Source organism: Bos indicus, chromosome 22 (genome assembly GCF_029378745.1).
Source record: "Bos indicus isolate NIAB-ARS_2022 breed Sahiwal x Tharparkar chromosome 22, NIAB-ARS_B.indTharparkar_mat_pri_1.0, whole genome shotgun sequence".
Classification (NCBI taxonomy): Eukaryota; Metazoa; Chordata; class Mammalia; order Artiodactyla; family Bovidae; genus Bos; species Bos indicus.
The window spans coordinates 54,112,501-54,238,468 of NC_091781.1; the positions used below are offsets into that span (position 1 = coordinate 54,112,501).

The 125,968-nt window shown below is 50.4% G+C and overlaps 4 protein-coding genes and 1 long non-coding RNA gene across 16 annotated transcripts; 2 read left to right on the forward strand and 3 right to left on the reverse strand.

The window, feature by feature from the left end:
- The first annotated feature begins 2,664 nt into the window (after positions 1 to 2,664).
- Positions 2,665 to 37,987, forward strand: LOC139178655 (uncharacterized). Of its 5 annotated transcripts, none has more exons than XR_011563068.1 (4): positions 2,665 to 3,551; positions 13,649 to 13,737; positions 21,147 to 21,227; positions 35,310 to 37,987. It is a non-coding gene; the product is annotated as an uncharacterized lncRNA (long non-coding RNA). The 5 variants fall into 5 exon arrangements; XR_011563066.1 differs by lacking the exon at positions 2,665 to 3,551 and adding an exon at positions 18,746 to 18,923 and having other exon boundaries at positions 12,570 to 13,737; XR_011563065.1 differs by lacking the exon at positions 2,665 to 3,551 and having other exon boundaries at positions 12,981 to 13,737; positions 35,310 to 35,472; positions 37,830 to 37,987.
- On the reverse strand, positions 8,159 to 14,318 carry CLEC3B (C-type lectin domain family 3 member B). The gene is made up of 3 exons (XM_019984665.2): positions 14,044 to 14,318; positions 11,827 to 11,925; positions 8,159 to 8,677 (listed from the first exon to the last, which is right to left on the reverse strand). Exons 1-3 carry the CDS (start codon positions 14,150 to 14,152, stop codon positions 8,277 to 8,279), a joined length of 609 nt encoding a protein of 202 aa, XP_019840224.2. The 5' UTR covers positions 14,153 to 14,318; the 3' UTR covers positions 8,159 to 8,276.
- Positions 25,928 to 53,190, reverse strand: EXOSC7 (exosome component 7). Its single transcript, XM_019984663.2, has 8 exons — positions 53,079 to 53,190; positions 43,894 to 43,995; positions 43,504 to 43,598; positions 36,945 to 37,110; positions 33,835 to 33,905; positions 29,329 to 29,452; positions 28,145 to 28,300; positions 25,928 to 26,170 (listed from the first exon to the last, which is right to left on the reverse strand). Exons 1-8 carry the CDS (start codon positions 53,133 to 53,135, stop codon positions 26,066 to 26,068), a joined length of 876 nt encoding a protein of 291 aa, XP_019840222.1. The 5' UTR covers positions 53,136 to 53,190; the 3' UTR covers positions 25,928 to 26,065.
- Positions 53,191 to 53,263: 73 nt separating this feature from the next.
- On the forward strand, positions 53,264 to 112,812 carry ZDHHC3 (zinc finger DHHC-type palmitoyltransferase 3). 6 transcript variants are annotated; one of them, XM_019984701.2, is made up of 8 exons: positions 53,264 to 53,491; positions 73,412 to 73,741; positions 85,000 to 85,124; positions 91,073 to 91,169; positions 91,742 to 91,823; positions 91,934 to 92,029; positions 95,037 to 95,167; positions 110,334 to 112,812. In XM_019984701.2, exons 2-8 carry the CDS (start codon positions 73,436 to 73,438, stop codon positions 110,601 to 110,603), a joined length of 1,107 nt encoding a protein of 368 aa, XP_019840260.2. In that variant the 5' UTR covers positions 53,264 to 53,491; positions 73,412 to 73,435; the 3' UTR covers positions 110,604 to 112,812. The 6 variants fall into 6 exon arrangements, with proteins under 6 accessions (XP_019840260.2, XP_019840261.2, XP_070632929.1 ...); XM_019984702.2 differs by having other exon boundaries at positions 53,265 to 53,482; XM_070776829.1 differs by lacking the exon at positions 110,334 to 112,812 and adding an exon at positions 97,429 to 99,100 and having other exon boundaries at positions 53,275 to 53,482.
- Positions 112,813 to 119,755: 6,943 nt separating this feature from the next.
- Positions 119,756 to 123,250, reverse strand: TMEM42 (transmembrane protein 42). Of its 3 annotated transcripts, none has more exons than XM_019985065.2 (3): positions 123,003 to 123,250; positions 121,009 to 121,155; positions 119,756 to 119,986 (listed from the first exon to the last, which is right to left on the reverse strand). In XM_019985065.2, the coding sequence occupies exons 1-3, from the start codon at positions 123,192 to 123,194 to the stop codon at positions 119,933 to 119,935; spliced, it is 393 nt and encodes a 130-aa protein (XP_019840624.1). In that variant the 5' UTR covers positions 123,195 to 123,250; the 3' UTR covers positions 119,756 to 119,932. The 3 variants fall into 3 exon arrangements, with proteins under 3 accessions (XP_019840624.1, XP_019840623.1, XP_019840621.1); XM_019985064.2 differs by having other exon boundaries at positions 119,756 to 119,989; XM_019985062.2 differs by having other exon boundaries at positions 119,756 to 120,413; positions 123,003 to 123,246.
- Positions 123,251 to 125,968: the final 2,718 nt, after the last annotated feature.

The window sequence follows — 125,968 nt, forward strand, 5'->3', positions numbered from 1 at the left end:
GGTGTACAATATAGTGATTCACAATTTTTAAAGATTTAACTCCATTTATAATTATTATAAAACATTGGCTATATTCCTCATGTTGTACAATATGTGTTAATCGCTCAGTCGTGTCCGACTCTTTGTGACCCCATGGACTGTGTGCCGCTAGGCTCCTCTGTCCCTGGAATTCTCCAGGTAGGAACACTGGAGTGGGTTCCCTCTCTAGTTGTGGTGTGAGTTTCTCATTGTGGTCGCTTCTCTTGTTGCAGAGCACAGGCTCAGTAGTTGTGTCCACAGGCCACAACCATGCATGTAAGTCTTCCAGGAGCAAGGATTGAACCCGTGTCCCCAGCACTGGCAGGCAGTTTTTTTTTTTAGTTTGGAAGATAATTAGTTTACAATATTGTGTTGGTTTCTGCCATACAGCAACACAAATCAGTCATAATTATACATATATCCCCTCCCCTCTTCTCTCCTAGCCCACCACTCTAGGTCATCACAGAGCCCCAGGCTGGGCCCCCTGTGTTATATAACACCTTCCCACTTAGCAGGTAGATTCTTAACCACTGGACCACCAGGGAAGCCCTGCAAATATTTTTTGCATGCCCGCCATTGTGCATGGCTTGCTCTCATCCTTGACTTGTTTCAGACTTAACTTTGCAGTCCTGTGAAGCTTCACTGTATTTCTAGTTGTGTACGACTTGTTCGAGGTTACAGAGCAACTTGAGTTAGAATTGGAACCCTACTCGGAGGATTCATGTACATCTTGGCTCTGTGTCCCGAAACCTTTCTTTTTCATCATTGTCTTGCCTTTCTTTTCTTCTCTTTTTCTTTCACAGGCTGGACTCAGCACCTTAGAGACAGACTCAGGAACTGATCATCTGTGGACCACCTGTGTGTGCCCTGTAGCCAAAGACCACCAAGAACAAAGTTGGGTTTACTGATCTTTTGCAGGGAGGGAGGCTGTGTACATGCAGATAAGGAGTCATGGGGCCTCTCAGCACAAGGGACTTAGAACAGAACATGGACTTGTGTTAAGTGGTGTGTGGGAAGTTTCAAGGAAGCAGGGGTTTGCTCTGGATCGAATGGTGTCAGGAAGCAGGATTCTACCACCAGGAACTTTGGTTTTTATACAGAAGGTGAGATGAAGGCATCAGACCTAAAGCCGTGGTTGTGAAGAGACAGCTGTCACTTGGGTTAGTTGAGTGATTTCTCTCGTGTGGTCAGAGGCTTAGTTTGTCCCTGTGCTCAGACATGACTACAGAATGGTCTTGTTTTGTCAGGCTTGTCTGAAGTTGGTGATGGGTGAGACTAGCTCTGTTTGAGAGGAGAACGTGGCACCTAGCTCTGAGTGCCTGGCTGGTGGGAGCTTGATGCCAGGGACTACTTTCGTCTTTGTCATTACAAACGCAAAGCTTTGATCCTCCAGTTCCAGTCTTCTTTATATCCTAGTCCTGTATCTTCATGATGGGATAAGGATCCTCACATTTGAAGAGGAGGAGGAGGGACGGATGAGAATGAGGAGGGGGATTTGCTTATGGTGGGGGTGGGGTAAAATAGTGTCTTAGCTTAGAGGATTCATATCTCTGTAACCTAAATGGATCCAGGATTCCATTCCTCTGCCTGAATAGAATGATATTCCAAAGCCATATTAAGCAGACAAGGGAAGGAATTAGGATAACCTTTGTATTGTAGGTGCCTTGTGAATTACTGGAGGAAGTTCCAGGTCGAAGGGTGGGGCAGGCATAAGAAGTGGCCATTCTTATTACAGATAACCCTCACTTAGAAAGGTAATCTACCCTCTTTGGAAACACAGGTTGATTGTACATTCCAGTTTTCTGGTATATCCTTGATTTAAGTAATAAAACTATTTGATACCCTACATATAGTTTGACTACATATTATATTGTTCTATATAATGTTTTTAGAAGTGCAAGAGATTAACTGAGGGAAACACCTGTGAAAGATCAAGGGCTCAAGGGAGCAGGAGTCGGCAGGGAGAGGCGTCTTTAATACAGGTCTGACCCTGTGTGAAGAACAGCAGGGGGAAAGCGGACTGCGTAGGAAGAACCCCAGACTGCAGCACACTTCTGAGACAATCGAGGCCAGGCCTTTGGGGAGTTCCCAGGCTAAACTTTCCACTTAGAGGGGCCGCCTATCCAGCGGGAATGGTTCTGTACTCAGTCACTGCCCAGAGCCAGCCAGGGAAAGACTGGCCCCTGCCCCTCCGCAGACAGCCCAGGCTGTCAGTCAACTCCTGCTTGGCAGCAGGCTATCTTAGAGCCGTCTGAGCTGCACCCTCCACAGCCATACGTGTCTTCGGTCAGCAATACCTTTATTTTTTTGAGTCACTGAAGCAGATCAAGTCCTCCCAGAAGCAGAGGCCAAGACAGGATTAGACATGCAAAATATTTGTTAACGGAAATGCCTGCAGAGGATAAAAGGGGGAAGAGAGGACAGGGGGGAAAAACCTATACAAATGTGACTTACACTGTGAATAAATGCGCTTCTATAAGTTCTTTGTTGTATTAAGCCTCTGTTGAGACATATGCCCTGAATTTTGGCTTGGCAACTATGGTTTCTAAGTCGTGTTAAATGATAATACTGTAATTTAGGAAGGGCAAACAAGGTGATACGGGCTTCCCTGGTGGCTCAGCAGCAAACAATCTGCCTGCAATGCAAGAGTCGTAGGAGCCACGAGTTCCATCCATGGGTGGGGAAGATCCCCTGGAGGAGGGCATGGCAACGCACTTCAGTATTCTTTCCTGGAGAAGCCCCAGGGACAGAAGAGGCTGGAGGGCTACAGTCCATGGGGGTCTCAAAGAGTCAGACACAGCTGAGCGACTTAGCACGCACTCACGCAACAAGGTGATGGAGGTACAGAAATGGACCTTCTGCAAGCTCACTTACATTTGCGCGGACCTCGACCACCAGCGGGACGCGACCTAAAAGCAGCGGTAGTGCGACTGCGCAAGGAGCAGCACATGCTGCTGAAGCGCCTGCGCAAGACCTAGAATGAGGCTCGGCCCACAGAGGAGCCTGAGGTGGAGAAGACCAGGCGCCACAGCGTCGCCCTGCCCAAGATGGCGGGCAGTATGGTGGGCGTCTACAACTGTCAGGACCTTCAGCCAGGTGCAAGTCAAGCCTGAGGTGATTGGCCACTACCTAGACGAGTTCTCCATCTCATGAAGCACGGCTGGTCCGGCATGGAGCCACCCACTCTTCCTGCTTCGACTCCCTCAAGTAGCTTGCTGGCCAGTAAAGGCACGGACTTGGCTTTAGAAAGAAAGAAACTGGAATCTAAAGCATCAAATCAAGATCTGCCTCAGCTACTCTTCTTTTCACACGGCTCCTTTCTGTGAGGACTTCGCGTGTGCCCTCGCCCTCCCTGCTTCTCCACTTTGCTAAAGGGTGGTTTTGCCTGGCAGGGGACACTGGGCTGTTAGAGCCGGTGCCTGGGTTACTGGGGGAGTAGGCGCTTCTCTTGTCCCAGAAGGAGTTCAGAGAAGAGACAGGGCGGTCAAGAAAGCAAAGTGAAGATTTAACTAAGCGACGGTACACTCTCAAAGGTGAGAAACTGCACCGAGTTTCTTGGGCATGCAGGACATGCGGGATGTACAAATGAAGGGGTGGAATATGCATTGGGGAGGGAGGGTTTTGGGGGGTCACGCACCCGGATTTTCATCCTAGCTCCACCTTGCCGGGGAGGAGGGATTTTTGCCCTATGTAGTCTTGATGGGAAGTGTCATGACCTCGGTGCATGATAGGAACTTCTTATCTGCAAGGTTTTATTGTAATGAGAGCTTAGTAAGCAAACGGTTACATTTGGACGCCAGAAATTCCTACGTTTTTCCACCTTTCTTTAGCTGTCTGCAGGACACTTATCAGCTCAAAATGTGTGATTTCCCATGAGTCCGAAGGGTTCTTCTTTGTCTGCCTAAGGACCCTCTTTGTTTAGGAGATATGTGATTTCCTGCTGTTGGCCCGTGTGCCCCTTTTAGTTCGCACCTGGCTATCTCCCTGCTCCAACATTACTCCTTCAAGGAGTCTGGACGCTTAAAATCTTCTAAAGGCGGAAGTATCTATGGTCCATCCTCTTTTCTTTAAATTTTTATTTATTTCTTGGTTGCATTGGGTCGTCATTGCTCTGTGCAGACTTTCTCTAGTTGTAGTGAATGGGGGCTGAGACTGTAGTGGCGGCGCTCCGGTTGCAGCATGGTGCGCTGGGTAGTTGCCGTGCACGGGCTTAGTTGCCCCAGGACGTGTGGAATCTTCCCGGACCAGGGATCAAACCCTCATCCCTGCGTTGGCAGGCGGATTCTTAACCACTAGGCCACCAGGGAAGTTCTGGTCCATCTTCTTAGCCGCTTTGAACTGAGCAGGAGTGTTGTCCCTGCCTGTGGGTGGAGATCTCCTTCCTGTCTGTGAGAGACGGGGGTCTCAGGGTTGTTTGCGGTTTTGGAGGTGGAGAGTGGGGAGTAGACCCAGTGGATGGTGGCACCTCATCTTCAGGTGGGATGAATTAAAATCCCTGATGCATCATCATTTGAAGAGCTGGAATCCAAACCCAGGGTTTCTTCCTGATCGGTATTGCACTATCAATGAGTAGCTTCAACCTGGTTTAAGGTTTTCCCGGCAGAACTTGCTGACGAACGGGAGGAAACACTAGTTTCCCTGTTTGACTCTGGCCTCGTTATGTGGCTTGTGTGTCTTAATCTGAAAGACATTTTCCTACTACTACTGCGCAGTTGTTTTCCCAACAATGCAAAACAGGAAAGCTACCCTTAGAGGATACAACCAGCCCCGTCCCTCTGTCTTTGAGCAGCCTCAGAAATGCCGGGTCCCTTGCCAGGAGAGTGAACACCTCAAGAACAGGATCCAGGCCTCGTGGCCTAGCTTCTGTCAGAGCAATTGGCGTATGGAAGGAGCTCAGTACTTACTAGTTGGCTGTTTGGAGAAATGGTTTGCACAAAGCTCTTTCTACTAACAAAGTGAGAGTCTTTGGCTCATTCTTTTGCAAGCTGCATGACCTTGGCTAGTCACTTAACCTCCCTGGGCCTCAGTTTTTTCCATCTGTTTCTCCTGCGACTGTGTTCTCATGCTGTACAAAACAGCAGTGCATTCTAGTGGAGGAAATGGTTAGTTTCATAGATTGTGTCATGATTTTTAGCATGAAAGAGAGACTCATAAACCGTGCTTTTCATGAGTCACCCATGAAAAATAGGTGAAGTAGAATCTAATGTTAAGCTTTAAAATAGCCCTGGAAAATCTGGGTGGAAAATGTGTTTTTACAGAATTCCTTTCCAGCAATCACAAATACACACCAATGCACATGACCATCAACTCCTTTTCACAAAAGTTTCAGTCACATCATGAAATATCTGAAAACTTTCTTCAAGATTCAGGAAGGACTGAATGTAAATAATAGTACATGGGCCTTGGAACTCAACAGACCTGAAATCCAGCCCCATTCATGGATGTTCTTAGAAAAATTATCCTCTCTGTACTCCGTTTTCTTTTCTTTCTTTTTTTTTTTGTACTCCATTTTCTTCAACTATAAAATAGGCTTAATAAAACCACTCTCCTAGGTTAGTATGACTATTGAATGAGGTAATTCATGAGTTGTTGTCAGGACATAGTAAGGGGCTTGTGGGTCAGTGCCCAGCCCACAGTAGGAATGCACACACTGCTCATTTTCTTTGCTTTTATTAATACTTCCACCTTCTCTCAGCAAAGCCAAAATCCAAAGAATGTGCCTGGAGGTTGTACGAGGACACATGAGTGGTTTAATGTTTTCATTTGAAGCAAGTATGTTTATGTGTGTGAGAGGGAAGCTCACATTCCAGGGGCCGACTCTGACCAGAGTTTGAACCAGTCTTCTTTGCTGTGCAACTAGCAGTTATGCAGAAAAGCCTGTGGTTTAGGGAGGTTGGGAGAGATTGATGGGTGAGTTGGCAACCAGGAAAGATATTACTGACACCTTGATTAACCTCTTCTCCAAGGCAAAGAACTGGAAACAGCTGAACTTGCGAAAGGAGTTTTTACCCAGCATTTTGCGTGACCGGCACTTATAGCAATATTTCAGATTGTCCCTTTGTTGGACATCCTCAAAATTTTTGCACACCAGGGCAGCACATGGTAAAGAAGGAAATGGGTGATGATGAAAGAGGGCTCTACCATCAATTCTAATAAAGAGTAGTGGAGAAGCTGAAGATCTAGAAACCAGTACCTTATTATTGTTTATGCACCTTGGAAATTTTTAATTTTGTAGCCAGGGCCGTAAGGAATAGTAAGGTGAGTGAGGCATTTAACTAGGGTACAAAATTTAAGGAAGTGCCTAAAAAATTCAGTAATCATGATACAAAATATTTGAACACAGTGTTTTAAAAAACAAAAATTAATGCAAACAACAACAACAGGTCAAAACTTAAAGCAAGATCCCAGGGCAGGTGCACCCTAGCTTCAAGTCCACGACTCTCAGTGTCTTAAAAACTGAAGAGCTTTTGCAGCTGATTAAAAATGGTTAACGATTCTCTTGCTTATGCTGCCACCTGCTGCTGAAATCAGGCAGTGTCACAGAGGCAGTTCTCTACCAGGACCCTCTCTCATACGCAAAGGCCTGGTGCCCTCTTGCGGGCATCCACCCAGTGCAGGAACTTTGAAAACCTGTGGCCTCCTACATTCTGCTAGATAGCTGAGTGGGGTAAAAAGAGCCCAAGACTCAGCCAGACCGAGATCTGCATCTCATTTTTGCTTCTCACTTGCTAGGTCATCTTGAAAAAAAAAAATCACATCGCTGTTCTGAGCTTCAGTTTCTGCACCTATAATAAATGTCTTCCATCATTACGTCTTCCTAAACTGTTGAATTACATGAGATGGTTTCCATGACAATGCCAGGCAGGCTGTGTGGCACAAAGTGCACACACAGAGTTCGCTGTAAGCTACCTCCCCCATCATGGCCCACTCCCCGTGATCAAATCAAGATATCATCAATTTACCTCTGAAGGCAGGACACACTGAAAGACGACCAGGGAGAAAAGGTATGGCAGAAGTCCCCACAGGGGATGATGCCATGGCTGATCTGGGAAGACCTCCCCTAAGGGGGTTACTAGAGCTGGGCCTACATGGTTGGATGGGCCAGAGGGGCTCACGGGGCCCCTTCTCTGATGTTTTATCTCAGGGAAGGTCCAGCACCGTGAGACAAGCATCACGGTGGTGATGGAAAGGCCAAGGCCCTGGTCATCCTGGCTCTGCTGCTTATTGGCTCTGTGACCAACGGAAGTCACTCAGCTTCCCTGAGCCTCAACTTCCGTTTCTACAAAACGGAGATAATAACATGCCTGTCCCTGGTGGATAAGATTAAATAAGATGACTTATTTAAAGTTCCTGCCATTCAGTGTGCTCAATAAGTGGTAGCTGGTATTGCTAGGATGGAACTTTCTTTGAGGAGCAGGAAAGGGGGACACACCAGTCAGGCAGTGTTGGCCACTCTCATTTTTGACTCCTATTCGGCAAGAAGGGGTATGCAAATATTCCCTGTGGGCAGACCGTACCCTCTCCCTAACAGGACTCAGCGTGTCAGTGCACCCCAGAAATGAATCCCCCAACAGAAAAGGGTGGGATGGGGGTGTCCCTTCTGCCCTGGAGTTGTGGAGGGGATGCTGAAGTGGAGTCTTATGGTAAGTAGCCTGGAAATCGGAATAAGGGCTGTAACTTAGATAACAATAGAGTATCAGTGTTCATTTCCGGAGCTTGAGGAAACCTCCATGAGAAAATGTCCTTGCTTTCAGGAAACACTTAAGTATTTAGGGGTAAAGGGGCAATCACGTCTGCAATTTACAGTGAAACGGTTCAGGAAAAAATAAAAGGATAAGCAAATAGGGGGAAATAGTGTTTGTGGAATCTGGATGAAGGGTATTCGGGAATTCTTGCAAATCTCTCTGTAAGAGGGAAATCAAATGAAATACAACGTTGTTTAATTTTAAAAAGGCAGCAGCAGTCAAGGGTTCCCGCCTCCCCGCTGTTCTCTTCCTCCCTCCCCTTCTCTGTGCACCCAGCTCACCATCCTTCCCCGCCTCTCTGCTCACCTCCTAAGAGCCTTCTCCCAGGGATCCCAGAAGGGCTCCTGGACTCTCCCCGCCCATGGGAACCGGCACAGACTGCAGCCACTCTCCAGCATGGTGCACCCACTTTATTTGCGAAAGGAGGCGCGCAGCGCGCAGGGGGCTGGGACGTCCCCGTGCCCCTCCTCCGGGGCTCAGGATCCCGCGCCCCGGCCCGGCCCTCCTGGCCCGCTAGACGATGGCGAACTGGCAGACGTAGGGCAGCTTGTCCCGGCATCGCTTGTCGAACCACTTGCCGTTGGCTGCGCCGGACAGGGTGGCGCAGTTCTCGACCTTGCCGCCGTCGGGCTGCGCGGTGATCTCCGTCTCCCAGTTCTTGTAGGCGATGTGGCCGCCGGTCATGTCCACCCAGCTGCCCTCGGACGCCATGTCGTTGAAGCCCAGCCAGACTTCAGCCTCGCTGCCCACGCTCTGGCGCAGGTACTCGTACAGGGCGTCGTTCTCGGAGCCCGTCTGCGGGGTACCCAGGGTGCCCCCGCGCGAGATGCAGTCCTCACTCGCCTCGTGGAAGGTCTTCGCTTGGACGAAGGCCAGGAAGCACTTCATGTGCACCTTGGTACCCTTCAGACAGACTGGGAGGGGAGAAGTGGCCGTCACCCCAGGTTCCCCAGCCGAGAGCCCACTGCCAGGGGCCGGCTCAACCCGCTACATCCAGCCCTGTCCAGGGGCTCCAGACCCAGGCCCGATGGCCCTGCTGTGATGGGCTCTGAATCCCAGACCTCCTATTCACAGGGGGTGGAGCTCCTGCTGCTGGGCGTGGGCTCAGCCGCCTCAGCTGAAGACAGACGGCCCCTCCCTCAAGGTCACACCCCTCCCCTGGGTGCCCCATCTAGCGCCCAGGGGAGGAGGGGGTCATCTCTCCCCCAGGCAGGATAATTCTGCCTTTTAGCAGAATTAAAAGGCCCTTTAGGGCCTTTTAGCTTGGAGGCTGCACAGGGAGGGGGCAGAAGCTGGCCTTGGGTGCCTCTGCTCAGTCTGCTTCCCACCGCCCCCTTTCACAGCTGGGACCCCAGACTTTCCCTGATGAATGAACCCCATCTCAGAGTGGGCTTCCCAGGGAGCCCCGCCAGAGCCACCTGCTCTGATCTTCCTCCCACCCCACTCTCCCTGAGATTGGGGCCAGGGGACATGGTGACCCAGAGTCCAGACCACACTCCAGGTGCACAGGACCCCAAATCCCTGCCCCAGGGGCCCAGACAGGCTCCCAGCGTCTGCCAACAGCCTCTTCTGGGTCAGTGCTCCTGAGGGCTGGTTGGAGTGGCGACTGGGAGCTCAGAGCTGAGATTGGCCAGCTGCCAGACAGAAGAGATGGCCCAGGCAGTGGGCCAGGAGCTCGCTGTCTCGGGCTCAGAACTCTGAGGAGTCCGAGAGTTCTAAATTTGATTCTGGCCTCAAAGGTTGTAATGAAGGTGTATATTTGGTCTAGTTAGGAATGTAGACTGTTTCTGCTTAGCAGTTTATTCTTTAGCTGGGTTTATAACATAAATATTTAGACAGTTGGAGTGTATGTCTCCGTTTGTCCTCTTGCTGCTGATCCTCAAAATTTTAGGGGTGGGTCTGTACTCCACCACCACCCCTGCCCCTCACTCACCCGCTCACTCTGTTACTCTCACTTAACACATGTCTCTGTGTCCCCGTGAGCACTGGATACTCCTGGAACTCTCAACTCCAGGCCCGGAGCGTCACCGAGGTGTCTTCACTCACAGACACTGTCCCAAGCCGACCAGCCCTGCCACGTGCTCTCGTGCATTGCCTCCTAGCCAGGCTTCGTTGCCCTTCCAGCCTGGCCCCACACTCTTTCCTTCCTTCTGGGGTCACTGTGAAATGCCACCTAGACCCCCTTGGGGTGAAGGCCTGACCACCCCAGCTGCTGGGAGCGCTCAGCCTCCCTTTGGGGATTGCCTCAGTGGAAGATAGCCCCTCGCCCACAGCGTGCCCCTCCCCAGAGCAGCCCCCACTCAGGGACCGGCCCATGAGCCCCCTTGTCCTGACTCAGGACAGCTCTGAAGGGCCCTTCCGAGGTCAGGGCTCCCTCTGCAGTCTCTGGGGCCTTCACTGAGACGCAGGGCACTCTGCCCACTCCTGAGTCCTGTCTCTTCCCTTCTGATCCTGGGTGCTGATCAGGTACTGGTCTTGGGAGCTGCTCCCTCATGAGCCTCCTGCAGGCTCAGCTCCACCTCAGGGCCGCGTCCTGGGAGCCGCACCCACAGCACTAATGTAGTCCTCAGTGAGCGTCAGTCCTCAGTGCCTTGCCATTGTAACTGGCGTTTTGTCACTCTGGCCCACTTATGATCCGGTGGGTGCATGCTGGCCCTGCCTAGCTCTGCTCTTGCTCTGCCCTCTGCTTGGAATCCCTCTTTATGTTCCTACACCTGCTTTGAGGGTGCCAGGGAATACACTGATGCCGTGAATACATTGAGGCCCCCAGAGCAGGGCCCCCTGGGTCACCTGTGTTTCCTTGTGCGTGGCAGAGGCTTGCTAGTTGGGGACCTCACGTGCGTTTGTTGATTGGGGGAGAGGAAGGGCAGGTGGTGGGAGGGAAGGATTTCTCCCCTAACCCCTCATTGTCTCAACTCTTTGGCTAGGTCAGCAGAGCTCAGGAATGCTTTGTGAGGGGTTCTTGGCAAGGTGATTTGCAGATTGTCGTAAAGGAAAGGGTGATGAGAGGGAGAAGGCCCCCAAGGAGACTGGGAGCCCATGAACCTTCTGGGAATCAGCAAACATGGAGGGGGTGTTTGGATCTCTGTATGCCGTGGACTTTGCACAGTGAGGTCCCCACGACATTGCCCACCTCAGAAGGCATGTGGCGTCTGGGTGGCATGGTCTTTGCATAAGTGGAGAGCTGAGTCATGAGACCTTAGAGCTTGCCCTGCAAGTCCAGCCCCAGCCCTTCCACTTTACAGATGAGGAAACTGAGGCCCCGAACGGCATTGTGCTCATCTTAAACGTTCCCCCATGTGTTAAGTATTACTGATCGTCTGTATTCTGTGTCCTCCAGGGCAAGGTCACGAAGGAGTAGGTGAGTGTGAAGTGTGTGAAAATTGGAGACAATATGAAAGGGACTCGGTGGAGAGAAAGAGAGCGGGTTGTCCAGGCAGGCTGTCCAGGAAGTGCCAGGGCAGGTGGCTGTGAGCTGACTGTGTCCCTGGGCTCCACAGCTGGGTGTGTTGTCTATCCTGGCTTAGCTGGTTCGTGCAGGGTCAGGAAGACCAAAGCCCACCTTTCCTCACACCCAGCACGCACGGGACAGGCCGCCTCCATTCCCACCCTAACCTGCACTTGCCAGCCAGGGGATATGGGCAAAACCAGGGCCTCTCTGTCTCAGCTCCCGTCTTTAGAACAGGGATGGTAAATCCTGCCTCAGTGTAGTGATGATGACTGAGAGTGGCTGCGGCAGCGCAGCAGACATACAGGTGTTGAGGCGCATGCCCTACAGGACCGCGGGGTCGGCTGAGTGCAGGGTCTCCTGGGGGCTCCAGGGCTCACGCTTCCAGTGGGCGGTAATGGATTCTTGTGGGCGAGTTTGTTGTCCTTTTGGGACATTCCTGCTTCCACACATCAGGGCATCTTCCTGAGGCCTCCTTGAATCTGGTGCCCTGGACTAGGGGAGCCAGCCAGTTCCCTGGTGCTGAGCCAGAGGCTAGAGGCGCATCCCTGACTGCGGGCCCGAGCCCCTGTGTCCAGCACACCCCTGCCTGGAGAGACGGCCACGTTCACTCACCCGTCTGCAAGGCCTGCTGCTCCTTCAGCAGGGCCACCTCCTGGGCCAGGCTGTCCAGCTGAGTCTTCAGCTCCTCCAGCATCTTCGGACTCACAGCATCTAGAAGGAAGGAAGGAAGTGGGGACAATCCTGTGATGAAGGCAGTAGGGATAGGGGCAGGGCAGGGACCGGAGGGGTGGACCACCGTCAGCCACCAGGGGACAGGGGATGACCCCCTAACCTTGATGTCCTGGCAGACTCTGTCTCTCCCTGTTCCTGCCAGTGGTCATCCAAGTGACTGCTCGTGATTTCCCTTCTGCCGGGGGCCCTCCTTCACTTGTTCTTGCTAACATGAGACCTGTGCTGCATTGTGTAGGAGGGGTCAGATGGGATGGCGACGGGCGGGGTGGGGTGGGGCTGCAGGCAGAGCCTTCAGTGACCCCCTCCCCCCCAACCACCGTCCCAGCTCCAGAGGAGAACAGAGCACAGGAAGCAGGGCCGGGGCCCTGGAGACCTCCCAGGTGTGCTTTCCTGGAGGAACAACACAGACCAGCAGGGCGGGGGCTCCGGCTGTGGAACGGGGAGAGGCAGTCGGGCACACCGCTCTCGCGCTGCCTGCTGTTGTGCGGGCCTCCAGCGCCCTGGGCCTCCGTGGGCACTGCACGGAGACCACATGGAGCCGGGGTGCAAGCGTGACAGCTGGAGCGGGCCAGGGCATTGTCTGGTGTGACCTTCTTGTCCATGTGATGAGGTCTGGGATTTACACGTTCGAATAAATACATACTACATCTTTGGTAAACTTGAGAAATTAGCAACTCTTTTCCACATTCAAAAATTCTGTTATTTGCCTTTGGAACTGGGTATCCTTTACAAAGAACATCCTTGGTGGCAATTTTAGCTAACATTCGTGGACATACCACACATGCCACGAGTCTTCTTTTTTTTAATGAACATTTTGTAGAAGGTAACACAGCCATATAATTTTTAAAGACCCAAACAGTTCAAAATGTTCAAGTCTCTTTCCCAGTCAATCTGCTCTCAGCTCTCTAGTTTCTCTTCCCAGAGATAATCACTGTTGCTAACTCTTGTGAATCCTTCCAGAAAAGTTCTATGCATATACAAGTAAATATGTATTTTTTTCTTTGAAGTAAATATATATATTTTTATATAAATCCCTTTTTTAAAACAAATGTTACCTAAGTATGCATACTGTTTTGAATTTTTTGTTGTTTACTTTATGAACTGAACCTTGGGGATTATTTCCTGTTGGCACTGGGACCCGTCCATTCTGTGTCTCCTGCCTGTGGGGCTCCATGTTCCTAACGTGCCCTTGCGTACATTGTCCGTGACCCGTGGGCAGCTGTCCATTTACAGTGGAGGCTCCGGGAGGGGCCTGAGGACAGCTACGCCGCCTGGCCTTGCCTCGTCTGTGCCCTTGGCCCCAGGCCAGCCGTTCGGCTGCCTGCATCAGCATGCTCATCTCCTGGGGGGTGACAGCCCACTGCATTGCCATGGCACTTCACTAGTTTTGTCTCAACACAGCCCGGGGTGACCTCACTGCAGGCAGGGCTCCAAGGGCAGGCCTTGCTGAGGCCAGGGCCACCCAAGGACACCCGGGCCCAGAGGCCGCGGAGGGAGAGCAAAGCCACCTCCACTGTCCTAGTTCAGCCTTGAACAGTTTCATTTCCTGAAGGCTGTGATGCACCACAGAACTACCAACTGTTCGTTTTTCCTTCCCCTGTGCATTACGTTATACCCTGTGTTCCAGACGCCTTACGTGTTTTCTATCGTTAAATCCTCCCAACCAACCCTTTGAGCCAAGGCCCCCATCTCTGTTTCACAGTTGAGAAGCCTGAGGTTCAGAGACAACAAAGTGGAGCCTTGTCAGCCCTCCCGAGAAGAGTCGGATATCTCCAGGCTGCTGAGCCAAAGGTGTGGTTTCTCTTAAAATCTTGCGGTGGTGGGGGAGGAGTGTGTGTCCATTACGGTGATCTGGAAGGTTCTTTCCAATTCTAAGAGCCCGTGACTCTGACAGTTCTGACAGCTGCCCCTGCAGCTGGAGAACTCACCTAGGTCCCAGTTGGTGGGGTGGGGGGGCGGGGGGGTGGGGGGGCGGGGGGGGGGTGTCGAGACTTCACTGATGTTCGCTGGGCTCGTGGAGAAGGGAAGGGAAGGAGAGAACGGAGGGTGAGGGCCAGTCAAGGAGAGAGCTACCAGCTCCCCAACCCACCTCCTTACCTTTCTTGGCATTTGCAGCCTTCTTGGCCTTGGGGGTGGGGGTCTCAGCAGTGACCTGGGTCAGAAGAGAGAAGAGGCAGAGGAGCACGCAGGGCCCCCAGAGCTCCATGCTGCTGCCGCTGCTGCCTGCGGTGGCCTGGGTCAGAGAGCACTGGCCGCTGGGGCCTGAGCTACGTGTCTTAAGGCAGTGGCCACAAGGACCTCTGTCCAGGAAACCCTCCCAAAGTTGGCTGCGGGAGTGCCAAAAAAAAAATCCTGCAAAAAGAGGAAGGCCTGGGAGCCACAAAACCTGGCTGCTGCTCCGGGAACACCCACCCAGCATCCTGGTCCCGCCCTCTGAAACAATCATTGTTTTCTAGGATTCTGAAAAATACATGCTTGTCCTCAGAGCTCACATCTGCTGGGCAGTTACCTCGGGCAGGCGCTGGGTCACGCTTTTCCCTGGCCTCACAGAGGCCTCACACCAGCAATATGAGCCGGGTGCTGGCATTTCCCCATTTTACAGTTGAGGAAACTGAGGCTCAGTGAGGTTAAGGGAGCCTAAGCTACCGGACCTGTTAGAGGCAGCGCCAGTATCTGACCCCAGCCCGGGTACAGAACAGTTACGGAACCGTGTCTCCTTAGGGAGAGAGCTGGGGCTCACTGCCAAAATGTCTGGAGTGTTTGCTGCGATTCTTTTGTAGTTCTGACTCTGTGTTCTTGATGCATGTTTAAAAATACAAAGAAGACCTTTCTTGACTCACTCTCTGTCACCCATCCTTTCCTGAAGCCGAGGTGACCACGGTGGGAAAGGGGCAGCCTGGTGTCCCAGAGTGGTGTCAGAGATGGAGCAGGGAGGAAAGAATGTCCCCAGGAAGGGGAGCCGGTGTGGGGTGTCAGGACGCAACAGGGTGGAAGGGGCACCCCCGGGGGAACAGAGGTCCTCCGTGGAGTGTTGGAGTCCAGGCGAGAAGAAGAGATCTGCGTGGGAGAGCGGGTGGGGGCACATGGGAGAGAGTGGTTACACATCAAGTAAGTGCATTTATTAAAGACCATGGGAGAAAAAAAAGACCACGGGAGCCAGGTTTCTCATTGTCGGAAAAGGGAGGTACAAATACACAGAGAAAACATAGAGAATGTTTCCTACAGTGTAGGATTGAAATTGGAGCTCTCGGTGTGCAGTTACGGACTTTGACACATGAAGCTGAATCTGCAACTGTCCATGGAAATGTGCACATCAGTCCCCCAGCTAGACGTCTGGGTGGAGCAGCGGCCCCACCAAACGCTTGAGCCTGCCTGGCATTCAAGCGCCGGCTTCTCAGTACAGCTTTCCACGAAAAGAAACCGCAGCACCTTGGAGCAACGGCTCATTCCAGGGCCGGGGCAGGAAAAGGAGAAACTAAGCCCAGCACAGGTTATTTTGCCAGAACATAAGAAAATGTTTAAAGAAGGATGAGAACGTGGCAGGACACGGAACCAGCTTGAAGGAGCTTCTTAGGGCCCAAATCGGGGACAGTTTGAGCATCAAAACAGTGACGGTAACAGTAAAATAGGAAACCCTGAGCGCATACAGATACAAATAAAGAAGTGAATACACTGGAAGTCTGACGAGCAGTGGGATATTTTCATTGTCTCAGATTATCTTCCCACAAAATACTTATTAACTCCAAAGAGGAAAGAGCCCCCTTGCAACGGAGAAGCCTGGCAGACGTCACTTTAATGAAGTGACCGAGGTCAGCATCGTCAGTAACGGACCCGACAGAGAGCCTGCAGCCCCTGAGCACCTGATGGGCGTTGGGGAGTCTCCTGCCGAGGGCACAGCGCACAAGCCCAACCAAGGGGCTCTCTCCACAGCAACTGGCCAGCAGTCTTCAGGACTATCCAGGACACGTCTGAGGACACGAAGGAGGTCGCAGACACAGAACGGCAAACGCGCTGTGCACTGGACCAGACCCTCCTGCTCTCTGGACGCCCCTGGGACGGGGTGAGGAGCATGTGGCAAGGATGGTCCGTCGTAATGACGGAAGAGAGGGGCCTCGGCCGCAGGGACCACGCACTAGAGCAGGAGGCGGTGATAGGGCATCAGGTCAACGATTCCCTCGGAAATGGCTCAGGGGAAAAACGTTCTCTGTGCTGTAGTTGCAGATTTTGTGTGAGCTTTAGATGGTTCCACAAGAAAAAGCAGCCCTGTGTAACTCAGGCTTTTCTTGCAGGGACCCCCACCTTGCTCCATCTGATCTGGGCAGGGACGTGCCTGCAGCCTGCTGGGCCAGGCCCCACCCTGCAGTCCCCCAGCTCCGAAGCCTGGGGTGGACAGCAGGAGCTCTGTGCACCCGGCCCTTCCTGTCCTGGCTGGCCCTCACGTTCTCAGAGTGCAAGGGGGCTTTATATTCTCAGCTGGGCCCTCAATGGAATGTTAAGGACCAAAGATTAAGCAAACTACCAGGGAGTCTTGCTTCCTGGAACTCTGGGTGGGTAGCACACGGCAAGAGAAATTATGGTTCTTTTTCTTTTTAAAACTCCATTGCGTTCCTGATTTTCTCTCCTCGGCTCTTGGGCAGCAGGGAAACGGGAGGAGTCTGTTTCCGAGTACAAGGTCAGGACAGGCCCGATTGTGGAGGCCGTGCCCTGGGTAGGCTGGGGAGGAGATCCTAGAGGAGCCACTCAGAAGCCTAGAACACTCTGCTCTGGGGCTTATCCTGCAGGAGCCACATGGGAGCCAGGCTGCATCCGACCTGCCTGGGACTGTTCTCAGCCGGCCAGTCCCTCGGTCACTGCACCACGTGCCCCTGCCATTGTGCGGCCCTGGGGGTGCGAGGCACCCTCTATGCCCGCAGGGCTGCGGTGGCCTCTCCAGAGGCAAGTGGCCCACCGTCCCTCAATCTCTGAGCTAGAAAGCTGAGTGGAAGAGGCTGCCTGCTTTAACCACCTCTCGATATGTGATGTCCTTTCCCATTGATCTCCATGTGTTTGCTTAAAGCCTTCCTGGAACAAGCAGCTCATTACTCTACAAAATAGCTGGTTCCATCATTAGATGCTTGGCTTGTTATAAAGTCCTCCTGTGGTGAGGCAGTTCCCTGGTTCACCAGAACAGGCATTTAAGGGGCCAGCAAATGTCAGCAATATACAGCCTTGACATACTCCTTTCCCGATTTGGAACCAGTCACCTTGCTTATTTAACTTATATGCAGAGTACATCATGCGAAATGCCAGGCTGGATGAACCACAGGCTGGAATCAAGATTTCCGGGAGAAATATCAATAACCTCAGATACACAGATGACACCACCCTTATGGCAGAAAGCAAAGAAGAACTAAAGAGCCTCTTGAGGAAAGTGAAAGAGGAGAGTGAAAAGGCTGGCTTAAAACTCAACATTCAGAAAACTAAGATCATGGCATCCAGTCCCATCACTTCATGGCAAATAGATGGGGAAACAATGGAAACAGTGACAGACTATTTTCGTGGGCTCCAAAATCATTGCAGATGGGTGACTGCAGGCATGAAATTAAAAGACACTTGCTCCTTGGAAGAAAAGGTATGACCAATCTAGACAGCATATTAAAAAGCTGAGATGTTACTTTCCTGACAAAGGTCTGTATAGTCAAAGCTGTGGTTTTTACAGTAGTCATGTATGGATATGAGAGTTGGACCATAAAGAAAGGTGAGCACTGAAAAATCAATGCTTTTGAACTGTGGTGTTAGAGAAGATTCTTGAGAGTCCCTTGGACTGCAAGGAGATCCAACCAGTCCATCCTAGAGGAAAGCAGTCCTGAATATTTACTGGAAGGACTGATGCTGAAGCTGAAACTCCAATAGTTTGGCCACCTGATGTGAAGAACTAACTCATTGGAAAAGACCCTGATGCTGGGAAGGATTGAAGGCAGGAGGAGAAGGGGATGACAGAGGATGAGATGGTTCGATGGCATTCCTGACTCAATGGACATGAGTTTGAGTAAACTCTGGGAGTTGGTGATGGACAGGGAGGCCTGGCGTGCTGCAGCCCATGGGGTCACAAAGAGTCAGACTCAACTGAGCGACTGAACTGAAATGTTGGCACCTGGCCTTCCTGTCCCTCTTTGATTGTCTCTTCTTGGTCCTTCCCCTCTTCCTCCCAACTTTCCTTCTAAGATACGGTTCCTGGACTTTGTTTTTATCTTCTTGAAAGCATCTTTGGATAAATTCTGCTTGCCACGGTCCTCCCTGTGTTTGTGTTTGTGCGTGTTCTCAAGGAGTCTGCTGTGGACAGGGGCCTGTGTCTCCTGTGTTCAGAATGGACACGCCATTCAGAAAGGCACCCTTTGTAGACACAGCACACCTCATTTGCTGCCCACATTGGGCTTAGGGCCGTTAACCCCCTGGGTCCTCTTGTCCAGGCCTAGTTTTCCCGGCCCCATTTCAGCCCCCTGCAGTGGACTCACCACCAGCCCTGGTGGGGCCTGGGGAGTTCACCCTCCCAGCATAAAAGACCTTCTCCTGCACCATCCCCCAGGCCTCTACCAGCCGGAAGGGCACCAAGCAGGGGGCGCTTCAGCCAGGAGATCCATGCGGGGTTACTGTTCACAAGTGAAAGCCAAGGTCTGTGCGCTCACACCCCACCCTCCGGGCCCAGTCTCCTCCCGTCAGTTTCCCCGTGCAAAGAATCATTTTGGCAGCAAAGCCAGAGGCAGAAAAATCTGAAGAGGGCCCGAAAGGCACATTTCAGTTTTGTTCTCTCCCTCCCGAGCTGCCGAAGATCTGAGTTATAAAACAAGCGCTGGCACCCCACCCACGTCGTGCAGGATGAAAACATCCCCCACCCCCACCCTCGTCGCGCACAGATGTTTCCTCTTGGCTCCGCTGGCCCTGGTCAACAGAAACGTGCCCGCCTGCGGAGCAGAGAACTTTCCACACTCTGTTCAAAGGTAAGAACATCCAGGCTGCACATCTCCAAGAATACTGCAAGGGCCAAAGACCAGCATCCTGTTACATGGTCTCATGACCCTCATTAGGAAAGGCACTCGGTCCTTTTCGAAGCTTTTGTTGGCCTGGTTCTGTCATTCATGCAGCGAGTACTGCCTCTGCCCCCGTGTGCCAGGCCCTCGGGCACACACAGCGCGGGAGGCGGTGCACCATCTGCCCAGGTTCTCGGCTCCGTGAGGCCACATTTCTGGTTGTTTTGTCCCTAAAGGTCAGCAGTACCCTAGCGGAAAGAGAACTGGGAGCCTTGGATTCTAAGCGGAGCTCAGACATCCAGCACTTGGGTCTTCTGGGGCAAGTTATTCCAGACCCAGATATCTCTTTCATAAAACAGGGTAATAATCTCTACCCTGCCTACACAATGGGATTAAAAAAAAAACTTTTTACTTTATATTGGAGTATCGTCGATTAACAGTGTTGTGATAGTTTCCGGGTCTCATGTATCCATTATACATATATACATGTATCCATTCTCCCCCAAGCTCTCCTCTCATCCAGGCTGCCACATAGCATTGAGCAGAATTTCATGTTATACAGCAGGTCCTTTTGGTTATCCGCTTTGAATACAGCAGTGTGTACGTGTCCATCCCAAACTCCCTATCTCTCGCCCCCATTCTTCCCATCCCCCAACCACGAGTGTGTCGTCTAAGCCTATGAGTCTGTCTCTTCCCTAAGCTCATTTGTGTCATTTCTTTGTAGACTTCGCATATAAGGGATGTCGTCCAGTACATCTCTGCACAGTGGAACCCTGGGTGTGGTGTGGCCAGGCCGCCTGTAACGGTGTGGGAGGCTGGAGGACGGGGCTGAGATGCTGCACAGCCCTCAGGGCTCCTCGGCCTCCGTCCGCCGCCTTCCTCCTCCCACCCCAGGGCTGAGACACTAAATGACCTGACCTGTAAATCTGGGAGGAGTCAGTCTTGCATGTGCAGCCCAGTTCTGCACTTGCCTGATGTCTTCAGCTGTTAATAGCTCACGCAGGAATGGAAAATCTGATTAGCTGTGTAGGATAGAATTGATGGGCATCTACCTTTTTGACACCTTTTTCCCAACCCTCCACAAATGGCCTTAAAATTCAACAAATATAAACCCGGTTGTGCGTTTAGGGATCCTAAAAATTTCACATTATTACACTAGCCATGCACAACCTCTCTAAGTTTTGCTGCTTTCTCTTTTCCCTCATAGAACCCCTCTCTGTGTACCAGGTCTGATCCTTAGCCCGTGTCCAGAATCTGTGGGTCCCAAGGGAAGAAATGGGCTGGTGGCAGATTGCTCCCATCCAAAGCTCTGCCTCCTCTGGAATTTTTCAGAGAACAAGCTTTTTTTTCATTGATTTTCTCTGTTGATTTTCTGTTTTCAATTTCATTGACATCTATATTGCTATGTTGATTTTTTATAATTTCTCTCTCTCTGCTGACTTTGGATTTAATTTGCTCTTCTTTTTCTAATTTCCTAAGGTGTGAGCTTAGATGATTGGTTTTAGATCTTTTGTTTTTCCTAATGATTTAAATTTCCTTCTAAGCACTGCTTTTGCTTAGCACTCCTGGTACACAGAGAGGGGTTCTATGAGGGAATAGAGAAAGCAGCAAAACTTAGAGAGGTTGTGCATGGCTAGTATAATAATGTGAAATTTTTAGGATTCCTAAATGCACATCCATCCCACAAATTTGATAAGTAGTGTTTTTATTTTCATTTAGTTCAAAATATGAGATTTCATTTGAGATTTTTTTCTTTGACCCAAGTATTACTTAAAACTGTGCTGTTTAATCTCCAAGTGTGTGTGTGGTTTCCAGCTATCTTTCTGTGATTGACTTATAGTATAATTCTGTCGTGGTCTGGGAGCAGGTCACTGTGATTTCTGTTCTACTAGACTTGTTAAGGTGCATTTTATGGTTCAGAATGTGGTCTGTCTGCATGAAATGTTTCCAAGAGAGCTTGAGACGAATGTGTGTCCAGCTGTTGATGGATAAAGCAGTCTGTGGGTGCTAAGTCTCTTCAGTAGTGTCCGACTCTTTGGGACACTATGGACTGTCTTTGCAACCCACCAGGCCCTTCTGTCCATGGGATTCCTTCAGGCAAGAATACTGAAGTGGGTTGCCGTGCCTTCCTCCAGCGGAATCTTCCCCACCCAGGGATCGAACTCCCATCTCTTATGTCTTCTGCGTTGGCAGGTGGGTTCTTTACCACTAGTACTACCTGGGAAGCCCAGAAGCAGTCTGCAGATGTCCGTTATATCCGCATTGATGCTGTTGGTGAGTCCAAACACATCCTTACCAATTTCCCGCCTGCTCCATCTGTTCATCTCTGACAGAGCCATGTTGAATTCTCCAGTTACGATAGTGGATTCGTGTATTCCTCCTTGCTGTTCTGTCAAAGATTTTTACCTCATGTATTTTAATGCTGTGTTGTTAGGCATATACACGTTACAGATTTTTATGTCTTCTTGGATTTTTATGTCTTTTTATTTTTATGTCTTTATCATTATGTAATGTTCCTCTTTATTCCTGATAACTTTCCTTGCTCTGAAGTCTCCTCTGTCTGAAATTAATATAGCTACTGTAGCTTTGTTTTGATGAATGTTACCATGGTTTATCTTTCTTCCTCCATTTACTTTTATTCTATATGTGTCTCCTGTTTAAAGTGAGCTTCACGAAGCTTTATTGATTTTTCTGGACTTGCCTGCGGGCCTCCCCACTTTGGGGAGCAGTGGTTGCCTTGGGTCCTGACGTATCTTCCAGCTCTGAGGAGGCCTGCTGCTCTTCCAGCCTGTTCAGTTCTGGCTCCTCCTCCTCATTTACTCCAGGGGCCAGTGAGGCCCAACTTCAGGGGCCGTCCCAGCAGTGAGTTAAGAAAACTTCAGATGTCTGTGCCAGGACATTAGGCCCTGCCAAGCCCTGACCCTGGTCCAGCGAGGCCCAGCTTCAGCGGTCGTCCCAGCAGTGAGTTAGGAAAACTTCAGATGTCCGTGCCAGGACATTAGGCCGCTGCCCAGCCCTGACCCTGGCCCAGCGAGGCCCAGCTTCAGGGGCCGTCCCAGCAGTGAGTTAGGAAAACTTCAGATGTCTGTGCCAGGACATTAGGCCGCTGCCCAGCCCTGACCCTGGCCCAGCACCCTCTGAGCCACTCCCAGCTCTGTTTCCTTGGTACCTGCCAAGCAGGTCTTGCAACTATTTTGATGAGTCATGTCTTTCTTCCCAGGGCAGGGCCTGTGTTTCCCTGCTCAGGCTGGGCTGTCATCAGTCCCTAGTTATGGGCCTGGAGCCAAGGAGGGAAGGTGTTATCACTTTATGAGAAATCTGCCTCAAGCATGGTGCCTGTGTGGAAACTGGTATAGTGTTTCTCTGGGGAACGCTTCTCTAAGGGTGGGAGCTTCTTCTGCCTGCCCAAAGCGTCCAGAGGAATATGAGGGACCAAGATGCTGTCTCTCTCGCAGGTCAGAGTCCCTTGCTTTCCTGACAGAAGCCCTGTCTCTGACAGAGGACCCTGCCAAGGGTATTCCTTTAGTTTCCTGCGCCGCTCGGCCATTCTCGCACAAGCACCGATACTGGGATGAACTTCTGTTTTTACTCTTTGGTGACATTTCCAGAACTCAATTATTAGGTCAACGGGCATGAAATTTTTAAGACTGTTAATACACACTGCCAGACTATCTTCAAAAAATATTGAATAGCATAGATTTACACTCAACCGGCAGTTATAAGATTGCTGGGAGAAATATCAATAACCTCATATGCAGATGACACCACCCTTATGGCAGAAAGTGCAGAGGAACTAAAAAGCCTCTTGATGAAAGTGAAGGAGGAGTGAAAAAGTTGGCTTAAAGCTCAATGTTCAGAAAACTAAGATCATGGCATCTGGTCCCATCACTTCATGGCAAATAGATGGGGAAACAGTGGAAACAGTGCCAGACTTTATTTTTTTGGGCTCCAAAATCACTGCAGATGGTGATTGCAGCCATGAAATTAAAAGATGCTTACTCCTTGGAAGGAAAGTTATGACCAACCTAGATAGCATATTCAAAAGCAGAGACATTACTTTACCAACAAAGGTCCATCTAGTCAAGGCTATGGTTTTTCCAGTGGTCATGTATAGATGTGAGAGTTGGACTGTGAAGAAAGCTGAGTGTAGAAGAATTGATGCTTTTGAACTGTGGTGTTGGAGAAGACTCTTGTGAGTCCCTTGGACTGCAAGGAGATCCAACCAGTCCATTCTGAAGATCAGTCCTGGGTGTTCTTTGGAAGGAATGATCCTAAAGCTGAAACTCCACTACTTTGGCCACCTCATGTGAAGAGTTGACTCATTGGAAAAGACTCTGATGCTGGGAAGGATTGGGGGCAGGAGGAGAAGGGGACAACAGAGGATGAGATGGCTGGATGGCATCACTAACTCAATGGACGTGAGTCTGAGTGAACTCCGGGAGTTGGTGATGGACAGGGAGGCCTGGCATGCTGCAATTCATGGGGTCGCAAAGCGTCGGACACAACTGAGCGACTGAACTGAACTGGCAGTTATATGGGAGACCACTGCCTTTACTGAGCAAAACGCAAACTGCTGTCAATTTTCGAAATTCATGTGCTTTGTAGACTTGAATTTACACAATTTGAGAAACCAAGGAATCAGAGAAACAATAAAAGCAATTAGAATATTCTGTAACACTCCATTCCTTCCATGCCCACCCTCACTGAGCCCCCCGCCCACAGGCTCCCGATTGCCTTCTGGCTGATTTTAGTTCTTCTCCCCAACACTGATTTAATGGCCACTAAAGACAGCTCTAGTTCTGGATGAAGTAGTGGATTTCTCTGGGACAATATTTTCCCGAGTCTTTGCCAGTCTCTGCCTTCAGTTCTCTTTCCTTATTCTGAGAGCTGTAGTAATCAGACAATTCCAGGAAAGCCTCTCTGCGAGAGACCCTGCTCACTTTGTATTTTGTTTCATTTGTGATGGACGCTTCTTCCATGTAGGGTGGCCCTCAAGGAAAGGTATGGATGGGGCGGTAGAGACAGATGCTGACATCTGCTTCTCCGCCTAATCTGCACTGGAAGTGCTCCGCCAGCAGGCCCAGGCGGGTAGCTGTAGCGCAGCTGGACTGGGAAAGCCTCACCTGTCTGTCAGAACTCTCCATGTCTTTAATCATCGAAACTGAAGGCTTCTCAACTGTGTTCACGTTCTGGTTGCAGCTGCGCAGCCCCACTGTTAATGCTTCATCACGGGCAGCCAACCAGCGCCAGAGGAAGAGGAACAGGCCGATCGCCACCTCGCTGGCAGCACTGTGGTGGCACCCATGAGGACTCTCACTGGAAAAAAGCAAAAGAAGAAAGCCCCAGCTGTTCTGTCCACATGGCAGCAGCTCCAAGTCTAGGCAGCCACTTCTCTCCACTGGGCACACCTGGCCAGGCCGGGAGGAGGTGCCCATGCCAGGACCTCTGCAGTCAGTCTGCAAGGGCTTCAGCTCACATTATGTTCTTTCCATCTGGCAATAAAAATTCCTAATTCCTTACCCTGTTTGTTTAATGAAATGCAGTTGAGTAAATGCCAGGCTGAAACACTCTCCTTCATGAATCAGCTCCTTCCCCAGGGCTCTCTTGAAGATCCATTGGGGAGTTTCAATTCCCCGGGGAAAAGGAATACAAAGACTGCTTCAACCCATGAATAGACGAATAATTCCAACACGCTGTCCTGTGAGTAGAACACAGGCTCATAGAAAGCATGTTCTGATGGCCAGAAGAATAGCCCCCCCTTCTGTCCCCAGAGTATGAAGGCGGGCTGAGTAATCAAATGACAACATCTCTAAAGCAGCCTCCTTAATACTGATAAAACATGGAAATCTTACAAAACACCAGGGAGTGGTTATAAAACATGAAGCAATTTCCAAACAAGAGTGATAAGAAAGGCTGGCTACGGACCAGACCCTAGGGGAGCTTGGCTGGGATCTCTTAGAGGGCAAGAAGCAAGAACTGGGCTTCCCCAAAACTCGGGAAGGCTCACCAGCCAGGCAGAAGCCCTGGGTTGGTACCCAGGGCAGAATGCCTTCTCCATCTTCTCAACCAGGAGGCCCCCAAATGCACGAGTTGCATTTATATTGTGTGTGAGTCTCATCTTGAAAGCTCTAAAGGGGAGAAAATTGACAATATATATATATCATAAGCAGATGGTGATTGCAGCCATGAAATTAAAAGATGCTTACTCCTTGGAAGGAAAGTTACGACCAACCTAGATAGCATATTCAAAAGCAGAGACATTACTTTGCCAACAAAGGTCCGTCTAGTCAAGGCTATGGTTTTTCCTGTGGTCATGTATGGATGTGAGAGTTGGACTGTGAAGAAGGCTGAGCGCTGAAGAATTGATGCTTTTAAACTGTGGTGTTGGAGAAGACTCTTGAGAGTCCCTTGGACTGCAAAGAGATCCAACCAGTCCATCCTAAAGGAGATCAGTCCTGAATATTCATTGGAAGGACTGATGTTGAAGCTGAAACTCCAATACTTTGGCCACCTGATGCAAAGAGCTGACTCATTGGAAAAGACCCTGATGCTGGGAAAGATTGAGGGCAGGAGAAGGGCACGACAGAGGATGAGATGGTTGGATGGCATCACTGACTCAATGGACATGGGTTTGGATTAACTCTGGGAGTTGGTGATGGACAGGGAGGCCTGGTGTGCTGCAGTTCGTGGGGTCGAAAAGAGTCAGATACGACTGAGCGACTGAACTGATACTGATATCATAAGCATGTCCTTTGAACTATTTTTCTGCTAGGTCTTATTTTAGTGTGTGTGTTTGTTGTTCTGATCTCCTGCAGCAGGAGACAAGTCTCCCTGGGGAGGCCCGGGACCAGAGTCCTCCCCTGGAGCAGGTCTCTGGACTTAGCTGTCATTCCCTAGATAAGGGTCATTTGTGGCAGAGCCACAAATGGCATCCTGGCGTACAGCTGAAGAAGTCAAGCCACACCACACACGAGACCAGAAAATAGACTTTAATTTTACATGTACAAATGTTGCCTTAAATTCACAGCAGTTAAGAAAACAATGTATACAAACTTCAGCTTCCAGGGAAAAGGAGAAGACGAACGTTCGGCAGTTGGAGGCTGCTGTGCACATCAGCCCAGGAATCCGACTTTCTGTCTCTTGGGCCCCAGGCTCTCCTCCTTGTGTAGAATACTCTGCAGGGAGGCATGCAGCACCTTGCCCACGCGCTTGCCAGTCTGCAGGATGGAGAAGGGCAGACAGAAGAGGGCATACGCCCGCCCATGAGGCACACGTACTCTGACCGAGAGAAGCATCCCTGCCAATCAGCCATTCCAAAGCTGCACACATTCCATCGGCCTTACAGGACTTTCATTCAATATAAAAACCCCAGGGAGTTCCTGGATGCTGAGAGTCTGCACTCCCAACGCAGGGGGCTCAAGTTTGATCCCTGGACAGGGAACTACAGATCCCACATGCCACCATGAAAGATCCTGCATGCTGCAACTAAGACCAGGTGCTGCCAAAAAAAAAAGATAAATAAAAAAACCAACCCTCCAAACCCCAACACCACAGCAGTTAACATTCTGGGAAAGCCTCTATTCTGAGAAAGGGGAAAAAGGAAAAGCCAACCCCCAAGCAGCAAGCAGAAAGGAACAAAAGCTGCCTTGGTCCTTAGCTGCTGCCACCAGAAGCAGCAGAACAGTCAACCCAGTCAGAACTTGGTTACCGCCACTGCGTTGCAGAGAGAAGGCATGGGGAGACCACGGGGAATCCAGAATCTGTCTGATGAAGGAACAGATGGTGCTGGGAACCCTTTTTAACAAGCAGTGTCTAATCTGCCTGCCACCAAAGGAGATCTGCTCAGATAGGACCAAAGTCAATACCTGAATAGAGTCTTTGATGTTACTGCCATGCAGAGATGCTAAAAGCATAAATTGCTGGGATCAAGACATGTCAAGAGGTCAGACAACCCCACAGATTTCCTAATTAGCCCCCTACACAGGGGACAGAAGGGGGTCTTGACAAAAAAATCCCAACTATATAAAAATCTTTCTTTATGCAACTGTTTTTGGGTCACATGAATCATTTCAAGAATATTATGAACCGACTACAAGTTTCCCCTTCAAGCCTTCCACGTTCCCATACCAGCTTTAGTTCACTTGTGCTCCTGGTTCCGTTCCCATCAATGTCAGGGAGAAAGACACCCAGGCCCCGGCCCCACCCCAGTCCTCCCAGTCATCGGTGGTCTCTCCCCAGGGCTGTGTGCCTTTTCCCCTGACCCCAGACTATAACAAGGGATGAGACCCCAGGTGTCACAAAAACTCATATGAAGAGAAGAGCTTAGTCTAAAGACTGGGAAGGGATAGAGTCTATGAAATCCGAAGTCAGGATTAAGGTCCAAAGTGACTTTGAAAAGATTTTTATCGCAACATTAAAAAAAGGAAAAAATGTCCAAGTAGGGGACACTGACCAGGGAAACTGATTATTCATATGAATGAAGGCAGGGAGAGAACAGGAAATGAGACAAACAGGTCACCAGGACATGCGAGATCTGGACCTGGCCTTGCAGGAGAGGTTACAGCGGCCGGGGGCGGCAGACACAACCAGCTGAGTGTAAGCTTTATCAGGAGTGAAGGGGACGGGAGTGCTGACCAGTCAGTTCAGGAGCAGCTGGAAAGCGCCCGAGTGCTGCTGCCAGGCCTGGGAAACCGAGGGGAGCAACCCGTCCAGAGGCTGTGGGGGGCTTTCCCCCATCCCTCTTCATCTCCATTTACACACTTCCAGGCCCACACGGAACAGGGAGACCACCATCCTGTACCCCCAGCTCCACCTCTGCCCACTCTCCTCAACAGGCAGGAAGCAGTCGGCCAGGATTTCAGTTCCCTTATCCAATCACTGCAGCGTGTGATTTGGGAGTTACAAGTGAGTTACATTATCATTCCAACGTTCTTATTCAGAAACGTGGCACTGGGGTCAGAGAAGGAGAGGATAAGGAACTCTTATGGGCAGCTCGCTACCTCCTGGTCCCAAGCCCCCACCCACCACCACCTCAGCTAGCTCAGCGACATCTGCCTTATACCAGCTGCTCTCCAGTCCCCAAAAGTGGGGTGAAGAGGGGAAAATGGGGAGAATTTCCATGTGACCAAGGGGGCAGGAGGCAGCAAGCGCTCCCAGCCAGGTCCCAGCGCCCACTTCAGAACCAAACTCACCTCCAGCATCTCGAAGATGCTCTCTGGGTCCAGGCTGCCCTTTCCCACCTTCCTAATGCACGTCACGACTCCCTTGCTGGTCACGGACACCAGCAAACTGGCCAAGGAGCAGGCCTCCTCCTGAAGAGTAGCGTCCACCACGTGCCGATAGCCAATCTGCAAGACGAGGGCAGCAGTGCACACGCGTGGGCAACACACACCCCGGACCCCCACTTCTGAGGGCCTCGCAGGGGGAATACCCATACCACCCATTCAGGCCTTATGTTGGATTCTGTTCACAAGAGAAATATTTGAAGTACTGTTTGCTCGTGCTGTTGAAAGGCTGTGTACACAGTGTAACAGAAGCATGAAATGGAAATACAGGGTGGGGGGAGGGTGGTCAGAATTAAAATCCAGAGACCTTCCAAGTCAGGGGCTATCCAGGGGTCTCCAGCAGAGGTCCCCTGGACGTTTCACTGATGACAGAGATGAATGCAGAGGGCCCATGCTGATGGACACACTCAAGAATGAGTCAAGGGCAGGTGGCCCTGGTCATCCCAACACTTCACCACAGCCCAGGCTCATGTAGCGATCCTGGTGGAATTAAACCTGGCCTGTCAGTCTGATCTGCGTCCAGTGAATCCCGAGTGGAATTATGACAGTCTCAATCAGAACAAGCCTCTCTGCACGGTCCTGGGCGGTGCCAGTCACGCATGAGCATCAGCCAGCTGCTCCGCTCCACAGGCCATGGTGCTCCACGCTTGATGTATTAGACACCCAGGCCCTGCTCCAGCCCTCATTTCATAGATGTGCTCATTGGGGCCCACAGAGGAGGCAGTGTCTGCCTTTCAACCACCTTTTTACTATTCAAGCAGCCCAGACACCAGAGTTGAAAGAATTAAAGGAACTAAGCATTCAAGGTACTTTGGTGAAATGCCTGGTAGACAGAAGGAGCTCTGCAAACTCTGGCTACTGCTACTATGAACCCACTCATGTGCTCCTGAGACCAGAGCCATATCGTCCCATTAAAAAGAGAAAGCTGTTTATGGTAGTGGTCTCTAATATAACGAAATTAGTGGGTTTAGGTTAAAGGTACTTCTGTGTGGGCTGTAAACCATAACTTCTCAACCTGCTGGGTAACCTTAACAGGCCAGGGTTGGAGGAGATTGACAAGGAAGAAAAAACCAGGAGATATAAGCTCTTACTTTGCACAGGGTGACGATGCAGGGGACATTCTCCACGCTTAGCTGGATGCAGTCGTAGGGGTCATCGGACAGTTCAATGTCCTTTGACCCTTCTTCGTCTTCCAGGACACGAACTCTTGGTATCCTAGAAGCAGAATTAAAATTCCCACTTACTGAAAGGAAGCATGGTAACTTCTTTTCCTTGAGTTGGAATCCCTGTGCCTCAGAAGATGAAGTCATGCTGTGCCTGAGTTCCCCCTCAGCCCTGCCGAAAGTGACACGGATGCAGTGAGGAAAGGAGGTCTTTTAAAAGTGATGCTGGGCAGAGGCAAGTGGGCTAGAGGGGGAGGGTATCAAAAGGCACAAACTGAATACTGCAAATGAAATAAGCTGCACGGATACATTGTACAGCACAGAGAATATAGTCAATATTTTACAGTAGCTAAAAATGGAGTATAATATATAAAAATACTGAATCACTATATTATACACTTGAAACTAATAACACTACATATGAATTATACCTCAACAACAAAAAGTTTAAAAATGAAATTTAAAACAATACTTGGTCAACCAGATATCCAAAAATGAGCCCTTATCCCTACCTTCTCACCAAACACAAAAATCCATACTAAATGGACCACAGATGTAAAGGTAAAAGGTGAAACAATAAAGCTTTTAACTAAGAACACCTTCACGACCTTAGAGTAGACAAAGATTATTAAATAGGACACAGAGTACTCGTTGTAAAGGAAAAAAAAATAACGTTCAGTTATAACTGAATACACACACACACACATAAATATCTTGGAGATACTGCAGGTGTGGTTTCAGACATCACAATAAAGCAAGTCACATGAACTTGTCAATTTCCCAGTGCACATACAGTCATGTTTATACTATGCTAAGTCACTTCAGTCTCGTCCAACTCTGTGCGACCCCATAGACGGCAGCCCACTAGGCTCCGCCGTCCTTGGGATTCTCCAGGCAAGAGGACTGGAGTGGGGCGCCATGGCCTTCTCTGATGTTTATACTATAGTGTAGTCTATAAGCTTGGTATAAGCATTATACCAAGAAAAAGAAAAAAAAAAAGTGCACATACCTTAATTTTAAAAGACTCTTTTAAAAATAAAAGTTATTTTTAATTGGAGGATAACTGCTTTACAATATTGTGTTGGTTTCTGCCATGTATTAACATGAATCAGCCATAGGTATGCGTACGTCCCCTCCCTCTTGAACCTCCCTCCCATCTCCCACCCCATCCCACCCACCTGGGTTGTCACAGAGCACCGGATTTGAGCTCGCTGTGAAAAACACTGTTATTATAAAACGCTAAACATCATGTGAACCTTCTTGCAATAGTAACATCAAAAATTACTGATCACAGGTCACTGTGACAAACATATACATAAGGAAAAGTCTGAATACTGCAGGAGACATGAAGTGAGAAAATGCCGTTGGGAATATGGCCCTGATAGACCTGCTCACTGCAGCACTGTCACAGACCTTCACTTTGCAGAAAACGCCGTATCCGCTAAGCACAATCAAGCGACGTGCAGTGAAACGAGGTGCGCCTCTGTGCGTGTGTACGATATAATATAGATTCAGATGATGAACTTCTATTTGTCAAAAGGCATTATTTGGAAACTAAAAGATAATCCAGAATGGAGAAAACAAATTATTTCTCTGCGTGAGTGTGTGTGTATAAACTGACACATTCATTACATAAAGACTTTCTACCGAACAGAAAAGACAGACGACCCAACAGAGAACTGGGCGAGACTTCAACAGGAACCTCAAAAAAGAGGCTATTCACATAGCCAATAGACACACAGAAAGTTGCTCAACTTAAAATACTCATCAGGAAAGTGCAAAATAAAACTACAATGTGATACCAAGACACACCTACCAGAATGGCTAATATTAAAAAGACCAATTAAAAAAAAACAAACAAAAAACCAAGGGCTAGCAAAGATGCAGAGCAGCTCAGACTCTATACAAACCTAGGAGTATCATTTGGTAAAAGCAATTTGGAAAACCGTTTCACAGTATTGCTAACACTATTTGCAGGAGCTCAAAACTGGGAAGTGCTCAGATGCTCGTCAGCAGAAGAATGGATACATCAAGTGTGGCGTGTTCACTGGCAGTGGACAGCATACAGCAAAAAAGAGGACCATGACCACAAGTCACAACACAGATGTCTCAAAACATAACGCTCGGTGACCGAGGCGAGCATCAGTGAGAAAGCACTGTGGGATTCCGCGTGTACCAAGCACAAACCAACCTATTGTTTTAGGACTGTGGTTATCCTCGGGGGTGTAGTGACTGCATGGGGGTACAGGGTGGGAGGGCTTCTAGGGGCTGGCGTTGTTCTTGTTTCTTGAGCTGGGTGCCAGAAACATAGTGACGCCATAAAGCCGGTTCATTCCAGTGTGGGGTGGAGCCAGGAAGGAAGAGGTGGTCCATCCAGCTACTGTTACAGAAGCAGTGTCAGTGCTTCTCCCTGTGCCTCTGACAAAAGCCCCCTCTGATTCAGTCCTGCTGCCTGTCCCTACACACGCCAATGTCCAGAGCAGAGGGGTTTCAGCCAGAGAACGTCCCACTAGGGTCCTGCCCCAAGGAGTCCTGCTATGGTCTGTCCTGCGTCAAGTCTCCGTGCCGGGGTCCCCCAGGGTGGAAGTACTAAGTAATATTAGGTGAACAGTTTGAATTCTGATATGGTAAAAAATAAGCACGCATACACACACACACACACACCCCTTCCCATCACACACACACTAAGCACACACACACACACTCACATATACCCCTTCCCATCTCACACACACACACACCCCCCCCTTCCCATCACACACAAACCACGCATGCACACTCACATATACCCCTTCCCATCTCACACACACACACACACCCCTTCCCATCACACACATACTAAGCACGCATACACACTCACACATACCCCTTTCCATCTCTCACACACACATACACACAACCCTTTCCATCACACAGATACACACACACACCCCTTCCCATCACACACAAAGCACGCATACGCACTCACACATACCCCTTCCCATCTCTCACACACATACACACACACACCCCTTCCCATCACACACACACTAAGCACGCATACACACTCACACATACCCCCTCCCATCTCTCTCTCACACACACACATACCTCTTCCCACCACACACATACACACACACACCCCTTCCCAATCCTCTGGCCATAATGTGGTTCATCAGAAGGGCTACAGGATACTCTCGACAGAATGGCCGCCACCCTTCTAGAAGGCCCTGACTATACAAAGTCCTCTCCACACACCAGGGAGACCGAGTGCCTTGCAGAATCCCCACCCCTTGCTGCCTGCATGGCTGTTGTGCTCTGGGAATGGGACTTGACAGCTATGCCCATGACAGGTGTCCTCCCCTACCTGAGCAGCTGGGTTTACCATTCTGATGTACAGTTTGCCCAACACTTCCCCTACAGCCCAACAGCCTCATCTGGTTCTCCTCTCCCTTTCTGCCTTGGTGCCCATGGTAACCAGCTGGCAAGACAGGGAGTGATTTCTGAGGCTTGAGGTACAACAGATGGCAACTTCCTTTCTTCTCCAACAGAGCCCAAGGCCAGGCTGCTGCGGATAGCATCTGGGACGCGAGGCCTCACAGTGGCCACAAGGGCCAGGCCTGCCCTTGGCCAGTGTTAGCCAGGAGTCTAAAGGCCCAGCGAGAGGAAGGGGACTCTACAGCTTTCGTTCTCAACAGAGCTTCCATCCTGCAACATCTGACCTACATTTATTCAACTTTGTTTTTGTTTGTTGTATTTTAAACTGTGCAAGTGGTTTAAATTCCACCACAGGAAAACTCTAAAATAACTTTTTTAATCACCCATAATGTGGGCACTTGAAAATAGCCATAATGTCCATTTGGGGGTATTTATGTTTGTCGTTGTTGCTTTTCCAGTTGCTAAGTCGTGTCTGACTCTTTGGGACCCCATGGATTGTAGCTCACCGGGCTCCTCTATCCATGGGATTTCTCGGGCAAGAATACTGGAGTGTGTTGCCATTTCCTTCTCCAGGAGCTCTTCCCAACCCAGGGATGGAACCCACGTCCCCCGAGTTGGCGGGTGGGTTCTTGACCACTGAGCCACCAGGGAAGCCCAGAGAGCAGAGTACAAAGCAGGCAAAACCCTGGCCCCTGTGGAGCTTTACCTAGTAACAGTATTTGGACAGTTGGCTGGGTCACTGGTTTCGACTCCATCTGCTGTTCTGTGGTTTTTGAAAATTTTTCTACATGGTACGTTTACTTATGAAAATAATAATCCAAAACATAAATACAGAAATATATCTAGTTTTAACTTAGGAAATCTGTTTTCTGAAGCTTAAAATTAAATACCCCATTGCTGATGGGGAAACCCCTGGTTATCCTCTCCGACGAGCTTCAGCCGCGATGCCTCCGCAGTCCACCACAAGTGTCCTCTCAGGGTCTCCACAGGCCACGGCGCTGTCTCCAGCAGGCTTACCTGGTGTTGAAGAGCGCAGCCTTCACAGCTACGGAGATGGCATCGAACAAATTCCCACCACATTCCAGCAGCTAAGGGAGACAGGGAGTGAGGCGGGGAGAAGCAGTGAGCATCATTTCTCACCTTAAGTATTACCCCAATGAAAGCATGCTGGTTCCTAAAAAATACGGACCAAGTGTTTATACAGAGCAGAAAGCCAGGCTGCTCGGCCGGCTCACCGCCCCGCACAGGCTCTTCACGCTAACTGCAGGTGCCGCCTTGCTGCCCCGGCTGTGGGACCACCGCTCAGAGGCCCCAGACCGTGTGGAGCAGCTAGCTCCTCAGGCAGTCGGGCCTACGCTGAGGGAAAACTGCTCCCCGGCGTTTTGCCCCAGGTGACTCTCAGAAGCACTCGGCAAGCATTCCTCTCATCTCTGCTCGCATATACCCAGCCTCCAGACAAGTGCAGAATGGCGGCCACTGACGCTGCCGCCGCCACCAAGGTCATGCTGACGACCGCAGTCACTACTGCACACAACGACCGATGTAAATCTGATGCTCAAACACCTCTCACTCTATGGTCTCTGTGAAGCACAGCACAACTGAGGTCTTTCACACGTTTTCACCTGTGAGCAGACGTGCTGACTGCACTCGAGTGTTCCCGTCCAGGGAGGGCTGGAGCCCATTATTAAGTGGAGGGCAACACACCCTTCTTCCTTATTCTCAAGAAGCCTTGGCCTGAGGTTATGGAATAAAGCCAATGGGAAGAGAGGAGAGGAAGTCACATGGAGAAAGAAAAGCCGTGTATTTCCGTGTGTGTTTATTTCGAGTCTGTCTCCTCTTCGTCTGAACTACTGACTCCTGAGGCTGGACGCTGTCAGCTCTGTTTATTCCTTTCTCTTCAGAGTCCAGCAGAAGGGCTGCTGGGAAGGAGGAGCCTGGTGATTATTTATGGAAGACAGGCAGGCTCAAAGCCCGGGCCTTCCAAACTCTGAGAATCAACAGTCACACCTGGCAGGTCTCGTGCACTGAGTCCATGCCCAGTACAGACTCTAATTCCCACCTTTGAGCTTTCTGGGCAAGCCTCCGGTAGACTCCAAGCATCTCTCCTACTGCCTCGTATAATTACTGCTTATTAGAATATGATCTCCCAGCCTGTATTACCAGCTGGCTTGATAACTGCAGCATGTTTGTCGAGCAGCCAGACTAGCTCCCCTGCACCCTGGTTCACATACAGACTGCTGAATGGCTAGATGCTGGCGCTGGACAGTCTGCTTCAATTCCTGTCTTTGCTGGGTGACTGCTGACTTCTCCAGTCTGGACCTCACTACTCCAGGCTTCACAAAGGGTGAAAGCCCCTCTGTCTCCCAGAGGTGTTCAACACATGAGTCTTTGTAAAGCCCTCCAAAGTGTGTCTGGCACGCAGGAGGCATCAGCTAAGTGTTTTAAAATAAATCCTAATTTGCTCTTTCATCTTCCCTTTGTTCTCCTCACAGACTGTTCAGTGCATCCATAGCTTCTCCGTCTTCATTGTTGACAACCCCTTTGGAGAAGAAATTCCGATGCAAAAGGCATGCGGGTGACCAGGACACAATGCACCCTGAGCTGCTCCTGTTCCCCGTGTACCCCTGCTCGTGGGAGAAGCCTACTGCTTCTAAGGTGAGACAGTGTCTCTTTGATGGTCACCAGTCTTGCAAGAGGCTGCACTGAGAGGATAGGCTTCCTGCCCGAATCAAAAGTGCACGAGGCCCCCTCGCTGGACCAGCCTAACGAGCCACAAGCGTGTGGGATGGCACCTCCCTGGGCAGCTGTGAAGCCTGCCTCTTGGCAGTGACTTCAGGCTGCCAGTTCCCACCCTCCTCAAAACCGGCACCTGTAAAACTACCTGCTTAGTAGGAATCAAACTCCAAATACAGCCTGGTTATTGGAGATGAGAAAAAGCAAATGAACTTGTAACCCCAAAGCATCAGCATTCAGAACAGACCTAAACCTGCTGGACAGTTAAGCACTGCTCTTTTGGCTAGCTCTGCCCCATCTATGATCAAACTAATTTAAAAGTTTCCAGAAAGCCCTGCCCTGTTTCATGCAGGGCCAACAATTAGACAGCCAGGCTGTTCCCAGTAACGAAGCTCACTGTCAGTCCACAAGATCAGCGTTATCTTCATACTCATGAAAGGACTTGTTTGGTCCCTGGCTTCGCCCTCTGCCCTCAGTATGAAGTGGAAGATGTCACTCATCTCAAGGTTCACAAGATTAAAGGGAAAGAGACCTAATAAGAGCCTGTATGTGAGCAAGAAACTGGCAAAATAAAGTATAGCTGTAAGAGAAATTACTGCCATGTGCCCAAAACCGGGCAGACAAGTAACTGGGAGGGAAGCACCAGGAAGGAAATGGAGGGCTAGACCGGAAAGGCTCCTGCAGGCACAGACTCTGGGGAAGGCAAGGGGCAGGGCCCCGGGTCCTCATGGGAAAACAAGGGGGTCAGAGTAGGTGGGCTACTGCAGGCACAGACTCTGGAGAAGGCAAGGGGGCAGGGCCCCGGGTCCTCATGGGAAACAAGGGGGTCAGAGTAGGTGGGCTACAGTGTTTTCAAGGGAGGATGAGGTGAGGTCACGAGTTGGCTCTGGCATTAAACAGCCCTGGCTTTGGAGCCCAGGATCACTGGTCACAAGCTGAGATCCCCTGGCAGAGTTCCTTGACTTCTCTGTGCCTCAGTGCCCTCACTTATAAATGGGGAAAGCTAGTGCCCACTGGCAGAACATCTGTAAGGGCTACACAAAAATGCAGGTGAATGCTCATCTTCCTTGTCGCAACTCTGCCGGTCAACTCTGTCTGGCACCATCTAGAGAACATCTCGTTTCCTTCTTCCCCAACAACCTCTGCGGATAATTTTGGGTGCTACCATGGTACAGCTGTTGGCAGATTTACTGTCAGGTGGCATCATCCGTGCCCTACTGCACGTATGTTGTATGTAAGTTAGAAACCATATGGGAGGCCAAAGTTTCCCCAAGTAGTCTCACCCTGGAAACTGAAAGTATCCAACTGAAGACGGAAAAGGCACAGGGAGGAAAGCAGGCCCACATGTCTCCCACAGACGTGGGGCATGGCCAGTGCAGTGACGTGAGACCTACCAGCACGTCCACGTAGAGAACCCAGCAGTGCTCCCGGGGGCTAATGCACAGGGACTTGAGGTCGATGCTGCTCTTGTTGTTAAATATCCGGTACAGGGTGTTAGCAATCTCTGTCCCAAGGTCATCGCCTCCGCGACCTTCAAATTCAGGGGTAGCACTGGCGGAACTACACAGAAGGGCGACAGGAAAGGGGTGAGTCTTGTCGAATGCATGGACAGAGGGGCAGGCTTTGTTCCAGGTTCCCTGGGGGACGCTGGAAGAACCAGCGCTGGGAGGAAAGCCACTGTGGGAAGGCTGCATCTGCCACTCTTCCAGCGTCCAGACACAGGCCGTGAACCAGGCCAGGACAGTGCCCTGGCTGTGTTGCTGTGTGTGGTGGGAGTGCCCACTGACTTCTCACAGAAGCCATCTTTATCCAGAGAGAAACAAGAACACTGGTGAAATGAACCACTTCCAGCAATAATGAACTCTCATATCTTGAATGTCTACTAGACTCTTCTTTGGCAGGCCAAGGAAGTAGGAGGCCGAGAGAATGAGTCTGGTCTACAGAGCGGTGACAGTATACACACCAACCCTAGATGATGACACTCTCAAGACAAAACCTCAGTGTAGGCACAGTAACTCTCCTGGGGTTATCTAGGACATGCATATATACACACATACTTGATTCATGTTGATGTTATTGTAAAGCAATTATCCGCCATTAAAACTATTTTTTAAAAAGAGACATGTATAATAGTATGTCAGAGTTCTGTCATAAACTTTAGATTATCACGGTACTGAAAAGCAGGAAACTAAGAACTGTTTGCTGACTGAAATCTCTCTTCACTTTGGTTATCGCTTTTACTTTGTTATTTTTCAAGAGAAATGCCTTTTCCTTCGTAGCTTCCTGAATTTTATGCCGAACTACTTCAACAAAGAAGGAGCAAGCATCAGCATGGGCGCCCCCTACCCCTGCCCCAAGCACTACTGTTTTAACAGGAAATTTTTGAGGGTTTGCCTTAACAAAAATAAACTCTTGGTACATTTGTGGGATATGTAAACACTCCAGTAATTATTTTATTGTAATGAACTTAAGGCCCAGAAAGATAAGAAATCAGTTGTTTCAGTAGGTCTCTACAAAACCACATGTGGAAGCTCTCTGGTCCCTGTCCATCTGTCCATCCGCTCGTCCTCCCAGAAGGTTCCCGGCCCTGGACTAGGCACTAGCGACCTAGAGACAGTGGGACAGGTGCAGACCCAAGTCAGCAGTTCCAGGGACACAGCAGGGAGTCACATGCAAACAGGCACACAGAAACGGTCGGGGAGGGTCGCAGGGGGTGTCAGTCAGCATTGTGGGTTGGAGGGAGTCTTGAACCTGAACATGAGACAAGCTGGTCTGACCACAGACGAGCAGGGGGATTCCAGCCCAAGCAAAACCTCTGTAAAGGCCGAAGGTTGTGCCCACCCCATTTGCATATGCTGAAGCAAACCTCGCCTCACAGGTTTCAGTGTCCCTTCTGTCTGGTCCATTCTAATACAGATGTAAGATGAATCCTAAAACAATCAGAGTGTAGCGTTGTCTAATAACATTGCTTCTCTCATCATATAGTCTTCCCTGACCACTACAAGCCAGGAGAACCCCCCCATTTAAAAATCCCCAAGAGAAACTTCATCACTGCCATAGCAACCTCACTGTTCCTTCCCAGCCTTGGCCGGACTCGGGCACCAAGCCATGAAAAGGAGTTCATTGATGGTAAAATAATCAAGTCACCAGAAACCAAGTTCGTTAGTTTGCAGAGCCAGCAAAAGACAACCTGTTTCTAATGTAAACCCTAAGCCATCAACATTAAGTCCTATCTTCTGTTTAAAAGCGCATCTGTACAGAGCTCTGGGTGGACAAATCCAGCAGAGGTCCTTACGCTTAAAATGTTTATCCTTCCCTCATTACAGTAGGCTGAGTCCTCCTGGGTGTGACTAATGATGGAATGGATTCATTAACTCTTCTACAGCCCAGAGGGACAGTTTAACAACTTCCCAAGCCAGTTGGCTAAATTAATCTACCAACAAAACCACACCCACTGTTTTTTTTGACACTGGGCTGGTTTAAAGTGGAAAATTTTCCCATTTTAAATGATTTCTGCCCCCTACCCTTAAAAAAAAACACAAAAACAGGTTAACCCTTTATGCATAGCTGGCAGCCAGAGAAAGGAGGATTTAGAAGCCCATGAGACCATGGAAAGCTCCCGGGATCTGCCCGAATGTGTCATTCAGCACACCTGGCTTGTAGGCTAGCATCAGTCAGGTGAGTGCTCTTGGGCCCGTCTTATGTCTCAAGGTACTGAATGGGTGCTCTGGTCTTAGGACTTACTACTAGACCACAAATGTTGGAGTCAATGAATGCAGACCAAGGGAGTCCTAAATAAAAAAGCTTCTCTATTAAGTACCAAGTTTAGAAAGAGAGCGAGAAAGAATGCAGGCTGGTAATCCTACCCCCTGTACACAGACATCAGTGTATATTCTTCAGACGAGGAACATACACTTGGGGTTTTTTTTTGCATAAGACAAGTTCTTTCTATAATTACAGTTACTGAAACCAATTCAGGTCCTTCATAAAGTATGACCCAGGCCCTTTTCCAGGGCTGCTGGGAAATCGCTTATGGAGCTGGATAAACAGAAAAATCCTGGGAAGGCTGCCGCTCCCAGTTCTCCAGCGTCTTGACTCATCACCTCCACCCTGCTCCTCCTGCTTGGCATCTCTCTGCTCTGACTGCATTAGGCTGGGATCAAGGCCCTGTCTAGCTGGAGCAGGACTTGAGACACTAGGCCCATTGTTGTTCCCCTTGCAATGGATCTAGCCTGCAGAGCCATGAAGTCTTACAGCCAGGTGGGCCAGGGATGACTCCGGGCCTCACCCTCTAGTCCCTAGCCCCCAGGCAGGTCCCAGTTCCCCTGACTCCTCTGGAGGCACACTGCTCATTTCCAGGCCTGCTGAAGCGCCCCAATAGAAGGGGATGGGAACAGTGGCACATTCTGAGTGTTTCATCTTAAGCCCTCGTTTGAAGTTCCTGGGAGAGTTACCTCATCAGCTTTGCAGACTTTCAGAGCCCAGCGAGCCTCAAATGAGGCCTTCAGGTTACCTCTCTGCTTTGCCCCCACCCTCGACCCTTCAGCTGAGAAGGGTGACGCTTCAAGCAGCATGAAGTAGGTAAGGAAGAGAAATCGAGTGGCTCCACCCACCTATTCAGGGCTTGAAACCAATCCAGGTTCAGTGAATGAAGAAAACAATCCAGATTCAGTGAGTGAAGAAAACAAATGATCACACTTAAAGTAGTTGAGATCCCGGACAAGTGAAAAGCGTCAGACACACTGAAATGTCCATGAATGAAATGCGTTCTCCCCAACTGCCCCAGCTAAAACCTGAAGCCTCTCTGAGAACAAACAGAGTCCCTAAGCCCATCAACATGGTGGCCAAGAGCCGGGAAGTGACCTGATGGACGGCCACTGGTGGTAACCACAGTGACACACCAAGCCCACCAAATACTCACCTTCTGGCCTTCAGATGGAAACCATCTTTTCCCAAAGTTTGAACCTTCTTATAACACAGCCTACTCTTAGGCTATAACTAACAAGCCAAAGACACAGAGGCAGGAGCTAGAAGGTCCGAGTTCGCTCCCAGGTAAAGGTGCTGCCAGGTATTTCTGGAGCAGAGCTCAGGAACCCCCGCGTTTTCCTCCTCCACTGGTACAGGGATCAGGCCTGTGTCTCAGGTACCCTTCCCTAAGGGCACCACTTCTGAGACCCAGGGAAAATCACTGGGGTGGGGAAGGTGTCTACCCCAGGCTCTGTATTTGATTCCAAGCAGATGAAAAGAAGTAGAAGCAATTAGAAGAAAAGCAATTAGTTTTCCATGACCTCTCTACCACTGGAAATTGAAATAATTAAAAACATGAAGGTTGCTGGCAAGTAGTTAAGTCAAGCTGGGCTCAGGCAGGCAGGAGGGGTCCCACCACCACCCAATCACTTTCCTCCCACTGGGTAACAACTGTCTCAGCCTGTGGATGGGTGTGTGCCTTGAGCTCTCTGGCAGAAGCCCCACGCTTGGGGCCCTGGCGGGGTTGGGGGCAGCACCCTGAAGCCTGGGCACAGCCACAGGTGCCCAGAAGCCATTCCTGTTCACTGGGTCAAAGTGAAAGGGCTTTGTTTACACAACTGTGAGTTGCTCTTTGAAGATGCAAATAAGCTTCTGATAAAGGTGGCAGCCAGAGATGCTTGGTGACCTCCTGTTTGCAGGAAAATGGGCTTTTATGAATCTCACGGTGATTCCATCCTCTGGCTGATCACACAGAGTCTCTTAAAGACGCCGAAGGGTGCTACCTTGACAAACAGATTCAGGAGAACTTCCCTGGAAAGTGGGGCTTCTAGGCCTGCTGAGGTTCTATTGAGACTTACAGAGGAGAAGAAACACAGCAGCAGGCAGCCTCTCAGTCAGGAGAGAGGGGCTTACTTCTAGAACCCAGATCTGGGGAAGAGGCTGCTCAAAGGCTCCGCCTGCCTTAGAGCCACCCTCTCCAGCCAGGACTAGAAAGGGACACGGGCAGTGGGCCAACCTCAAGCCATGTTCAGACGCAGAGCCACATGGAAACGTGGCCCCTGCAGCAACCATGAGTGCAGCACTCTCCCTGGCGTGGCCGCATTGACTGCCTTTGATCTGCCTGAGATGAATGAGGTAGGAGATAACGAAGAGGAAGAAAGGAGAGCAGATGACAGCCCCTAACACATGGTATCTGCTCTTCAGTGACTATTTACTGCACCGAATCAGGCAGATCAAGTCAGAAGAGGCATTTTTTTCTTCCTCCATGAGCAAAGGAAAGGATAAGCTGGAGGCCTGAACAAGGTCACCACCATGTACAGCAACTTAAAAGATGGGCTGGTTCCACTGGATGACCCGGAATGCTGAGAGCAGCTGGGCAGAACCGAGGGGAGATTGCGCCAGGGGACCAGGACTGGGGGCAGCAACACGCTGGAAGGAAAACTAACCAGAAAAATGAAGACACATTCTGGAAACTCTACACAGGGTATCCCGCTAAGGCTGGCTTCTGCAGGCTGTATGAAATACAAGAGCAAAGGCTCAGAGCTGGATAGACCCGAGCTGGCAGAACTAGCTGTGTGAACCCAGGAAAGTCACTTACCCTCTCGGAACCCCTTGTGTCATCTCTTACTGGAGTTTTGTGAGGACCAACATCTGTGTTCGGAAATGAAGACTGCAAGTCTGCAGCTCACTGTGCAAGTGTGGGTCAGCATCTTTGCAGGAAAGGGCTGACATCACAGGCGCAAGGCTGCTACCTTTGGAAGGGCCTGCTTGCGAGGCTGGCCCTTGGCTTGCATCTGGGCACTCGGCTCTTAAGAGAGGACCCAGTCAGTGGTAAACTGTGCCGAGACTGTGTGGATAATGTATGGTGTATGCCAGACACCTGCTTTCCTTCTGGGAGTCTGCAACTTCAGTGTGTGTAAAGCAGACGGTGCCTGCGTCACCAGGCGAAATCTTGGGTGTTGAGTCTCTAATGGGTTTCCTTAGGCAAAACGATCACGCATGGGTTGCTGTGTTTCTGTAACAATCATAGCTCTGAGTACAACTACACGCTCCATGCTGAGTCCTCCCAGTCCGTTCAGGAAATCTCCGACTGTGGGGCCGTCTTGCCCCTCTACCAGTAAAGTATCAATGTTACGTATCTGCACTAGCATGAACCAATAGAGAGCCTCATCCACTTCAAGAAGGTTCACTGTCACCGCTGCTAGCTGGAAGAGGAAGTTACAGATAGATGAGACTGGGCCGGCAACCCGGTGAAAAGCCCCAAGCCTTCAAAGGGGAGGTGGAGAGAAAGAACACTTTGGAAAGCCCATGGAACGTGTAACGACTGGGTGCTCGCTCTATTTTCATTACCTAACTTCCTCATCGTCACCCCAGTATCACCATCTCCATTCTTTAGGTCACGAGATTTAGGCACAGAGGGGCTGGGTAACCAGCCCGAGGTCACCCAGCTGCCGGAGACGAAGGCGGTGACAAGGCTGGCCAGCTGGCTGCTGAGGGTGCAGTCTTTGCTCTTCCCTGAGCCCACGCAGCTTGCCCGGCTGCCACCCCCTCAGCCTGCGAGAAGCTTGGCTGGTCCTTGTCCCCGCTCTGCCAAGCGAGTCATTAAAAGTTTTCTGCAAAGCTAGAACCGGAAGACCGCCGGGGCCTTATAGCACAAGTGAGTCTTGTCAGGTATACCTGATTATTTTTCAAAGCTCAGTGACACCCATCATTTCCTATGACTCTTGTAACTACCGTGTGCTGGACGGCCTGGCACCGGGAAAATGAGGGCCGGCTTGGCTGATCAGGACAAGGGCAGGCCCTAAGCTCAGGCCTCCTCCTGCATTTCCCGGGGCCTGGCACAGCAGAGAACTCGGCACATATCTGCTGGCCGGATAAAGGATGATTAAATACAAAATAAAAATGGGCTCAGCAGGAAACCAGAGGTTCATTCTCTGAATCTTCTTTTAAATTGCTTTTCTTTAAAACCACGTGCAGAGTACTGACCAGTCAACAAAGAACTCCAAGTAACCTTCGTTTGGTTTCTCCAGCTTCGGTGTCCCCATTTCTGCCTTCACGCCCACCAATATGTCGGTGTGACCCTGTGGACACAAGCAAGAAGGGGTCTCATTTGGGGCGGACAGCATGCCACCCAACCACGCCCTCGTCTCCCAGACACACACCTCCAGGGAACTCTCTTAGGATCAGTGATGGAACTTGAAAAGGGGCCCTTTGAGAAGGAGAGGGGTCCTTCAGATCTACACAGACCCCCTCCCAGACTTGGCTGTGGGTCTTATGTTTCCCCTGGAACAAAATGCACCCTGAAAGCCCAAGGGGCTGGCTCCCGAGAGCCGACCCATTCCTCAACATCATACAAACCGTGGGCCCAGCACTCACCAGCTTGACCCTGGCAGACCCACTGGTGTTGGACACCACGTCGGTCTCCACTTCGACACATCGGTAGTCTTCACAGCCGCGGCCGTCCACACGGAGGTCTTCCTGGGTGCAACAACCAACATCCTAAGGCTGTGGGCCTAACCCTCCAAGAGGCTCCTCAACTGACTCACTCCTTTCTCCTCTAGAGAAATATGCGGTACAACAGCTCCTTTTAGGGATTCGTCCAGAAATCCTGTCCTGTGAGCTGGTAACATTACTGTCTTACATATGAGGAAACGAAGACTCAGAGAATTTAAGCAACTTGTGTTCAAGGTCCCACAGCTAGGGAGAGCAAAGCTCGGCTTCCCATCTAGGTCTGAAGTGGAAAGTCCAAACTATATACCACCATCTGGAACAGGCACACACAAAATCCGAAGAGACGTAATAAATAAGAGCTATTTCTTTCCAAATCTGCAATTCTGGAGCCACAAGAAACACGGATTGTCAGTTACAAGTTCACCTGTCTCAGCTTGTAGCCCTCCTACCCCCTAAACCCAACCAGATCTACTCTGTAAACGGCTGGAAACAATCAGCTGGTGTCTTCTAACACAGGCATTCTCTAGGACAGGGTCAGCAGCTAGGCTCCCAGGCTGCTCATTCTGGAAGCTGTCCCATGGGAACCCAGCCATGCCTGTTCACGCAGGTATTCTGTGGCTGCTCGCACACAAGGACAGAGCTGAGGGGCTGGGACAGAGACTACATGACCGGCAGCCCCCACATCACTACCACCTAGCCTTTCACTGGAAGTCTGCCGACCCTGCTGCAGAGGACGAGTTTCAGGGTGGTCTATGTACTGCCTGGCTTTATCCCCAGTTATTTACTTCCTCAATTATTTACTTCTATCTGTATAACTCATACATAACCATTTTATGTTGTGGTTTACTCCTAGCATTTATCTTGTTGCTCAACGAGTTCCAGATTTCATGGGTTGGTTCCTGCATTCTCTCAACATGCCTCAGATATCTTTGGAGCACTTCTTTACTTCTGATCACATGAGGAGTTCCAGCCTCTGAGATTTTCCCTGCCCCAGCCCCGGGATCAGCCCATTTCCTAAGAAGCGTTGGTTCCTTTTATGGGAGAATGGTACTTAAAAACCAAGATCTGGGTGCTAAGTAGATTAATTGCTATTAGGGTATCATTGCTTCTAGATCTTCTCAGTAGAACAGAGCCAGAAAAAAACATGTGTGTACTAACCCACGCATACACACACATCTTTATTTATGTGGATTATCTATCCACATGTGGATTAAAGAGCCATGTGTTCATACTGAGAGTTGGTTTCAACCTTCTTCCTTGTCTTATCTGAAACTTCTCTCAGGGAGAAACCTGGCTCTCATTATCTACAGTGTATCTCTGTATTTGTTAAGTCTCTGAATACACAGTTTCAGAATTGTTACTGCCATACCCCTATGAGAAACAAATTTACTAATACAGTTATTTGTGTAGATTTCTTTTTGTCTTTAGCCTTAAATATTGTTACTGTTTAGCCGCTCAGTTGTGTCCGACTCTTTGCGACCCCATGGACTGCAGCACACCAGGCTTCCCTGTCCTTCAGCATCTCCCGGAGCTTGCTCAAACTCATGTCCATTGAGTCGGTGATGCCATCCAGTCATATCACCCTCTGTTGTTCCCTTCTCCTCCTGCCTTCTATCTTACATAACCCACTCAAAATACCTTTTCCAATTGTCCTCCCTGCACCTTTGTTACTCATTTGCACCCCTTTCAGGTTCAATTAAAACTGCTGATGTTCCATTTTGAGTCCGCCACATCCTGGTTACTTTTAATTCCTATTTACCTTTGGGCCAGGTGGCCTATCACTAGGGCTCTAGGAGTCGCCACTGTCAGGAGAGGTGTGCTCAGACAAATGTCCCTCTCCCTCATCGCTAGTTCATGCTCCCCTCTTCCTACTTCCTCCCAGCCACTCCAGGCAGGGAACCAGTCTCTTTAGCTCCCGGTCCATGGTTCCTGTATTTCCTTGCACAAATGAACCTTTACATGAGTATTTTTAATATCCTTTTCTTTCTTATACAAAAGGATAGCATACAACAGATACTCTTTTACACTTTGCTTCTTTTTAAACACTAATGCCTGTGCAGGAAACCACTACACATCGGCTCATACAGACTGTCCTCATTCCTTGTAAACTTTTTTCCGGAAAACTCTTTCTTTCAGAAAAAGAATCATCACCTCATTAGATTCTCAAAGAGGTTAATGCTCCTCAAAATGTTAAAAACAAGCACAAAAGAAACCAAAAACAAGCAAAAAAAAATCCAAAACAAAAAAGCAAACCACTGTTCTAAAGTATGTAACTATCAGAAACTTATCTTTAAACTGCTTGGCTAACTGCATATCTGACTTTTTTTATTTTGGGAAATTAAAATACAGAAAAGGAAAACACTGCCTGCTCTCGCCACACAGTACCAACTACTACCATCTGTCATTTTTGTTTGAGCTCTTTCACTCTTTCAAATCCTATTAAAGGAGAGAAAATAAACAATCCTAAATCAGGCTGAAGTCCCTTTGCAGCCCTGCCACTCCCAGCTGTCCTCTCCTTGGAGGCAACCCCTTCCTGGAGTCTGGGGAGACAGGTTCTTAAAAAGCAACAGAATTTCATGTCTAGGAGAATGAGTCTCCTGACTCTGTAGAGAGATCTCTCTTCACTGGAGGATCCAAAACTATGTAACTTTATCTCTTTACAACCCCACCTACCCCCATCCACATGAAGATTTCCTAGGTCCATCTCTACTTGCTCCATCCCTAAGGTATGCGTGCGTGCTAAGTCTCTTCAGTCACGTCCGACTCTTTGCGACCCTATGGACCACAGCCCACGAGGCTCCTCTGTCCATGGAATTCTCCAGGCAAGAATACTGGAGCGGGTTGCCATGCCCTCCCCCAGGGGATCTTCCCGACCCAGGGACTGAACCAGCATCTCTTACCTCTCACGTCTCCTGCATTGCAGGCAGGTTCTTTACCACTAGTGCCACCCGGGAAGCCCGTCCCCAAGGTGTACCCTGATGCAAAGTAAAAATCTGGCTCAGAAACCTTTACATTGAGTCTTTGGTAGGTTATACCTACGGCACAAGGGTGAGCATCACTAGGAGCCTTAGTCATGGACTCCAGGCCGGGTCCTGCCACTGACTCGCTGCTTGACCTCAAAGGCGCTTCTCTAATTCTATGGATGTATACATGAAAAGAACCACCACTGCTTGCAAGAACTAAAATAGCAGCTACTGTTTAATATGCATTTACTATCTACCAGACTCCTCGGTGGCTCAGTGGTAAAGAATCTGCCGGCAATACAGGAGATATGCAGGAGACGTGAGTTTGATCCCTGGATTTGGAAGATCCCCTGGAGTAAGAAATGGCAACCCACTCCAGTATTCTTGCCTGGAAAATCCATGGACAGAGGAGCCTGGCAGGCTACAGTTCATGGGGTAGAAAATAATCGGACACAACTGAGAGACTAAACAACAAGAAAAAAACTACTATCTACCAGATAATGTGTTAGGAAATCCATACAGGTTAATATGTTGAATCCTCACAATAACCCTGTAACATAAGATTTTTCATTCCATTCTACAAATGAGGATCAGGTTGAGAGATGCTAAATGGCCCAAGGTCAGAGCCAGTCAATAGCTGGCTTGAATTCCACTTGAATTCCAAGCCAGAGCTCTTGACCCCGCTTCCACAGTCTCCTGTGTTCTAAAGGGTCTCCTCATTGTGCAGGTCAGGCAGCACAGGCCTCCTGTGAGGACGAGCTGCCTGGTGACCGCTTGGCCCTAGTGAGGATGCTAATGACTATGAAAGCAGCGGGCCCACAAGGCTACAGGGCTTCCAACTATGCTTTAAATCACCACCCGCTCTGGAAAGATCTAATCAGAACCCTTAGAAATGAGAAGGGATGTCAGAAAACTGGGCCACCAGGGCTTCTCTTTCCAGCCCTTAACCCACTCTCTGAGCCCTCTTCCCTCAGCTGGGAAGACTTGGGTGACACGTAAGAGATAAGCAAGCTACAAATTCCCCGTTCCAGGGATGCATATTTTTGTTGTTTTCCATCAAAAAAAGCACACAAAAGGAGAAAAACAAACAAAATCCATGAATCACTGCACACAGGACTTTTTCAAAATCTACTTTTTCACATAAAAGGCTCTAGGAATCTCCCAAACCTGGTGATCTGGCCTGGCTCAGAGCTTGACACCCTACCACAATTTTTTATCCACCTACAGTACTCAAACGAAGGAACCAATCCATGTGTGAACACTTAAAACACTGGCTGCCTTGAAGTGAAAGGTCTATTTAAAAAGTCAATGGGAAAAAAAAAATCAGTAGAAGTGCCTACAGGTGACTGACCACACCAGGGAGCAGAGCCTTGTCCTCAGGGGACAGGGGACTGAGCGCCTTTCCAGGTAAAGGCCTTATGAATGCCAGGGTGGGTCCTGGTGACTCAAGCTGTTCACTCCGTGACTGCAACAACCCCGCTGGTTGGGTGATATGTAATCACCTCCAACCTGTATTTAAAACTCTGCTGTTGCACACCAGCTTTGGGACCTTGAGCAGGTTAGTTCCTGCACATCTCTGAGTCTATCTCTTTATGCAGAAGAGGGAATAACCCCGAACCTGCAGAGTTAGAGGAGACTCTCCCACACAGGCAGCTCACAAGAGTCCCTGCTCAGGACTTCCTTCTGCTTCTGGCTACATGTATTAACTCACAGACTCCTTAAAAACAACCCAGAGAGAGGTTACCAATGAGGACACCGAGGTGCTAGGTTTAACTCCTGTTTGACACAGGACAGATGACCCAGCCCGGAGTTGCTATTCCTCACACCCAGGTAACCCAGTCCTACTCCCTAATAGCAGCTGGCAGTTGGCTCTTGCAATCCAACACACGAAGTGGTCCTCTGAGATGATGCTAACCCCTCACTACCTTGCAGAGATACCACTTTGCCGGCAAAGGTCCATCTAGTCACAGCTAAGGTTTTTCCAGTAGTCATGTATGGATGTGAGAGCTGAACCATAAAGGCTGAGCGCCAAAGAATTGATGCTTTCCAACTGTGCTAGAGGAGACTCTTGGAGGGTCCCTTCGAGTGCAAGGAGATCGAACCAGTTAACCCTGAAGGAAATCAACCCTGAATATTCATTTGAAAGACTGATGCTAAAGCTCCAGTACTTTGGGCACCTGATGTGAAGAGCTGACTCATTGGAAAAGCCCCTGATGCTGAGAAAGATTGAGGGCAGGAGGAGAAGGGGCTGACAGAGGATGAGATGGTTGGATGGCATCACTGACTCGATGAACATGAACTTGGGCAGACTCCAGGAGATGGTGAAGGACAGGGAAGCCTGGCGTGCTGCAGTCCACGGGGTCACAAAGAGTCGGATGTGACTGAGCGACTGAACCACAGAGCTCACTGGAGGAGAACGGAGACCAGATGGCCTCCCCTACTAGGAAGCCACCCCACTTTAGAGGGAGCCCGGCTCTGCAGGCCCAGGCCCAAGACCCAGCAAGCAAACCAGATGTTGTCCTCGTTCCACTCCCCAAGCCTGCTGGGTGGGCCCGCATTCCTTTAGGATGCGATGCTGTTTGCCTTGCAAAGCTGCAAAGTGCCTGACCCAAAGGCACGCAGGCCAGAGAGTGGCCAGCTCTCTGGGGCCTGAAACCGATTCTCTCCTTAGAATCTGATCTCTGATCTGGGAAGTACTTGGCAGGGAAAGAGAGTTAAAGAGGAGCTGACAGGTCATGATGTGGAGGGAGCTGGAGAGGCCTCACAGAAGTAAAGATGGGCGGGCGGCGTGTGCCCAGGTGGAGGGCACCCTGACAGCAAGTGGCTGTGGAGAAGGGAGATACTTCAGCAGAGAGAAGTAGAGGTGTCCCAGAGACATCAAGGCAGGCAGAGTCACAAAGACACGTGATCCATGCTTGAGCCCTGGAGAGGCAGTGTCCAGGAGCTGCCTAGGGACTTTCTACACCCAACAATTTAACAACCTCTCAGTTCAGTTCAGTTACTCAGTTGTGTCCAACTCTTTGCAACCTGACTTAATCTTCCCAAATAAAAAGAGCTTAAATCTCAATAGCCACAGGCCGAACCCCTCATGGGGTCACTGTGAAGGCTGCAGATGTAGTACGGATGGTTCCGGACGAAGCCACGCTTCTGACAGGAAAATCTCCACTGGGAGCGGCGTCTCTTCAGGGCTGAGTGCACGCCAGGCGGCCCATGCTCCCTTTCCTTGTCACTCCACACGGTCCTGTTCTGTCCCCTGGACGGATGTGTTCTCATTTTACACAGGGGGAGCTAGCTGACTACACTCTTACTGTGAATGGTGGAGCCAGGAGGCGCCCTGCTCAGTCCACTCCAAGTCCTCATCCAAACAGAAGCTGGAGGCCACTGACCTTGTCAGGGGAACCACTGGCAGAAAGCACCTGCCCTGGCCAGACCATTAAGGTTCCTATAATAACCATTTGCAGGAGATATGTTATCTTACAACAGGACATCCTGGTAAGGAATGCGGAACTAATAAGCTACTGCTAACTAGAAGAATTTGGGAAATTCTTCCCAAATTTGAGAGAGGGGACGCCAGACCATATATACTACTAACCTCCCCGAATCCTCCTCACTAGAATCCACCTTGGCTGAGTGATGTGTGCACCACCAGGAAGGATACTGAGTCAGGACGACTGGCCAGAGGCAACCCAGAAACTAACTTCATCACCGTGAAACCCGAGGCTGCGGGCTGCACAGCAGAGCAGCTCTCCCGGGTTCCCTCACCCTGCTGCTCTCCACCTGGGCGCCCCTTCCCAATAAAGTCTCTTGCTTTGTCAGCACGTGTGTCTCCTTGGACAATTCATTTCCAAGTGTTAGACAACAGCCTACTCGCTGGCCCTGAAAGGGGTCCCCCTTTCTACAAGCTCCTCAGGCAGAGGGGCAAAGATTTCTACAGCAGACTCCAGGCAGGCTGGACCAGGCCAGTGGCTGGTCCAAGGTCCAATGTCTAGTGACTGCATCAAAATCTCCCAACATTTATGAAAATACTCATTCCCAGGCTCCAGCCCCAGCCCCAGCCCCAAGGATTCTGATCCAGAAGGTCCAGGTAAAGCCCAGGAAGCTGTATTTTGTGAGTAAAAGGCACTTCAAGGTTTCAGAATTACTGGGCTAAGACAGAGGTTAGCAATGTCTTTCCAGGGAGGAAGAAAGCACACATTTAGCCAGTTAAGCAAACCTGAAAAGATTAAATGCTAATTCTGGAAATTCTGAAACCTGCCCCCCAATTCCTGAATATAAGAACCAGCTTGGGACTCCCTTGTGGTCCAGTGGTTAAGACTCTGTGCTCCCAACGCAGGGGGCCTGGGTTGGATCCCTGGTCAGGGAACTAAAATATCACAGGTCTCAACTAAAGATCTCACATGCTGCAACAAAGACTGAAGATCCCTCAGCTGAGACCCAGCATAGCCACATAAATAAAATACTTAAAAAACAAAACCAGTTAGATACAAGTAAGTAAAACAAAAGCTGTACAAAAAAATGCTAACTAGGGTTCTAAAGAAGCTTAAACCAACGTGGGAAAAATACTGCCTAAAAAGGTAATAGTAATATATGTCCATATACTATTTAAGGCCTAGAAAAATGGTGGGGGTTCAGAACTTGCCCTCCCTGCTCCTGTTTCGCCGACGTGCTTTCAGAGGACAGAGCAAAGAAACAGAAGTGGAAGCAGTGGGCATTCTCCCTGGCTTTCATCTCTGGGTGCCTATTTTTAAAAAGGGAAAATAGCACAACACTTGAGTTGGGCTTTACAGTCAGATCTGGATTTATATCCCAGGTCCACTGTACAAAGAAAGGGTGGGGGTTCCGGAAAAAGGGAACCAGGCATGCATGGCTTTCTGGACACAAGGGAAGCCATTTTAGTCCTCAGCCTTTTTGTGATCTACGCCTGGCCACAGTGCTTGCCCTTGAACATGCTGCAGTAATTAATGATCTTGAGGGAACTACAGAATTCAGGAAAAAATGGAAAAGCAATGAAGAAACAACAGTTCTCAGATAAAACGGAGCCCTAGTTTTTCTTCAATGGATACACGTAACAGTCTGATACAAACCTTTGAGTTGTTCTACAAGAACTCAGCTGCCCACTCAGCTGGAGGATGGTAACTCCAGGATAAGACCCCAAAGTGGTCACAACCTGAAGATGATGTTGCCCTTTTCTTCCCCTTGATGAAGTGAAGCAAAGTGAAAGTCCTTATTCATGTCTGACTCTTTATGACCCCATGGAGTATACAGTCCATACAATTCTCCAGCTGCGCCACCAGGGAAGCAGTCCCCTTGGTGACTCCAATCAACTAAAGCTTGGACTCCGCTGACTTCTGCCCCAACTGTAGGCTACCTCCTCTGCTCAAGCCCCCTCATGAATATACCTGTGCCCTTAGCTTGTTTTCCAGTTTTGCTATTGGTAGACATTGCTTCTGAAAAGATTCCCAGAGTCCCCTTCCTTGATGCAATTAATAAATTCTCCTTCTCCCATTCTCTGACTTGGTTGTGTTTTTCGGTGCAACATCCAAGAGACAACCCTGGAGAAGCAACGGCTCTACCCACTCTAGTATTCTGGCCTGGAGAATTCCATGGACTGTATAGTCCATGGGGTCGCAAAAAATCGGACACAAATGAGCGACTTTCACGACCAAGAGTCAAACCCGTTTTCCAGCAATACCACCACACACTTACCTTACGACCTCAGACAACTGACTTAATCTCTCTGAACTTAGTTCTTTATATGTAAAGCAGACATAACACTCACCTTCAGGACTTAACAAAAATTCAATGAGATAAAAACTATGACAGAGTATGTACCTAACAAAAGTGAGACAGCTCAGCCTTCAAAGGCTGAGAGGGGATTTAACAGAATCAGGGACTGCCCACCGCGTCCAGGCTTGGAACCTTGTGGACCCGGAAAGATCCAAGTACGCATACAGTCCTAAATGGATGCTCGCCGCCTGGTCCCAAAGACGCCGGCACTGGCGGCTTTAGAGCTGCACATGCCGGCCGCACAGCGGTCTAATCAAAGGTAAACCCAGCCTGCCGCAGTCTTTACGGGCGAGCCGAGGACCGGCATCGACCCGCAAGGCCGAGGGAACCCCGGAGGCCGGCGCCGGTACTGCCCGCTACCTGAACGCCATGTACAATGTACACCTTCTCCGCCTCGCTCAGCGCCACCGACGCCATGCTGCCGAGCCTCCCCCGCCGCTAGACGTCATCCGCCCGCGTCGCCCGCCGCCAGGCACGACCCCCCCGCCCCAACCCCGCGCCCATGCGTCATCAGCCTGCGCGGCGGCCGCTCCTGCAGCTGCCGCCGCCGCCGCCACCACCGCCGGGGAGCTCGATGGGCTTCTCCTGCGCGCCGCCCTGTGTCTGGCCGAGTCCAGGGAGCCGCGGCGCCTCGTGCCGGGGAGCCATCGCTGCAGCCCAGGGCCGGGTCCCAGGTCGAGGGCTGAAAGGGGAGCGACGACGGCAGCGGCAGCCGGAGCCCCACCGGGGGGGCCTGGGACTGAGGAACTGCCTCCGGCTTCACGGTCAGTCGGGTGAGGAAACTGGGATCGGGTGAGAAAGCTGGGGCGAGACGACAGGCGCGGGCCGGGGCCGGAGCTCGAAGGACTAGCGGTGGAAGAGGCGTGCGGCGCAGTTTGCTCAGAGCTGGAGTTGAAGTGGCCGGTCGTGTGTGTGCGTGTGTGTTGAAGAAAGAGACCAACCCCAAGTCAAAGGTGCCGGACGTCGCGATTGGCCTGAGAGAGGCTGTCTCTTGGCTCTCCTTCCTGCCCTCATGTGTTGTATTTCTCTGGCCCATGGGATGGTGGGGAGGAAAGAAGCGATCAAGCTCTCTTTAGGTCGTTCTCGGTGATAAGGATCTGGGCCGGGAGTGAATGCACGTCTAGTCCCGAGATGTCTTCAGCTGCACCCCAGGGATTCCCCCACCCCCACCCCCGCTGTCTCTGGGGCTGGCTGACCGAACGCTGACCCCCCGGAGCCTTGCAGGATCCCTATGCCCCGGATGGTTGCCGGAGCTTTGTCCCAAAGAGAGTAGAGGGGAGAGTCTTGATCAGCGCTGGCGGGAGGGTTGCGGGGGCGCAGTGCCCCGACGTCCCCAGCGCTTTCCAGCAGGGACTGGAAGCCCTGGCTTGATCGGGTGATCGCTGGGAACCGTGGACAAAAAAAAAAAAAAAAAATGCCGGCCTCGGTCGTGACCAAGTAGGAATATGGGCCTTGAATACCCAGAAAGGATACCTGCAAGGTGAACGTGGGGTCACTGAAGGAGCCCATTAAGGCGGAGTTGATAAGGCAGGAAACAGATTTTAAAGGAGCCACATAGATAAATGGAGGAAAATTAACCCAAAACGATAGTAGCAACGAGGGCATCTGATGACTTTTCCAAGTGCCCCACTTTTGAGGAACCTCCCTGTTGTCAGAAGTGAAACTAACCCTTGACTGCTTGATCGTCCAAAGAATGGTGAAACTAACCCTTGACTGCTTGATCGTCCAAAGAATGGTCGGGTCCCAGATAGTAGCCTCAATACAGATTCACATATAACTCTTGGGAGCCTACTGTTGATGAGCTTTGTGCTAGCTTTGAGACACTGAGACAAGTGAAACACAGCTTCTGCCCAGAGAAGCTCCCAGGCAGAGGGAAGGCTCCAGACCCAGCATAAACGTGGTGGTGAAGAGCTGTAACAGTGGCACCAGGGAACATAGTGGGATAGGGAGGTGGTATACCCTCTGAAGAGGGTATGGAGAGGAAGTACCTGCCCACATTCTGAAGCGCTAAACTGCGGAGCCCCCAAATAAATGATCTCTGCTTAGTAGACTGGACCTTTAGTTGTTTTGGGCGTCTCTCCGTAACTCTCTGCCGGCGTACCTATAGGGAGGATGTCTTGCAGTGTTGAATTTTGCCCTCCGGGAAACTCGGAGAGGTAAACCCAGAAGAGTTTCCTCCTTCATGAGAGTACAGGTGCCCCACCTGTTGGGACAAATGCACCTTGAGGCGTTTGTGTGATTGAACACCTGGATTCTAATGAGCACCTGGGTGATGAGCTAACAGGGGACTTCTGATGTGAGAAATGGTGTCTTGCGCTCGAGATCGCTCAGAAAGAAGAGACCCGGATGTGAAATTTTAATAGGTAGGATATCTAAGAGGATCAAGGGTTTAAAAAGTGGCAGCGAATAGATCAGAAAAGACAGGGAAAGAAAATTCTGAGTTTGGATACCATGGGATCATATTTATGTAAAAATCTTTCAGTGTGTCTTTAAAACTATAGAACATACATTTGAAGTGTTTCCCAGATAAATGACTAAAGATTCTCTGCTGGAGAAGGATTGGCAGTATTTGCTAAATAACATTACAAACAATGTCTGACATGTTAGCCTAAATCGATACAAGAGATACAAACAATCGAATGTTCGTTTTAAATTCTCTGCTAAAACAATGACACCTTCACTAACTGTTGTACTTTAATGCAGCCAGAACATTTTTTATCACATTGGTTGTGATCATACATTAGATATTTCAAAACCCCATAAATTCAGAGTTCTTTTTGGTTTACTGAAGCAGTTCAAAGACTGTACGTTTGCCAGAAAATCAAAACACCAAGGATGGCATATTATTCTATTAACCAGCTTGTTTTCCCATCACTGTCAGATTCTTTTGCGTGCATACTGATTTGTAGGTCCGTCTGTCCTAAATCTCTGTATTCTTATTAATTATATCTAATAATAACTGAAGCATAATAGTGCTTACTATGTGCCCAACTCTGTTCTGAAGCACTTCACAAAGACTAACTGATTCATTCCTATTAACAATAGCCCTGTGAGGCAGGTGCTATTATCCTATTTTACAGATTGGGAAACTGAGGTACAGAGAGATTGTCTTGACCAAGGTCCCAGGTCACGTAACTGGGAAGCAGTAGAGTCAGGATTTGAGAGCAGACAACCTCGATCCCATACCTACATTCCTAACCACCCCCTTATGCAGGTGTCCCCTTTCATTTCATTCACCAGAGTATTTGAAGGAAGCCTGTGTTTCTGAGTGAACTCCCGGTGTTGGTGATGGACAGGGAGGCCTGGCGTGCTGTGATTCATGGGGTCGCAAAGAGTTGGACACGACTGAGCTACTGAACTGAACTGAACTGTGTTTCTTATGGGCTTCCCTTGTGGCTCAGCTGGTAAAGAATCCGCCTGCAATGCGGGGGATCTGGGTTCGATCCCTGGGTTGGGAAGATCCCCTGGAGAAGGGAAAGGCTACCAACTCCTGTATTCTGGCCTGGAGAATTCCACGGACTGTGTAGTCCATGGGGTCGCAAGAGTTGGACACAACTGAGCACCTTTGACTTTCACACTTCACCTTGTTTCTTGTCAGTTTCCCAGGTGGCTCAGTGGTACAGAATCCACCTGCAATGCAGGAGATATGGGTTCGATCCCTGTGTGGTGAAGAGCCCTTGGAGAAGGAAATGGCAACCCACTCCAGTTTTCTTGCCTGGGAAACCCTATGGACAGAGGAGCCTGGCACCCACTCCAGTTTTCTTGCCTGGGAAACCCTATGGACAGAGGAGCCTGGTGGGCTACAGTCCATGGAGTCGAAAGAGAGTCAGACACGACTGAGCAGCTAAACAATATATTTGTTATGGGAGTGGTAATGCCATATAAGCTATAGTTAGTTTTAATTCCAAAAGCAAGGAATGTGTTCCTTTCTCTAGGGGAATGTTGAGGGTGGTGCTTGTAGGAAGCCCCTGTGTCTGTTTCAGCCAGCTCTTTTAGGTAAGGGGAAAGGTTACATACAGACCAAGTAGAGCTTAACTCAATGTAGGCGAGAGCCCTCAACAGCAGAGAAGGCCAGTAGATCTGGTAGAGGGCTGAGATAGGCGTGGAGACCCAGATTCCAGCCACGTGCTTATTCCCAGAATAAATATCTAAGAAGCTCTTCAAACAATCAGGAAGTATTTGTTTGCATGGCTGTGTGTCCCTAGTGTTCCCGTGGGCCTGCAGTGATAAGGAAACTGCAAACACACACCTGCCTAAGAGAAGCTGGAGATTGTATTCTGACCGGGGAGCCCAGGCTCTTGAACTAGTGCATGAACAAGACAATAAAATAAAGTGCTCACTTGAGACACATGGCAATTAGATGAGAGGCCTGGCTAGAATGAGGTGCTAATTGGGCAGGCCAGGCATCAAGGGCAACAGGTAAAGAGCTGCTGTTAGCCACTGGCAGCAACAATAACTTTACAGCTGTAGAGGAAATCTGTCCCACCTACCCTTGTTAATTACAGCAATAAAAGTTGGTTTAGGGGAGAGCTTGGGGCATTGCTGAGTCCATGGTGCTGAAATTGCAGAGAGCTCTTAAAAGAGAGCTCTTAAGATCTCAGCAAGGGAACACTGTATTCCTGGTCTTAAGCAGAGGAAGCCAAGTTTTGGGCCTTTTCCTTTGCATTCCTCCACTTAGCAAAGCAGAGCACCAGAAAAGCAAAAGTAAGCTATTGCTGGGGACTGCCCTGGCAGAGGGGTTAAGACTTCACCTTCTGAGGCAGGGGATGGAAGTTCATATCTCTGGTCAGGGAGCTAGGATCCTTCATGCATTGTGGCCAAAGAAACAAAACATAAAAAAAAGAAACGGTACTGTGACAAATTCAATAAAGACTTTAAAAAAATGGTCCACATCAAACCAATCTTTACCAAAAAAAAAGAGCTATTGTTTTCTCTGTAGCTCTGTTTCCTTTAAACACTTTGCACTTGTCCTGCCTCTGCCTTGTCTTAAAGAACACTCAGTATAAATAACCTGTCACAGGCCCGCAGATCTGTCTGTCTCGCTATTGTAGAAACCATGCCTTGTAATTCCAGTGATAGGAAAATTGATGGGGATACACGGGTAAAGCTTATTCTACTGTAGAGGAAGGGTCTTCCTGGGTGTTTCATGTTAAGAGAATGGCAGGGTGCTGCCCATGTCTTTCATGAGGGCATGTAGTATGAGAAAGGGGCGCTCATGTGTCCTGACGAGCCTATCTAGAAACATTTTAACACACGTACATCCCGGTGGGCTACAGTCCATGGGGTCACAAAGAGTCGGACATGACTGAGCCACTAACGCGCACACATACCCCCTGAGGAAGGTGTAAAGTCTGGTCATTGACCTGTTGGGGGAGCCAAGGAGGTTAATACCACTCCACCTCGGGTTTCGTCCTGTTTTGTTTGTTTGGTTTTTCATTTTTAAATCATTTCCAGAGACAAATGACCAGGTTATTACTGGCTCTCAACTGTAAAGGTAAGAAGACCACCTTGCATGTCCCACCTAATCCAGTCATTCATCTAGGCAATTCATAGTTTCCTCCGAATTGAATGGGCTTCCCTGGTGGCTCAGTAGTAAAGATTCTGCCTGTAATGCAAGAGACACGAGTCCGATCCTTGGGTCAGGAAGATCCCCTGGAGAAGGGAATGGCTACCCGCTCTATTTTCTTGCCTGGAGACTCCCAGGGACAGAGGAGCCTGGTGGGCTACGGTCCATGGGGTCACAAAGAGTCAGACATGACTGAGCACTCATAGACACACTCCAAAGTGTAACCATTCAGCTATGTAGAGACTTGTTGATTGAACTCTTCAAATTTTCTGGTCAATTTGAGACACGAATACCTCCTGTTCAGGTTCAGTGGTTGAAATGCCCTTGGGTAGGATTGCTTTTTCACCTTTGGACAGTGGCCCTGGGGGGACAAGTGCAGTTGTGGCTGCAGTTCCCATGCAGTAAGTTTGGACTTCACTTTGTACAGAGTGTGCGTTTCTAAGTCAAGACGGGGTAGCAGAGCATCTCGAAAGATGGGTTGGCTAGGAAGATAAGGGTCTATGCTGGAAAGACTACTGGGCATCTCTTCCAGTGAGCCAGACCTTGCCACTAACTTGCTTTGTGACTTTGAGCAGGTCAAGCTCTCTAAACCTCATTTTACACGAAAATGACCTCTCTAAGCAGGTTATAGAAGCCCCAGTAGATCTTGGATTTACAGACATTTAAACATTGAAAAGTGGTCATGTTTAATTTTATATTTAAGACTTTCCTTTAACTACTTTCTAATGTTTGATGTATTTTAATAGTGCTTTTCCCACTTCACAAAACATTAAATGAGAGAACAAAGGAAGCGGTAATTACATGCCATATTTTATTGAAAAAATTGAACATGCTCAGGAAAATTGCTAACGGTTGTTGGTGGGTTTCTTTCTGAATATTAACAAAGAATAGGGGTAGGACGTTAAAGGATACTTTTGATAATTTTAAAAAAATCCAAGAAATTAACAGAGATGTTGAATTTGTTCCTGAGAACAGAGAAATCAGAATCTGAGTCCTGCAGCAGACCTTAGCAGTCAGCTTAGTCTTCCCTCTTACTTTATGGATGAGGAAATGGAGCCCATGGAGGTAACTGTCTTACTCCAAATTGTGAGTTAGTGAGCAGCAAGGTGCAGAGTAGAATTCTGGCTGCTTGACTCCAAACCAAGTCTTCATTCCACTTTCATCTGTCTCCAAAGCCCTCCAACAATTCGTCCTGGCAGACAGGGGCAGTGGACATGTGAAGCCTTGCTTCCTCGGGCCAGACTCCTCCAAGGCCCTGCTCTTGCAGGACTTACAGGACTTGGGGTGAGTGGAATCAGCAGGGACCCTCCTTGAAGCCTGGCACAAAGGTCATAACTGGTTTTCTCTTCTCCTCCCTTAATTCGTCTTTCAGATCCCTCCAAGCACTGTTGCTTTTAGTCCCTACAAAAGCCAGGTTTTTGCCTGAGTGATGTCACAGAGGCTGCATGTCTGCACATGGCACAATGTGGGGCCGGGTGCCATTTTCAGCACCCTCAGGTGGGACCCTTTGCTGGGTGCTCTCAGCCTAGCATGGATGGGCTTTCCCCCCAAACAAGCAGCGTGCTGGAACCTGGCCCTCCCGGAAGTGTCCCCCAGCAGAAGCAGACTTTAGGACCTCGATCTTAGGGTGACTCTTCTGGCTGAAGCTCCATAGTCCTCCTGCTCCCTCAGTTAAGGCAGGACCAGTCTTCTGAACGTTGGTTGGTGTTCAGCCAAGGCCTCACCTTAGGGCCCAAAATGCTTATGTTCAGCTCTGTGGTCTGTGAACAGCGCTGCACGTGGCCCACGCGATAGTGCCATCTCTGCCGTGACCATGTGTGGGCAAGAGATTGAAACTGTAAGTAAGCCAGGGTCACTGGCAGAAACACCAGCACCCCTCCCCCTTCTGGTTCTAGGTAATGGGCAATGTTAACGATCACAGAGAGCAGTTAAAGGTAGGCTCTGGAATGAGAACAGGCCTGGGGGTGTATCCTGTCTCCACTGCTTCCTAGCAGTGTTTTTCTTGTTTCATCACTCGGTTCATGTCCAGCTCTTTGCGACCCCATGGCCTGTAGCCCGCCAGGCTCCTCTGTCCATGGAATTTCCCAGCAGTGTGAACATAGGCTGAAGTGAAGTGAAGTTGCTCAGTCGTGTCCAACTCTTTGCGACCCCGTGGCCTGTAGCCCACCAGGCTCCTCTGTCCATGGAATTTCCCAGCAGTGTGAACATAGGCTAATCTTCCCTAAAAGAGGGAGGGAAAGTGCGTGCTTATCCTACAAGGTAGGACGGGAGGCTCGAGCAGGCTGAGAAGTGTCCAGCATACAGCCCAGTAGGTGAGACCTTCAGTGAGAGTCAGGGCCCTGCTCCACTTTCCACGTGGTCTGTGCTGGAGCAGCAGCCAAGCCAGATGCCCATCTCGGAACCTACCCTGACAGAAGCCAAGGGCAGGTCAGTGTCAAGTGAGAACCATTCACCTGATTTCAGAGGGTTCCACATACTTAGAGCGTGTCAAACGGGCTGACAGATATTAATTGGCTAGCTAAATCAGTAAGATGCTTTTGCTTTTTTAAAGGTTTTCCCTACTGGGTTGCAGACTTCCTGGAAGGAGGGGTTAATGTAGGGTGATGGCCGCATAAGCAACTAGTAGATGATGTTTAGTTGCTCAGTCGTGTCTGACTCTTTGCGACCCTGTGGACTGTAGCCCGCCAGGCTCCTCTGTCCATGGGATTTCCCAGGCAAGAATACCAGAGTGGGTTGCCGTTTCCTTCTCCAGAAGATCTTTCCAACCCAGGGATAGAACCCGCATTGGCAGATAGATTCTTTACCTTTGAGCCACCGGGGAAGCCCGATTATTCGATATCATCCATTAGACCTAGAAAGGAAGTTAGCCACCTCTCTAACTGTTCTATGGAAATCAACTGACTCCTTGAGCTTCGTTTCTTTATCCATCTGTAGAGGAGCCTGGGCTAGAGTCTGGAAGGGGTCAGCTAGTCCCAGCAGTCTCTTCCCGAAAGGCCGTGGATTTGAGGGCTGGGTGCTTTGCCCCATTAAAGAGACAGCCCATCGGCAGTGAAATGGCTCACAGAAGAAAGAAGGCTCCTTTTTTTTTTTTTTTTTAACAGTATTATAAGCTCCTAGGAGTGCAAGGAAAGTCTGCTTAGAGTCCATTTCTCAGGTTCTTAAAAGAAGGCCACAAAGTTTAGAGAACTGGTTGTCCCCAGTCGCTTGAAAGATAACATTAAAGCTAAGTTTCATTTAATGCCGTGACCTCTCCTTAGCACCGTGAAATGTGTGCAAGGAAGTAGGAAGCAGAACTTGTGTATTCTGCTTGGTCATTCTCCTGGCCCCCTCTTGCAAAAAAAAAAGAGAGAGAGAAAGGAAGAGCAGCCACGTACCGTTTTCAAAACGTGGTCTGTGGAGGCAGGCGGAGCTGGTTTTGGATCCTGGTTTTCTTTGACCTGGGGAATATTATTAAAAGCCTCTACACCTCCTTCTTTCCATCTCCACAACGACTGATAAAAGCTACTGTGCTAGGCTGGCCTGAGAGCTGAGAGCTGCTGGTTTGTGTGCATCCTCGGTCTTAACGGGTGCACGGTTCCTGTTAGTGCCCACCACCGTTCTTCATCTGAAAGCAGAAGAGTTTGACTAAAATCTATTAGATGGTCTTTATGGTTCTTCCTCACTCTAAAATTCTGACTCAGATAGCAACTGTTTTTACCAGTTGATCTCATGTGTGGTCTTGTTTTAATATTTTTCTCATCGTGGCAACATATGATAAAACATGCCCATAAAAAGCAATGAATGTGTGACCCAAATGAATGGTAGTTTCTACTGATTCCCCGTGTTTCTGACATGGATTGTGTGTGTGTGTGTGCGTGTGTTAGTTTTTCAGTCGTGTCTGACTCTTTGCGACTCCATGGACTGTATCTGCCAGGCTCCTCTGTCCATGGGATTCTCCAGGCCAGAATACTGGAGTGGGTTGCCATTCCCTTCCCCAGGGGATCTTCCCAACCCAGGGATTGAATTCAGATCTCCCTCATTGCAGGCAGATTCTTTACCATCTGAGCCACCAGGGAAGCCCGTGACATAGATTATGTCATCCTGTATGTGGGTGTGTGTGGTTTTTTTTTTTTTTTTAATAGATCCAGAAAGCCCAGAGGCAGTACACCAGCCAGCTTTAGTACAGTAGTACTCAGTTGTAGTAAGCGGAGGAACTGTTAGCCTCCATGAGTTTTCAAATCCAAAACTTTTTTCTGAAATGGAGACTCATTGTTGGGAGTCTGAGTTTGTACATGAATGGGTTTTATAAGAAGGTGTCTGATTATGAGACAAGAAGGCCACTTTAGCTTACCGACCACTTCCTGGTTCCCTTAGTGAATTTTAATGTGTATAGGATTTGCTTTTGGGGTATGATGTGTTTCTTTTCTTTCTTTCTTCCTCTCTCTTCCTCCCCGCTCCTTCCTCCCCTCCCTCTCTCCCTCCTTTCCTTTCTTTTCTTCTGTTTTTGTTGAAGTTAAGTATGACACAGACAGGAGGCAGGCAGGGGAAGCCAGACCCTCGTATATAGAGACACCGTGTAGACCCTTCGGTCAAGCCCCAGAACAGGCCAGCAGCTCTGCCTGTCTGGACGCCTTCCTGGCCTGCAGGGCGCAGTGCAGAGGGGAAGGTAAGGCACCTTGCCTTTGGGCCACATGCTTACCTTTGGGGAAAACTTGAGTGACTCGTTCTGGTTTTTATGAAGCATTTCGAACATATGCTTCATGGCTCATTCTTTTTCTGAGAATCATCCAAACATGGGTATAAAATTTACAATCCTTTTGGATCAGTATGCAAATTAACTGAAATTTAAGTAAAGACATAGATAAATCCATTTTTTACTTGATCAGATTCTTTTCCAAAGCTTCCAGGGAATGGACCTTTTATTCATCTTTGCAGTTGCAGGGCTGGCTTGTGAATACTTTCCTACTTGAAGTTCATTCTTCTAAAACATGAGAGGTTCTGAATCTATACAGTTCCAAGATCTGCTTGGATGCTGTGCTTGGTTGCATGTGTATACACGAGAGCGTGAGTGGGTGTGGTGTTTTTGGAAGGGAATCCTCACAATGTTCTTTGAGTTGCCTATAGGACTTCGGTTTAGATTTAGCTAAGCCGTGTGTGTGTGTGTGTGTGTGTGTGTGTGCGTGCGTGCGTGCATGTATATATGTGTATGTATATGTGTGTATGTATGCATGCATGAGCACTCAGTCATATCTGACTCTTGTCAACCCCATGGACTGTAGCCCGCCAGGCTCCTCTGTCCGTGAGATTTCCCAGGCAAGAATACTGGAGTGGGTTGCCATTTCCTTCTCCAGGGGATCTTCCTGACCTAGGCATCAAATCCACATCTCTTGTGTCTCCTGTATTGGCAGGCAGGTTCTGTACCAGCTGAGCCACCAGGGAAACCCATGACTTTAGTGTAGTATCTTGTCTCAGGAAAACAGCTGGCAATCTGAGAGGGTCTGGAGTTCTTTGGATATTCATTAGATCAAGAACAGTAGATATTTGGGGGCTCTAATAATCTGATACTGAACTTTTCTGTGATGGTCATGCCTTTGACCCTTGTTCACAAAGCATGGACTTCTGGTCAGTGTTCTGAGGCCAGGTGATAGATTGATAAGGATTTGCCCCTCACTCAACAAATACTGATGAATGGAACTTCCCTGGTGGTCCAGTGGCTAAAACCCAGGGGGCCTGGGTTCAGTCCCTTGTCAGGGAACTAGATCCCACACGCCACAACGGAGCCCTGGTGCAGCCAAATAAATATTTTTTAAAAAGTAAATAAAGTGATTAACTCCAGGCATATAGCTGGACTCTGCCCATCACTAAGTGTCAGCACTGGGCCAGGCCAGGGGTCTCGCCTGGCCACCAACCAGCTGTGGGCCACAGTGGAACGGGGCCTGTGAGCTTGGCCTATGAGTCACCACTTTGAAACCCTTTGAGCTGCCCAGCCATGGATAGGCAGCATGGACCTGAGTCCTGAGTGCTATACTGCAAGGGCTCTCGGGACCCTCGGTGGCATTTCACTAAGTACATTTTGGTCTGCTTATCTGGATTTGTGGAAGGGCACAGTTGTGGTCAAGCATAAGGAAGCACGTGTGTTACAGCTGAATCTGGGGGCCACTCTCTGGACCAGAAACGGTGGCGTTTTTTGGACGTTAGCACTCATGTCAGTCATTTCTTGATTTTTGCTTTTGTATCTCCAAGAAGGAAGATGAGGTGGTTTCCTGAGACCTCCACACACTACCCGCCACCGCAGAGCTCAGATTGTCATTCTGGACACCATCTGCCTTATCATCGGTTTCACTATCTCTGGGGAGCTCCACCTGTGGGCCTGCGACTCTCTCTGCTTTACTTCCGCGGCCCCGAGGCTTACTCCTTTTACCTTTCTGGCCCTTGGGTGCGCTCCTCTGTGGGGAGGGGAGAATAGTTACTTTGGGTTTGAATTACTAACATGTGAGAAAGCCATCTCTCTTTATTTTAATTACCGTGGCTCATACCTTTGTATTCTTTCTAAAACATGGTTATTTCTTTGCTTGGCTGCATCAGGTCTCAGCTGTGGCCCGTGATCGCCGTTTCACCACGTGGGGTCTTTCGTTGCGCAACAGACCCTCTAGTTGTGGCGCACGGGCTCAGTAGCTGTCGTGCTCTGGCTTAGCTGCCCTCGGCATGTGGGATCCCAGTTCCCCAATCGGGGATCGAACGCACGTCCCCTGCATTGAGAGGTGATTCTTGACCACTGGACCATCAGTGGTTAAGCCATCTATTTTTAATGCTACAAAACCCTTGACCAAAAAAATACAATTTTATTAAGCTTCCCAGACTTGCATTTTTGACAGATTAAAAGGTTTGTGGTGACCCTGCATTGAGCAAAGTCTGTTGGTACCATTTTCCAGCAGCATTTCCCCTCTGTATCATACTGTGGTAATTCTTGCAATATTTCAAGCTTTTTCATTATTATTGTATTTTCTGTGGTGATCTGTAATCAATGATCTTTGACGTTACAACTGTGACACTCTGAAGGCTCAGTCAGTCAGTTCAGTCAGTCAGTTCAGTCGCTCACTTGTGTCTGACTCTTTGCAGCCCCCATGGACTGCAGCATGCCAGGCTTGCCTCTCCATCACCAACTCCTGGAGCTTGCTCAAACTTGTGTCCATTGAGTCGGTGATGCCATCCAACCATCTCATCCTCTGTCGTCCCCTTCTCCTCCTGCCTTCAGTCTTTCCCAGCATTAGGGTTTTTCCCAAGGAGTCAGTTCTTCACATCAGGTGGCCAAACTATTGGAGTTTCAGCTTTAGCATCAGTCCTTCCAATGAATATTCAGGACTGATTTCCTTTAGGATTGACTTGTTTGATCTCCTTGCAGTCCAAGGGACTCTCAAGAATCTTCTCCAACACCTCAGTTCAGAAGCATCAGTTCTTCGGTGCTTAGCTTTCTTTATAGTTCAACTCTCACATCCATACATGACTATTGGAAAAACCAAAGCTTTGACTAGATGGACCTTTGTTGGCAAAGTAATGTCTCTGCGTTTTAATATGTTGTCTAGGTTTGTTATAGCTTTTCTTCCAAGGAGCAAGCGTCTTTTAGTTTCATGGCTGCAGTCACCATCTGCAGTGATTTTGGAGCCCAAGAAAATAAAGTCTGTCACTGTTTCCATTGTTTCCCCATCTATTTGCCATGAAGTGATGGGATGGAATGCCAGGATCTTTGTTTTTTGAATGTTGAGTTTTAAGCCAACTTTTTCACTCTCCTTTTTCACTTTCATCAAGAGGCTCTTTAGTTCTTCTTCGCTTTCTGCCATAAAAGTGGTGTCATCTGCGTATTGGAGATTATTGATATTTCTCCCGGCAACCATGATTCCAGCTTGTGCTTCATCCAGCTTGGCATTTCACATGATGTACTCTGAATATAAGTTAAATAAGCAGGGTGACAATATACAGCCTTGATGTACTCCTTTCCCAATTTGGAACCAGTCTGTTGTTCCATGTCTGGTTCTAACTGTTGCTTCTTGACCTGCATTCAGATTTCTCAGTAGACAGGTCAGGTGGTCTGGTATTCCCATCTCTTGAAGAATTTTCCACAGTTTGTTGTGATCTATACAAACGCTTTGGCGTAATCAATAAAGCAGAAATAGATGTTTTTCTGGAATTCTCTTGCTTTTTCCATGATCCAGCGGATGTTGGCAATTTGATTTCTGGTTCCTCTGCCCTTTCTAAATCCAACTTGAACATCTGGAAAGTTCTCAGTTCATGTACTATTGAAGCCTGGCTTGGAGAATTTTGAGCATTACGTTGCTAACGTGTGAGATGAGTGCAATTGTGCGGTAGTTTGAGCATTCTTTTGCATTGCCTTTCTTTGGGATTGTAATGAAAACTGACCTTTTCCAGTCCTGTGGCCACTGCTGAGTTTTCCAAATTTGCTGGCATATTGAGTGCAGCACTTTCACAGCATCATCTTTCAGGATTTGAAATAGCTCAACTGGAATTCCATCACCTCCACTAGCTTTGTTCGTAGTGATGCTTTCTAAGGCCCACTTGACTTCACATTCCAGGATGTCTGGCTCTAGGTGAGTGATCACACCATCGTGGTTATCTGGGTCATACAGATCTTTTTTGAATAGTTCTTCTGTGTATTCTTGCCATCTCTTCTTAATATCTTCTGCTTCTGTTAGGTCCATATCACTTCTGTCCTTTACTGTGCCCATCTTTGCATGAAATGTTCCCTTGGTATCTCTAATTTTCTTGAAGAGATCTCTAATCTTTCCCTGAAAGGCTCAGTTGATAGCATTTTTTTTTTAGCAGCCCCCAAGGCTGAGCCGCCAGTCCTGCTCGTTTCTGCTTACACGAGGACTCGTGTCGGGAGTGGGTCTTTGACAAAGAGCCTCAGCCCCAAGGATTGATATTTCCCTAATTGGAAAAGGAAAAGAGCGCTGTGTTTGCCTGTTGTCCATTGTTACTAGCAGCAGGGTGAAGGGAATGTGTACAGTTTGCTTTTCATGGTGGGTTTCCCCCCACATTTCTCAAATTTTCAGTTGGCTAACATAAGGAAAGGATACCGAAAGCTCAGCTTCTCTGTACACTGGTGCTGAATCGAATCTCGGGGACCGAGATTTGGGTGAAGTAGAAATGAGTGACTTTATTGCTTCACCAGGCAAAAGGGGACACAGCAGGCTTGTGCCCTCAAAACCGTGTGTCCCAGCTTAGGGAAGATAGTGAGAAGTTTATCATAGGAATTGTTCAAAGAGGGCCTGGTCAGCTCGTGGACATTTCTTCTGATGGGCTGATGGTGAGGTCCAGTAGCGGTCAACATCACCTTTCAGGTCCAACTGGTCTGGGGTCTGCATGCTTGTGGGCAGCCTACCATTACCTTCTCCCACCTGGAGGGTTCAGTATCTGCAGACTAGCTCAAAGTTACTGTTTATGTATCCTGTGTTGGGGAAGCAGGACTCTGCTCCAAGGCTGCCCTTGGCTGTTTGCTCCTCCCTGGTCTCACATCCTCTCCCCCCCTTGATTAACAACTGCATGCACCTGCCCCTTGGAACTCAGGGAAGGTCCTGGAGGCTGAGTGAAGGTTGTTTCCTGTAATCAGAGAAATGGGGGGACACAGGCCTTGTGCCCAGGAGCCCCACAGGGCCCTGCTCGGGATCAGAAAGCTGCTTCTGCCACTTTTGGAGCGGCTGGGGGTGAAGTAGAGTTTTTAGAGCAGCATGTCTTCCTGGGTTTTGACTGGACTACTTGAAGCTCTAAAGTGTGGGCTGGAACATGCTCTTCAGGTCAGCTCTTAGTGTCTGGCTCTGCAGGTGCACCCTTGCTGGGGTCCTTGCCCGGATCTCAGGCTCCCACTCACCAGTGAGGGGCAGAGCAAACACAGCACCTCTGTCCAGCCTTTGGTCTCAGGTTGTCTGAAGGTGACACATCTGGAACCACGAGTACGAGTCACAGCCCGTCTATTTCATGGTCCTGTCGAGGGCACCCTCCACCGTCTGGAACATGGCTGCAGCCCTGAGAATAATCACATGAGGCCTCCGAGAGGTGGGCCTAGGACCACCCGTCTCATGCATTTTCCTCTCGTACTTGTGTAATGAACACAGGTAGTAGATGGTTACAATGTGCCAGGCCCTGGGCTAATGGAAAGGCGAGGCTCCCTGCCCGCAAGGACTGTGTGGTAGGACAGCATAGCAAGTGTCCTCTAAAGGCCTGTTACCTAAAGTGAATACCTTTCTTCTATAAACAAGTCTAGCAAGACTTACCCACTCCAGTGTTCTTGCCTGGAGAATCCCAGAGACGGGGAATCCTGTTGGGCTGTCGTCTGTGGGGTCACACAGAGTCGGACACGACTGAAGCGAGTTAGCAGCCCAGCAAGACTTAGTTTTCTTTGCTTGTCCAGCCCACAGCCAAATACCAGTAGTAAATAAAGGGTATATTGGGGGTAGCCGTAGACACAGAAATGACAGCCAGGAATGGAGGGGGAAGACGAACAGCCATAGGAAGGAGACCCCAGAATTAGAATTGGAATAGTCTGCACAGGCCAGTTGGTTAAAACCGAGAGCACAGTGAATCTCTGCCCCCTGAGGACATCATGACCTAACACACTCCAGTAACTGATGCTCCCAGTAATGACTCTAAATCGTTCCAAAGAAATGCATGGTTACTGTGCTTGAGACAAAAGCAGCTCTAATATATATTTTTTGTTGTTTTTGATTTTACTTGTATTTTTAAGATTTCCAACTTAACCACCCAAATGGTTAAAATGTGTTTCTGCTTAGGAACAAACCACAGTTGCCTGGGACATTTACTTATGTGGAAGGACCTGTTCCTCAGGAAAATCACACATATGGAACACAACTCAGGTTTAATCATGTCGTCGCCATATGACTGGTGGTGGCTCAGGTGGTAAAGAATCTGCCTATAATGCAGGAGACCCAGGTTCGGTCCCAGGGTTGGGAAGATCTCCTGGAGAAAGGAATGGCTACCCGCTCCAGTATTCTTGCCTGGAGAATCCCATGGGCAGAGGAGACTGGCAGTCTACAGTCCATGGAGTTGCAAAGAGGCGGACATGACTGAGTGGCTAACACTTTCACTTTTCACAATAAGAATGAGCAGTTGTCAGAGGACAGATAGAATACAGTCAACGACTCTGAAAATATACTCACTGGAAGTATATAAGTTGTAGAAGCGTTGCTCTAAATTTGTTTCCATCAGAGCTCTTGGGTGAGTACACGTGTCAGTGAGAAATACTGTTTTGAAAGGAATCTTTTTTTCTGAGCAGTAGGTCTCAACAGAGGGCTTAAAACAGTCAGTAAATTATGTTGCAAACATATGTGCTGTTGGTCCAGCTTTGTTTCCATGTATAGAGCACAGGCAGAGTAGATCCAGCGTGAGTCTTAAGGACCTTGGGATTTTCAGAATGGCGAATGAGCATTGGCTTCAACTTCAAGTCACCAGCTTACTTAGCCTCTGACAAGAGAGTCAACCTATCCCTGGAAGCTTTGAAGTGAGGTATTGACTTCTCTCGAGCTTTGGGAAGTCCTAGATGGCATCTTCTCCCGATAGAAGGCTGTTTCGTCTACACTGGAAATCTGTTCTTTAGTGTAGCCACCTTCATGAGTTACCTCAGCTGAACCTTCTGGAGGACGTGCTGACGTAGCTTCCGTCAGCACCTGCTGCTTCACCTTGCACTTTTATGTTATGGAGATGGCTTGTTAACTTACACGCCATGAATCAAACCCTGCCAAGCTCAGACTTTTGTGCAGCGGCCTCGCCTCTTGAAGCCTTCACAGAAATGGAGAGAGATAAGGCCTTGCTCTGAATTCGGCTTTTGCTTGCAGGAATGTTGTGGCTGGTTTGGTCTTCTGTCCAGAGCACTAAAACCCTCTCCGTCTTGGGAGTAAGGCAGTCTCACCTGTTTATCTTTGTGTGCTCACTGAGCAGCGCTTTTCATTTTCTTCAAGCACTTTTCCTTTGCATTCACAACTTGACTGTTGCATGCAAGAAGCCTAGCTTTCCGGTCTGTCTCAGCTTTTGAAATGTCTTCCTTACTAGGCTTAATCATTTCTAGCTTTTGATTTAAAGTGAGAGGACATGCTACTCTTCCTTTCATTTGAACACTTAGAGGCCATTGGAGGCTGATTGATTGGCCTAATTTCAATATTATTGTATCTCAGGGAATACAGAGGCACAGGGGGAGTTAGAGAGAGGGGCAAACAGCAGCGTCATGGAGCAGTCAGAACACCAGAACGTTCGCCATTTAAGTTTGCCGTCTTATATGGGGGGTTGTTCACGCTGCCCTGAAACAACAAAATAGTCATATCAAAGATTGCTGATTTCAGGTCACCATAACAATAAAATAATAATGAAAAGGCTTGAAATGTCACGGGGATTACGAAAGTGCAGAGACAAAGTGAGCGGATGCTGTTGGAAAAATGACACCAGGAGACTTGCTCAACGCAGGGTTGCCACAGACACTCGATTTGTAAAGAGATGCAGGATTTGTGTTTCTTGTAGCGTAATAAAGTGAAGTGAAATAAAACAAGGCATATCTGTATTTTTTTCGGTGAGTAACAACTATCCCAGAACCAGCAAACTTCTGTAAAGAGCCAGACTAAATACTTGAAGCTAATGAGTCTTTCCATCACAGCTGCTCAGCCTTGCTATTATAATGCAGAACAGACATAGACCCTATAATACGTGTAATCAAAGTGTGGCGGTGGTCCAATAAAATCCTACTGGTTTAGAGCTTAGACAGCAATTGTGGGGGCCTGGGTGATATGCATACAAATCAGTATGGCAACAGGAAAAACCGGGAGAACCCTTGCATTTGGACATTGTCAAAATGGTGAGCCTTGATCAGCTCTTGAATCATAATGAAATTTCAGCTTTTCATTTGTTGGGTTTGGGTTGTGCAGAATCTGGAAGTTTAGAATCTCCCTGCCGTGGGTCAGCTCCCTCTGATGGCCCCGGTTCTCAATCTCCAGCAGCCCTTCTCTTCGGTGCTGCAGACGGTACCCCTGCATCTTCTAATGCTGCGAAGTCGTCCCTGGCAACACCGATCGCCACTATCTTGTGAAGAGCACAAGGCTGCGTTATTGGAAAACTGGTTGAATATGATAGTCACTCTGAATATTTGTTGAGTCGGTGTTCCTTTTTTAAATTTTTTTTTTCAGTGTTCCTTTGGAAATGCACGCAATCCACATTACCTGCCTTTCAGCCATTGATTCTCTGCCAGCCTGGGAGGGGAGGCCCTGGCCTTATTCTTTCCTGTTAGTCTGTGCAACTTTTGACTCTGGGATGTCTGTCCCTTGAGTCATAGTTACTGTTCTCCCCTCTCAGCTTTCTGGACACGTCCTTACTTTTCATGACTGTACTGTATTCAGTTCAGGTCCTCTTTCTTCGCTGGGGGTGAGGGCAGTCGAGGAAGGAGGAAAATTGGGCAAAGGGCAAGGAGAAGCCTTTGCGAGCTCACTCTTGTCCTTCAGGAAAGCAGACAGAGGGATTGTCTGTTGAGGGATTGCCGCTGTTGAGGGATTTCCTCTGCGGTGAGGGGACTCAAGTTCTCTACAGACTGAGGTGTCGCCTGCCTGCCTCAGAGACTGTGTTCCGGGGTGGTTTTCCCTCGGCTCCTACGTCTGGCAGAGAACTGGAGGCCACCATGGTTTCTGAGAAACCTGGTGGGTGAAGCGACAGGCCACAGAGTGTAAGATAAAGAGCCGGAGGAGGGGAGTCTGGACTTGCTGTCTTGCAGCACACGCCGTGGACAGATAGACTTCCGTTATCGAGTCTTAGCGATTTCACGGCTGTCTCCAGAGACTCGGCTGGAGCCTTGAGAGAGCGGGCACCTTGCTCAGCACGTGCTTCTGGAGGAATGGACGTCTTTCCTAGAGAGAGGACGTGCACACCGTCTGTGATGTGTGCAGGGTCTTACGGTCCGTAGCGTGTGTAACAGGCACCTCCAGCTCCCTCGACCTTCACACCTACCCTGTCCTGAGGAGGGGCCTGGGGCTGGGGTGTGGGTCTTGTCCTAGGTCCGGAGACCAGAACTTACCCAGCCCCACAGCCAGGTGGTGGGGACACACTTCTGGGCTTGCTGGCCAACATTCCTACACTTTGCTTCGTCACCACAGGTAGAGCCTAACTCAGAGTCTCTTCTCCCTGGAAAATTAACCATTTTGGCCAGAGGGCTAAAACAAGCTTGGCTTGTTTCTAGAACATTCCCCATGCTGCTGAGTGTCATGCCTTTACTATTGGCTAATGCACTGCAGTAAGTTAGAGCAGCTTAACCCCAGGCCTTCTGTCCTCCTACTCAAACCCAAACAGCCTCAGCATGCGTCTTGGGTCGGTCCGCAGTGTAGAGGCAGCAGTGTAGCTGATGAAGAGAGTTTTTCCAGAGGGCGTGGTACTCCACCACCCACCCCACCCCTTGTCTTGTAGGTCAAAATGTGAATATGTCTATTAGTCCTGCCTCCCATCTGGTGTAGTGTGTGCGCGCCTGCTGCCCTGGCTGACCTTGGGTGAAGTGTTTGCCTTTTTTTTTTTTTTTTTTTAATTTATTTTTGGCCATGCTGGTTCTCTGTTGCTGTGAGGGCTGGCTCTGGTTGTGGCACGCTGGGGCTACTCTCTAGCTGCGGTGCCCGGGCGTCTCACGCAGTGGCTTCTCTTGTTGCAGAGCACAGGCTCTAAGGTACACGGGTTTCCCTAGTTGCGGCTCCTGGGCTCTGGAGTGTAGGCTCAGCAGCTGCGGTCCACGGGCTTAGTTGCTCCGCAGCATGTGGGGTCTTCCCAGAGGAGGGATCAAAGCCATGTCTGCTGCACCGGCAGGTGGATTCTTTACCACTGGACCACCAGGGAAGCTCGGCATTTGCCCGTTTCAAGCTCCCCGTCCTTCTTTATCTGTCACGTGACGGCTTTGGGCAAGGTGGCCCTGTCTCACAGAGGTTAACTTAGCTCTCAGGAGTAGGGACAAGAACTCAGCGTTGGAAGTGAACAGGTGTAGGCAGCTTTCAATTAGAAGTTCACACCCAGATCCTCACGGCTCCCTTGGGAAAGGTAGCTTCATCAAGTCTCCCAGACGACTAGACCACGCCGCCATTTCTGGATCCTTCCCTCTCTCTTCCAGATGCCAGTATGGACAGAATAGTTTATGATGCTTATCCCCGCCCACCACTTCCGAGACATTGAGCGGAAGCCGGAGTACCTCCAGCCGGAGAAGTGCATCCCGCCTCCCCACCCCCGTCCCGCGGGAACCATGTGGTTCATCCGCGACGGCTGTGGCATCGCCTGTGCCATCGTCACCTGGTTCCTGGTCCTCTACGCGGAGTTCGTGGTCCTCTTCGTCATGCTGATTCCGTCCCGGGACTACGTGTACAGCGTCATCAACGGGCTTGTGTTCAACCTGCTGGCCTTCCTGGCCCTGGCTTCCCACTGCCGGGCCATGCTGACGGACCCCGTGAGTATGTCTGGGCTCGTTTTCACCAGCCCGCACTCTCCTCCTCTGGCCCGGGCATGGCCGCAGCCTGCATGTGCCCCCTGACCTTGGGAACGCAGAGATAGGAGGGCCTGTTCTCTTTCCCACAGGGGTGGGAAACTCGGGCCCCTCCAAGGGGACCCCGTCTGTGCCGCGGCCTGTCTGGGTTGGTTGAACGATACTTTATATACGTGCGTGTCTGCATGAATGGAGCCTGCCGTGGGAGGGGCCTGGCCAGGGCAAGCCCAGCCTCTGGTTAGAAAGGCACGGTGAGGGCCCCAGGAGGCTGGGGCCGGATGATCCAAGCAGAAAGCACGCTGCCGCTTGGGTGGGGTTGGGGCCTCCTAGTGAAGACAGGACTGGCGCTAGGTGGAGATGAAATTAAAAATTAAAGCCCTACCCAGGCCCAGAAACCTGCACGGCAGTGGCCTTTACCTTGCTTGGACGAGGCTTATCTTTTCCTGAAAAGCTGGACAGGCCTGTTTCAGGCCATGACAGGCATCTCTCAGTGCATATCATGGGCAAATCCACGGTTTTCTGCCCAAGGACTTAGCTAAATATACCAAGCTGTGCAAGTGGCTGTTGAGTGTCGCCTACCCTGGCATTAAATCCTCCGTTCCCGCTCATTACTGTGTATGGGAAAAGCAAGAGAGTGCATTATTTGATAAAGACCTCCTGTGGCTTAATTGTCTCAGTACGTGGGACGAGTGTGTTTAAATTAGGAAAGGGAAAGCACTCTGAATGGCAGTGGCCCCGGCCACGCAGATCTCGTTCCTCTGAGTCCCAGGGAAGGTACGGCCAAAATGCTGAGTCCTGAACTGGTTCACTTCTCGAAGAGCTCCACTTCCTGCTGGTTCGGGGTGGGGGGTGGGGTTTCGGGGGTGGATCATTAATCCGTCCCTAGGGAAAGCTGTTTGCCCGGCTCAGTCACAAGTCAGTGCCCAGCTCGGTCACAAGTTTGCTCGCACATGCGCCTGTGGAGATGGCACACACTGGCAGGCAGGGGCCTGTTGACCGAGCGTTAGCACTGCTTGTGGGATTGTTGGAACACTTGTCACCTGAAGGAAACGAAGTATAAGGTTATAAGTGCCCCCAAACACAAGGGTACGAACGGTTTTCCCAGCAGCATCAACTTGACCGTACTGGAAGCAACTTACGGGCTCATTCACTGGTTTCCCAGTGCCCTTGCTAAAGGGCACAAGACTAAAAGACGTTATTTGTCTCAGCTTATAATCCTGCTGTCTGCTGGGCCCCGGGCATGCTTTCTTCCCTCACGGTGCCCTGACAGGTGAGGTCCACCCTGTGTGATGAAGGCTGCGGCAGAAGGAAGCATGAGTAGGTGTGAAAGAAATCACCAGCTTAGGAAGGGGGGCTGCCTGGAGGAAGTGGCGCCCAGGCCAGCTCTGATCAGAACAGTGGACAAGGGCAGGGAAGGTGAGGTGTGGGGGCTTGGAAGACACTGTGAGCGTTCCAGGCTCAGGGAGCAGCGTGCACAGAGACACACGAGTGTTGGGGTGTGGTGGTCTGGAGTGAAGAGAACCCAGGAGGATGGATTTGGGTTGGTCACGTGGCCAGAGTGCCAAAGAAGTGGGGTAGGAGTGGGATAATGGGGGCCATCAAGAGGCACTGAGGATTTTAAACACAGGAGTGATGAGATAGGTTGCCACTGTACAAGGATCCCCGGCAGCGGTGAGCAGGCACTGCGGGCTGGGGTCAAATGAATGCCAGTCCGTGTTGGGTGCCTACCATATTCAGGGTCCTGAGCAGTCAGTTCAGCTGTGAGCAAGGCAGACCGTGATCCCTGCCCTCCTGCCCACCTCCCAGCCTAGGGTGTCGGGCAGTGAAGAACAAGTGAAAGAACAAGGCAATTCCAGGGAGTGAAAAGGGCTTTTAAAGATCCAGGGGCTCTGGTGGGGACTTTTCTGGAGTGAACCAGACCGTTTGCAGGAAGGTGATCTGAGAAGGACCCGTGAGTCTTAAGTGACATGAAGCAGTGCTCGGGCAGCACCCTGCAGACAGAGGACAGGTACAGAGGCCCAGAGACAGGAGCGTGGTTGGCATGTTTGAGAAACAGGACTCACACCAGGCTGACCAGAGCGTGGTGGGTGGGGGTGAGAGGGGCTGGAAGAGGCAGGGAGGGCTGCGGAAGCCAGGCCGGGTAGGGCCTGGGGCCTCGTGAGAACCTTGGTGAGAAGCCATCCAAGAGGCGTGATGTGACCTGGTTTTGAAAAGGGTACCGTCTGGCCTGCGATGGGGGGACTGAGGTGCAGCCGGGAGAAGCAGGAAGGTGAGAACTGTGCAGTGAGCCAGGCTGGACGTGGTGGTGGCTCAGACCAAGGTGGAAGCAGTGAGGTGGGGGGAGGAGAAGCTGCTGGGCTCCGAATATGTTTGAAGCCATCAGTGCTCAGGTTTGCCCGCACATTAGAATCCCCTTGGGCAGCTTCTGAAAAGTACTGGTGCCGTGGGCCCGCCCCCAGAGATTATACTCTGATTGGTCTGGGGTGGGGCCCTGGGGTTGGTGCTTTAGAGCTCCCAGGTGTCCCTCCTATTCAGCCAGATCTGAGAACCACCAGAGTGGCAGGAGGCGTGAGGGATCAGGGAGGGTGCCTTCCAGAGTCTTGGCTGGAGCAGCTGGGAGATCTGCTGGTGCCGCTTGTTGGATGGGAGAGCCTGGGGAGATCAGATTTTGGAGGAGAAATCAAGGCTTCTGTTCCGGCCAAACTGCAGGTCTTTTATGTGGAAGCAGGGGCGCCAGATGGGCAGTAGGTAGCCAGGTCTGGGGCTGGTGGGGATTGGGGGTCAGAGCCTAGAGTGTGGAGGGAGGTTACTGGTTTCTATGAATAGAAGGTGTTGGATGTCAGGCGGGAGGGAGAGGAGGCTTCCGCCCTGGCACTCCTGCTGCCCTCACGTGTGTATGTTCTTTAACCTCTCCATGGTGCCCCCGCCAGATCTTCCTCAGCCTGGCCCCTGGCAGTCAGATGCAGGAGAGAATGAGCCTCACTGGCCTGTTGCTTGGCTTCCAACCCCAAACTCGTGAGAGCTGGAGTTGTCATATCCCAGACGCCACCCAGCTTCTCAGAAGTGTGTCTTGCCATTGGTTCCAAAGAAAACTGGGCAAACAAGCAGTAAAGCCTCTGTCAAATAAATGCCCACAGCAGTAGGGGAGCCGCTCAGAGCACGTCCTGCCGACCTGCCCTGTCTCAGGCTCCTCATGCGGCCTCCTGCCTGTCCCCGTCCCAGCAGGTGACATCTCATGCAAAACAGAGACAGGTGGGCTGCAGAGCCCCAGGACACCCCCGTGCCAGGTTCCAAGGGGCGGAGCTGGAAGCCCAGATCTCACCCTGAAAGCAGACACTAGGGGCGCCTTATTAACACTGCAGGCAGGGTCTGGTTTTAGAGAGACATCACTTCAGGATTCTAAGGAGTTTCCTGTAGGGCTGTAATGTTTTGTAGGTCAATTCATGCTGTGTATAATTTTTCAGAAAAGTTTATGCCCAGAGGTTATAAACAATGTATCATAACGTATACATTGTATATTGGTCAGAAAAACTTGTGTCCTAAGGCACAAACAGTGTATAACAGTATGCACTGTGTATCATTTTGGTTTGTTAGTATTACTAGTAAAAGAACACCCCTTCCCCCCCCCACCCCCCACCCCGGCGCGTGCCAAAAAAAAACCCCTCCTATAGTCTCCCACAGTTACTGGTACCACTTTGAGCTCTGATATTCTTATTCCAAATGTAGCATCAGAACAAGTCACAACCACTACAGCTTTCTGGACCATGTAGGCAGTCACTTACTCCAATGTAGTTGTAAACGGCTCCACGGAGAGCTTGAACAGAAAAGGGAAGAAAGGACGGACCTGGATGCGGAGCTCCTCTTTGAGCAGCGGGGTAAGAGGGCTGGGCCTGTGCGGAGGCAGAGCGGGCGTGGAGGCGGAGCTCCCCTTTGAGCAGGGGTGAGAGGGTGCTGCCTGGAAGGGGCAGGGTGTGGGCACACACGGCAGACTGGTGTTTGAGCGATGTCCTCAGAGGAGCTCTCTGTGTTCCTAAAACACTTCAGACGTAGAGAGGTCCGGAGTGGCACCACTGGCCCAGAGGAGGCCGCCCCTTGAAGACAGCCGGGACTCCAGCTCTTACCTCGGCTCCTTCTCTCTCCCCGCCCCATCCCGATTTCACCACATGTCCTTTTCCTGTTGTAAGTACTCATCCTGGGAATGCTGGAATCCTCAGGAATCCTGAAGGATTCCGTTTAAAATGTAGTTCTGGGTGGCTTCCCTGAGGGTCCAGAGGTTAAGAATCTGCCTGCCAGTGCCGGGGACATGGGTTCGATCCCTGCTTGGAGAAGACCCCCACATGCCTCGAGGCAGCTAAGCCCGTGCACCACAGCTGCTGAGGCTGCACGCCATAGACTAGCCTGTGCGCTGCAGTAAGAGAAGCCACTGCAAGGAGAGGGCTTCCAGGGTGGTCCTAGTGGTAAAGAACCCGCCTGCCAATGCAGGAGATGCAAGAGATGCGGGTTTGATCCTTGGGTCAGGAAGGTTCCCAAGAGAAGCGCATGCCAACCCTCTCCAGTTTTGTTGCCTGGAGAATCCCCTGGACAGAGGAGCCTGGCGGGCCACAGTCCACGGGGTTGCACAGAGTCAGACACAACTGAAGTGACTTAGCACAGACGCACGCACACACTGCAGTGAGAAGCCCCACACTACAGCAAGAGGAGCGCCTCCTCGCCACAGTTAGAGAAAGCCCATGCGCAAAGACCCGGTGCAGCCCAAAAATAACAACAGCTTCAGGCCTGGGACAGTGTCTGTCTCCCGCAGATGCTTAAAGCTGAGAGCTGGTTTCTTTCCGTCCTGTCTTCTGGAAGCCCAAAGCCAGGTATACTGCACGATCACAGCTGTGGCAACCTTAGGATCAGTTGCCTTTTTTTTCCCCCTCCACTCTTTGGCCCTAATTGTTTATTACCTCAAATCTGAGATTAGAGAACAAGAGGACTAGAAATCTGTTCGGTTTAACCACATCGTGAAGGGAAAGAAAAGGTGTCTGTCTGCTGCCGGTGCCCCTCCCTGCCTTTGGACCCCGCCCTGTGAACACCTGGTTATAAACAGGCCTCACGTGACTATCTGAGACCACCGCAGGCCTGCAACTGGAGTTTCAGCCGCGGAAACTGGAATAACGGGCCTCACTGCAGCGTGCAGTCGCTCGTCCCTTCTGGAGTCTCTCTCAGTGAGCTTAGTGAGTGTCTGCTCAGGCTCGTCCCTCGGCAGAATGATGTCAGGCCCGTGGAAACACAGGGCGAGCAGCGCAGGGCCGCCCCGAGTGCCGTGAGGTGTGTGTGGGCGCTGAGTGCTGGACGCAGATAGAGAAGGGCCTCGTGCACTTGGCCCCCAGGCCCTGGCACTTTCCCTGGGTGGGTCCGCTTGAGGAGGGTACTACGTTCTCCCTTGTGCCTGGCAGCTTCTCATACCTGCCACTGACTAATCCATCAACCCCAGCCAGAATATGTTTCTAGCTCCAGAGAGAAGAGGGTGACGAACTTAGGGGTTGCCCAGCCCCTGCCTTTCTGTGGAGGAGACAGGTGGCCTTGCAGCTCAGGCCAGGCTGGTCACCTGTTCTGGTAGGGGCAGAGCTCCTGCCCAGACCAGCCAGTGTGCAGGGGCTGTGATCCCGTGGCCCCTGAGACAGTGTACCAAGTCTTCGTACTTGTTGCCTGAAATGGAATGGGTGGTGCCTCTTGGTAACCTGTCTCCTCTGCTTTCCAAGTGTGTCCTTTTTATATCATCGTATTATCCTGGATACTAATTAAAGGAGGCCTTATCATCTGGGGTCTGTTTCAGTCTTAATGTTCGTGTAGTGAGACAGTTCTTAGCAGGGGAATGGTGTTATGGCATCAAGGCAATTCAAAGGTCTCTTCAATCAGTTAATAGAAATATCTAATAAATACATAAGTTGTTTTTTGATTGTTGTTGTTCAGTTGCTCAGTCATGTCTGACTCTCTGCAACTCCATGGACTGCAGCATGCCAGGCATCCCTATCCTTCACTATGTCCCAGAGTTTGCTCAAACTCATATCCATTGAGTATGATACCATCCAGCCATCTCATCCTCTGTCACCCCCTTCTCTTCCCACCCTCAGTCTTTCCCAGCATCAGGGTCTTTTCCAATGAGTCAGTTCTTCACATCAGGTGCCCAAAGTATTGGAGCTTCAGCTTCAGCATCAGTCCTTCCAATGAATGTTCAGGGCTGATTTCCATTAGATTCTGGACATGGGTGTGAATCCTGCTTCTGCTACTTATTAGCCACGCGATCTCAGAAACTTGCTTAACTTTTCTGCCTTAGTTACCTCATCTATAATATGAGGAATATCGTAGTCTCTCCCTCATAGGTTTATTGTCAGAATTAATTGACAGTGTACAGCGAAGCCCTTGGAAGTGTACCTGGCATAGAAGCAATCAATAAATGTCTGTTACATCATCGCTATTAACTCGGCTTGGATTTATTGAAGACTTGCTCCCTGCTAGGCCCTGGGCAATTCACTGGGCTGCAGATTAAAGACATTGTCCCTGTCCTCCAGGAATTTACAGTCATGTAGAAGAGATCAGTGCATAGTTAAATGATAGGTGTTACGAGACAGTAGAAACTGTGGTAGCACAAAGCCCAGGTGGTGGCCCTGCTCGGGCATGGCCTGGGGCCGTTAGAAGGCAGAGGGTGTGGTCCAGGTTTGGTGCAGGCGCAGGGCCTCCCTTGTGGCTCAGGTGGTAAAGAATCTGTCTGCCAAATCAGGAGACGCAGGTTCGATCCCTGAATCCGGAAGATCCCCTGGAGAAGGAAATGGCAACCCACTCGTGTTCTTGCTTGGAGGATTCCATGGACAGAGCAGCCTAGTGGGCTGTAGTCCATGGGTCGCAAAGAGTCGGACACGACTGAGCATCTGACACACGAGCAGGAGGCAGGGACGAGCCTGAGAGACCGGAGGGAGGTGCTGGTGTGGGTCCCTGAGGGCGCAAGAGGGAGACTTGCAGAGCACAGAGCCCTGGGCTCGTCCAGGGGGTGGGGCTCTCAGGAGGGAGATGACACTGAAGGGGTGGTTCAGGGCTGGGTCTCAGTGACCTTACCTGGGCACTGCCTGGACTCTGTACCATGTGAGGGCTCTGGGGATCCAGGGAAGGCTTTATTTAGGCAAAGGGAATAACATGATCAGATTCACAATTTAGAAAGTTGACTCTGGAAAACAGTTAGGGGGAGGCATAGAGGTGAGGCTGCCAGATGCGAGGGAGAGCCTGGAGGCAGGCAGACCTGGGGACTCTAGTATCTGGGATGCACGGTGATGGGGCTCAACTAAGGCCATGAGCATGGTGTGGAGGGGGGGATATTGGAGGCGGGGCATAGTAGGGGATCACGGTGACTCAGTGGAGTAGGTGGGAGTGTGGGGCGGAGGGTTAGAAGAATTGAGGATGACAAGTGGGCTTCTGCCCCCAGTGACCAGGCAGATGGGTGTCCCGTGGGCCGGGGCGGGGGGCTGAGGGGAGAATAGGAAGGAGAGTTTGGGGAGCAAGGGGTGGGGTCAGTTCTAGCAGGTTGAATTGGGAGGAGGGGAAGGGGTTGGATTATTTTGTCTGAATGCTTTTGAACAACCAGGTAAAAGATGTTCAGCTGCAAAAGAAGTCCGAGTTGGAGCTGGTGGCGGGGGAAGGTTGTCTGGGGAGTGCAGGGTGAACGGGGTTGAGGGCAGCTGGTGGAGCCCCGAGGAACACCCAGGTCCAGGATGGGCGGAGACCCCGAGGGTGTGGAGCAGCCGCAGGAGAGTGACAGGCGAGGGATCAGTAAGAGAGGGCGGAGGACCGACCTTGGGACTTGGCCACAGGGAGTTGCTCATTGACCTGCTGAGAGTGGTTCCCTGTTACTGAGGCAATAGGGGCCAGAGAGCATGAAACGGAGTCAGGGGTGAGCAGAGCACACGCAACCCCGGAGAAGCTTAGCTGTGATGGGGAGAGCCTGGAGGCTCCTCTAAGAGCTCAAAGAAGGGAAAGCTCCGAGGTAGACGGATGAGCCCCTGGGTGTCCAGGGATGGGGGTAGGGAGAGGAGGAGTATGGAGGGGGTTACTTCAGCAGCCTCAGTTTCCTCTGACGTGGACAGGGAAGTGAGTAGGGGTCGAGGAAGGTACTGGAAGTTTGGGCTAGCCACTGAAGGGAATGGATGGTGGAGGCATATCATGCCTCCTGCCCCCAGATTCAAATGGATTCCACTGCAGGATGAAATGGGTTTTAGAAGTGTATGAGCATTTTTTATGGGTGTATCGATTTTTTAAAAAGTGTTTTAGCTTACCATGTGGGCTTCCCAGGTGGCATGAGTAGTAAAGAACCCACCTGCCAATGCAGGAGGTGTAAGAGACGTGGGTTCGATCCCTGGGTTGGGGAGATCCCCTGGAGGAGGCCAGAGCAACCCACTCCAGTATTCTTGCCTATGACATCCCATGAAACAGAGGAGCCTGGTGGGCTGTCGTCCACAGGGTGGCAAAGAGTCAGACACGACCGAAGCGACTTAGCACACACAGCTTACTGTGTACAAGGAGAAAAGACTGGAAGCCTGTACTCGAAAATGTTAGTAGTACTAATCTTTGGATGATAGAATCAGAAAATAAAACGGCTTTCCCCATTTTAATTTTCTCTTCTCTCTGCATTTTTAAAAGTCGTGAACAAGTATTACTTTGGAAATGAGGAAAAGATGAGTAAGTTTTGCTCTGCCGGGGTGTGGTGACGTGGAGCCTGGAGCCATCCCTGTGAGATATAAGTGGCGGGTGGATGTGGAGGGTGTTTCTCGTAGTGCAAGTGCGACAACCGTGCGACAACCGGCAGAAGTGTCTCGGCGGGCCTTCCAACTCAGTGTTGTCTTACCAAGAATCAAATGGAACAAACTTCCTTACCATGAACCAGTACCTTCTGGAATCTGCGGAGATGAGCCCAGAAGAGCCTGTTTGTTTGTTTGTTTTTAAAGAAGGACAGAGAGAGGGAGGAAGGACGGAACCTTCAGCTCAGGGACTGGTCGGGCTGTCTCTAGCTCTGCGAGGGGGGCTTCCTTGGTGGGTGGGGTCTCGCCTGGATGGGAGTGTGCCTCCAAGGAGATGTGTGCAAGAGGGAGTTCCACGGAAGGGAAACTTTTGGAAAAAAGGCTGTGCTCTTGAATCGATGTTTCTCTGGCTGGGATCTGGAATAGCAGGCGGTAATGAGACCAAAAAGAGAGCTCCAGTTGCCCTTGGTGATGTAAAGCTCTTGTAGCCTTTATGGGGGGAGAGGGGTCTCCTGAGGTTTACAGCAGGTTCTGGTGGCAGGGACCTTAAACACGGGACCTAGGGGAAAAACCAAAAGCAACTTCCATTTAGGAAAACCGCCCCATTGCCTCATCTCCTTGGGGAGACGATGTTCTTAGTGCTTTTCTCTCGTACACGTGACAACAGTGACTGCCAGATGTGGTTTTTGGCTTCAGGATCCATGAAAGGTCATGTGGTTGCCCAAACTCAGTTGCTTTTTTACATTAAAGAGAATTTAAAATACAGTCCTCTGGACTTTCCTGCAACCCTTCTTCCTGGGTCAGCGCCCTTCCCAGGCCCCTTTCAAAGTCCATCAGGGTGGTCTGGGCCCTGGTTTGCCTCTGAAGACTTCCAGACCCTGATGCTCCACTGGTGCCTTAAGGGGGATCCTCAGCTGTCTCAGGATGAGACACGTCACAGCACCTCGGTTACAAAATTCAGCAAAGTTGCTCATACTCCTGCTTTGGATAGCTCCTTCCTGAGTATCTATTTTTCCTGGTTTTTCAAATGAGATTTTTCCTTATTGTAGAAGCCACATGTTCATACTGGAATATTTAAGAAATATAGTTTTAAGTTAATTAAAAATTACTGTGATTTTACTACATGAGATAACCGTTAGTACTTGACATGCACATGTGTGTCTGTATTTGTGTAAGTGTGATTTTTACCAAAATGGGCTTGTAGTCTACTTGCTGTTTGAGAATCTCCTTTTCCCTTTAACAGTGTATCATAGATGTTTCCTGTGTCAATAACTGTGTACTTTTATGGCATATTTGATGTCAACTGTTGGTCGCTCATTCATGTCCAACTCTTTGTGACCCCATGGACTGTAGCCCACCAGGCTCCTCTTTCCATGGAATTCTCCAGGCAAGAACACTGGAGTGGGTTGCCATTGCTTTCTCCAGGGGCTATTCCCGACCCAGGGATCGAACCTGGGTCTCCTGGATTGCAGGTGGATTCTTTTACTGTCAGGGAAGTTCGCGCAACTCTGTCCTATATGACCTTGTATGTACCAGGTAGTCCTTGCCTACCAAAGTTTGTTTGCTTTTAAAATTTCTGTGATGGGTTCTTCTGATATCGGTTCTTCTGGTATCTGGTATCTGTATTTTACAGACCAGATTTTTTTTACTTCTCTTTTGAACTTTTAGAAAAAATTATAATGAACTACTTGAGACAGTCAAAAGGGTATCAAGGATAATATGATGACCATTCATGTGTTTACCTCCCAGCTTTGTAAATTAAAAAAAAAAAATTACAAACGTTAGCCTCTCTATATGCCCCACCCTCACCCCACTTCTTTCCACCCCTAGCCTCCCCACCACCACAGAGCTGATCATTTTCCTGGGTCACGTCTGGTTTTCAGCATCTTGGTGTGGAGAGCATGTTGAATATTTGAATATTTGTGGATTCTTAAGAACTAAACACAGATTACCAATCCATGACAATAGTCCTGGTGAAAAAGAAAATAACACTTGATTCAGTAACATTCAGAGATGTGAATTTTGACCTGGGTGAACTGGACTGTTTGATGTGATAATCCCCAGTGAACATTTGCAAGAACTGAAGCAGTCCCTGGGAAATCTAATGTAGGCCAAAATAGTAATTGATGAGTCAGATCCTCAGTGAAATATTTACTGATACATAGGAGAGGATGCATTCAGTGAAAACAGTTTTAGTAGAATGGAAATAGAAGGTCATCAGAAATGATGTAACTGTCCAGTGTGGACAATTATTCACTTTTCCTAGGGTAATTTTCCCAGGGTAAATTCTTATCATCGGTGTTGGCATAACTCTGAACAGAATCCACATGTTGTTGGCATGAAGATGTCCTGTCCCCTTGCGTGGAGCTGCTACTTTCGAATGACGGCCGCCTCCGTGGTATGTCACAACTGAGGGCACCCCTAGCCTGACCCCAGCGTCTCTCTTCCTTACAGGGGGCAGTCCCCAAAGGAAATGCCACTAAAGAATTCATCGAGAGTTTACAGCTGAAGCCTGGGCAGGTGGTGTACAAATGTCCCAAGTGCTGCAGCATCAAGCCTGACCGAGCCCACCACTGCAGGTATGCCGTGCCGCCCGGGCCCCCTCCTCATCCCTGCCCCCCACCATAGCCCTCCACACTCCCCCCACGGGTGCCATCACCCACAGGACTTCTGAACATGCCCTGCTCTGGGCACGGAGTGACTGCTGCAACTCTCCCTCCCGCCTCCACAGGAGGGCAGGGATGGGAAAGGGTGTTGGGTTCGGGCCCAGGACACCTATTGCACGAGTCAGCTTTGCCATGCTGGCTGGAGGGCCCCACCCAGGCCCTCGCCCATCTCCGTTCCGTGTCCGTGTCTGAAACTGAGCTGATTTCTGCCGTTCCTACCTCACGGCTTTATTACTGTATGAAGGGTGCTCGAGGTAAAGCTTTAGAAAGTCATTCTGGGCATGTCTAGTGCCTGACATCTTTGAGGGGCAGGTCCAGTTTCACAGAAATTGGAGATTTCACCTGCTTTCTTCCTGGCATTGAGGACCATGGAAGCTCGTGGGAGTCCTCAGGATGGGCGGGTCATACTAACGTGGATGGCCACAGGGAAATGAAGGCGTTATCCTTGAAGGAAAAGAACAACTTTTCTTAAAAACAAAACTTCTAGAGGTCTGACCATTGTAGAATTCAGCCAAAAAAGCCATTTCCCCATTTTATGTGCAGTGATTTTTCCTTTTTGATTTTCAGATTTCTTTGTTCTTTTGAGTCTTCTATGCTAAAAAAAAAAAAAAACTTGTAGGTAAATATTGCTCTTCATCATGACAAGAGGACTTTAATGCTAAATTACAGAAATACAAGCCTGTCACTTGCTCCCATTCTCACATGAGTGTGTGTGGGGGCTGGAGAGGGGCTGCAGAGGAATGAACTGCCTCCCAGCGTCAGGAGGTATCGTCAGCCTGATGCTGTGGAAGCGTCTGGGCTTTGTGAGAGGTCCGAGTGGCTGAAAGGTGTCTTTTCTGTGTGGGCTGTGCTGCCCACCTCTCAGAGGAAGGCGGTCAGTCTCCACATCCGGGTGCAGGGGTTGGCTCCTGACAGCTGCTGTGTCCTGGGCACCTCAGCCCACCCCATTTCATCATCGTCGTTCCCATGGTCAGCCCCAGAGATGGCTTCGCCATAGCACCGACTCTCCCTGGATGAGGAATTAAGGCTGTCTGTCTTTCCGTCTGTCTGAGAGAGCGAGCTGAAGCCCTCCCCAGCTACTTGCTGCTTCTCAAGGGTAAGGGCCAAGGAGCGTGGGCAGAGGCCACGGGAATTGCCGTCTTCCATGGGGTCTTCTGTCCCTGGGTCAGCTTGTTTCTGAGATCTGTATTAGAAACTAATTCAAAGAGGGAGGCACCCAGCTAGCCTTCCCCCCGAGGCTTGGGAAGCCAGCTGCCTCCACCTCCCGGGTGCCGTGATTTCTCAGGGCATCCCGGTGTGGTGGAGCGATGCTCTGGTCAGCACTGGAATGGCAGTGCTGTCCCGGTCATACCGGGGACCATCTCTCAAGGCCTCAGCTCTCTCCTTTATAGAAAGGGTTGTTGCTCGTAGCTCATGAGGATTCAGTATGAATGTCTGTTAGTGGAGGAATGTGTGAGCGCTGGGGAGGTGCTGGGTTTACACAGGCTGGGCCAGACACGGAAGGGTGAGCTTTGTAGAAAGCACTCGGCGACCACAGTGGTCCTCTTCCCTTTCCTCCCCACCGCCAGGCATTTCCTCACCGCCTCCTCCTCACTTCCTCCCTTCGCAGGATGATCCGAGGGAGGTGTTCTTGAGTGCTAGTAAACAAATCTGCCTGGGCCAAACAAAAGCCGCGGACTCAGATAAACTCAAACGCAGAGGAACTTGAGTGATGATGCCTGTGCGTGGCCTGCTCCTGTCTCGGGAAACGTGTGCTGCCAGCCAGTCCTTGGTGATGGCTCGCGGTGGCCTGGGCCATCTAGGCACCCGTGGTTTCGGGTGAGCAGAGTCCCCAGCACACCAGACAGAGCTGGGTTTGTGGCTGGTGGAGCCGAGGGCCCTGTTGCCCTGCTGGAGAGAGTGGGCATCAGTCCTCCTGCTCAGGTGAAGGGGCCACTGTTTGTGCCCAGCTCTCTGCTTCCTCTCCTCCCAGAAGAGTGTGTGGAATTTAAAACCATCTCTTTGCCCTCAGCTCTGATGGGTACCATGCATATTCCCTGACATTGACTTGTTAGGTGTTCCTTCCAGCCTGGTGGTCTGTGAGTGGGTCTTCCTTCCAGCCAGGCTGCTTTCTTCTTGACGTCAAGGACCACAGAAGCATGTGGAAGTCCTCAGGGTGGGCAGCTCATGCTGACATGGATGGTCAGGGCATTAGGTAATGTGTTAGGTTCTTTTTGCACAAGGAGATGGAGATGTCTGACCTCGGCGAAACCTCATATTCCTCCCCTCCTCCCAACACGCACACGCACACGCACACGCACACGGACACACACACAGGCTGAGACCGCCGCGGGCTGCTTAGGCCCCTGCCAGCTTGTTTGTCTTTCTCGTGCCCTGTTTGAACACTTGTTTTTATTGTTGTTTAGTCACTTAGTCGTGTCCGACTTTTTTCTACCCCGTGGATTTTAGCCCATCAGGCTCCTTTGTCCAGGGAATTCTCTATGCAAGAATACGGGAGTGGGTAGCCATGCCCTTCTCCAGGGGATCTTCCCAACCCAGGGATCGAACCCTGGTCTCCTGCTCGGCAGGCAGATTGTTTACATCTGAGCCACCAGGGAAGCCCATCTGGGCACAGCCTTACCCCAAATTGTTTCTCCGCTGGGACCAGAATGCTGGAGATGTCTTTTTTGCTTATAATTTTAATTACAGTGAATGAGGTGTGAGATGAAAGCCTATATGCAGAGCATGGTCCCCTTGGGACCTACTAGCTGTGTTCCTTTCTCTTTCTGTGCTGTGATGTCCCCGCCTGAGGCGGTGGAACCAGTCTCCTCATCTGTAGTGTCAGAGCCTTCACTCTGCTGACCCTTGGTAAGCTAACCCCAGGCTTGGCTCTGGGCTATAGTGGTAGAGGGGAGACGGCCCTGACCCAGGAGCTTACCGCCCAGGCCGGACAGATACAGCTTGATGGGTGCCCCTGTAGGGAGGGCAGGCAGAAGCCGTCAGCCTCTTCTTGGAGCCTGAGAGCCAAGGAAGGGCCCTTGTGTCTCCCTGGAGAAGGAGGCACGAGCCCCAGGAAACCTGAATTCATGGGATCCGGTGAGCTTGTCGGGCTCTTTAAGGCTTTCTAGGAAAGTGCTTTGGGGATGGATACTGGTAGGGAACCTGGAGGAAGAGGGGAGAAGCCCCCTCCCTCATCTGATACCAGGAGGGACCTGGGGGGACGCTGAATTCAGGAGCACCCAAAATAACCTCCAGGGAGGACCCTTGGTCCTTTCAGTGACTGCCATAGCGGGCTTAGGACGTGTCTGTGCCCGCAGCATTTCGCACGAGAGCCACTAAAGCTGGCGCAGGAGAGGAGCCAGGGGAGGTGGGTTTCACCAGGAGGTGAGCGTGGAGAGAGGACCCTCTGGGAGCCCGTGTGGCCACTGTGTCGGGGGGAAGGGACACAGTGAGCCTCCTGCCCGCTGGAGACTGGGCAGAATGCTGGCTCTGGGCTATAAGTTCCCAGTCAGTGGGATGTCAGGGGCTGTGGAAGGCCCACAGTTTTTCCTCCTCTCCCTGATGGCTGGTGCCAGAGATGAAGTAGCCAGGCAGGTAAGGGCGGTCTCCCCCGGGGCCTGGAGCATCCTTCACCTGGCGCCCTGCAGACCTACCCCAGGCCTTGCCCCTGGCGCTCTCCCAGCCCCAGTCCCAGAGCCACTCAGGCCGGGCATTCTTGAGCTGCGTCTGTCGGCCTCTGAAGAGAGCCTCCAAGCCTCCGCGTGGATGGACCTCCCTGTCCACGTGCGCCACCACTCGACCCGGGAGCCCCACTTCTGAACAAGTCTGTAAGCCGGAGGGGGAGGCAGTGTCTTGGCCTGTCCTGTCTCTGCAAATAGGAAAGAGACTCAGACCGACACTCTGGACAAAGTTTGCAGCTCTCGGTTGGCTATACTCCTGCCTGCTCCCGGAAGGACGAGCTGTGTTCTGATTTGATTGCCCAGAGAGACTCACCCATTGTGAAACCCATCTTCCCAGATTCACACTTGGCCTCTTCACGGAGGCTGGGAGGGGAGAGCAAAGGACAGATTCACTTAGCCTCTGACAGCTCTCAGAGGATGCCAGGTGCTTTGGCACTTCTCTGCTGCTGAGCACACACTGTCTTGGAGCACCCACCTTAAATCCCTTTTACAAAATAGTGTGAGTGGAAGAGAAGCTGCTCAAGAGCCTAGAGCAGGGAGGTGGTCACCCTCAGGGGTTCCCTTGATGGGGTGGGGGTTAAGAAACCCCAGAGCTGAGGAAGGACGTGGAAGAGATGGTCTACAGGGCTGGTTCCACGGTGGAATGTGTTGGATGAGGCCCAGGATGCAGGGAGCTTTGCTGCCTGCTCATCGGGATTTGCAAAATTGTACACTGGGAACAAGGAAAGCCTACTCATTCATTCATTCATCCAAATTGGTGACACAGAGAGAGGTTGACCAGATGGTGCTGCTGGCACCTGGCCTTCAGTTTATTGCCCTCCCTGTCCCTTTCATGCATCCTTTTCTTACCCTGCCTTTCTGGCTCCCAAGGAAGACTCTGGCGCTGGGCTAGCATCTCTGAAATGTGCTCATTTCCCATAGGCCTGTGTTATCACCAGCCTCTGAAGCTGTGGAAAGAACGAGGGTGGAGACCATGACGCCCGTGCTGGTCTGAGCCAGTATCTCTCCTCACTTTCCCTTATACGTGTCCTCTGGGGCGGGGGGCCGGCAGGGGGAGGTCTGCCTTGCCAGCAGAGCTCATGCCGGGCTTAGGAAAGGCCACGCCTCCCCCTTCGGAGTGGTCTGGGCTTCCTGACCTATAGTCTGGGAACAGCTCTCCTGCAGCCCCCCGCCCACTTCAGTAAGAACCTAAGATAAAGTTGGTTATGGAAACTAGTGGAAATAAACGCTGGTGTGAACTCAGGGCCTTTCATAAATATATACAACAAGCTTGTATTTACAGTATTTTAAACTGTTTTGAACATGTAATGCCCCCAAGATAAATTGTTATGGAGCCTATTTTAATGAATTGAAAAAGAAACTGTTCTCAATGAGTCCATCTTGTTGGCAGATGGCTCTTCCTGAACTTGAGCTTTGGGAATAGCTGCTTTCGAGCCCCTATTTAAGCTTTGTGCTCTTGTTTCAGATTGTTACTTGTGTCGTCCAGAAGGGAATGGGGAGGGCATTTTTTTTTTTTAATCAAATATCATAGCTTCAAATAGTCCCAAGCCAAAAACTATCCCAGCAACAAGTTAATAACTGTTTGCAAATTAGTGGGACTTCTGGTCAACACTTAAGCTCAGATGACTCTATTGCTATTTTGGGCTAAGTGGATATTATCTTAGAGCTGAAAGGTCCTTAGAGGGGGACTTCCTGTAGCCCGGTGACACGCAGTTCTTGACCCCACTCTGAACTCTTCAAGTGCTCACTTTCTGTCTCTTTGTCTCTCTCTATTTCGTCAGCCACTCTGGCAAGTCCCATCAGGCCCGCCCTTAGGGTTTTTGGCCTTTGGGGGAAGTGAGGAGTAGCTCTATCCCATCTCATCCTGTCAAGTTTTCGAAACTGCCTCTTTTTTCTGTCCCCTCAGTAAACCAGAATCTCAGCCCACTCTTCCCTCAGGAGAGCCGTGTCCTTCTCAGTTGAGTCAGTTCCAGCCTTTTTCTCTGTGAAACAAGATAAGAGGCCTCGGTGGTCACCACCTGTCCCCCTGTCTGGAATGACTGTGACCTTGGGGGTCCTGTCCCTTCCAGGCCCTTCCAGCACACACGCAGCGAAACACTGGGCTGCTGAGGAGGAGTGGTGCTGGAGCGTGGGTTCTGAGTCCTCCTGGCCCTCCCGCCTCCGTGGGGGCCCCCCTCAAGGTCTGCCTTGCGGCTCTTTCAGCGTCTGCAAGCGGTGCATTCGGAAAATGGACCACCACTGTCCCTGGGTCAATAACTGTGTCGGCGAGAACAACCAGAAGTACTTCGTCCTGTTTACAGTAAGTCAGCTTCCGAATGCCGTCCCCACCCTGCGGGGAGCACTCGCCGTTTGCCTTGCTGCTGGCAGGACGGTGCCTGGCCATGCAGACCTCTGCCTTTCTGCCAGAGCTCTCCTTGGTTCCACACGGGCCCACTCCCATGCCCTTCCCTCGAGCGTCTAGAAAACTGCTTCCAGCTGATTAGCTCTAAGCAAAGGGCCGTGTTCTGGGCTCCCAGGCCTGGTGTCGAGCTCAGTAGCCAAGAAGGCGGCCACCCTCCCTCAGCTGCAGGTAGGTCGAGGGCTGGAGGGACCACAGGCAGTCAGTGCCCTGACCCTTCAAGCGAGAAGAGGCAGCGGGCCCGGAGCCCCCAGGACAGCCCGAGCCCCACTGCCCCCAGGGAATGGCCGCGCACCTCAGACCTAGGGGCGGGGGCTGGCTGGGGGGAATCACCAGGTGGCTCTCCGGCCCCTCCCTGCCCAGCCCTCAGCCTGAGCGTTCCTGAGTGGGAGGTTGCAAGCACCCCGTCCCGGGCGCCCGCACGGCCAGGCGGTTCTCACAGCAATGGCGTCTGCCCTGCTTTCCTGTTGCAGATGTACATAGCTCTCATTTCCTTGCACGCCCTCATCATGGTGGGATTCCACTTCCTGCACTGCTTTGAAGAAGACTGGACAAGTGAGTATATGCCAGGGCTTCCCTCCCTGCTCCAGGAGGGGCGCGTGACCGGAGTGGGGGCGGGCTCTCTGTCTCTGTCCTGGTGCCAGGGGCTGACCTCATTTTATTAGATCTCCTGCAAGCCTATGGACTGACCAGGGAAGAAACAGCAGAGGCCCGAATATCTCTTCATGAAATAAAGCAGCCCCTTAAAGTCAGTTCCACAGGTAAAGTCGTGAGTTGGACAGACCCTCCTGGGTCTGAGGGGGCCCAGGAAAAATGTAGGCCCCAGCGGGGAAGCTCATCCCAGGAGCAGAGCCGTGCCTTTAAGTGAGGAGCTTTAATTGAAGGTCATTGCATCCCAACCTTGCAGAAATCCATTTTTAACTTTCTGGCTAGGACATGGGTGGGGTTTTTGTTCATTTGGGTGTTTTTGTGTGCGATAATTTTTTTAGCTGCTTAATCACCAATGTATGTTAAGATGGTAGACAAATTCTTCCTGCTTTTGAAGTATCTCGTTTAAAGATGCAAATGCTGAGGAGGGAACTCCAATCACAAGACTGCATAAATCCTGAGGGGAAAAATATAGATGCTGAACGTATAATTAAAATTTGAAATTTTTTAAGAAGAATAAAAATGAGATATAAGAAAAGAATTTTTAATATAGTAGTCCCCGCTTATCTGCAGGAGGCATGTTCCAGGACGCTCCGTGGATGCCTGACACCTCAAATAGTACAGAACCCTACATATACAGCGTTTGGTGTTTTTTTTTTTTTTAAATACGGATGTACCTATGATAGGGGCTTCCTGGGTAGCTCAGCTGGTAAAGAATCTGCCTGCAATGCAAGAGAGCCGAATTCGATTCCTGGGTCAGGAAGTTCCCTTGGAGAAAGGATAGACTACCCACTCCAGTATTCTTGGGTTTCTCTGGTGGCTCAGATGGTAAAGAATCTGCCTGTAATGCAGAGACCTGGATTTGATCCCTGGGTTGGGAGGATCCCCTGGAGTGGGGGGGGGGGGGGGTGGGCATGGCAACCAACTCCAGTATTCTTGCCTAGAGAATCCCCATGGACAGAGAAGTCCGGCGGTCTATGGTCCATGGGGTCACAAAGAGTCGGACATGATTGAGCGACTAAGCACAGCACAGCATACCTATGGGAAAGTTTAATTTATGAATCAGGCACAGTAAGAGAGCATCTGAGCGGCCAGCATCACTACTCTGGCACTTTGGAGCTGCTGCTAAGTAGCATAAGAGTTACTTGAACACAGGCACTCGGATACCGTGGCAGTCGACTTGGTCACCGAAACGATTGGTGGCATATGTAGCATGTACATGCTGGACAAAGTGATGGTTCACATCTCATGTGGACAGAGCCAGGTATGAGATTTCATCATGCTTCTCAGGGGAGTTTGCGCTTTAAAACTTATTATTTCTGGAATTTTCCAGTTAATATTTTTGCACCAAGGCTGACTGCAGGTAACCGAAACTGCAGAAAGCAAAACCAAGGATAAGGGAGAGACTGCTGTAGTTGCTGGAGGAATGAGGAGGCTGCCTGCCGGGCTCCTCCTTTCACACGCAGTCTGTGAGACAAACACCTCGAGCAGAAACATGGTATTTCCACCCTTTTACCATTGATTGGTCCCCTTCTTCATGTCATCATTTTTTATGAGTTTTGCTCTTCCTGCATGTACTGACTTCTTAGGTATCTTTAGCTCCTGACCAGATATTAAGAGATTTTTCTAGCCTCTCTTCCTAGCTTGCATCTGCCCCCTTCTGTCTTTCTGGTCCACCTGGCTTGACCTCATCTAGGGGAAGAAAAATCCCATGGGTACTGGTCACCTCAGGCTGCTGCAACAAGATGCCATAGACTGGGAGGCTTAAGTATTTATTTCTCACAGTTCAAGAGTCTGGAAAGTCCAAGATCAAGGTACCAGTCAATTCCATCCCTTACAAGGACCCTTTTCCCAGCTTCAAATGGCCCTATCCTCATGTGTCCTCACCCAGCAGAGACAGAGAAAAGCAAGCTCTCTGGTATTTCTTCATAAGAGGTCATGAGGGTGGGGCCCTCGCAGTAGAATTCGTGCCCTTAAGAAGAGACGTGCGCAGTGCTGAGAGCACTGAGGGCCACTGTTGGGGCAATGGAGTTGGCTGGGACCATTGCTTCCGTGTTCCCACTTAGTGCACAGGAGACTGTCAGCGGGGCCTTATCTCAACCTTGTAACAAGCCTGCAGGGTAGGAGAGATACTCCCCCCTTTGCAGATGACAAAAGTCGGTGTTTACAGAGGTTGAGCAAGTTACCCTGTCACATGGCTAAGAAGAGGGCCTGTGATTCAGGCCTTAGTCCTGAGTGGGCTTTTCCTACCCTGTCTGGAAGACTCCACCACCCAGGGTCTTACCTGCATGCTCTGGATTGTCTGTGGTCAATCCAGATGGAGTGGATTTCCTCCAGCAGGGGATTTCCTGATGGAGGTGGCTTGAGGCCCCCAGTTCCTCTGGTCTCAGAGCAGAGGAGGTGCTGGACAGTCCCCAGAGTACAGTTAATACCATCTCTGCTCAGTTAATACCATCTCTGCTCAGCCCTGGATCAATGGGGCATCCAGCTCATGTAAGAGGAATCCCCCAGGATGAGGGCATCTTGAACTGATGTTCAGAGAAGGGTAAGGAGGCAGTTCCACCTTCCCTCGATCTGCTTCCCACCTCCCCAGACTCCACTTGCAGTTCCATGGCCAGCCCATGAGAAGGGTGCTTGCAGCTGTGGCAGGATGGTGGCCAGGCCACCACTCTAGGGCAGCTATAGGGGATCAGGAAGCACGGCACCCCTGTCTGGGAGCAGCATCAACTTGCTCATGCTGGGCCAAGGTGGAGTGGGGCAGAATTCCCCTCGCGAACCCTCGACCGTTCCACAGTACAGAAAGAAAACTAAAGCTCAGAATGCACCAACCTCTCGCCCAGATTCTTTTGTCGTCAGGCATTGCTCCAAGGCTGATGGCCAACACCAAGCCGAACAGAAAGTCCCTGCCCTCCTGGAGCCTGGGGGTTGAGTAGGCAGGGCAGACATCAGACAAGGGCAGACAGAAGCAGGCGACTCCCAACACGTGGCCTGCGATGGGGTGTTAGTGCGAGCTCATGGTGTTGGAGGCTGGTGCAGGGCCTGGAGGCCAGCGAGGAGCCCGGTCCTGTGGGGCCAGAGGCAGAGTGGAGCCCCGAGCCCCACGTGTCCATTCTCTTGCAGAGTGCAGCTCCTTCTCGCCGCCCACCACGGTGATCCTCCTCATCTTGCTCTGCTTCGAGGGGCTGCTCTTCCTCATTTTCACATCTGTCATGTTCGGGACCCAGGTGCACTCCATCTGCACGGATGAGACGGTGAGCACGGGGGCAGCCTGCCACCACTCCCTCCACAGCTGGGGCTTGGGGGCGGGGGGCTGCCTGCAGGTCAGACCTGGGAGCCCAGTGGCCAGGCCGCGGGTGTGCAGGGCCCATTCCTCCCTTTGCAGTGGCCTGTGGTCTTCTTCCTCTGGCACTCAGGTCACACAGGTATGGGGCCCAACAGCCTCTCTCTTACGAGCCCCCCCAGCCTCCGTGATGGTTCAGTCTTGTCCACGGCTCTGTGTCACTCTACAAGGCACTGGGGTGCCCTTCCTGTCTAGCGGCCATGGGCCTGGAGATGGGTGATGGACAAAGGGTGCCCTGACCTGCATGGCACAGGCAGGGTCAGCTTCCCAGTGAAAGCGTCTTTATGATCCGATCCTGAGAGTGGGGTCAGGAGACAGCCCAGTGGGGGCCCCCAGAGCAGTGGGCACAAGGCTGGTTCTGGTCCCCGTCTGCGGCCTCCCGCCTGCCCCACCTTCCTCCCTGTTCACAACTCCTTCTCTGGGAGTTTCGAAACTGCTGGAGCCCACACCCCTGGCACCACTGCTGCCACCTCTAAACCCTCCTAAGGTGTCCAGAAGCCACCTGGTGACCAGTCCATGGCTGTGATGTGGGCATTTCTTCCCTCTTTGGCATTGGGGTCTCGGAGAGGGGCCCTGGGTGGAAGGGGCAGCCCTGCGCTCTATGGGGACATCGTGAGTCCATCCTCAACAGTCACCTCGGGGTCTTCGGGGGGACGTTGGCCGGTTGGGTAGTCAGCCTTAGCTGGAGGCTCATAGGAAGACTCAGCCTTTACTGCTGCTGCGGCCCCACCCCTGAGGGTGTGGAGACTCAGCATGCAGAGGAGGATGGTGTGCCGGCTGCCAAGGCACCATCATTGGGATCTGGGGCAGTTCCCGGTGGCTTAGAAGGTTGCGTGCCTCTCAGCACCTTTTTTTCTTTTATAACTATTAGTACCATTATAAAAGAGTGTCTATAAAAATAGTAGCCGATGAGGTTCATCCAGCCGTGTGTCTGTGCACCGCACAGACCAGCTTCTGTGTGTGAGACCTGCAGGGAACCCAGAGGTGACCATCTGGCCCCAACAGCTGTCAGGACACCACTGGGCCACACAGGCTGTGGCCTAGGGGGTCAGAAGGCAAATCATGGCCCTGGTCCTAGTCGTTCTTACCCCTCAAGGCCGTTCCTAAAGGGAGCCGTGCTGAAAGGAAGGGAGAGAGGAGTCGAGGGCCTGCCGCGCGTGGGCAAGGGCGTCCCGCCCTTGACCAGTATGGTGTGGTCCCAGGGCCCTAGGCTGTGAACAGAGTTAGACTGGGCTGTCCCCTCGGGCCCGCCCCGTTCTCCACTGCACAGAGGCCACCAGATAGACCCCCGGTCGGGCTCCCGCCAAGCTGCTTCCGCCTTGTCCTCCAGCTGCTCACCAGTTCCTTTCGGAGAAGGAGACAGGAAGGGACTGACCTGCTCCCCCAGCTTGTTTTTCCTGCGAGACTTGGCTGGGGGTGGTGTGGGCTCCATGACAACTGCTGAGCCTGCCTCGGGTCACACTTGTCCCCAGAGGAGCCCAGGAAGGCCTTGGCCACGGCCGCGGCCGAGGCTGAGCGGTCTGCCAGTGCGGCCCCTCTAACCTGTACTAATCCCTCTCCTTCCTCCTCTGTGCTCTTCCTCCTGTTCACCTCCTCCGCTGCACCTGGCCAGCCCCCCTACGCCGGGTGCTCCTTGGCCTCCCCGACTTTCGGGACAGACCGCGCCAGAGCAGTCGTTTCACTTGGTCCTTTTTTTTGTCTGCAAAGTGGTCATAGCAGCTTCAGAGTTCCCACGAACCGATCCTTGGCTCTCACAAGCTCAAGTTCCCCACAAGCTGAGGCTCCCTGCACCCCAGCCTTCAGAGTGCTCCCACACACAGCTCGGCCCTGGGCCCAAACTCCCCGGCCAGGATTCATTTAATACAACACCGGATTGCGTGACTAGGATCAGCGGCTTCAGGGCCTGCTGACTTTCTTATGTGTCCCTTCCTGCCTGGAGGGACTTACACAGACGTGCCTGTGTGCCCACCCAAAAGAAAAATGATGATTCCTTTTTGTCTTTAGCACTTTTTATGAGAGAAAGAGAAGAAAAAAAAATGTACTATGTAGATAAGCTTCATGGCTTTAAAAAGGAAGCATTTACTCAATTCACCTCAAGCTAATGGATTTTTCTCCCCCAAAAACCACAGCAGTAAAGTGCTTGACTGAAAGTATGATTGTTCTTGTTTTCAGGGAATAGAACAATTGAAAAAGGAAGAGAGAAGATGGGCTAAAAAAACAAAATGGATGAACATGAAAGCCGTTTTTGGCCACCCCTTCTCTCTAGGCTGGGCCAGCCCCTTTGCCACGCCAGACCAAGGGAAGGCAGACCCGTACCAGTATGTGGTCTGAAGGACCCTGAGCAGCATTGCCACTCAGACACAAACCACATCCCAGCACTACCGTCCGATCCGTTCTCATGAATGTCTAAACCGAAAAAAGCAACACAACTACTCTGAAACTTTTTTTTTTAATGCCTCAAGTTAAATGGCTGAACATTGCAGAGAAAAAAAAAAAAAGTCCCCATGGTTTTTATTTTTGAAAAGATCATCCCTTCTATTTTTCGGTGACCGAAGCTGCTTTCCTTTTTTTCCTATTTAAAATCACTTCTCTGGCCTCTGGTTTCCTCTCTGCTGTCTGTCTGGCATGACTAACGTGGAGGCCACTGTCTCCAGGCCACGCCTCCTTGTACTAATTGAGTCGTGACGCTTGTGCGTGGACGGACTGGCCCGGACGCCTGGTGGGGGACCCATAGGAGAGAGTGAAGAGGGCCCGTGACCTCCCACTGCCCAGGAGGCAGTGGCAGGTGCCTGGATGGGACTTAAAACCTCGCTGAAGTTGGATGCTCACCCCTTGTGGCCTGGGAGATCAGGGCTGGAGCCCTAAGAAGGGTCCTTGACCACAGCAGCCTCGTGCCCTGTGTGAACACGATTTGCCTCTGAATTCACAAAATCAATTGCCTGTCTTGTACTTTTTGGGCTCTGGGTGCGTAGAATGATTTTGGGGGTGGGGGGGTTGAGATGAAAGGGGTCTTATTTGTATTCCGAATCACTGGTTATATTCCAACTGATCATTTGGAAGAATGTGAAGGAAAGAAGTTTTTCCAGTTCAAAATGCCTTACACAATCACGAGAAGAAGAAAATGACGCAGCTTCAGGCGAGCTACGTTTCCTTTATTCCCTCTGCTTCCCATCTGAGCGTCCCACCTCCCTCCCTCTCCTAGCGCCATGTCCGTTCAGCAGTGTTACTGCCAAGCGAACCAGCCGCAGCCCCACAGTCAACCCGCTCCTTCCTCATTTTTGTAGATCTCCGCAGTGGGTTTACTTTCGGATGTTTTAGACCCATAAATGTGCACGTCTCCATGTCTTGTCTGTATTTTAACCTGGGAGGCTGTGGATCTGCGTGGGCTGCCCGTGATGCAAAGGCACCATCGCCAAGTTGAGAGATGCCCACCCGTCCAGTGGAACCGGCAGATTCCTAAGCCTGTGGCACCGAGACTGACTAGTGTTTCCATTTGCACACTTGTGCGTTGAGTCTAATTTGAAGGAGGGAAGGCCTGAAGACCGTGAGGGGAGGTGAGGGGACGGGAAACGCGCATCAAACGTGGAAGTCACAGAAATTTGATTGCCGACCGTCTCACACGGGGAATTGTTTTTAAATAATCACCACAAACCTTTCTTTTTTTTTTTTTAAATCTGCCTGGGGTGGGTTTTGGGGTGAGGTTCACGAAATCAGCCCGGGGTGGGGAGAGATTTCGTCTAGCTGTGTGATCTTTCAGAAAAGTAAGTGGAACATGCTGCCTCTTTTCAGTTCTGTCAGTGCTTCCACATGGAAACCAAACGCAATAAAATTTTTCCAAAACCTGTTCTGGCTGAGCCCCCTGTCTCTCACGGAGTCACCCCTTGGGTAGAGCTGATGGTCCAGTCAACATGAATGTGCTCTTTGGGCGTTTCATTCATCGCTTTTAAAGGGCATTTGTGCATGCTCCCTTTTGCGTCATCGCCTCTAAAGGATGTTTACAGCCCTCTTCCGGACGAGCTGGCCCCACCGGGCCTCTCTCCTCTGGCTCTTTCTGCAGCCTGAGTCCCTTCCCTAGTGCTTCTGGATTCCCAGTTGGAACAGAAAAAAAACTCAGCAGGTCTGCAAAATTTGCTTCTCCAGTTGGGCCTGGGAGAGAGACCTTTTTTCCCTCTGCCCACCCAGCAAAAAGCAAAGTGAAGCCAGAGGAAATGACTGGAAACTTCACACACACCGTGGGGTGTGGCTTTGAGGTGCTTTCCACCACCCCTCAGATGTTTAAGCGAAGAACCGTTTTCTTGGCAATCTCTTCTGAGGCAGTTAGACTTGACCTGCCTCTGCTGTGCTGCTTATGCTGTAGTCGAGCCTGTGTTTGGGCTTTTTCCTCTCAGTGCTGTTTTTAAATCTAGTCCCTAGCATTTGTTCCCTGCGTGGTTCCCCCACCACACCAACCCCACCCCTTACGCTGATGAAAGAAATGTGGTTGTTGAATGACCCCAGAGCATTTTAGAAAGCCCTCACTCTGCTGTGTTCCCTCAAGGATCTATCCCTGGGGGGAGAGGGTGCTTTTGCTATGTTTCCTTTTGCCAGGGAAGAGAGAGTAGGACTCAGGGAATATTGTCAAGTATTTGAAGGCCTCAAAATACCCCATCTTCAAGGGCATTTTTTTTTTTAATGAATCACGTTGGTTCTTCTCCCCATGGAATTTCTAAGGAATACAGTAGATCATGCTAAAGATACATTGAATTTTGTTTTCAAGTCCTCAAAATAGAAACTCATGATTTACACCTGAGCATACCACCTATATCTTTCCCAGAGAGTCTCCTTCTGACATCCAGTGTGGTTCTGTCTCTGGGTTTTTACAAGCCCTTTGGCTGAAAGAATGAATGTTCTCCTGGTTTTCAAGCCAGATTGAAGAGCTGCACTCAGGACATAGGAAATATCCCCAAACTCCCTGTGTTCTTCCTATTTTATCTTGTTGAGATGGAGAATGTTTTGCCAGGAACCCAGGGAGTGGAGGCTTCCCAGGTGGCTCAGCGGTACAGAATCTACCTGCCAGTGCAGAAGACTCAAGAGACACAGGTTTAATCCCTGGGTCAGGAAGACCCCCTGGAGAAGGGCATGGCAACCCATTCCAGTATTCTTGCCTGGGAAATCCCATGGACAGAGGAGCCTGGCGGGCTACAGTCCTTGGGGTCGGATACGACTTAGTGACCAAGCAGCAGCAGCCAGCAATGAGGAATGTGGCTGTTCTCTGCAGCAGTGGTTGAGCTTCTGCCTGGCATCCACCCAGGAAGAAACAGGCATCCCCAAGCCCTCCTCAGTCTCCCAGGATGTCAGATGAAGAAGGACATCTCTACACAAAGGCAACCCAGCCTTTTGCTTCGGCACAGGAGCCCCGACAGCACTGAATGGTGCATGTGTGGAGAAATGAGCCAATAGTAGCCACGGTCCTCCAGAATGTGGGCTCTGAGGAGTGGAAAGGAAAAATAAAGAGGAAGGTGACTTGATCAGTTGGATTGGTGACTCCTTCCCACCTGTCAACATCTGGTTTGTTCTCATAGCAACCAGAATGAACATGCAAAAAGCTTAGGAGCAAACAAATCTGTGCATATTTACATGGGCTTGGTGACATCATGCACAAAGTAGACACGGGTAGAAATGCATGTGCTTCGTCTCCTAGTCATTTACTATTTCATCTTTGTAATACTTTTTTCATGGAAGAACGCAGAGTGAGACATCTTGACTTCAGATCAGATCAGATCAGTTGCTCAGTCATGTCCGACTCTGCAACCCCATGAATCCCAGCACGCCAGGCCTCCCTGTCCATCACCAACTCCCGGAGTTCACTCACACTCACGTCCATCGAGTCAGTGATGCCATCCAGCCATCTCATCCTCTGTCGTTCCCTTCTCCTCCTGCCCCCAATCCCTCCCAGCATCAGAGTCTTTTCCAATGAGTCAACTCTTCGCATGAGGTGGCCAAAGTACTGGAGTTTCAGCTTTAGCATCATTCCTTTTTTTTTTTTGCATCATTCCTTCCAAAGAAATCCCTGGGCTGATCTCCTTCAGAATGGATTGGTTGGATCTCCTTGCAGTCCAAGGGACTCTCAAGAGTCTTCTCCAACACCACAGTTCAAAAGCATCAATTCTTCGGCGCTCAGCCTTCTTCACAGTCCGACTCTCACATCCATACATGACCACAGGAAAAACCATAGCCTTGACTAGACGAACCTTGTTGGCAAAGTAATGTCTCTGCTTTTGAATATGCAATCTAGGTTGGTCATAACTTTCCTTCCAAGGAGTAAGCGTCTTTAAAACCCACCTTCCTCATGAGGTAAATTAGACAGTGTTTATTGAACACGTATGTAAGGTTGGTATCACACAGAAACTCCAGACCTTGGAAGGCTGGGCTGGGTTCTTTCAGCCAGGCTGATGGGTTTTATGTTTTTCTCACTTCAAAGTAGTACATAAGCCTACATAGTGACCTAGCCCACAGAAGTGAGGGGTCCCAACCTAGAAGGGGCCCTTAGTTAACAAAGATATTTGAAGAAAGGGAGATTTTGCTAGAATCCCTCTTGAGAATCTTCCTGCTGAGGGATATACTGAGGCAGTGCATCTCCAAGTGTGGTCCATAGACCAGCAGCAGCCACATCTCCTTAGGGACTTAACAGAGATGCAGATTCCCAGGTGCCACCCCAGACCTGCTGAATCAGAAACTGGTTAGGGAGCAGTGATCTGGATGCTCACAGTCCTCCAGGTGATGCTGACCCGTGTTCAAGTCTGAGGATCCACTTGGGGGCTACAGGGGTCACCCACAGGCCTGCCGATGATGTGGTCCTGGGTGCTGCCGGGCTCAGCATGGTGCCAGCTGGGGTTTTGCTCACTGTGAGCCCCTAGTCCCTCATAACCGGCAGCCTCCCTAGCCAGTGAGTGCTGAGAAAACAAGTGTTTGAGGGGGAGCCAGACTATTCACCTGTCCGGTGATCTTCCCACATATCTCATCTGACCCACTGGTTTCTGCACCAAGAGGCCATTTGGGTGAAGAACCATCCCAGAAGAAGATGGAAAAGAGTGGAGCCAGGGTCCTCCCAGCAGGAGCAGTGGCCAGTGAGTGAGGCTTGGGGCAGACACTAGAATGTCCTGGCCTTTGGTTTCTGTCTGTGGACCTCAACACCCATGTGGCCTTTTCTTGTATCTTTTAAATACATATCTGCCTGAGAATCACCTAACAGAGGATGATGGATTCACAGTGAAATGAAAATAAGCTATTAACAAGTCTACAGGCTTCCCTGGTGGCTCAGTAGTAAAGGATTTGCCTGCCAATGCAGGAGACGCAAGAGATACAAATTTGATCTCTGGGAAGATCCCCTGGAGAAGGAAATGGCAACCCACTTCAGTATTCTTGCCAGAAAAATCCCATGGACAGAGGAGCCTGGCGGAGCTCATGGGTTACCCAAGAGTGGGACACAATTGAGCGACTAAACAAGTCTACTTTCCCAAACTGAAGACTTCCATTTCTCCCATCCTCTCACTCAATTAAAAAAAAAAAAAAAATCATTGATGACTTGAGCCTTGTGATTATACTAGCAAAGCAGAGTGAGCCCCAGGGATCCCTCATCTGTGCAGGTGGGAGCTGAGGATGCTGATCCAAGGAATTATGAACAATGTTGCAGCATAGCTGATCCAAGGAATTATGAACAATGTTGCAGCATAGCTGATCCATGGAATTATGAACAATGTCGCCAGGATAGTGTTTGCAAAAACCTTTAGGATGAAGACACACGCTCTGACATGGATGTAAAAGATGCTCTGAATTTCTGCAGCTGAGGTCGTGTGGTGATGGGTCCTTGAGCCCTCTGTCTTTGGTTCCGGTCTGGCTCAACTCCTTCCTTCCTGTGACCTTAAGCAGTAGTTTGCTTAAGCCTCTGCTCATCTGTAAAATCCTGGAGATAATCTAACTCACAAAGTTGCTCGGAGGATTCAGAGAGAGGAATGGATGTGGATGTTAGGATGGTGTCTGGCATGTTGTATGGATCTAGAGAACGTTAGCTCTGGTGAAGCTGTGCTTTTCAGATCATGTGCACAAATGTTCATGTGCGAGATCAGTTTATTGGTTTGCAACAGCATTTTTTAAACTGAGATAAAAAATAATGCCTTACACCTTGTAAAAGACATATTTCCATGAAACTTTGGTGTATGTGTGTGTGTGTGTGTGTGTGTGTGTGTGTGTGTGTGTAGTAGGCTGCAACAGAATAGTATTCCCTATTGTTGTTTCGTTGTTCAGTTGCTCAGTCATCACAACTCCTTGTGACCCCATGGACTATAGCCCGCCAGGCTCTGTGGGATTTCCCAGGTGAGAATACTGGAGTGGGCTGCCATTTCCTACTCCAGAGAATCTTCCCAACCCAGGGATCGAGCTTACGTCTCCCTGCATTGGCAGGCAGATTCTTTACCACTGAGTCACCAAGGAAGCCCATTTCCTATTGTGGGTTGCACTAAAAACATGTGAAACCGCTGATGAGGAGAGAGTTGTTCAGCTGTCTCCAAGAAGGGCACATTTGCATGGGCTGCAGCAACTCCAACTTTCTGAGATGCAGGGACTTCCTGCTGTTTCTCTGTGGGCTTCAGCCAAGTCCTTACAGAGCGTGCGCCTGGTCTCCGTCTCCTGGGGAGCCATAGTCCTGGTTCATTCATTCTGGGGCATTGGTCAGTTGGTTTATAGATCACTGCTCATGTGGCACCCAGGCTGATCAGGCCCAAAAGGCCGAAGTCACACACTGCCCGCTAGAAACGCTGGTTTAGGCAGTTGCCCCCTTACCAGGAATCAGCCAACCATTCCTGTTTGCTTGAACGGGAAGTGGATATCACTGCTGCCTCCATAACCCTCTAACTTAAGAACTCTGCCTCCAGGACACCTTGAAATCCACACAGAACTCAAAAGTGAGTCCTACCAGGGAAAAGAAACCCCACTGGCTCCTTATGAACCTGATGGTCCAGATCTTCAACCTTTCTCTCTTTTTTAATCTTTTTGTTTGTTTGTTTGTTTACATATTTGGCCATCATGTGGCATGTGGGATCTTAGTTCCCCACCAGGGATCAAACCCGTGCCTCCTGCAGTGAAGCACAGTCTTAACTACTGGACCGCCTGGGAAGCCCCGCTCTGCCTTTCTTTTGCATCAGATTCATTTGGAGTATTTTCTCTTCTTCAGACAGACACTCCTGGATGTTTGTCCACTTCACTTCTGAGGAAGTTCTTCTGGTGGGCAGGCCAGGCTCTGTCTGGAACATTTTTACAAGCCTGCTGAGGAGGTTGAGTATTGTTCTGTGGGCTCTCTTTTTATTTTTAAACTTGTTTATTTACTCTTTGGCCACACTGGGTCTTCATTGCTGTGCGTAGGCTGTCTCTAGTTATGGAGAGTTGGGGCTACTCTTCGTTGTGGGCTCTAGACACGTGGGCTCAGTAGTTGTGGCGCATGGCCCATGACATGTGGGATCTTCCCGGACCAGGGATCAAAACTGTGTCCCCTTTGTTGGCAGGCAGATCCTTAACCACTGGGCCACCAGGGAAGTCCCCTTCTTTTTATTTTTAATTTTAAAAATTTAATTGAAGAATAATTGATGTGTGGTATTATATGTTAAAATATAGTGATTCGAAAATTTTAAAGGTTATACTCCATTTATAGTTATTACAAAATACTGGCTATATTCACTGTGTTATATAATATATCCTTGTAGCTTATTTTATATACAGTATTTTGTACCTCTTAATAACTTACCCCTATATTGCTCCTCTCCCTTCCCCTCTCCCCATGGATAACCACTAATTTGTCCTCTGTATCTATGAGTCTGTTTCTTTTTTTGTTTGTTACATTCACTAGCTTGGGTTTTTTTGTTTGTTTTTTTAAGATTCCACATAGAGGTGATATCATACATTATTTTTCTTTCTCTGACTTATTTGGCTTAGTGAATTCAGTTATTTCAACTTAGAGTCCATCCATGTTGTTGCAAAAGGAAAAAATTCTTTTATGGCTGAGTAATATTCCATTGTGTATATATATACACAAACCACTATTTCTTTATCCATTCGTCAGTTGTAGATACTTAGGTTGCTTCCATGTCTTGGCTATCATAAATAGTGCTACTGTGAATATTGCAGTATCTTTTGAAATCAGGGTTTTTGTTTCTTTCAGATATATCCCCAGGAGTGGAACTGCTGGGTCATATGGTAGTTCTATTTTTAGGTTTTTAAAGAAAACTCCATACTGTTTTCCACAGTGATTGCACTAATTTACATTCCCACCAACAGTGCACAAGTGTTCCTGTCTCTCCACGTCCTTGCTAACACTTATTTGCATTGCTTTTGATGACAGCCACTCTTACAGGTGAGAGGTGACATCTCCTTGTTGGGGATTTTTTGGGGCTGTGTCCGGTCTTAGTTGGGGCATGTGGGGTCTTTGCTGTGGCATGAAGGCTTCTCTCTAGTGGTGGCATGCAGGCTCCAGAGCATGCAGCCTCAGGAGTTGCAGCACTTGATTGCTCTGAGGCATGTGGGATCTTAGTTCCCTGACCAGGGATTGAACCTGCATCCCTTGCATTGGAAGGCAGATTCTTAACCACTGGACCACCAGGGAAGTTGCTCACTGTGGTTTTGACTTGCATTTCCCTGATGATTAATGATGTTGAGAATCTTTTCACATGCCTATTGGCCATCTGCATGTTCTCTTTGGGGAACTATTCAAGTCTTCTGCCAATTTTTTAAGCAGGTTGTTTGTTTTTGATGTTGAGTTGTAAGAGCTGTTTATATATTTTTAATATTAACCTTGTTTTGGTCATATCATTTGCAAATACTTTCTCCCATTCTGTAGGCTGTCTTCATTTTGTCAGTGGTTTTCTTTGGTGTGCAAAAGCTTTTAAGTTTAATTAGATCCTACTTGTTTATTTTTGCTTTTATTGCCTTTGTTCTAGGAGACAGATCCAGAAAAATATTGCTACAGTGTGTATCAAAGAGTATTCTATGTTTTTCTCTAGGAGTTTTATGATTTCTGGTCTTACATTTAGCTCTTTGAGTTTGTTTTTGTATATGGTGTTAGAGAATGTTCTAATTTCATTATTTTACAGGTGGCTGTCCAGTTTTTCCAGCACCACTTATTGAAGAGACTGTCTTTTCTCCACTGTATATTCTTGCCTCCTTTGTGTTAGATTAATTTACCAAAAATGTGTGGGTTTTATTCCTGGGCTCTCTATTCTCTTCTGTTGATTTGTTTGTTTTTATGCTAGTTCCATACTGTTTTGATTACTATAGCTTTGTAGTATAGTCTGAAGTCAGGGGGCCTGATTCATCCAGCTCTTGTTCTCAAGATTGCTTTGGCTATTCAGGGTCTTTTGTGTTTCCATATAAATTTAAAATTTTTTTGTTCTAGTTCTGTGAAAAATGCCATCGGTATTTTGATAGGGATTTCATTGAATCCACAGATTGCCTTGCACAGTATGGTCATTTTAACAATATTAATTCTTCTAATATAAGAACATGGTATTTCTTTCCATCTGTTTGTGTTGTTCTGTGGACTCTTTTGCTTCATTTTCCTCTCCAGCTTTTCCCTGCCTTTGAGTGAAGATTTGCGGTAGGATTGAAAATGCAGAGGGCACACCAGTTCCCATCCTGGTTCTAAAGCACAACCAGCAGGACTTGCTTCGGCCGCTGTCACAGCCTCCCAGCACCCGTGTCTTCTCTGCCAACTGTCAATACTAACACCCACCTCCTCTCAGGGGGTTGTGAGGATCCACTGTGATAGCTTTGAGTGAGCCCAGTCAGTGCAGACCCCCCCATTCTGGCATTTCTGGATGTTCCCTCTGTAGCCTGGCCAGCCACATAGCCACACTTCAACCCCTCTTCTCTCAACAGGCTGCAACTGATCACTCAGGAAGGAATGCAGGATCCCCAGAGCAAGTCCCTCAGCTGGCCATCACTGATCCTGCTAAAGGGGGAGGCCTGGCAAGGGACCAGATTGTGAATATCATGGCTTCCTGTGCCCCAGACCCACATGAGCCTCCCTCAAGAGTTGTGTCTACATGGTCCATTTCCTGACACAGCTTTCTCGTTCTCATTATAAAAGTTACACCTGTTCATTGGTGAAAACGTGAAACAGAAATAAATCTAAAATCTCATTCCCAAACCCCAGATCCCATGATGATGTCACATGCAATGTTGCTTTCTTTCCTTGTCACCACATGGACAAGAATTTCCAGTGTGTGTAAACCTGTATCAATGCCACTTGTTTAGAATTTTTATTGAAGTATAGTTGATTTACAGTGTTGCATTAATTTCCCTGTACAGCAGGGTGATTCAGTTATGTCAGTACATATGTATATTCTTTTTCACATTCTTCTCCATTATGGTTTATCATAGGAAATTGAGTATAGTTCCCTCTGCTGTACAGTGGGACCTTGTTTATCTATTCCATACATAAGAGTTTGTATCTACTAATCCCAGAGTTCCAGTTCTTCCCTCACTCACCTTTCCTTTCCCTTGGCAACCCCAAGTCTCCTCTGTATCTGTGAGTCTGTTTCTGTTCTGTAGATACATTCATTTGTATTGTAGATTCCATATGTAAGTGATACCATATAGTATTTGCCATTCTATGACTTACTTGTCTTTAGTATGATAATCTCTAGGTCCATGCATGTGGTTGCAAATAGCATTATTTCATTCTTTGTTATGGCTGAGTAATAGTCCATTGTGTGTGTATATACCACATCTTCTTTATCCATTCATCTGTTGATGGACCTTCAGGCTGTTTCCATGTCTTGGCTATAGAGCTTCTCTAAACATAGGGGTGCATGTATGTTTTCAAATTATAGTTTTGTCTGGGTATATGACCAGGAGTGGGATTGCTGGGTCATATGGCAACTCTCTTTTTGGTCTTTTGAGGAACCTCCATACTGTTTTCCATAGCGGCTGCACCAGTTTACATTCCCACCAACAGTGTAGGAGGGTTCCCTTTTCTCCATGGTCTCTACAACATTTATTATTTGTAGGCTTTTTGATGATGGTCATTCTGGCCCATGTGAGGTGGCACCTCATTCTAGTTTTGAGTTGCATTTCTCCAATAATTGGCAATAATGAGCATCTTCTCATGTGCCTATTGGCTATCTGTATATCTTCTTTGGAGAAATGTCTGTTTAGGCCTTCTGTCCATTTCTCAATTGCATTGTTTGTTTTTTTTGTCGTTGAGTTGTATGAGTGAGCTGTTTGCATATTTTGGAAATTAAGCCCTTATTGATACCACTTTTATTAACTGCATTAGTGTTCTGCTTATAGAAAAACATAGAAAATTTACTTAGCCATCATTATTGGACATTTTGATTGTTTCTGAGTTCTCATTATTGTAATTCTGCATTCAAGACTATATTGCCTAAATTATGGTGTCTCATATTTTTTTTACCTTTCTACTGAGATATCATTTCAGATTTAATCAAGAAAATGGTAAAAATAGTACAAAGAGCTCCTATATGCCTTTCAGTCAGTCTTTCCAGATGTAAACATTTTATAAAACCATAATACAGATATAGAAACTTGGAACTTTATTGATATAAGACCAGTAACTGATGGGATACCATTAACTAAGAGTGCTGGAGAGGAAGTGACTCAGGCATAGCCCCATCTCAGTCAGTACTGTGTGTCAGTCTCTCCTGCACAACAGAGGACTGGGCCGGTTCGGTAAGGATCTTACCTGGAACAGAAAATCTAGAACTAGGTACTCAGAGGTCCTTCTGCGGTGGAAAGCACTGTCCGTGGGCAGGACGGGTGCCTGACATTTGCTCCTGGCAGAATCCCTGGGCTCCAGAAGAGATGGAGCGGGCAGCGCCCTGTTGGGGGTAGAGGGTGTTGTGGGTCTGGCCTGGCTGCGCCTTTAACTCCTGTGGCTTCTCCTCCCTCCCCAACACCCTCTCCGCGGCCTGGCGCACGGACACCCAGAGGCAGGTGAGTGGGCAGTTCGGGAGAGGCCTCAGGGCGTGTCCACCGCATGTGCAGGCCCGAGGCCTGCCCTCGCCCCCGCGCAGAGCGGCCCCGCGTGCCCTCCGGCTGCCTGTTGCATGCAGTGCTCGCTGTGCACGCGGCTGCCTCCTCCCCTCACCTGTCCCGTGTCCCCTGTGCTCCCCCTTAACCCCAGCATCCCGCTTCAGGCCGGTTTCCCTGCGCCTGCTGTCGGAGGGGGGAGTGGCCCAGGATTCTCGGGGAAGGGTCATCTTTCCAGGTGGTCTCAGGATGGGGGTGGGGGGGGGGGGCAGCTCACGCCTACAGAGGCCTGAGGGGTTACCCCTTGGTTGTTTGCCACAGGGAAGCCTGGTCGCTGTGCAGCAGCCATCTTGGGCACCCTTGGTCCTGTGGAAGGAAAGGGCGGGCAGGGGTAGGAAAGGCAGGCCCTGCTTGCTGTGCTGCTCGGCACCCCTCCCCGCCCTCTGAGAAGACCACCCGCCTCCCCGGCGCCCCTCCCCGCCCTCTGAGGAGCCCCCCACCCACCCTTTGAGGAGCGCCCCCGACGCCCCTCCCCACCTGAGGAGAACCTACCCCTGGCTCCCCTCCGCGCCCTCTGAGGAGAACCCACCCCCGACGCCCCTCCCCACCTTCTGAGGAACCCCAGCCCGGTGCCTTTCCGCGCCCTCTGAGGAGACCCCCGACGCCCCTCCCTGCCCTCTGAGGAACCCCCCGGCGCCCCTCCGCGCCCTCTGAGGAGAACCCACCCCCGCGCTCCTCCCCACCTTCTGAGGAGCCCCCCAGCGCCCCTCCTCGCCCTCTGAGGAGCGCCCCCGACACCCCTCCCTGCCCTCTGAGGAGCCCCCCGGCGCCCCTCCGCGCCCTCTGAGGAGAACCCACCCCCGCGCTCCTCCCCACCTTCTGAGGAGCCCCCCGGCGCCCCTCCTCGCCCTCTGAGGAGCCCCCCGGCGCCCCTCCGCAACCTCTGAGGAGCCCCCCGGCGCCCCTCCCTGCCCTCTGAGGAGCCCCCAGCCCTGGGCCTCGGCGGTCTGCTGTGCGGGGGCCCCAGCACGCTGACCCTCTGTATCCCATTCTCCCCGCAGGGCATCGAGCGCCTCCAACGAAAGAAGCAGCGCAGGGAACGCAGGGGCAGCTGGAAGTCGGTCAAAGAGACCTTCGGTGGGGACTTTTCCCTGAACTGGTTCAACCCCTTCTCCGGACCGTGTCACCCAAAGCCGCTCAGCGACAGAGACTGGGTGCGACAGGTGTCCTCGGTGTCGGACACGGAGAACACAGAGACGACGACAACGACGACAGAGGAGCCGTCGGAGGAGCCGAAGAAGGAGGACTTCGTGGAGGTGGTCGATGAGTGACGCTGCGGGCGGGGCCGGCACCGGGCCTCGCTGGCGGCAGCCCGGGGCACCTGGGCACCCCCACGCGCTCCCCTCACGCCCCTGACCTCTGACCCCCGACCCCCTCCCCACGCCGGGCCAGGTCAGGCGGCGGGGGTGGACGCAGCGTGACGGAGGCAGACGAGAGCCCTGCTGTGAGCTCCCCACCCTGTGAGGGATTGTCAGGAACCATCCTCCGAGGCTGGGCAAGCTTCTCAGCCTGCACAGCCTCACCCAGCAAAGGAAGCTCCGAGCAGGGCAGCCCCAGGGCAGAAAAGAACTTGCCTCTCTGTCCTTCCTTGGGGTGTCTGTCTTCTCTTGAGAAGGTTGGGGCCCAGGCTCCTGGCTTTTGGGAACTAAGGCTGTGAGGCGGTGACGGAAGGACAGAGCAGGGCTGGCCTTGGGAACCTGGGGGGGATGCCAGCATTAGCAGAGATGGGCCTGGGCAGGCGGCAAGGATCCTGGCTGCTCCCCAGAAAGGGCTACCCACCACCAACCCCCTTGCCTGCCTTACTAGGAGACAGCCATGGTGGCCTTGGCTGCCTCCAGGGCTTCAGCTTGGTTTGAGAGAGGGCCCCACACATGTGGGACATGCACGGTAGGCACGAGCCTAAGTTGTGACAGCAGCACCCAAACAGCTCGCATTCCACAGACACCAGAAGCCTCAGTCCACTCCGAGGCATCCTGTCCCAGGGCTAAGACTCTGTCCACTCCCGGTGGAGGGGCAGAAGGACAACCTATGTAGAGCTCCTGGAACTCCAACCTCCCCTGTGAGAACTGCATTTAACTGTCCCTCCTGAAAAGAGTCTAACCACCCACATGGGCAGAACTGACCAGAAAATCTGGCCTAAGAGTCTTAGGCCTGTTCTCCCAAGACAGTGTCCTTTCTTGGGGCGTCTCTCTCAAACCATGAATGGGGGCCAGGGCCTGCCGATTGAGAAGCAGGAAGGTCCCCTGTCACACACACAGACCTCCCACACTACCAGGCTGAGCCGGGACCCTGCTCATCCCTTGTGAAGCCTGAAGTGTCCGTGATCATTCCTGAAGGCCTGAGCAGAGCGTCCTGGGTTCACAATCCCCGTTCTCATAGCAGCTGAAGCAGCATCTTTCACAGAGTCCAGCAGAGGGTTGGCGCCCTGTGGTGACTGTGGGTAAGAAAGGAAGGCCAGGCAGTGGCCTAGTTCTGGGAGGGCACCCTTGGGCATTCCATAAAGGTGGCGATTGTCAGAGAGACACTGCCGTCCATCCCCAGTGACCTGCCAGGCTCTGGGTTTTCTTGTGGAGGGGCTGCTTCTTTCCTCATCCCAGCTCTAATGATGTCTCACAAGAGGGCAACAACAGGACTCTGGCATTGATAGAGTAGTTGGCAGGGCATGGGGCCTTCCACACCCAGGCCGTAGGCCTCTTTTCTGGGTCCGTATCAGCTTTAATATTTATTAACGGCCACATAAGGGACCCTGGGGGCTCTTAAGCCTGTTAACTCACCATCTAGGCAGGATGTGGCTACGGAGGCCTGCTAGTTTTTATCCTTACCCAAAAAAGCATCCAAGGCACAGGCTTGATGGACCGTACACCCAAGAGACTCCATGCTGGGGAAGGAAAGCCATCCCAACCCCTGGAGTCCCCAGGAGGCCGTGGTTAGAAGAAGGGGAGAGGGGTCACTGGTCACTGTTTGCAGACAGCTTCAGGGGTCTCTGCTGAGTCCAAGCCTGAGGTCAAAGGCATGTGCTGAACCACAGGGCCCCTGAGAAATGTCCCTGCATGACAGGTTTGAAACTGGTCTTCCTCTGGTCATCATGGCCTGAAAGCAGAAGTACCCACCAGGCCCAAAGCCACTTCTGCTTTCAGATTGTTGGGTGCAGAGGCCTTTCACCTGCACAGAGTGGGACCCAGCCCCGACCCCTCTCCTCGCTGAGCCCATCTTCCTCCACACTAGACACATGAGACCATGTCCCAGGAGAGGCACCTGGGCCGTGTGGGAATCACCTGCCCAACCCTAAGCCTCGTGGCCTTGCACCAGCAACCACAGTGGCCTTCTCTCCATAGTGGCTGTCGCCAGTGTGATATTCTGCTTAACCCCAAACTTACCACTGGGCAACTGATGTCAGAACAAGCTGAGGGCTGCAGGGAGGGAGGCCAGGCACAAGCCTCCACCTCTTTGTTTGAATAAAAAGCTCTGTGGTCCACCTCAGCTGCCAGAGTCTCGTGTCTTCATGGAGCTCCCAGTCTAGACCCCTGGGCTGCATCCTGCCTCTCAGGTCACCTTGAGGACATCTCTAAGCCTCTTCTCTCCCATTTGTGGCCCAGGAGACAAGTGTCACATAGCTACACCCTTGTCTTGGGATTTTCTTCCCGTGGTATTTCCAGCAGGAAGAAAACTCACCTTTTATGCACCAAACATTGATGGAGCATCTACTGTGGACATTTGGGCCAAGAGGCCCAGAACTGAAGGTCCTTGACTCTAGAGCCGAGGCCTCCACCTCTGAATTTCCTGCAAATTTCACATAAAATATCTCTCATTCAGCCCACACGGTGCTACATGGTGCCTCTGCCAGTGTGTGTCCAGTTGGGGGGGGCGGTTATGGCCTTAGAGGGAGGAGCAGGCATCCCCAACGGGGTCCAGAACAAAGAAGCCTGACCCCAGAAAGAGACAGTCCCTTGACCTGGGAAGTTCGGAGGATCAGATGGCTCTCCAAGTTCCCACATGGTCCCAGCATAAGACACTAAGAAGCTTGTTCACAGAAAGAGAAAAGTGACCCAGAGGACCACATGGTCATCTAGAAGGCATCGGAGTTTAGTTAAATGTGTACTGATCATCTGAGCAAGTCTCTGGAGGGCAGCACCCAGAGAAGAACTGCACGTAACACAAGGGCTTTGTGTTGGCACAAGGAGGTGCCTCCTTCTGGGATGACCACCATCCCCCCAGGAAGGGACATATCCCTGCCCGAGGGAAGGTGGTTCTCCCTCCCGGGCTGGGCCACCTCCCTGTGGCCAAGAGCCTGTTGGCAGGCCGAGGCCATCTCTCCAGGTCCCTGTACTCCTGCCCACAGCTCTGCTTCTAGGCCCGCCATATGGGGCCACTAGCATCAGTCAGATGAGGTGGGGCACTAGGCGGGAGCCTTCATGGAGGCACTCCTTGGGATTCTTCTTTACCCCAAAGGTCAGGATGGGTCACCCTTCTTTAACCCCCTTCTTTTCCTGGAGCTGGTTCAAGTCAGGGCCCTTCTGGCTGGCCTGCCTGCTTTCACACCCTGAGGTGGAGGCCCACGGGGTCACTGAGGCGGCTTTATCCCTGGGGGTCAAGGAGTGAATGGGAGGTACAGGGTGATAGACTTTAACCTCCTTGACCGTGAGAGGGAGGAACTGAAGCAATAGGATCAGCAAATTCACTGGCCACTCTAGGGCCACGTCCAAGGTGGTTCATAAGGGCAGGCCTTCTTGAAAAGGGAAGCTTGGGTCTGGGGGCATCAGGGGACGCAGAGCTGACCCTGCTCAGCTGGGCAGGGGCCTGTGATGGGCCGGCTGGCGTGAGGAGCAGGGGTGTAGAGGGGGATGTTTTGGGTGTTAAGAGTGGGAGTGAAATGTCTGGATGAGAACAAGGTGAGGAGCCTGTGGCTTCCTTGGAGAAAGTCCAGAGGCTGTTTGGCGGGAACAGGTAGGCAGGGTCCTGCACCAGGATGGGTGGAGCCATTCACCATCTTCCCCCGTCCCTCCCCCTGCCCCGTGTCAGCCCCCTTGAAGTTTCCTGATCTTAACTTACCATGATCAAGTAGGTGGGACCACTGGCTCACCCACCACCATCACCAGGGGGCTGGGGCTTCTTCCACGTGGAAGACTGGAAATGGCCCCTGCACTGCAGGTGCCTTGAAGGCCCACCAGCTGTGAGGAAGCGCAGGCAGGGGTCATGAATTTTGGTTTCGGGTATCACAGTTTCAAGTTGCCTGAAGTTGTCAAAAGTCAAAGGCAAGCAGACAGCACGTGGTCCTCAGTCCTGCGTCTGGTTTGGGCCTGGGCTTGGTGTTTGCTGAGGTCTGTAGGAAAGGCCCTGTCCCCCTGCTGGCCCTCGGGCCCCCTCTGGGAGGAAGGAGAGGTGGGAGTGAGGGGCAGAAGTCCTCAGACTTCAGGCAAACACAGCGGAGAGAGAAGACACCTTCAGCAGGCCCAGCCAGGGTGGGCAGAAGGCTCCAGTCAGCTGCTGCTTCCAGGGCTGATGTGCACTGGGACTGAAGAGGTGGTCCCTTCTCATGGGGCGAGTGGGCAGCAGCTTTGGGCTTCTGATAGCCTAGGGTCCAGGGAGGGCCTCTGGGGCTGTGGACGCCTTTGGTTCTGATCACAGACAGCCGTGGTCCAAAACTCAAGGTGGCAGGGCAGGACTCTGGGACCCAGGCTGGGCATTTCTACTGTCAATAAGGTGACCCTGTGATTCCACGTGACCTGGCCCAGTGCTTGTGATGCTGTGGTTGGTTGGCCTTTGAATGCTATCTTTCACCCAGCTAGCTCTTGAATCTGCCCTCATATGAGTAATCAAGCCTGATCATCTGAAATCTAATGAGTAATAAAATCTAATTATCTGAAAGCTAATATCTAAGGTTTCCTTGGAAGAAAAGCTATGACAAACGTAGACAGCATATTAAAAAGCAGAGACATCACTTTGCTGACAAAGGTCCGTATAGTCAAAGCTACGGTTTTTCCAGTAGTCATGTATAGATGTGAGAGTTGGACATAAAGAAGGGCACCAAAGAATTGATGCTTTCAAACTATGGTGCTGGAGAAGACTCTTGAGATTCCCTTGGACAACAAGGAGACCTAACCAGTCAATCCTAAAGGAAATCAACCCTGAATATTCATTGGAAGGACTGATGCTGAAGCTCCAATACTTTGGCTACCTGATGCAAAGAGCCAACTCATAGGAAAAGACTGATGCTGGGAAGGATTGAAGGCAGGAGGAGAAGGGTATGACAGAGGATGAGATGGTTGGATGGCATCACCAATTAAATGGACATGAGTTTGTGCAAACTCCAGGAGATGATGAAGGACAGGGAAGACTGGGGTGCTAGAGTTCATGGGGTCGCAAACAAAAATCCCTAGGCAAGAAATGCTTAAATGTTCAACCAAGGCTCAGAACCGGTCAGAGCTGCCACCTCCTCCCGGGGCATCAGGCAAAGTCTAGTTGGTGATGAGAACAGTCTTCTCAGCAGGAACCTGATGAGAAATTTCTTCTCAGCAGGAACTTGATGAAAATTTCTTGAGTCCAGGTTTTGTTAGGATGCCTTGTATGTGGAATCTGATGGGTTTCCCCTGGCTTCACTGTCCTAGAAAATTCAAAGACACACAACCATTCAGTTGGCGGGGAGTGCTGCGGGAGAGGGGAGGGGCGCTGTGTGAGAAGCCGGGAGTCCCAGCCTCAGCTCAGCCTCTTTGAAGGGTCCTGGCTGGTCCTGGGCAGGGCACATGGGCGTCCACACTGCGTGCTGTGAGAAGTACCTAGGAGCTGTAGATGATTACTAAGGATGAGACCCAGGCTGGAGAGTCAGTTGCAGCCGTTAGGGCTGGAACACGCTGCCAGGGCTGGGCGGGGGTGTCAGTAGTATTTCTGCCATATAAATGGCACTGCGTATAAACCGATGAGCTGAAAACAATTTCAGCCTCCAACTTGCTGAGTCTGATCCACACACCAATTTTTACAACTTGAATTATTATAGAAGACCTTCACACTGTAGAAGAACAGACATGCTCCTCTAGCTTATTCTGAAAGATCAGAAGATCCAGAAGTACAGCGCTCAAGTTCCTACACAGTCTCAGTTAGCCAAAGTGAGCAGCAGCACCTACTGTTTACAAGGTACCTCAAACATCCCTAGAGACATGACTGCCTGGAGACACGTGTGTTTTCCCCAACTCCTCTCAGGAGGTGGGAGAAATTTTCTGCTAAGCCACTTAGGTGAGGGTGGGGAGTGAAATTCCCCAAGAGAAACTCTTGACGCTTAAGTCGTGAAAGACCCCTCACTACCTTTGGGGGTGGGGTGGGGTGGGGGGTGCGGGGAGGGCAGGAGGTGCGCACCTGCAGGAAAGAGTTGCTAAGAAGCTTTTCACTGTAACTTTTGCATCTTTAGAATTTTGTACTACGTGCAAATAATTACTTATTCCAAAAATTAAAATGTTAAAGATTCAGTTGAGCGAAAACTTAAAAAAAATTGCCTATTGATGCATCACTTCTTCAGAAAATCTAATTTGGAAAAGCAAAATGTTATTTGTCTTAGGAATACACCTGGCCTGAAGACTAAGCCAACCAGAGCACCCCCCAGGGGTCTTAGGGACCCACCCCAAGCCAAGACTGAGCTCCAGGCAGGAGCCCTGTCTGCCTCTAGTGGCTCACCTCTACTGGGAGCTTAGCATACTGGAAAGATACAAATTCCTGAGAAGTGGTCATTTCTTCAGACTCTAGAATTTCTGCAATGATGAAACCTTTGATGATTGGGTCATCATCAAACATAGGGAGTCCAAGTAGGTATTGGAATCCAAGGACACAGTTTCTTCAGATGCTGCCAAAGAGCTAGAGAGAAGGGATGTGGTAATTTACTACAGTCCCCCAAAACGAGTTACCATCAAGCACAGAATTAGATGAAATCTGGATGGACAGAACTGGGTTACTTTGGGTAAGTCTCTTCCTCTTTCTGGAAAACAAGCAGCTGAGCTCAAGATGAAATAACAATTGCGTTATCCAGGCTCCCATCCTGAGTCCATGGAGACATCACCAGCTTTAGGACTTTCTGCCCATTCTCAACTGCCCTGGCTACCCACAAACCTGGTTAGAGTAGGCATTTGAGACAAAATCTTTGCCATCATAAAAGACTTCCAGTGCTACTTCTAGCACCCCTGATTCATGACTGTGATGGACCCCACGCTTCTGGACTAGTAGTCTCTTTGGCCCCCATTTTCTCTGTGCATAGATTCCTTGTAACTATCAAGTGGTAGCTACTTAGGAAATGTTCATTTGTATTAACTCACAAACCGTGAAAACCAAGTCCTCTGAAGCAGGGACACACGTGCACATGGGGGTTATCATCCACCCTTGGACACAGGCAGACCAGTCTCAGGAGGAAGCTACATGGCCTAGTGGTAGGGGGTGGGGTCCTGCAAGGTCTCCACGAGAGGTTTGGAACAGTAAGGGTTGGGAGGTCAGACATGGGGGGCAAGAGTTAAGACAGGAATCAAAGAGATGTTCACTTCCTGAGCCAGCTGTGCAGGACTTCCATGGGGCAAATGTGGGACAGTCCTAGCACAAACAGTTAAGAACAGGAACAATCGTAAACCACTGGGGACAAATGAGATCCTTGAGCCCACACAGAGAGATTGTTTCATAGATGGATAGATGGTTGATAGATCAGACAGACAGATGATAGACTGGGGTGAGGGAAGGGTTTTGGTTACAGAATACCAGGGCCCAGCAGTTAAGCGTGGAGGGAGAGCTGAAGTTGGGAAATGACTGTGAAACCATCAGAGAAGGTTGGTTCAGACATGAGTCATGCATGCACACTCAGTTGTGCCCAACTCTTTGTGACCCTATGCACTGTAGCTTGCCAGGCTTCTCTGTCCATGGGATCCTCCAGGCAAGGATACCTGAGTGAGTTGCCATGCCCTTCTCCAGGGGATCTTCCCGACCCAGGGACTGAACCCACATTTTGTGCATTAGCAGGTGGGTTCTTTACCACTGAGCCACCTGGGAAGCCCCAGCATGAGCTGTCAGTGGAGACTAAATTGTTGGGGGGGGGGGGGGGCGGGGGCGCGGCAGGGAATGACAGGAATGATTTTCATGAGGACCAGCATATTTGCATGACCTCATTTACTTGTTTACTCCAACGAACTTTGTCCTTTCTGAAATGAAATGGGAAGGAGTTGAAATGCCTCAGGGAGTGTGAAGCAGCAAAAGCTGAGATGCTGGGTGACACAGCAGAGACTGAAGTAATGCAGACATAGCCAGGGCACACTTTAAGAGCCTTAAAAACCGGAAGAGCCACAAAAGGATGCTCCAAGGAGCCTCCCAAGAGGACCTGGCAGTGATCATGCCTTGGTTTTAGACTTCCAGCCTCCAGAACTGTGAAAGAATACGTTTCTATTGGGTTAGCCACCAATTTTGTGGCCATTTGTTTCTGCCCTAGGAAAGGAATTCAGGGCACAGAGTCCATGTGTAGTACTGGAGCGTCCTCGCCCGCCGCCTCCTTGAGGCCCTGCAGTGTGACTCAGCACCCTCATGCGGGTGGGCTCACGAGGTCAGAGCAGTGCTGGGACTGCAGGAAGCCATACCTCAGCCATAATTTTTATTTTTTTTTAATGCTTTTGTTTTCTGTAGTTATTGCACCTGGGTGGGTGGAAAAGACTGAAATGTCAACTGCCCGTAATGTCATATCATAAATGCTGGGGAACCATCCCGACCAGGGTAAGCTGTGAGGGAAGTGTTGGCAGGATACGACTTCCTTGTTTTTTGCCACCAGTAGGCGAGTTGGAATTTAAATCCTCTCAGTATTAAAAAACAAAACCAGTCTGCATAATGGATGATGTTTGCTGTAACTTCTGCCTCTTGGAGTCTCAGGAGAGAGATGACAGATGGAGACACACTGGTAGGGTTTTAAAAGGCAAAGTTGCTCTTATACCGAAGTTAGCGATAGTTGCTAAGGCTCTCTTGTGAGACCATCAGCCTATGACTTTTCAGCTTGTGTGTGGATTTCTGGCGGCGGCGGGGGGCGACTGTCCAATCAGGACTCAAAAATGACAAGACGGCAACTTCCCTGGGGCAGGGGGTGGTCCAGTGGTTAGGACTCTGTGCTCTCACTGCCAAGGACCAGGGTTCAATCCCTGCTCAGGGAACTAAAATCCCAGAGGCCAAGTGGCGCAGCCATAACATAACATAAAATATTGTAAGAGATATGGACAGATATGCTCCTGAATTTGAAGAACACTTGCCTGGGTAGAGTCAGGAAGGAACTGGCAGGCAGAGAGTAGCCAAGTCCCAGGCCTGGAAGTGGGGATGGGATTTCAACTTCCCTCCGAGAACTACAGCTCACCCCAGTTGCTCTTACTCCAAAAAAATGAGGAAAGGAAAAAAATCAGGACAGAATTGAGATCACACACCTGGCAGCTTAAACTTAGAAAACAAAGCATTTATTAATCCAGTTTTTCTTCTCTTGCTTTAATACAGAAGCATGAGGCTGATGGTCTGGTGACATCGATGTGAAGCCAAAAGCCCAACCAGTCCTGATTCCAAAATCCCGTGACTGGCCTTCGTTAGGCAACAGGATTGCAGTTACAGTGTGGTCTCAAGTCCATACAGGAAGCTGACCAACCCCAGGGTCTCCTGCACCTGCCGGGGCCTGCTGGGTGGGCCGGGAAACATGAGAATCAACAGCACAGTGCAGACGGATGGAGGCGGCGGCTTCGGGCAGAACACTGCCGAGCTGTACTTCCCCTGACAGAAGCTGGAGCTGTCCACCCACAAGGCTTCTTGGTCATGGGCCCACTTCCCTGGGCAGCATCCTCCTCTGGCCCAGGGTCGGAAGGCTGAGCACCCAGATCGCCCTGAGCTGCGGTCCCCACATGCCAGCCCGAGCCTGAGCCGCCATGACTGTCTTTCCAGCGGGTCTGCCCAGCCGGCTGGTGCTACCGCTGCTTGTGCGGAAGGGGCTTCCTGGGCGGTGGGAGCTCCCTGTGGATCAGGGTGAGTCCACAGAGGATGAGGAACACTCCACCCCACCACAAGACCTCCTGGCACTCTCCGTACAACACAAAACCCAGGAAGGCCTGTGGGACAGAGACAGCTGTGAGGCTGGGTGGACACGTGCCTGCAGGGTGGGTGGGCACCACCTGACTCCCCTGTGGCCGAGTGCCTCCCAGGGCAGGAAGAAAGGTCTGGAGCTGGAAGTCTTGGGCCTGAAACCCAGCTGTGATCTTCAACAAGTCTCACCTGTAGAAGTGGGGCGGGTACCTCCTCATGGCACTGGACCAGCAGAGGGAACAAGAGAGGCCAGCAGAGGCCAGCAGCCAGGCCCTGCACACAGCCAGCCCAGCACGCCCGCCCTGCTTGGACTGCACGCTGACTGGCTCAGCCCCACTGGGAGGGAAGAACCTCCACCCTCCATGTCTCCTGCCTGAGTTCACATATCCTTGTGGAGCAGCAAACAAATAGGCTTTCGACAGCTGGACTTCCTTGCCATCTAACTTGAGAAGGTCACCAAGTTTGAGAGGTTGGAGGAGAAGCCACAGGGAGTCAAGATACCGCCCAACCTCTGCTTCGGTTCCTGTCCCTTCTCCTAGGTGGGAAAGCAGGTGTTGCCCAAGGACAACCCACCCAGAACCCAGGTTTGGGACAGAGGAACCATACACTCAGGCTACTCACCGAGTTGAGGATGTTTGAAAAAGTCACTGTGACAGATGCAATGGCTGAAGACATAGACAAACTGAGGCCCCGGCTAAAGAACGTCCACATCAGAGAATTGGTGGTAGCCATCATAATAATGCCTAAGACGCAGAAGCCCACGTTCACCTGCAGGAGAAAGGATCACTGCAGCCATGGTCAGCCCTGGACAAGCTTGACCAGCAGCCACCCTTACAGCCACCCAGGGTCACAGTCACTGCTGGCAGCCAGGCCACCACAGCCTGGGGGTCCTCAGAGCTTTCTTGCATAGGACTTCACTTAACCCTCAGCCAGTGGCACACTCATTTAACAGCTGAAACAAACTCAGAGAAGACATTTATTTGGCCATTGTACTAACCATGTGACCTTGGGCAGAAGTAAAGTGCTAATTCATATCCCGTTATCTCCTATTGAACACCAGTCTGTTATGGCCCTACAGTGACCAGCACAGCGGGGGAAGTTCAGTCCTAGTGGGCCAAGTAGTTACCCCAGTCTGAGTAAATGAGGGGCAGGGTCCTCACATGCCAGAATCAGGTAACACAGGAATTGGTGGTCTCCCTGCTGTCCGATGCAGCCTATAAGCCACTCAGCCAGGTCCCACCAGGCATTCTTGAGCTTTTACTCGGTAGCAGGCCCTGGGCTAAGTGTTACATTTTTATTTATTCCTTAACTTCATTTTACAGATAAGGAACCTGAGGCATTAAGGAGCTTGCCTGAAGTGCCACAGCTTGGGGGAGCCACCAGGATTCAGGCCCAGGCAGTGGGACTCCATGCTCTGAACTAGGACACAGCATGGGAAACCACACCTGAGAGTGTCTGACTAGTGATCCCAGGTGTCTCTTGGAGAACATGCAGATTTCATTCATTCGTTTGTTTCAGGAGAGTACTGAGAGAACAGAGGATCTTTAGAAGCCTCCTACACAAAGGACATGCGGACCCCTTACTTGGTTTTGAGTTATTAACCTGCGTGCAGAGAGCCGCTTCCCCTGGGGATGGCACCCATCTACACCTCCTCTTCTTTCTCCTGACAGTTTTCCAGCAGCTGAATATATGGTGTCTTGAGGAAGGAGTGTCTCTGTATAACTTACACAGAAGCCCCATTATGTGCCAGCGGCAGCCTACTTATGTAAAGGCTTATGAAGGTCTGCTGCACAACTGAGAAAACAAGAAAACCTCATGGCTCATGGTTACTCATCTTACTTTGGACCACTTACTCCAATGAGAATTATACACGTCAGGATACCAACCTCAAGCATGGCAGTGCCCACTGGATTAGCCCTTAACAGGCTTAAACCTAAAGAACCAGACTGTCTACTGTCTCAGTTGAGGACTAACCCTGAGTTGCAGCAGCTGCAATGAAAACTCTACCAAGCAGAACCTGGCCTATTTGACTTGAGATGGGACTTTAGCAGACGTGGGGAGGCAGTTCAAGAGTTCTCAGCATTGGGGAAATATCCAGAACGGTTGTCTCAATCTTCCTTTTATAGGACATCCCAAATTCCCAAGTTTCCTGGCAGGTGGGTTGACCAGTCAAAACACCCGTTAAAGACGGAGTTGGACAACAGGCTTCTCACCTTAAGAGTCACCTGGAGAGAAATGCTCAGGCACAAAGGGCTTAAAATGAAAGGTAGAGAGTGGATGTAGGAGGTGTGCGTCTTCCCCGAGAGTGAACTAGCCCAGTCGGAGGGCAGATTTTTGGGGTCCCTGGTAAGGTAACAGGCCTCAGTCCCCAACGTCTCTTACCACCTACATTGGACGAGGGCTGGGCGTGATTCCGAGTCGAGGTATGCTCTTCTGCCCCCGCTGTTCTGCAGCGCCCGGTTACGGATGGGCCCCCCAACCCACCCCTCAAAACAGACCCGCGGGGGTCGGACGGCCCCAGCGCCGCTAGCCCCGCCCCGCCCCGGAGCCCCGCAGCGCCCCTCCTCCGCCTGGCCCCTCCCGCCGGCCCACCGCAGCAGCGCCCCCGGCTCGACCTCTCTGCCGAAGGCCAGCTTGGCGGAGGCGGCGGCCAAGGCCCCGAACGCGCCGGCGCACAGGCAGTTGAACACGCCCCAAAAGCGGCGCCGCATCGCGCCGGCCTGGAGGTGCGGGGGGAATCCGGCAGAAGTGTTAGGGTAGGCGGCGGCGCACACCCCTCCGCCTCCGGGCAGCGGTCTTCCCGCCATGGCGCTCGCAGCCACCTCTCGGGGTGCCAGCCAGCGGCTGGGCCGGAGGCGCGCGACGATTGGACGGCGGCCTCACGTGAGCGCCGCACCACGTGAGTGGGACGGCCAATTGCGGCTCCGGGATGGCCTCGAAGAGCGGGACCGCCGCAGTCTTCCTGGCGGTGGTCGGTTTTCCGCGTTAGGTTTAGGCTTTCGCAGGAGCACTCCTGCACCGATATATCCAAGGCTGACTGTGATCACTGTTGTAGTGAGTTTCAACCCCTGTTACTTGGTGGGGTCCAGCATCAGTTTCCCTTAAGAATTGTTTAAAATGCCTAATCCCAGGTTCTCTGCCCCACACCCATTGAATCAGAATCTACATTTTTAACAAAACCCCCAGGAGACTGACCTGCACCTCCTAGAAGCACAAAATGGAGAGATGCAGATAGGAGAGGGCGCTAGAGATCTGCAGGCTCAGTAAGAAAGCGGAGTTGGAGTTGAGGGCTGGGGAGGGAGGTTAGGGCTTCTGGCAGCTCAGATGGCCCAGATGGTTACATGCACATTGTAGGAAATTTAGAAAGTATAATCAGAAGAAAATGTCATCCATCATCACCCCACTGAGATACTCAGGATTGACATTACTTCCACTTTTCCATACACTTAAATACTGCTAAAATGTTTTCACTTAAGAAGTAGTACATTTCTCTGAAAACAAACTGTCGTTGGGAATTTCCTGGTCGTCTAGTGGTTAAGACTCTGCTTCCACAGCATGGAGGGCACAGGCTTGATTCTTGGCTGGGAAACTTAAGACTGGCATGCCATGTGACAGGGACAAAAATAATTTAATTTTCAAAAGATATATGTGCTTAGTTGCTCAATTGTGTCCAACACTTTGAGGTCCCATAGGCTGTTCCAGCCAGGCTCCTCTGTCCATAGGATTCTCCGGGCAAGAATTCTGGAGTGGGTTGCCATTCCCTACTCCAGGAGAATCTTCCCCACCCAGGGATCCAACCCACATCTCTTGAGTCTCATGCCTAATCCCCAGCACCTGTGAATGTGAATATATTTGGAAATGGGTCAACTGTAATCAAATTAAGATGAGGTCATTAGGGTGGGCTGTAATCTGACTACTGTCTTTAGAAGAGAGGAAGACACAGGGAAGAATGCCCTGTGACCACAGAGGCGGAGATTGGAACGCTGTATCTACAAGCCGAGAAACACAGGGTTGCCAGCAACACCACAAGGTAAGAGAGGCATGGAACAGCTTGTACTCTTGAGGCGTGAGCCTTGCTAGCACCTGGATTTTAGACTTCTAGTCTCCAGAACCGGAGAAGGCAATGGCACCCCACTCCAGTACTCTTGCCTGGAAAATCCCATGGACAGAGGAGCCTGGTAGGCTGCAGTCCATGGGGTCGCTTAAAGTCAGGCACGACTAAGCGACTTCACTTTCACTTTTCACTTTCATGCATTGGAGAAGGAAATGGCAACCCACTCCAGTATTCTTGCCTGGAGAATCCCAGGGACAGAGGAGCCTAGTGGGCTGCCATCTATGGGGCCGCACAGAGTCGGACACGACTGAAGCGACTTAGCAGCAGCAGCAGCAGCAGCAGCAGTCTCCAGAACTGTGAGAGAATATGGTTTGGTTGTGTTAAGCCACCTGGTTTGTGCCAGTTCGTTGTGGCAGACCTAGGGAGCTCAAATAGCTGAGACAACCCAAGCCTGTGTATTACCAGCTTCCCTAGTCCACCACCTTCTCCCACCTGCAAGGCTGCTATCCCCTGTAAGATGGGGGGCCCTCCCGCTGATCCAGCTGGCCCTGTGGGTCACATAACTCCTATTGTTAAGTCAGTCACCACAAATCAGGGACCCCATTGATTCAGTCAGCACCCTTATATCACTTGACTCCCATATACTGATATTAAACCAGCCCCCTAAATCCATCACTCTCCCCTTCATGGAAGCATAATAAAGGAAAGAAAAAAGTGTCCAAAAGTAGTCAGTGCATCATCAAGGCTTCCTTTTTAGTATTCCTATAGAATGGCATTTTAATAGATTACAAATTTATTGAAGATGTACCTACATGGTAACAGTCTTGTTTTAAAGGGGGATATTAATTTTTGGTGTCTTGGGGCTTCCTCGGTGGTCCAGTGGTTAAGACTCCACACTTTGAATGCACCAATGCAGGGGCCATGGGTTTGATCCCTAAATGGCAACCCACTCCAGTATTCTTGCCTGGAAGATCCCATGGATGGAGGAGCCTGGTAGGCTATAGTCCATGGGGTTGCAAAGAGTCAGACATGACTGAGTGACTTTACTTTCTTCTTTCTTTCTTGGGAAACAGAAACACACACACACAATCATTTTCAAGATGCATCAATAGTAATTGTCTTATGTTATTGACATAGAGCTTATATATTACCTTTTAGAATGCCCTGACACTTGAAAAAGTTTTAGATCTCTATGAAGATACATATAAAATATGTATGTGTTTATATATATGCACACACACATGTTAGTTTTCAAACCCATCTGAAGTATAATTTGACTGAAGCAAAAAATAGTATGTCAAAGAATCAGTAAAAGCAAACGAACTTGCTCCAAACCTTCTGATGCCAGTGGATTTCCAGCTCACTGTGAGGTCATGTCCCATTAATCTCCATCATATCTCTGCCTTCAGCTTCTGCTCCTCTCTCCTTCCTCACTCACTGGCCTCCTTATGTACCCAAGTGATAACTGGAGTATTCCAGATTTAGAATATTTGCATTTCTTCTCTCTGGGTTACTTTCCCCCCACAT

Coding starts and splice junctions, on each gene's coding strand:
- TMEM42 (XM_019985062.2), bottom strand. CDS start 123,194: ATGGCGGGAAGACCGCTGCCCGGAGGCGGAGGGGTGTGCGCCGCCGCC. Junction 121,156..123,002: donor AGCTGGCCTTCGGCAGAGAG/GTCGAGCCGGGG, acceptor TTTCTCCTGCAG/GTGAACGTGGGCTTCTGCGT. Junction 120,414..121,008: donor TTTCAAACATCCTCAACTCG/GTGAGTAGCCTG, acceptor TCTGTCCCACAG/GCCTTCCTGGGTTTTGTGTT.
- CLEC3B (XM_019984665.2), bottom strand. CDS start 14,152: ATGGAGCTCTGGGGGCCCTGCGTGCTCCTCTGCCTCTTCTCTCTTCTG. Junction 11,926..14,043: donor GGCTGCAAATGCCAAGAAAG/GTAAGGAGGTGG, acceptor CCTTCCTTCTAG/ATGCTGTGAGTCCGAAGATG. Junction 8,678..11,826: donor GCAGCAGGCCTTGCAGACGG/GTGAGTGAACGT, acceptor CTCCCCTCCCAG/TCTGTCTGAAGGGTACCAAG.
- ZDHHC3 (XM_019984701.2), top strand. CDS start 73,436: ATGATGCTTATCCCCGCCCACCACTTCCGAGACATTGAGCGGAAGCCG. Junction 85,125..91,072: donor GACCGAGCCCACCACTGCAG/GTATGCCGTGCC, acceptor CGGCTCTTTCAG/CGTCTGCAAGCGGTGCATTC. Junction 91,824..91,933: donor CTTTGAAGAAGACTGGACAA/GTGAGTATATGC, acceptor TCATTTTATTAG/ATCTCCTGCAAGCCTATGGA.
- EXOSC7 (XM_019984663.2), bottom strand. CDS start 53,135: ATGGCGTCGGTGGCGCTGAGCGAGGCGGAGAAGGTGTACATTGTACAT. Junction 37,111..43,503: donor TTGGAGTTCTTTGTTGACTG/GTCAGTACTCTG, acceptor CCTTCTGTGTAG/TTCCGCCAGTGCTACCCCTG. Junction 28,301..29,328: donor GCATCGTCACCCTGTGCAAA/GTAAGAGCTTAT, acceptor CTCGTCTTGCAG/ATTGGCTATCGGCACGTGGT.